The sequence below is a fragment of the Ranitomeya imitator genome, chromosome 4, assembly GCF_032444005.1.
Source record: "Ranitomeya imitator isolate aRanImi1 chromosome 4, aRanImi1.pri, whole genome shotgun sequence".
In the NCBI taxonomy this organism is placed as follows: Eukaryota; Metazoa; Chordata; class Amphibia; order Anura; family Dendrobatidae; genus Ranitomeya; species Ranitomeya imitator.
The window spans coordinates 286,090,389-286,209,163 of record NC_091285.1 but is presented as its reverse complement, the minus strand read 5'-3'; the positions used below and the strand labels follow the sequence as shown (position 1 = coordinate 286,209,163).

The window sequence follows — 118,775 nt, the reverse complement described above, 5'->3', positions numbered from 1 at the left end:
ATGGCATCTCAAAACTGAGGAGTGCAAAGAAATATGCATGGTGCCTGCAGTGAAACGTGGTGGCGGTGTCCTTATGTGGGGCTGCATGAATACCGCTGGTGTCAGGAAGCTACATTTCATTGATGGCATCATGAATTCACAGCTGTACTGCTCATATTAAAGAGAAGATGCTATCATCACTATGTGCCCCTCGTAGATGACCCTTTTCCAATATGATGATCCAAAACACACATCTTGGGACACTTGAATTTCTGAAGAACAGGATGAAAATGATTCAGTGACCAAGTATTTGAACCCAATCGAAGACCTGTAGGGAAATCTGAAGAGACTTGTTGAGCATCACTCGCCATCCAGCATTCTGGCTCTAAAAGAGGTCGTTCTTGAAGAAAGGAAAAAGATAGAAGCTGCAATATGTTGCCAACTTGTTCATTCCATGCCTAGAAGACTTGGTGATGACCATAAAAATCACGAAGGTCATATAAAATATTAGCTGTAGTAGTTTTTGATATGGGGTTTATTCATTTTTGTAACAACTAATTTGAGTAAAACTAAAGATTTTTTTCATGAAAATGTTATTACTAACCTTACTTCATGGTAGGAGTTAAACATTTCTTTCTATGAATCTATCTGGTCAAAACTTTGACAATTGTTCTTGTGTGCAGTGAGATATTGATTAAAATCTTACTTTCCAAAGAGGGTGTACTCATTTATGCTAAGCACTATAAATTGATATACGAAGGTGTCAAAACATTTTTGCACTCTTGTTAGGTTAAGGCCACGTGCACATTGAGTATTTTATGTTTTTACATCAGTATTTGTAAGCCAAAGCCAGGAGTGGGTGATAAATACAGTGGTGACGTGTTTCCTCTGACAGTCCTACTCCTGGCTTTGGCTTATAAATAGTGAGATAAATAAAACTCAACTACTCAACATTTGCATGTGGCCTTAAACTTCTGTTGCAGCACATCTTATCAGCACTTTCTGTGCAAGGTCAGCGTCTCCCCAGTCACTGCTGGGCAGGTTTGAATGTGTTTCATCAGTTCATTTGTGACTGCAAAAGCTTATTGATATATGAAAAAGTGTATATCCAAAAATGATGTATTTGTTTGTTAAGAAAGTTGATTAAAACAAAACACAGTCAGAGTGTGGATATTTTTGGCTCATCCCCATATAAGAGGGATACCCCCCCAAAAAAACAAACACACAATATCTTATCTTGAATTTAAAAAAATTTTAAATAACACCCTGAAAACATTAATCCCCTTAAATACTGGCCATTAGATGACATGCACTAGTCCCAATGTTTTGTTTCAATGTTCAAAACATTTTATTTTCTTCTGAACGGCCAGCTATTTTTTTTTTAACCTCTTCTACATCCTGAAAATGCTTTACCCTTTAGATTTTTCTTCTTTCTTGGTAATAAGAAGTCATCGTAGGGGGCTAGGTCGGGGGAGTGAAGGGGATGAGAAACCGTTGTCATGCCATTTATTTCCTATGAACTGGTTGATTTTCAACGCTGTGTGGACAGGCACGTTGTCATGATGAAGCAGCCTGTCCCCCGCTCACCACAATAATCGCATCAGCACTTGCAGATAGTAATGTTGGTTCACTTTGGTGCCCTGAATGTTGAAAATAAAAACCATCATAGGCTTCAAATTTGCCATCACTTGCCGTGCTTATTTTGGTCTGGGCGACGAAGCTGGTTTCCACTGGCTGGACGGTTTAGTTTCAGGATCATAAGCTTAACACCAAGATTCAGCCACTATGATGACTTTAGCAAAGAAATCAGAGTGATTTCCCCCTTACTCAGCCCCTGTAACTTCTTATTCCCAAGGATGAAGAAAAACCTACAGGGAAAGTGTTTTCAGAATGTAGAAGCAGAAAAGAAAAAATAGCTGGAGGCATTTAGCAGCATTAGTTCAGAAAAATATAAAAAAAATGTTTCAAAAAGCAGAAAGACCGTGGGGACAAGTGCACATCATCTAATGGACGGTATGCTGAAGGGGATAAATGGATTCATGGTGTTATCTTGCAAAACATTTTTTAGCTAAGTAATTTTTTTTGGGGGGTACCCCCTATTTTAAACAGTACTGGCGAAAGTTTTACCTCTGTGTGGACCATATAATCACTTTCAGAACTCCTGGTCCTTGTTTATGCTGAAAGTAGGTCTTTAATGACATTTGTTGTAGGTTTGGAATCGTTCTGGTGCAGAATAAGTTTGAATCTAATCTGACATTTCTCTGATGGTATCTAAGTATCTGCCTATATTTCTCACCATTAAGAACATCCAGAAATGGCAACATGGACGACCCTAGACACAGTGGTCACCCAAAAAACTTAGCGCAGCAGATGCTTGACACATCATGCTTAGAAATCGTTAAAGAATCTCAAAAGTAAACACACATGTAGTAACTAAGCAGTGGCCAACAATGGGAATACTTGGGGGTGAGAGTAAAAAGATCACCACCACATGTGTGTATAGGATACATGAAGACCCATCGGTGAGACTATAAATGTGAAGAAAAAGGAAACAAAACTGAATACAAAATACTATTTTTCTATCAAACTCTTGTATTTGGTTTTGTTTCCTTTTTCTTCACATTCTCATATACAGCAGACGATGTCCAATAGGTCAGCAACCAGTGGGACCCAGCTACACCCATGCATTGTTCAGCAGCAAAGTTTGGCCAAAAGCGGTCTTAATGAAAGAATAATGGCATTTAAAAAAAAAAAAAAAAGATAATATCTATACATATACGCATGCACACACACTTTGGACATGGAAACAAGGCCAAGTGACTCAGCTATGCATGAAAACATAGGAACTGGAAGGCAGAAAATGGCAGAGGGTACTCTAGCCTAATTAGTCAGAGTGGTACAATAACGACTGTCTTCAGGCAACAGTGAAGCATGGTGGAAGTCCCTTAAAAGTTTGGAGCTGTATTTCAGCAAATGGAGTTGGGAATTTTGTAAAGATTAAAAGTGTCCTGAATGCTAAGAAACACAGGCAGACACTTCTCCATCAAGCAAAACCATCAGGGAGGCATCAGATTTGCTCCACATTTATCCTAACGACTCCAAACATACAGCCTATATAACTAAGAATTATCTTCAGCCTAAAGAATAAAAAAAAAGGAGTTAAGGAAGTGATGATATGGTCCCCACAGAGCCCTGATCTTGACATCACCCAGTCTGTCTGTGATTACATGAAAAGACAGAAGGATTTGCATAACTCTACATCCACAGATCTGTGGTTAGTTCTCTATGATGTTTGAAACAACATTTCTGCAGAGTTCCTTCAAAAACTGTGTGCCAGTGTACCTAGAAGAAATGATGCTTTGATTCCATTTTGAAGGCAAAGGGTGATCATGCCAAATATTCATTTGATTTAAATTTGTTTTGTTCATTGACTTTGCATTTTAATTGGTACAATTATTAACACTTCTATTTTTTAAAGCATTCTTACTTTGCAGCACACCCACAAAACGTTTGCACAGTGCTGTTTATCAATTTTATATACATATACACATGGACACAGCTTGCCTTTTTGGGAATAGAATACATGATTTTCATCAGAAGGTTAGCACATCCTAACATTTTACTACTTTCCAGTCCTCTTATAAGGGCGATCTAATAACCATGTATAAGTATATAAGGGGACAATACAAATATCTCGCTGAGGATTTGTTTATACCAAGGAAGGTGACGGGCACAAGGGGGCATTCTTTGTGTCTGGAGGAGAGAAGGTTTTTCCACCAACATAGAAGAGGATTCTTTACTGTTAGGGCGGTGAGAATCTGGAATTGCTTGCCTGAGGAGGTGGTGATGGCGAACTCAGTCGAGGGGTTCAAGAGAGGCCTGGATGTCTTCCTGGAGCAGAACAATATTGTATCATACAATTAGGTTCTGTAGAAGGACGTAAATCTGGGGATTTATTATGATGGAATATAGGCTGAACTGGATGGACAAATGTCTTTTTTTGGCCTTACTAACTATGTTACTGTATATTTACAGAAATTTGCTCAATCGTATATATTGAATCCCCTCTGGGAAGCAATGTACCATACTTAACATAGTATAACGTGTGGTCTGATCATACCAGAACAATAAAGATGACCTTGACCATGGTACTCGTAAAAAACAATAATTTTATTAAGATATAATTTGTAAAACCAACATATAAATACAGGGATACTGGACCATACAGAAACGAGGGACAAAAATTGCCATAGGCTACATCCTAAACCTGGGCCGAATTTCCATACGGATACATAATATCTATATGAAATGCATATTATAATGTCTAGTTATATAGTTATGCATGTAACATATATATTGAAAAATCATGGTATGCCAAATGTCACAGTACACTATATGGATAAGAGTAATCTCTGATTTACCAAGATAACATATGTAGCTCTGCATTAAAGAGATAGATAATATGAATCCTCAAGTTAGCACTATCTCTTTAATGCAGAGCTACATATGTTATCTTGGTAAATCAGAGATTACTCTTCTCCATATAGTGTACTGTGACATTTGGCATACCATGATTTTTCAATATATATGTTACATGCATAACTATATAACTAGACATTATAATATGCATTTCATATAGATATTATGTATCCGTATGGAAATTCGGCCCAGGTTTAGGATGTAGCCTATGGCAATTTTTGTCCCTCGTTTCTGTATGGTCCAGTATCCCTGTATTTATATGTTGGTTTTACAAATTATATCTTAATAAAATTATTGTTTTTTACGAGTACCATGGTCAAGGTCATCTTTATTGTTCTGGTATGATCAGACCACACGTTATCCTAACTAAGTTACTGTGTATGTATGTTAATGTCTAGGCCACATGCAAACATGGAAGATTGCTTGTGGATTAAGGTGCTGTTTCCACATCAAAGGATCTGCAACAAGTATAGGGCAAAAATGCAAAATTATGAATGTCAGTACGGTTTAAAACTCTGATCCACATGCAGTTCAATGTAGATTTGGAGTGAATACTGTGGATCTTAAAACTTGAAGCACACTATTTTGCCAGCATTGGTATGTTTAGGGTAAATTTTCCATGTAAAGCCAATTTCACACATACGCTACCGTTCAAAAGTTTAGGGTCACTTAGAATTTTCCTTATTTTTTAAAGAAAAGCACAGTTTTTTCTAATGAAGCTAACATTAAATGATTCAGAAATACACTCTATACATTGTTAATGTGGTAAATGACTATTCTAGCTGCAGACATCTTCATAGGTGTATAGAGGGCCCATTTCCAACAACCATCACTCCAGTGTTCTTTTGATACTTTGTGTTTGCTAACTGTATAAGAAGGCTAATGGATGGTTAGAATACTCTTGAAAACCCTTGTGCAAGTATGTTAGCACAGCTGAAAACAGTTTGGCTGATTAGAGAACCTATAAACCTGACCTTCCTTTGAGCTAGTTGAGAATCTGGAGCATTACATTTGTTGGTTACATTAAATTCTCAAAATGGCCAGAAAAAATAGAAATTTAATATGAAACTCGACAGTCTAATCTTGTTCTTAGAAATGAAGGCTACTCCCTTCAGAGGAGAGCACAAACAGGCTCTAACCAGAGTAGAAAGAGAAGTGGGAGGCCCCGCTGCACAACTGAGCAACAAGACAAGTACATTAGAGTCTGTAGTTTGAGAAAGCGACGCCTCACAGGTCCTCAACTGGCAGCTTCATTAAATAGTACACGCAAAACGCCAGTGTCAACGTCTACAGTGAAGAGGCAACTCCGGAATGCTAGACTTCAGGGCAGAGTGGCAAAGAAAAAGCCTTATCTGAGACTGGCTAATAAAAGGGAAAGATTAACCCCTTTACCCCCAAGGGTGGTTTGCACGTTAATGACCGGGCCAATTTTTACAATTCTGACCACTGTCCCTTTATGAGGTTATAACTCTGGAACGCTTCAACGGATCCCAGTGAATCTGACATTGTTTTCTCGTGACATATTGTACTTCATGACAATGGTAAAAATTCTTTGATAGTACCTGCGTTTATTTGTGAAAAAAACGGAAATTTGGCGAAAATTATGAAAATTTCGCAATTTTCCAACTTTGAATTTTTATGCAATTAAATCACAGATATATGTCACACAAAATACTTAATAAGTAACATTTCCCACATGTCTACTTTACATCAGCACAATTTTGGAACCAAAATTTTTTTTTGTTAGGGAGTTATAAGGGTGAAAAGTTGACCAGCAATTTCTCATTTCTACAACACCATTTTTTTTTAGGGACCACATCTCATTTGAAGTCATTTTGAGGGGTCTATATGATAGAAAATACCCAAGTGTGACACCATTCTAAAAACTACACCCCTCAAGGTGCTTAAAACCACATTCAAGAAGTTTATTAACCCTTCTGGTGCTTCACAGGAATTTTTTGAATGTTTAAATAAAAATGAACATTTAACTTTTTTTCACAAAAAATTTAATTCAGCTCCAATTTGTTTTATTTTACCAAGGGTAACAGGAGAAAATGGACCGCAATCATTGTTGTACAATTTGTCCTGAGTACGCCAATACCCCACATGTGGGGGTAAACCACTGTTTGGGCGCATGGCACAGCTCGGAAGCGAAGGAGCGCCATTTGACTTTTCAATGCAAAATTGACAGGAATTGAGATGGGACACCATGTTTCGTTTGGAGAGCCCCTGATGTGCCTAAACATTGAAACCCCCCACAAGTGACACCATTTTGGAAAGTAGACCCCCTAAGGAACTTATATAGAGGTGTGGTGAGCTCTTTCACCCACCAAGTGCTTCACAGAAGTTTATAATGTAGAACCGTAAAAATAAAAAATCATATTTTTTCACACAAATTATCTTTTCGCCCCCAATTTTTTATTTTTCCAAGGGTAAGAGAAGAAATTGGACCCCAATAGTTGTTGTACAATTTGTCCTGAGTAAGCTGATATCCCATATGTGGGGGTAAACCACTGTTTGGGCGGATGGGAGAGCTCGGAAGGGAAGGAGCGCCGTTTGACTTTTCAATGCAAAATTGACAGGAATTGAGATGGGATGCCATGTTGCGTTTGGAAAGCCACTGATGTGCCTAAACATTGAAACCCCCCACAAGTGACACCATTTTGGAAAGTAGACCCCCTAAGGAACTTATCTAGAGGTGTGGTGAGCACTTTGACCCACCCAGTGCTTCACAGAAGTTTATAATGCAGAACCGTAAAAATAAAAAAATCATATTTTTTCACAAAAATTATCTTTTCGCCCCCAATTTTTTATTTTTCCAAGGGTAAGAGAAGAAATTGGACCCCAATAGTTGTTGTACAATTTGTCCTGAGTGCGCTGATACCCCATATGTGGGGGTAAACCACTGTTTGGGCGGATGGGAGAGCTCGGAAAGGAAGGAGCGCCGTTTGACTTTTCAATGCAAAATTGACAGGAATTGAGATGAGACGCCATGTTGCGTTTGCAGAGCCCCTAATGTACCTAAATAGTAGAAACCACTCACAAGTGACACCATTTTGGAAAGTAGACCCCCTAAGGAACTTATCTAGATGTGTGGTGAGCGCTTTGACCCACCAAGGGCTTCACAGAGGTTTATAATGGAGAGCCGTAAAAATAAAACAAAAATTTTTTCCCACAAAAATTATTTTTTAGCCCCCAGTTTTGTATTTTCCCGAGGGTAACAGGAGAAATTGGACCCAAAAATGTGTTGTCCAATTTGTCCTGAGTGCGCTGATACCCCATATGTGGGGGGAAACCACTGTTTGGGCGCATGGGAGGGCTCGGAAGGGAAGGAGTGCCATTTGAATGCAGACTTAGATGGAATGGTCTGCAGGCGTCACATTGCGTTTGCAGAGCCCCTAATGTACCTAAACAGTAGAAACCCCCCACAAGTGACACCATTTTGGAAAGTAGACCCCCTAAGGAACTTATCTAGATGTGTGGTGAGCGCTTTGACCCACCAAGGGCTTCACAGAGGTTTATAATGGAGAGCCGTAAAAATAAAACAAAATTTTTTTCCCACAAAAATTATTTTTTAGCCCCCAGTTTTGTATTTTCCCGAGGGTAACAGGAGAAATTGGACCCAAAAATGTGTTGTCCAATTTGTCCTGAGTGCGCTGATACCCCATATGTGGGGGGAAACCACTGTTTGGGCGCATGGGAGGGCTCGGAAGGGAAGGAGTGCCATTTGAATGCAGACTTAGATGGAATGGTCTGCAGGCGTCACATTGCGTTTGCAGAGCCCCTAATGTACCTAAACAGTAGAAACCCCCCACAAGTGACCCCATATTAGAAACTAGACCCCCCCGGGAACTTATCTAGATGTGTTGTGAGAACTTTGAACCCCAAGTGTTTCACTACAGTTTATAACGCAGAGCCGTAAAAATAAAAAATCTTTTTTTTCCCACAAAAATTATTTTTTAGCCCCCAGTTTTGTATTTTCCCAAGGGTAACAGGAGAAATTGGACCCCAACAGTTGTTGTCCTATTTGTCCTGAGTACGCTGATACCCCATATGTTGGGGTAAACCCCTGTTTGGGCACACGGGTGAGCTCGGAAGGAAAGAAGCACTGTTTTACTTTTTCAACGCAGAATTGGCTGGAATTGAGATCGGACGCCATGTCGCTTTTGGAGAGCCCCTGATGTGCCTAAACAGTGGAAACCCCCCAATTATAACTGAAACCCTAATCCAAACACTCCCCTAACCCTAATTCCAACGGTAACCCTAACCACACCTCTAACCCTGACACACCCCTAACCCTAATCCCAACCCTATTCCCAACTGTAAATGTAATCTAAACCCTAACTGTAACTTTAGCCCCAACCCTAACTGTAGCCCTAACCCTAGCCCTAACCCTAGCCCTAACCCTAGCCCCAACCCTAACCCTAGCCCTAACCCTAGCCCTAACCCTAGCCCTAACCCTAGCCCTAACCCTAACCCTAGCCCTAACCCTAACCCTAACCCTAGCCCTAACCCTAACCCTAGCCCTAACCCTAGCCCTAACCCTAGCCCTAACCCTAGCCCTAGCCCTAACCCTAACCCTAACACTAGCCCTAACCCTAGCCCTAACCCTAGCCCTAACCCTAGCCCTAACCCTAACCCTAGCCCTAACCCTAGCCCTAACCCTAGCCCTAACCCTAACCCTAACCCTAGCCCTAACCCTAACCCTAGCCCTAACCCTAGCCCTAACCCTAGCCCTAGCCCTAACCCTAGCCCTAACCCTAGCCCTAACCCTAACACTAGCCCTAACCCTAGCCCTAACCCTAGCCCTAACCCTAGCCCTAATGGGAAAATGGAAATAAATACATTTTTTTATTTTTCCCTAACTAAGGGGGTGATGAAGGGGGGTTTGATTTACTTTTATAGCGGGTTTTTTAGCGGATTTTTATGATTGGCAGCCGTCACACACTGAAAGACGCTTTTTATTGCAAAAAATATTTTTTGCGTTACCACATTTTGAGAGCTATAATTTTTCCATATTTTGGTCCACACAGTCATGTGAGGTCTTGTTTTTTACGCGACGAGTTGACGTTTTTATTGGTAACATTTTCGGGCACGTGACATTTTTTGATCGCTTTTTATTCCGATTTTTGTGAGACAGAATGACCAAAAACCAGCTATTCATGAATTTCTTTTGGGGGAGGCGTTTATACCGTTCCGCGTTTGGTAAAATTGATAAAGCAGTTTTATTCTTCGGGTCAGTACGATTACAGCGACATCTCATTTATATCATTTTTTTATGTTTTGGCGCTTTTATACGATAAAAACTATTTTATAGAAAAAATAATTATTTTGGCATCGCTTTATTCTCAGGACTATAACTTTTTCATTTTTTTGCTGATGATGCTGTATGGTGGCTCGTTTTTTGCGGGACAAGATGACGCTTTCAGCGGTACCATGGTTGTTTATATCTGTCTTTTTGATCACGTGTTATTCCACTTTTTGTTCGGCGGTATGATAATAAAGCGTCGTTTTTTGCCTCGTTTTTTTTTTTTTTTTCTTACGGTGTTTACTGAAGGGGTTAACTAGTGTGCCAGTTTTATAGGGCGAGTCGATACGGACGCGGCGATACTAAATATGTGTACTTTTATTGTTTTTTTTTTTTTTTATTTAGATGAAGAAATGTATTTATGGGAATATTTTTTTTTTTTTTTCATTATTTAGGAATATTTTTTTTTAATTTTTTTTACACATTTGGAAAATTTTTTTTTTACTTTTTTACTTTGTCCCAGGGGGGGACATCACAGATCAGTGATCTGACAGTTTGCACAGCACTCTGTCAGATCACTGATCTGACATGCAGCAGTGCAGGCTTCACAGTGCCTGCTCTGAGCAGGCTCTGTGAAGCCACCTCCCTCCCTGCAGGACCCGGATCCGCGGCCATCTTGGATCCGGGACCTGGAGCAGGGAGGGAGGGCGGCAAGACCCTCGCAGCAACGCGATCACATCGCGTTGCTGCGGGGGGCTCAGGGAAGCCCGCAGGGAGCCCCCCTCCCTGCGCGGTGCTTCCCTGTACCGCCGGCACATCGCGATCATCTTTGATCGCGGTGTGCCGGGGGTTAATGTGCCGGGGGCGGTCCGTGACCGCTCCTGGCACATAGTGCCGGATGTCAGCTGCGATAGGCAGCTGACACCCGGCCGCGATCGGCGCCGCTCCCCCCGTGAGCGCTGCCGATCGCATATGACGTACTATTGCGTCCTTGGGAAGTAGGGCCCACCCCCCATGGACGCAATAGTACGTCTGATGGCAGAAAGGGGTTAATATAGGCAAAGGAACAGACATTGGACAGAGGAAGATTGGAAAAAAGTTTTATGGACCGACGAATCCAAGTTTGAGGTGTTTGGATCACACATAAGAAAATTTGTGAGACGCAGAACAACTTAAAAGATGTTGGAAGAGTGTCTGACACCATCTGTCAAGCATGGCGGAGGTAATGTGATGGTCTGGGGTTGTTTGGTGCTGGTAAAGTGGGAAATTTGTACAAGGTAAAAGAGATTTTGAATAAGAAAGGCTATCACTCTATTTTGCAACGCCATGCCATATCCTGTGGACAGCGCTTGATTGCAGCCAAGTTCATCTTACAACAGGACAATGACCCAAAGCACACCTGCAAATTATGCAAGAACTATTTAGGGAAGAAGCAGGCAGCTGGTAGCGCAGTCACCAGATCTCAGCCCCATTGAGCTGTTGTGGGAGTAGCTTGACCATATGATACACAAAAAGTGCCCATCAAGCCAAACCAACTTGTGGGAGGGGCTTCTGGAAGCATGGGGTGAAATATCTCAAGATTACTTCAGCAAATTAACTGCTGGAATGCCAAAGGTCTACAATGCTGTAATTGCTGCAAAGGGAGCATTCTTTGACGAAAGCATAGTCTGAAGGAGATAATTATTTCAAATAAAAAACTTTTTTTTGAACCTTGTCAATGTCTGGACTAGATTTTCAATTCATTTGATTAATAAAAGTATGAGTTTTCATGGAAAACACAACATTGTCTGGGTGTTTAGAACAACCCCTTCTTATTCCTTCAGGCACGGAGTTTGGTTCAAAAGTGTATACTAACCGGGGGGGAGGCGGGGGGGTTGGGCGGGGGTGGGGAAGAACAAATTGGATGGCAATATTAGGAATACAGGATCACAGCCAGCGTCCATAAGTGGCATTTATTCACTGTTACGCAGGAGTTGGACATGGGAAGGGAGAGATACAGGATTAGCAAAGTGGTCAAAAGACCTTCCGGGCTTGAGAGTAGGGGAATTTCTTGATGCTACTAATGCGCAAAGAAAAATTTTGACATATAGTAGTTATACTGACATGGCTCTATTGATTCTACATAGGGCTTATAATACCCCACACCTGCAGTCTAGGATGTCTCCTACGACTCTTTATTATTGCTCCAAATGCAAAATGCGTAACACTGACATATATCACCACTTATGGAGCTGTTCGAAGATTCAAGAACTGTGGGGTACCTTACATGACGAATTGCAGAGGATGTGTGGGATTAGTTTCTCACTCACACCACAATGGGCCATTTTCAACATTTTGGAGGAGGGTCATTACAGCCTGCCTAAACATGTTAAAGCAACACTCATGATTTGGGCCTCTGCTTCCAGGAAAAGCATACTGCAATACTGGTTGAGTCCGATTGCCCCACCACTTTCTCTTATTCAAGCTAAGGTTATGTTCCTTTTCAGAATGGAGTGGATAGACGCGCTGACCACCAAAGAAAAGATGTCTGGTAAATTCCTAACCACATGGTCCCTCTTTATTCCATCTCTTCCTCTTGGGGTTAAGGAAAAATTGCGAGCCCAGTTTGAAAACACACAATGGTATTTATTACAGCGGATAAGTGGTTACACTCCAATTCCATAATTTAAACCAAAGGTTGAGTGCACGCAGAGAAGGGGTGGTTGGGGAGAGGAGGAGGGGAGAGTTTGGGTTCAGGGGTTCTTGTTATCGATGTTTATTTGTCTTACTATTCAAAACCTAATAAACAGATTTTCAAAAAAAAAAAAAAAAAATTGTCTGGGTGACCCTAAACTTTTGAACAGTAGTATACGTAAAACATGGACCATGATAAGATCACTGTAATCGGCTCAACTGCTAGGTCGCCTGACCTGAGCTAACTGCCTCATGCATACTGATGAGATAGTTGGGTCAGGCCAAGTATTGCGAGCCAGGCATGGAACATGTTTCATAGATATATGTGAAATCAGCTAACATATTTCAGGCCATGTCCACAATGTACACATGGCCTTAGGCTTTGTTTACACCCTGTTAAAATATACGCTTTTATTTCTTTAACCTAAAAAATAAAAACAATTGGTCTACTTTTGCAATACATTCGTACTGATTTTATAATTCAGATTCATTTGCTTTTTTTCAGAAAGTAAACTTTTTTTGGAGAGCAACACTATACTATTTGAAAAAGGAAAACCCTTTTCAGCAATACATTTGTTACAATTCTCATAAATGCTGCAAAATTACATTTGTTGTTTGTGCCAGCACAATGAAAATATGGACTTTAGCCAATGAGAGCAAGTGTGCCAATGTAACAGTACCAGGAGAAAACTCAGTGTAAAGTTAGATGTCCAGCAACTGGGTTTTTTTTCTGTCTGACCTATTTAGAGGAAGGAAGTCTCCAGGCTGACGCACTGGTGGAAGCTGCCATGTGTTTTTGTCCCAGAAGGCTGGAGCCATACTGGGGAAGACTTTTGTTTGGATTTTTCATTTGTGCCAGAAAGGCTGTGTTAGTGTTACTATTTTAGCTTTATGGTTTATGAAGCAATAAACCATCAAAAGACTTGAATATAAAAAGTGTTCCTGTGTCTACCTCGGGGAGCAGCTGAGTGAGCTGACCTTCCATAGCATGTACAGGTCCTTCTCAAAAAATTAGCATATAGTGTTAAATTTCATTATTTACCATAATGTAATGATTACAATTAAACTTTCATATATTATAGATTCATTATCCACCAACTGAAATTTGTCAGGTCTTTTATTGTTTTAATACTGATGATTTTGGCATACAACTCCTGATAACCCAAAAAACCTGTCTCAATAAATTAGCATATTTCACCCATCCAATCAAATAAAAGTGTTTTTAATAACAAACAAAAAAAACAACAAATAATAATGTTCAGTTATGCACTCAATACTTGGTCGGGAATCCTTTGGCAGAAATGACTGCTTCAATGCGGCGTGGCATGGAGGCAATCAGCCTTTGACACTGCTGAGATGTTATGGAGACCCAGGATGCTTCAATAGCGGCCTTAAGCTCATCCAGAGTGTTGGGTCTTGCGTCTCTCAACTTTCTCTTCACAATATCTCACAGATTCTCTATGGGGTTCAGGTCAGGAGAGTTGGCAGGCCAATTGAGCACAGTAATACCATGGTCAGTAAACCATTTACCAGTGGTTTTGGCACTGTGAGCAGGTGCCAGGTCGTGCTGAAAAATGAAATTTTCATCTCCATAAAGCATTGCAGCCGATGGAAGCATGAAGTGCTCCAAAATCTCCTGATAGCTAGCTGCATTGACCCTGCCCTTGATGAAACACAGTGGACCAACACCAGCAGCTGACATGGCACCCCACACCATCACTGACTGTGGGTACTTGACACTGGACTTCAGGCATTTTGGCATTTCCTTCTCCCCAGTCTTCCTCCAGACTCTGGCACCTTGATTTCCGAATGACATGCAAAATTTGCTTTCATCAGAAAAAAGTACTTGGGACCACTTAGCAACAGTCCAGTGCTGCTTCTCTGTAGCCCAGGTCAGGCGCCTCTGCCGCTGTTTATGGTTCAAAAGTGGCTTTACCTGGGGAATGCGGCACCTGTAGCCCATTTCCTGCACACGCCTGTGCACGGTGGCTCTGGATGTTTCCACACCAGACTCAGTCCACTGCTTCCTCAGGTTCCCCAAGGTCTGGAATCGGTCCTTCTCCACAATCTTCCTCAGGGTCCGGTCTCCTCTTCTCGTTGTACAGCGTTTTCTGCCACATTGTTTCCTTCCAACAGACTTACCATTGAGGTGCCTTGATACAGCACTCTGGGAACAGCCTATTTGTTGAGAAATTTCTTTCTGAGTCTTACGCTCTTGCTTGAGGGTGTCAATGATGGCCTTCTTGACATCTGTCAGGTCGCTAGTCTTACCCATGATGGGGGTTTTGAGTAATGAACCAGGCAGGGAGTTTATAAAAGCCTCAGGTATCTTTTGCATGTGTTTAGAGTTAATTAGTTGATTCAGAAGATTAGGGTAATAGGTCGTTTAGAGAACCTTTTCTTGATATGCTAATTTATTGAGACAGGTTTTTTGGGTTATCAGGAGTTGTATGCCAAAATCATCAGTATTAAAACAATAAAAGACCTGACAAATTTCAGTTGGTGGATAATGAATCTATAATATATGAAAGTTTAATTGTAATCATTACATTATGGTAAATAATGAAATTTAACACTATATGCTAATTTTTTGAGAAGGACCTGTAGCTTTTTCAAAGACAAGTCCAGCAATACTTTTACATTGCCTGTCTGTTCCTCCAGCACTTAGCTCTTTTCGTATGCATATCAATTCAAACGCTGATTTCTATTTATATGAATGTCAAACGAAGAAATACACGTGTTTACACACCTTGGCACACTATCAATGAGGTTATTAATGGTTGTCTGAGGAATATTCTGACACGCTGAAAGCAATTCAGCATGCAAATTATCAAGATCCGCTGCTGGAATCTCCTTTTGAAATTGCCAACCAATGACGTCCCAGATATGCTGAATGGGAGACAAGTCCGGAGACACTGCAGGCTGCTCACGTAGGATGTGAAACATGCGGTCTGGTGTTGTCATGGTGAAAAATGGTTCTGGGGACACTTTCAACTATCTCATAAGGTGTCTACACATACCATTAAAAGACAAGGCAGACATCCATTTACAGGTCTTCTATTGACCTTGCACCATCATAGTCTACGTCAATGCTGTGGAAGGCTATGACAACAATGGAGGGTCTAATTTCTTCAGTGACGAGTCCCGCTTTTGTGTTGGAAGGACAACAATGGAGGGTCTAACTTCTTCAGTGACGAGTCCCGCTTTTGTGTTAGAAGCAATGCTCACTAGAGATTAATCTGGAAACCACATGGGCAACACCATGACAAGGCCTTCAGGATGAAACATCACACCAGTCCTATTCCCATGATTATAGAATGGCATAATGCATAGTAGCGGAACCGCTCTTGTCTCCATTCCAGGGATTATAACAGCTAGGCATTACATCAATTTCGTTGTGGAACCAGTGGTACAACCATGTGTTCCTTGACATTTTTCTACATGATTATGTCAGGCCACATGTTGCTCATGTTACAATATCATTACATGTTGCAATATCACCAGACTTTTCTCTCTTTGAGCACATCTGGGACATTACTGGCTAGCAATTGGAAAGGGAGCTGCCAGCAGCATACATTGATGATTTGCATGACCAAATGCATTCAGTGTGGCAGTGGCAGAACATTCTTAGACAGCCATTGGTAACCTCACTGATAATATGCCAAGGCATGCAAGTGCATAGTGTCATATTCTACAATAAATACAGGAGGTTTTGAAAATGTTGATTCCTACCCCCCCCCCATCATTTGCATACCATTAACATGCCTTGATCCAATGATTTTTAGAATTCCATCACTTTTCCTTTCTTGGTGTTACAATAACAATGTTGAGGAGTATAGCTTCCTATCAATATATCCAGTTGTAAAAATCTGTTTAAATGCTGTTAGGACTAATAGAGAAAGTTGTTAAGTCCTGTTCCCCCCACCACCACCACCTCCTTTAAAGGGAACCTGTCACCCCCAAAATCGATGGTGAGCTTATCTACAGCATTACAGAATGCTGTAGATAAGCCCCTGATGATGGTGAGCTTACCTCACCATCGATTTTGGGGGTGACAGGTTCCCTTTAAAACACACAGTGGTTGACAGCTTGCCTATTCTAAAAACTCTAGAGAGCTGTCAATCACCAGGTTGGGAGAATCCAAAACTCAGACCATTCTCTCTACATTCTGGCAACATTTTAATAGCTTTTCACATGAAAATATTGTATGAAATCATAAAATAAATCCAGATGCCGGAGCTCAGCATCTCCAGCCCTTATTTTCCCACCCCGCAAAGCAACAAAAGACCACCAGACATCTGTAGTACCTCAGTGTCTATTAAATATAATAAAAAAAAACAAGATTATAAAAAAACATTCTGTTGTAATTCGTGGTGAGTGCATCGTAAGTGCCAAGAATGCTCGGGTATGCACAGAGTATAGAGGATGCTCGAGTGATATGTTCTCGTCCCCAGGGCCGCATCTTTCGAGCCTGTTAGCCACAAAACACGGACTGACTGTCAAACATGGGCAATTCCCGCATGTTTTGTAGCTGTTTAAGCCGTGAAACATGCGGCCTTGGGGAAGCGAACATCTCACTTGAGCACCCGCGATACTTGGTGCATATCCAAGCACCCTTGGCAAATTCTCGTAACGAGAACTTGCGCTCACCACTAGTTGTAACTTAATAAAACGCAGCTTTTTCAGAAACATGCTGCTTACATTCACAATTGATCTCATTTGCCAATATTCAGAAATATAATAGTGTGAGCCTTTATCTTGTGTGCAACTAATGTCACAAAGACAATAAGGAAATGCATTTTTATTCCATGCAGGAACAAGGAGAAATTCTTTGAAATGAAAATTATTTTTGTTAAGTTAGTAATCAGATTCTTAGAGAATATGTACAAGATTTTCAATTAATTTAAAAAGCTTCTAGTTGAAAATATCCAGTCTAAATGTATAAAATAAGCTCATGTCTCTTGCAAACCTGCTGCGGTCGCTCAGTGAGCACCCAGTCAAGGCACGCAACACTAGACCACAATAAAAACAGGATTCCATTTAACAAATTACATTGCGGTGTACCAAGACATGATACTCTGGGGGAGGGTAAAAGCACTGCTTTCAGTATATCAGACTAGGTAGCCATAGGCCCATTCACAACAATATAAACATTTCTATATATTTATATCTATATATACATATATTTGTTAATATTTACACAATGCCAAAAAGGCACGAATAATAATCTATTGACAGAAAAGATACTTGCAGAGCAAAGATTTACACATCCTTCAATGTCATGTGCATCTTCTTTCTCAAAGTAATCAATAGCAAAATGATTTCCAAGTCCTGATTCCTATCTCAAATATGCGCTATACAGTGACTCCAACAATCTGGCTGTTGTAATCAGTGTTTTCCATACGCAAAATGTATGGAATAATACTATCAATTTGCACATTTCCAATTAGGCCTGCAAAAAAGAGTTCCTCCATTACTGCTGCACTCATCAGTCTCAGGGCTGGCAACCGCAGTAAGAGCCGAGAAAGCCTAAGAACAGAAAAATAGTTTAGCCGTGTGTCCCAAAGATGAAGCAAACAGAAAATACATCTTTATATATAAACTCTACATACACGGATCAGCCATAACATTAAAATGACCCGTTTAATATTAAAGGGCTTGTCCGCTTGTAGTAAATGTTTTCCCTGGTTGTAGTTTGAACAACAACAACAAAAAAAAAAAAACAGAACTGTACTCAGCTTCCCAGTGACCTCTGGCGAGTCTATGCCGCTGCTCCCAGTGTCTGCTATTGGTTGCCACACTATCGATGTAACATCAGCGCCGGAGCCATGTCAGACACCAGAGGCGGAGGCTCACCAGTGCATCCAAGGTGGTACAGTGTGCGATTTTTTAACAAACGGATGCCAAGGCACAACACTGTAAAAAGACAACTCCTTAAAGTAGGTCCTCCATCCCACTGTACATTGGTACCTCCACAAGGTTTCCTTCTTGCCATCGTGCATCCTGGCACCCTCTCTTGCCCAGGTAAGTGATGCAAGCATACTTTCCAGTCCTCATTATTTCAAAGAAAAAAGTAATTCATTAGTCCAACCCCGTTTGTTCCATTGCTCCTTGGTGCACTTCAGGGCTCTGCATGGGCCCTTTCACCAGTCTCCAGCTCTACAGCAAGAGGTCCCAGGTGTATTCTGACACCTGTCCATCATGATCAGCAGCAACTTTTTAAGCAATGTGTGATAGCACTTCTGTGGGACTGGGCAACTAAACCTAGCTTTTTCCTCGCAGAAATGAACCTAGAGGACCATTACCCCATCTCCAGTTTACAAAGTTCTTTTATTGGATAACATTTGGTAGGTACTAACCACTACTTACCAGGAACATCGCACACGACTGTTTGGAGATGCTCTGACCCAGTTATTTAGTCATTACTATTTGGCCCTGGTTAAAGTCACTCAGGTCCTTTCACTTGGTCATTCATTGTTCTTGAAGTTGATGTGTGAGAAATGACTATTTACTGGCTGAGTAATATAGCCCACCCCTTAATGATTGCCATGGTCATTAAAGTAATCAATGATATTCACTTTACTTGTCATTAGTTTTAATGTTATGGCTGGTCAGAAGACGCATATAAAAACATCTCACCGATAAGTATCATCAGGGTATGTTTTCGTCACATAGTCTTGAAATTCCATATAAGCTTTTTCTTGAAGTTTTACAATGTTAGATGCGTTTTCTAATCCAGGGTGATCTGTAAATAGATTTCATGCACAATTTTATATAAATTGCAGAAATGTAATGTAGTATTAGTCTAATCAGAAAGCTGGGAGATAAAGACTGGTTTAGGTCCGCATACTGTAGATCTGCTGGTGACTAGCAAATAGACACGTACTACAAATCTATGAGTGTCCAAACAAATAATCAAAAAACAAAATTGTAATTATAGTCACTACAGATATGTATATATTAGTCTCCCCATTAATATTCGGTTTATAGGAGGTGGATTACTACATAATAAAACCTACATGTGAATACAAAGTTTTCATGAAAGCCATTCATACAATATAACATTCAATGCTATTTTATTAGACAAAAATATATACATTTTTTATATTAGCATGAACCATACAATAAATGATGCATGCTTGATGATTCAAAAATGAAGCTAAATCAAGTGTAGATAAAGGAGGAGGTGAGTCAGGTCTATATATATATATATATATATATATATATATATATATATATATATATATATATATATATATATATATATATATATATATATATATATATATATATATATATATATATATATTCACTCGTTGCCTACTCTCCTCAGCCCTCAACATCCTAGGTCTACAATCTCCACTGATCACTCAAAAAATGATTTTAAGAGTGCTGCTCAGTAGGTAAAAGTGTGGGGCACATGCCTGAGCAAACTCAGTGAGGTGTACGGGCTCCATAAAAAGTCTATGAGCCTGTACACTGCTCTGCAAGTGTAATCATGCAGGAGCTCAGAGTGGTGCATGGGATTAGGTTTAGGAGTCTGTACGATACTATGTGAGTGTAATCATGCAGGAGCTCAGAGCGGTGCATGGGATAAGGTTTATGAGCCTGTAACCTACTCTGCGAGTGTAATCATGCAGGAGCTCAGAGCGGTGCATGGGATTAGGTTTATGAGTCTGTACCCTGCTGTGCGTGTAATCATGCAGGAGCTCAGAGCGGTGCATGGGATTAGGTTTATGAGCCTGTACCCTGCTCTGCGAGTGTAATCATGCAGGAGCTCAGAGCAGTGCATGGGATTAGTTTTATGAGCCTGTACCCTGCTCTGCGAGTGTAATCATGCAAGAGCTCAGAGTGGTGCATGGGATTAGGTTTATGAGCCTGTACCCTGCTGTGCGTGTAAACATGCAGGAGCTCAGAGCAGTGCATGGGATTAGGTTTATGAGCCTGTACCCTGCTGTGCGTGTAATCATGCAGGAGCTCAGAGCGGTGCATGGGATTAGGTTTATGAGCCTGTACCCTGCTGTGCCTGTAATCATGCAGGAGCTCAGAGTGGTGCATGGGATTAGGTTTATGAGCCTGTACCCTGCTGTGCGTGTAATCATGCAGGAGCTCAGAGCAGTGCATGGGATTAGGTTTATGAGCCTGTACCCTGCTGTGCGTGTAATCATGCAGGAGCTGAGAGTGGTGCATGGGATTAGTTTTATGAGCCTGTAACCTACTCTGCGAGTGTAATCATGCAGGAGCTCAGAGTGGTGCATGGGATTAGGTTTATGAGCCTGTACCCTGCTGTGCCTGTAATCATGCAGGAGCTCAGAGTGGTGCATGGGATTAGGTTTATGAGCCTGTACCCTGCTGTGCGTGTAATCATGCAGGAGCTCAGAGCAGTGCATGGGATTAGGTTTATGAGCCTGTACCCTGCTGTGCGTGTAATCATGCAGGAGCTGAGAGTGGTGCATGGGATTAGTTTTATGAGCCTGTAACCTACTCTGCGAGTGTAATCATGCAGGAGCTCAGAGTGGTGCATGGGATTAGGTTTATGAGCCTGTACCCTGCTGTGCCTGTAATCATGCAGGAGCTCAGAGTGGTGCATGGGATTAGGTTTATGAGCCTGTACCCTGCTGTGCCTGTAATCATGCAGGAGCTCAGAGCAGTGCATGGGATTAGGTTTATGAGCCTGTAACCTGCTGTGCGTGTAATCATGCAGGAGCTGAGAGTGGTGCATGGGATTAGTTTTATGAGCCTGTAGCCTACTCTGCGAGTGTAATCATGCAGGAGCTCAGAGTGGTGCATGGGATTGGGTTTATGAGCCAGTACCCTGCTCTGCGAGTGCAATCATGCAGGAGCTCAGAGCAGTGTATGGGAAAACTAGAAAGTCTATGAGCCTGTACTATATTTCATAAGTGCATTATGAAGGAGCTCAGAGCAATATTTCAGCTTAACAAAAAAATAAAAAAAGTCAATGAGTATGTACACTACTCTACGACTGCATTTACGCAGGAGCTCAGAGCAGTGCATGAGCAGTCTATGAGCCTGTACGCTGCTCTGTAAGTGCCCTTAGGAAGAACCTCAGAGCAGTGTATGGGATTAATAGAAGGTATACTCTACCCTGTAGGAGAAAAGCACTTCTACTTGCTGAGCACTGTGCTTCAGAACAGTATTTTTTTTAACCCCTTTACAACATCCGACGTATAGATCGACTCTCCAACTCTACTCTCAAGATCACATCTCACCACCTGTGCACTTGACCCGCTCCCATCCCACTTCATCCCAAACCTCACCACAGTCTTCATCCCAACCCTAACCCATCTCTTCAACCTATCACTGGTGTTTTCCCCTCAAGCTTTAAACATGCCTCCATCACACCTATCCTCAAAAAGCCCTCTCTTGACCCATCCTCTGTATCTAGCTATCACCCTATATCACTTCTCCCCTATGCCTCCAAGCTACTGGAACAACACGTCTACCTTGAACTGCCCTCCCATCTCTCTTCTTGCTCCCTCTTCGACCGCTTACAATCTGGCTTCCGGTCACACCACTCCACTGAAACTGTCGTAACTAAGGTCACCAATGACCTCTTAACCACCAAGAGCAAGTGACACTACTCTGTCCTCCTCCTCCTGGACCTGTCCTCTGCCTTTGACACAGTGGACCATTCCCTATTATTACAGACCCTCTCATCCCTTGGCATCACAGACTTGGCCCTATCCTGGATCTCATCATACCTAACAGACCGGACATTCAGCGTCTCCCACTCAAACACCACCTGCTCACCTTGCCCCCTATCTGTCAGAGTCCCACAAGGTTCAGTCCTAGGTCCCCTACTCTTCTCCATTTACACCTTTGGCCTGGGACAGCTCATAGAATCTCATGGCTTTCAGTATCATCTCTATGCTGATGACACACAGATCTACATCTCTGGACCAGATATCACCACCCTACTAACCAGAATCCCTCAATGTCTATCTGCTATTTCATCCTTCTTCTCCACTAGATTTCTGAAACTTAACATGGACAAAACAGAATTCATCATCTTTCCCCCATCTCATGTGACCCCCCCCAACGAATCTATCCATTACAGTAAATGGCTGCCCACTCTCCCCAGTGCCACAAGCTCGCTGCCTCGGGGTAATCCTTGACACTGATCTCTCCTTCAAACCACATATCCAAGCCCTTTCCACTTCCTGCCGACTTCAACTCAAAAATATTTCACGAATCCGTTCATTCCTCAACCGAGAAATCTGCAAAAACCCTAGTCCATGCCCTCATCATCTCTCGCCTTGACTACTGCAACCTCCTGCTCTGTGGCCTCCCCTCGAACTCTCTCGCACCCCTCCAATCTATTCTAAACTCTGCTGCCCGACTAATCCACCTGTCCCCCCGCTATTCCCCAGCTTCTCCCCTCTGTCAATCCCTTCACTGGCTCCCCATTGCCCAGAGACTCCAGTACAAAACCCTAACCAACCCGTACAAAGCCATCCACAACCTGTCTCCTCCATACATCTGTGACCTCGTCTCCCGGTACTTACGTACACGCAACCTCCGATCCTCACAAGATCTCCTTCTCTACTCCCCTCTTATCTCCTCTTCCCACAATCGTATACAAGATTTCTCTCGTGTATCACCCCTACTCTGGAACCCTCTACCCCAACATATCAGACTCTCACCTACCATCGAACCCTTCAAAAAGAACCTGAAGACCTACCTCTTCCGGCAAGCCTATAACCTGCAGTAACCACCGATCGACCAAACCGCTGCATGACCAGCTCTACCCTCGCCTACTGTATTCTCACCCATCCCTTGTAGATTGTGAGCCTTCGCGGGCAGGGTCCTCTCTCCTCCTGTACCAGTTATGACTTGTATTGTTCAAGATTATTGTACTTGTTTTTATTATGTATACCCCTCCTTACATGTAAAGCGCCGTGGAATAAATGGCGCTATAACAATAAATAATAATAATATATACAGCGCATGTCGGAAGCAGGTGTATGGAGCGGGCTCATGCAGGACCTGATGCTAACAATCACGGGTGGAGCACGATTGTTAACTTGTTAAATGCCGCTGTCAATCTCTGACAGCGGCGTTTAACACGCACCGACGTGAATAACAGGATTTTTGGTTGCTTACCGTAAAATCTGTTTCTCGGAGCCTTCATTGGGGGACACAGGAACCATGGGTGTATGCTGCTGCCACTAGGAGGCTGACACTATGCAAATTAAAAAGTTAGCTCCTCCTCTGCAGTATACACCCTACCGACAGGAAGTAGGATATTCAGTTAGTGAGAAAGCAGTAGGAGAAGTAACGTGTAAAAGAGAAAGAATAATAATAATATAATATAATAATAATAAACTTATCTACATAGCGCCAACAAATTCCACGGCGCTCCATAGATTAACAGTTTCAAACACTCAAAGAGTGTTCAAACAACTCAAAAGTATACAGTAAACAGAGCTGTTCAACTTGGGAGGGTGCTGTGTCCCCCAATGAAGGCTCCGAGAAACAGATTTTACGGTAAGCAACCAAAAATCCTGTTTTCTCTATCGCCTTTCATTGGGGGACACAGGAACCATGGGACGTCCCAAAGCAGTCCCTGGGGTGGGAAAAACATACTTCCATCAGGTCCGAGGACTCACCACTGCCGCCTGCAGGATCCTTCTGCCCAGGCTGGAGTCTGCCGTAGTTCGGCGAAAACATGTGGATGGAAGACCAGGTTGCCGCTTTGCAAAGCTGTCGGCGAAAGCCCTGTGACGTACCGCACTGGAAGCGCCGACTGCCCGGGTAGAGTGAGCCTTTATCTCAGGAGGGGGCACTCTGTTCTTGACCCGGTAAGCTCCCAAAATTGCCGTTCTAATCGAGCGAGCAATAGTCGCCTTGGAAGCCGGCAGGCCTCTACGCACGCCATCAGGGATGGCGAACAGAGAATCCATCTTTCGGAAAGCGGCCGTGCTAGCCAGGGAGAAACTCACTGCCCTGACGAGGTCCAGCCTGTTCCACTATCGCTCCAGAGGATGATTCGGAGCTGGACAAAGGAAGGTAGAACGATGTCCTCGTTGAGGTGGAAAGATGAAAACCACCTCGTGAAATGAAGGAAGGCGGAGGCCTGGGACCACCTTGTCCTTGTGGAAAATCAAGAAAGGAGGTCGGCAAGAAATGGCCGCCAACTCAAAAACGCGGCGGATCGAAGCGATGGACCTGAGGAAAGCCACCTTCCGAGATAGAACTGACAGGGAAAAACTCCCTGAGAGGCTCAAAGGGGAAACCCCTAAGAACAACCAACACAACCTTTAAATCCCATGAATCCACAGAGGCCCTGTACGGAGGGACAGCGTGGGCTACTCCTTGAAGGAAGGTCTTAACCTGTGGCTGAGAAGATAATGTCTTCTTAAAGGGAAGAAGAGCGCAGGAACCTGGCCCTTTAGGGAATTGAGAGCGAAGCCCGAATCCAGTCCTGCCTGAAGGAAAACCAAATGGAAGGCAGGGAAAAGGACATAGGTGAAAAGCGGTTGGGCTCGCATGAACGAAAGTCTTCCGGGTACGATAGTAGAACCTGGAAGACAACGAAGGCTTCCTAGCCAGGATTGTAGTGTGACTCGACCGGGACGAAAGGACAGACGCTCTTATAACTGTGGAGTCCACAGCCATGCCGTAAACTGAGCGACCGATAATTCGGGTGGCAGATCAGACCCTGGAGGCCAAAGCGTAGACGCCCACGCGGGAGGGTCGCGAGATCTGGAGACGAACCAAAGGAACCTTCCTGTTCCTTCGGGACGCAGAGAGGTCCACGTCCGGAGTCCCCCATCGAAGACAAATCTGATGGAAGACCTCCTGATGCAAGGACCATAACCCTGCCGCGAGACCCTCGCAGCTGCGGAAGTCGGCGGCCCAAGTGTCCGTGCCGGGGATATGCACCGTGGATATCACCAGAACCATTGCCTCTGCCCAGAGGAGGATCTTGGATACCTCGGCCAAGGAGCTCCGAGTCCCCCCTTTATGATTGACATATGCCACCTCCATGGCATTGTAGACCCCTGAGAATCCTTCCCTAGTGACGAGGGAAGAGAAAGATGGCCCGAAGCTCGAGGATGTTGATCTGCGAAAGAGACTCCTGCGCCGACCAACGACCCCAAGCAGTCAGATGGCGAAACACAGCGCCCCAGCCAAGCAGGCTGGCGTCCGTCGTCACCACTTGCCAAAGAACTGGAAGGAAGGACATGCCCTGGGAGATGAGAGGTGACGTCAGCCACCAGCTGAGGGACCCTTGACTCGGGAAGAGAGTCGGATAGGACGATCCAGGGACAAGACAGCCCTGTCCCACTGTGACAGAATGGCCTGCTAAAGAGGTTGAGAGTGAAATTGGGCAAAGGGGATTGCTTCGAACGTCACTACCATCCTGCCCAGAAACTTCATGGGCGATCAGAAGAAGGGAAGCCGAGGACCCTAAAGCAAGGGTACATCCCGACGAAGGATGGATCTCTTGTCCTCGGGAAGGAAGACTTTGGTCTGACGAGTGTCGAAGAGCATGCCCCGAAAAACGAGGCGCTGGGAAGCAACAAGACAGGATTTCTTCATGTTGACAAGCCACCCGAAGCGGACTAGGGTGTAGAGGACGATGGACAGGCTCTGGTGAGCCTGAGAAAAAGGGGGACGGAGCCTAGAAGAGGATGTCGCCGAGGTACAGAAAAAAAAAATAATAAGCCTCTGACCATCAAGATGGCTATCAGCTCTTCGTGCAAACCCTGGAAGCGGTTGCGAGAACGAACGGCAGGGTGAAGAACTGAAAATGGTCCTGGAGCACCACAAAGCACAGGAATCTGTGATGTCCCGGGAAAATCGAGACATGAAGGTAGGCGTCCTGAATTTCTATGGAACACAAAAGTTCTCGAACCTCCATGGAAGCAATTACTGAACGATGGGAATCCATCCTTAAGAGTCTCAGACAAACTCTCCAGTTCAGCAATTTGAGATCCAGAATGGGACGAAACTTGCTTTTTTTTTCTTCTTTTTCTTTTCTTCTTCTTCTTTCAGTACCACAAAAGATTGGAATAGCAACCAGTGAACCGTTTTTTTTCTGGGACGGGAACTATTACTCCGGCTTTGAGGAGAGAAGCGGTGGCTGCGAAGAAAACCCGGAACTAGAACGGGGACTCTTGGGGTCGGGATCCGAAGAAACGATCCCTGAGTTGTGAAACGAACTCTATTTTGTATCCCGAGGATACAACTTCCCTGACCCATGCGTCCTCTGCTGAGGGGATCCAGACATCCCTGAAGAAGGGAAAACCGCCCATCCTGGGAAGTGGGCTGGCGTCTTGCTGTGAGTCATGCCGAGGTGGATCCTCCAGTCCTAGCCCTGGAGGATCTACCCTGGGAGTAGCGGGAGCGCCAGGAAGGCGTGTGGTCTAAAGGAAACAGTCTTCTACTCTTGACGTGCCTGTGGCCTCTGTTGCTGCGGGGAAAAGGAGTTTGACGCCACGAAGCGACGTAAAGGCCGAAAGGATCGAAATTGCCGTCTAGGAGGGGGGCGACGAGGTGTAGACTTGTGCCCCCCGGTAGCGTCCTAATGATTTGGCCCAACTTAGAACCAAAGCGACGTGAACACTGAAAAAGGCAGGCTGGTAAGGGACTTTTTGAAGACAAATCCGCCTGTCAGGCCTTGAGCCAAACGGACTGATGGATGGCAACGGCATTGCTGGACACCTGAGCCGCAAAAGACGCGGCATCCAGGGAAGCGGAGACCAAGTATTCACCCGCATGAGAAAACTGGTTGGCAAGCTCCGCCAGCTGTCCAGGAGGGCCCCGTCCAGAATGCTCCGACGGAGTTGTGTGACCTTTGGATATGGATAATGAAACCCAAGTATAAGCAATGGCCGGGCAAAAATAGACGCAGCCGATTCGAAAGCTGAGCTCGCAAAGGTTTCTGACTCTATAGTTAGAATCTTTCAGAGATGCTCCGCCAGATAGCGGGAGGACCGTGTTGGAGGACAGAGTCCAATAAGCGGTGAGCTCCAGAGAAAAGGGATATAAAAAACGCCAAGGCGCTTTCCTCTCTGAAAGAGGCTGGTCGGATTCTCTTTTTTTTTTCTCGTCAGGGCCTTCTCGAATTCAGGGTGAGAAGCGAAGACCTTGGAAGGTGGCTTCGACCGTCTAAACGAAACCGCCTGATCCGCGCGTTCCGTAGAGGGATCTTTGATGCCACGGGTCTGGTTGATTGCTCCAATGAGGCTCTGAACCATATCCCTCATGTTAGCGATTTGGTCAGAATGCAGCTCCAAAACGTCCCTCTGAAGGTGCGTCCGAAAACGCCTCGCCTGACTCGGGAGAGGATCGGGAAGAAGCTGACCGCTGAAATGGGCCGTGAGGCGAGATGGAACGGGAAGAGGAGTCGCAATGGTGCTCCGGTCTGGACCTCTTTAAGGCCTATCCTGGTAGGCTCAGACGGGGCTACTTGTGACCCGCTGGCTACTGCGGAGGTCTGCCAGGACAATCTATCCAGAACGGACACCGGGGTCTGGGATACCCTGGTGAGATCCGCCACAGATTGAGACAGAGAGGAAGCCCACCCTGGGATAGGGTCCTCACTCTCTCGGGGCAGAGGGGGGGGGGGGGGGAGCCCAGAACGATGTGGGATCGCTGCAGTCCTGACAGGTGGGAGAGGACTGACCTAAGGGGAACCTGCCCTTACAGGAGAGCACAAAAGGTGCCTGACTAAAGCAGAGGAAGGGTATTGGTCTGCAGTGCAGAGCTACTCACGGAAGATGTCCTGTGGATAGCTTCGGCTGTAGGAGGAGGTCGGCAGGGAAGGCAGGTCCTGTAAGAAATCACCGCTGGGTCCACACGCCGGGAGTGGTGTAAGGCCCCGCACTCTGAAGTCCGCAGCATGAGCCAAGAAGCGCCGAAAGCAGCCGGCGCTGAAGCTGCATGATTGAGAGTACAAAGATGGCGCCGGCCGCAGTCTGTGCTGAGGCCAAGAGGAGTGGGCGGGGCTAAGCGCAGGAGAGGAGAGAGGGGAAGACGCGGGAGAAAAGCCCGCCGGAAAGAGGACGGGGCGGAGCCATAACGCCGCACTAGGCCCCGACCGAAGCCGGGGCCTAAATTAGCTCCCGGTGGCCGTCGGGAATGGAAGCCGCGGCGTGGAGGCCCCGCAAGGCTAGCCCACCCGACGGAGAGAGTGGGGGCTAGAGTCACTGCGGCGCGGTCTGTGCCTAGGCCAGGGAGTGGCTGGGGCAAAGCGCCGGAGAGAAGGGGGAAAACGCGGGAGAAAGACCCGCCGGAAAGAGGATGGGGGCGGGCCCGAAACACCGCACTAGGCCCCGACAGAAGCCGGGGCCTAAATTAGCCCCCGGTGGCCGGCGGAAAAGGTTCAGGCCCCGACCGAAGCCGGGGCCTGGATTAGAGCCTGGTGACCGCTGTGGGGGAGAGACGCCGTGGAAACCTTACAAGGCCCCGGCGCTACCGCCGCAATGAACCCCTTCTCTGGTGGACCCATGTGCCGCACAAGGGAAGCTGAAGAGAGATCCAGGGTGAGGTAAGAGCCCTGGACCCCAAACTGTGGGACACAGTGACTTCCCCATAAAACAACCCCTGAGCCCCACTCTTAGATTGCTAGACAGGGGAGAAAATACTCACCTTTCTTCATCTGTATACTTACCCTTGAATGATCTGGGATGGTATGGGGAAAATACTCACCTCAAACCTCCCACGCCGGTACTAACCTGAAGAGGAATGAGACGTCCAGGAGCTGATGGACGTCCTCGTCTCCGCAACCGACAGGCTCTGGTGGGCGAGTGGGTGGGGGACGGAGCCAGGACCGGACTTCTGAGTACGCTTGTGTGCTAGGATCTTGGTCCTGGAGAGGGATCTATGAGGATACGGGGTGGCAGTACACGCCGTACTCATAGTCCGTATTGTGGGACTACAGGTGTGACTGTTCACCCTGTATCCCTCCGGAAAACCTGAAAAGAAAATGACGTACATTGAGGTAGATAAGGGTCTAATGAAAGACCCGTGTTTCCCCTCCTACTGACACTAAGCTAAACTGAATATCCTACTTCCTGTCGGTAGGGTGTATACTGCAGAGGAGGAGCTAACTTTTTAATTTGCATAGTGTCAGCCTCCTAGTGGCAGCAGCATACACCCATGGTTCCTGTGTCCCCCAATGAAAGGCGATAGAGAAACATCAATAACTCCGACCATCAGCGCGCCAGGGACGTGATCATGGATCGACGATTGTCATGACAGCCGGGGTGACCACTGTGATTGCCATTACAAAGCTCCTTTAAAACCCTGCCTGTGCCTGGCCTTCAAAAGGAGTATGTGATTTCTGCTTTATTCAGCAATGCTTCAGCATTATAAAACAATATAAAAACAATTAACCAGTTTGGTAAACACTGTCAACGGGAAAAAATCAAAAACACTAAAATTACGTTTTTCAGTAGCCGCAGTTCTCCAAAAAATGCTGTAACAAGTGATCAAAAAGTCACATTTATCCAAAAATAGTACTAATAAAAACATTGTCTCGCCCAGCAAAAAAAGCTATCATAGATCTCTATTGACCAAAAAATAAAAATGGTACGGTTCTTGGAATTTTATTTATTTATTTTTTTTTTCAAACTTCTGATTTTTTTTTCACCACTGAAATAAAAAAAACCGGATAGGTTTGGTATCGACAATCATATTGATGTGGCAAATCATACTGTATGGTCATCTTTACCATAAAATGTACACAGTAAATACAATCCCCCCCTCCCCCCTCAACAAAATAAAACAAATTTTCCCACACTTGGAATTATTTTTCCCATTTTCGAGTACACTACCTGGTAAAATGAATTGTGTTATACAAAAGTACAACTTGTCCTGCAAAAAACGAACCCTCATATGTCTATGTGGATAGAAAAATAAAAGAGTTATGGCTCTGGGAAGAAAGGGAGGAAAAAACGGAAACGCAAAAATGAAAATTGGCTGCGGCATGAAGGGGTTAAGAATTGGCGATAGTCCAAGGGCCATGATCACAATTGATCTGCAGGACATTTAACAAAGAGTAGATATTAAAAAGAAATATGTATGTCACAGCTACATTTTCATGATTTCAGGGGAGGTAAGGTATGCGCACACGTTAAGTATTTGCAGGCATTTCTTCACCAAAAACATGTCTCTTGGCAGAAAAAACGCTGTATAAAATCCGTGCCACTTTTGCCGCATTTTTAATGTGTGTTTTTTTCACAATAATTTGAATGGGTGAAAAATGCTGCAAAAAATGCTGAAAGAATTGACATGTTGTAGAGGTGTAACTGCATCAAACCTGCAAGGAAAAAATAATTACCATGTGCATGAGATTTCAGAAAGCTCCTTCACTTTGCTGGTAAAAGTGAAACGCTGTGTTCTTTCCATTGTAAGACCGAGCAGACAAAACATGGAAAAAACGCAATGTGTGAACAAAATCCTTAGTCTTTAGCCCACAAACGATAGAATTTGTGATAAAACGTTTATGTACCTCCAGATGACTTCACAAGGAGCAAGGAGGTACAGTACAAGTCCGCGATGATCTACAGTCATGTACATGCATTCTTGCTGTATAAACACCTGAACACTACAAAGATTGCCTTTAATGCGTCTTAGAACAATGTGTCATTATACAATAACTTATTGCTTAAATCAGATTTTTATGCTAAATGAATTTATAAAAAAATGAGTTTATATCATTGCGAAGGGAAGGAGAGGAGTTGAGCTGTGACTATCACCTATGGAAAAGGGAGATCCTGTGTAGTCTTCTGTTACCTTTCACTGTTCTACTGTCTGTGTGAGACTGCTGAAAAGTCATTTGTACAGTGTACACAAAGGGAATTATAAGTCCAGTATTATGCTTAGTGGCCAGTGTGAAAGTGATGAAAATAAAGAAAAAAAACATTAAAGGATTAAAGGGAACCTGTCACCCCCAAAATCGAAGATGAGCTAAGCCCACTGGCATCAGGGGCTTATCTACAGCATTCTGTAATGCTGTAGATAAGCCCCCGATGTATCCTGAAAAATGAGAAAAAGATGTTAGATTATACTCATCCGATGGGTGTCGCGGTCCGGTCCGGCGCCTCCAGTCTTCATATGATGACGTCCTCTTCTTGTCTTCACGCTGCGGCTCCGGCGTACTTTATCCGCCCAGTTGAGGGCAAAGCAAAGTACTGCAGTGCGCAGGCGCCGGGCCTCTCTGACCTTTCCTGGCGCCTGCGCACTGCAGTACTTTGGGAACAAAGTACGCCTGTGCGGGAGCCGCAGCATGAAGACAAGAAGAAGACGTCATCGTAAGAAGATGGGCGGCCCCGGACCGGACCGCGACGCCCATTGTACCGGGACCGCCCCGGGTGAGTATAATCTAACCTCTTTTTCTCATCTTTCAGGATACATCGGGGGCTTATGTACAGCATTCCAGAATGCTGTGCCCTTGATGGCAGTGGGCTTAGCTCCACTTCCATTTTGGGGATGACAGGTTCCCTTTAATACAGAACCTGATTTAAGCATCATGTCATTTTCTGATAACATTGCTCTTAATCATTTTGATAACCAAACTATGTAATTACATATTTTTAAAATCACGTACCTGGACTAAATAGGACAATTGCTTTCAGGTAGGCATACTCGTAACCATCAAGTCCAAGTTTAACCATACTAGTGCAGAAGTCTTGAAGTTTAAAGATGTGGTCCATCACCAACTTTAATTTATCCCCAGATAGCTTGTCTGTGAGAAGAGATCACACCATTCTGTTCATTGTAAACTCCTGCTACTAAGAACAACTTAACAAGTGCTATGGAGTGAGAAAACAGCAGACATGCTAAGCCACAATGGTTTTCATGTACCTGCATTGTCCCTTCCAATGTATATGGTTTCACTTGAGGCACCTTACTTTTATGGTGCTCAATTAAAAACTAAACTTTTCACACAATGATGTACATTTTAGCAGAATATTTATGACTAGTGGATTTCCTTAGCCATCTCTCATATCTATAAGATTTATTGAAACAGCTCTGCGGCTCTCATCCGTTTTCATAGCTTCATCTCTACTAGTCAAGAAAAGGATGAGCAAGGAATAACCCTTTCAACTGGCCAGAACTTCTGAGGACAAAAAGATGAAACATCTGCGTTAGAGAGAAGTAGGGACACCAAAGGTTTCACGTGTGTGCCCACCTTTACACACTGCTCATGTTCAGCTGAAAGAGACACTAGTTGATCAGACTCGGACTGTCAATAGGTTTGGAAGGGGCAGTAGCCTCTACTAAATTAGTTTCCTCAAACCATAACAAGAGATTTGCACCAATACTTATTCGGCACAATGCATATTATACCACCTCCCAGGTGGACGAGTGCTCAATGTTCCACACTGTCTCCAAAACCTTCTTTCATCTAGGGTTGCTCTTAGATCCTAGGCTTTTGGGAACAAGTGATATTTTTAAATGATATACTGGGATCTTTGGTCTGGCTGTGCCCCCCAAAAATTCTTGTGTCTTAGTTTGGAAGATTGCAATTCTAGTTGTACGCTTATTTTTTGCTAAAATCTCTTTATTATGTGTTGGCGTTATATAAATAAAATTATTATTATTATGTAAAATAGTAAGGAAATGGTTGTAGACTCAATCCCGACTAGATCTGAATGGATATCACCCTGGGACAGAGGGTTGCAAAACCACCAAAATCGGTTGCCTGGCCACATTTGAGGCACTGATTCTAAGGGAAGCAAATAAAATATCATGGTCCGCTGCAGCTTTACATATATCGTCATGTCAACCCCCCATTTATATTTCAGAGGGTTTTCTACATTTATACACAAACAACTACTGTACCCTTGGCCTTTGCCATGGTAACCTACTTAATAATCTGAACTCAATTTCTTCTTCTGAGTTCTATATTTTTGTCTCTTTGTACCCCTTATCATTTATTATTGATTTTTGCTAATAGCCATTATGTTTAATTTTTGCTAACAAAGGTAAAAATGCTTGACACTCATTACTGGTATCCTTTTGTATTGATTGTATTCACTTTAACTTATATTGTACTGCTTGGCACTTTGTCATAAGAATCCTAAATAAAAGTTACTGTTTGATTAAAAAAAAACAAAAAAACAATTAACATGAAAGTTGAGTAGCAACAAGGTGGACAGTAGGGGTAGCAGCAGCGGTAAGCGTACCTAAGATCTATTTCTATGCCATCCTTATATCCACCGCCGTACAAGAACTACCATCAGGCACCAAACCATTGCATGAATACTATTTTTACATGCAGGCAACTCCTGTGGTCACCACAAAAAAGACCCGCAAAGCCTTCTCTGTTGTGATGTGTCTGCAGAACATTTTATGATCTTACACATCAAGTTAGAAACAAGAACAGTCAGAGCTGGTAATATGCACAAAACTAACTAGTTTTAATCTTTTCATTTTAAGTTCTCATATAGACATTAGTTTTTCACAGACAGAACCCGTGACTATTATAGACTATGGGGCTGCCTGTGTATTTTTGTAGAATGAGTGGTCTGTGCCAAAATATGGAGACATGTTTGAGTTTTATGCGAATCACAGTTCAAACTCACTAACGCAGGTCTATGGGTGTGAAAAAAAAAAATTGATACGCTGATGTATTCCAATTTTCCCTAACTGATAGGAAGGAGAAGCTTCAGAAACCTCCATTTCATAAAACTGATTAAACTGGTAAAAACTGGCATACTCGCCAAACTGGTGAAAATGTGATCGAGAACACTGGTGAAACTTAGTTGTTGTTTTTTTAATATGAGAAAAATCACCTACGTCTGAATGAGGCCTAGCACTCACCAATTACAGGTGTTGTCCCCTTTGAGAATAGTTTTAACTAATAATAATTGTACTTTAACAGGTCAAGTCCAGTTCTACTGCTCAATGGCTGCTCCGGGTGTCTGCAGCACTGACGTCACATGGACCATGCTGCACACAACTGAGCTTAGCGGCTTTGCCCGTGTAGACGACTCGAGCTGCTGAGCTCACTGATCGGCTGCCCCCCCATCAAGGCAGCCAGTCAGTGAGCCCAGTGACTTGTGCTGTCTACACGGGCAGAGCCGCCAAGCTCACGTATTAGTTACAGAACGGTCAACGTGACATCGGTGCTGCAAAAAACATAAAACTGGGGCTCAGTGCTGAACTCAGAGTAAGCAAAGCTGAATTTGCTTTTTTCTACTAAGGGAAATTAGCGGAATTTTTTTTTCTAAAAGCAGACAACCCCTTAAAAGCTCTCATATTGTGGAGATGTAGGCAGAAGCTCTTACCATGCTGCAAGCCGTGCAGGTGATTAACAAACGCTGTTAGTATGGTCGACACATTCATCACCTGTGAGCACTGAGCAAGGCCAAGCGAAAACAGTTCATTCCAGCACGCTTTCACTAGGGAGATGCTGACCTCTTGCCTAATGAGAAAAACAGGATTAGTGAGCCTGCTGTACAGAATGCTCTCTTCATGTACACTGTGAAATACTTCAAGAGGTAAATAACACTTCTTTAATCCCTTTCCCACCATGGAACGTTTTTGCTTTGATTTCATTTGTCCACAACTTCAAGAGCCATCATTTTTGTATTTCTCTGCCACTATAATTTGCCATATAAATGTAATGAAAAACAAAACAAAAGGATTTCCGCTTATGTTGTCTGCGTTACATTTGTAAGGCACACACGTTAACTGTATTCGATGATTTAACAGGTGACAAAGGGGTTTCCCACTAACAAAGTTCATTTTAATCAATGGATCTTGGAATAATAATAATAAGTTCCACCATTGGATGTGTTTAAATAAAATGCTCCTGTGCTGAGATAATCTTATAAATGTGCCCCTGCTATGTACTGTGTAATGGCTGTGTCTGACCATACAGGAACATTTCTTAAAAACAGGCATGGAAATATTTTAGCTAAAAAAGAACCAGCTGTGATCCCCTGCTGTAATATCTGTATACTATTTTGCTTCCTCCCCTGCCCAGGAGCTGTGGTATGATCAGACCATGTTCCTGTACAGTCACACACAGCCAATACACAGTACACAGCAGGGGCACATTTATAAGATTATCTCAGCACAGGGACATCTTTCTTTAAGACATCTAATTGTGGAAATTATTATTATTCCCAGATCTATTAATAAAAAACAACTTTAAAAATTAACTTTATCTGTAAACCCTTTAAACTTTTGATTTTTATTGTTTATTCTTAGTCCTTTGGTCTCAAGTGAACTGCAATACTTCTCTATTGGAGTTTGCTGTAAATGTAGTACTCTCTTATGAAGTCCTGCCTAAGGATAAGCATTGTAAAAGTACAAATATGTAGACACCAGATGCATCGGGTATTCAAGAATATGCATGTCCACGTAGTATATTGCGCAGCCACGTAGTATATTGCCCAGCCACGTAGTATATTGCCCAGCCACATAGTATATTGCCCAGCCACATAGTATATTGCCCAGCCACATAGTATATTGCCCAGCCACATAGTATATTGCCCAGCCACATAGTATATTGCCCAGCCACGTAGTATATTGCCCAACCACGTAGTATATTGCCCAACCACATGGTATATTGCCCAGCCACGTAGTATATTGCCCAGCCACGTAGTATATTGCCCAGCCACGTAGTATATTGCCCAGCCACGTAGTATATTGCCCAGCCACGTAGTATATTGCCCAGCCACGTAGTATATTGCCCAGACACGTAGTATATTGCCCAGACACGTAGTATATTGCCCAGACACGTAGTATATTGCCCAGACACGTAGTATATTGCCCAGACACGTAGTATATTGCCCAGACACGTAGTATATTGCCCAGACACGTAGTATATTGCCCAGCCACGTAGTATATTGCCCAGTCACGTAGTATATTGCCCAGTCACGTAGTATATTGCCCAGCGACGTAGTATATTGCCCAGCGACGTAGTATATTGCCCAGCGACGTAGTATATTGCCCAGCGACGTAGTATATTGCCCAGCGACGTAGTATATTGCCCAGCGACGTAGTATATTGCCCAGCGACGTAGTATATTGCCCAGTCACGTAGTATATTGCCCAGCGACGTAGTATATTGCCCAGTGACGTAAACAGCAGAGCCACGTAGTATATTGCCCAGCGACGTAGTATATTGCCCAACCACGTAGTATATTGCCCAGCCACGTAATATATTGCCCAGTGACGTAGTATATTACCCAGCCACGTAGTATACTGCCCAGTCACGTAGTATATTGTCCAGCCACGTAGTATATTGCCCAGTGACGTAGTATATTGCGCAGCCACGTAGTATATTGCCCAGTGACGTAGTATATTGCGCAGCCACGTAGTATATTGGCCAGTTTTGTAGTATATTGCCTAGTGACGTAGTATATAGCCCAGCCACATAGTATATTGCCCAGTTACATAGTATATTACCCAGTGACGTAGTATACAGCACAGAGCCACGTAGTATATTGGGCAGTGACGTAGTATATTGCCCAGTGACGTAGTATACAGCACAGAGCCACGTAGTATATTGCACAGCGAAGTAGTATACAGCACAGAGCCACGTAGTATATTGGCGAGTCACGTAGTATATTGCCCAGCCACGTAGTATATTGCCCAGCCACGTAGTATATTGCCCAGCCACGTAGTATATTGCCCAGCCACGTAGTATATTGCCCAGCCACGTAGTATATTGCCCAGCGACGTAGTATATTGCCCAGCGACGTATATTGCCCAGTGACGTAGTATATTGCCCAGTGACGTAGTATACAGCACAGAGCCACGTAGTATATTGCACAGCGAAGTAGTATACAGCACAGAGCCACGTAGTATATTGGCGAGTCACGTAGTATATTGGCCAGCTACGTAGTATATTGCCCAGCCAGATTTGTCACAGGTTAAAAAATAAACATATACTCACCTTTCCGAAGGCCCCTTGTAGTCCACGGCAGCTTCTGGTCCCAGGGTTGGTATGAGAGCAGGACCTGTGATGACGTAGCGGTCACATGACCGTGACGTCATGGCAGGTCTTTCTAGCGCAGGCGCACAGGGCCTGTGATGACGTCGCGGACACATGACCGTGAAGTCATGGCAGGTCCTTCTGCCATACCATCTTTGCCACTGGAAACTGCAGCGGAAGATGGCGGCCGGCGCGAACGGCTACGGAGGGTGAGTATAGCAGGTTTTTTTTTTAATTATTATTATTTTTAACATTACATTTTTTACTATTGATGCCGCATAGGCAGCGTCAATAGTAAAAAGTTGGGGACACACAGGGTTAATAGTGGCGGTAACGCGTTACCCGCGGCATAACGCGGTTACCCGCGGCATAACGCGGTCCGTTACCGCCGGCATTAACCCTGTGTTAACGGTGACCGGAGGGGAGAATGTGGGCGACAGGCACTGAGTGCGGGGAGTAAGGAGCGGCCATTTTCTTCCGGACTGTGCCTGTCGCTGATTGGTTGCAGCAGCCATGACCCTTAGACAATTATAAAGTAGACGAGGATCCTCAGAAGGCTGGCATGTTAACTCATTAATATCTGATGATTGTGGAGTTGGGAAAGCTAAAAAAGGAAGGAGTTAAAAATGTATGTTATGGATTGAATTGCTGTGCGACCTTTTGTAAAGAATGCCTTTATAAAGAATTCTCATTATAGGGAACTTCATCTTTGTGGAGGGGAAAAAAACAGTACTCAAATCTATTTATTATGCTTTCACTGAAATGTCCTACTTACCCGAGTGCATGAAAGGAGGGAATGGAGCGGGCCCAGTGTATGGACAGAAATAAGAGTCGCGATGCCGATTCACAAATATAGTGCACGTTCAAGTATTCAGGCATTGGGGAAGGCATTGTGAGCTGGGAAGAATGGAAAGAGGTTCTAAGCATTAGGAAGCAATACATTACTATAGAAGAAAGACAACGAAAATGAATGGAAAACATGAAGAAATGTAGGATATGTAAGGTAAAAGGTCCCTATCATTTTTGAGCTATCTTCCATAAAGTTCTATATTTAACCTCTTCAGGGGATGGCATTTTCTTATTTTTGTGCTTTTGTTTTTTTTTCCCATGAGCCATTAGTTTTTTATTTCTGCATAAACATGGCCATACGTAGACTTATTTTTTGTACGACAAATTGTAGTTGTGAATGATACCATTCACTTTACCATCATACTGAAAAGTGGGAACAATTTCCAGGTTTGGTGAAATTGTAAAACAAATTCAATGGTGCCATTGTATTATTGGCTTTTGATTAAATAGTGTAAAAATAATATGAAAATATGACTCCCAAGATCACTACAATTACAGCAATACCAAACTTAGAAAAATTCAGAAACAAAAAAAATGATTGATCTGTTCGCCATTTTTTGTTGAGACCTGTAAAGTTTGTACTTTTCCAGCAATGGAGAGGAGTGAGGGCTTCGTTTTTGGCATGGCGAGCTGACGTTTTATACATACACCATTTTGGGATCCATAGGATGTTACGATCACTTCTTATTGTACTTTTTTTTTTTTAGGGAGATATGCTCACTGAAAAAAAATACAATTATGTTTTGTTTCCTTCACCCCATTTACTGCAAGGGTTAGTTCTATATTTTGATAGACTGGAATTTTACTACACCAAACATGTTTTTTTTAAAAGGGGGAGAAAGGTGTTGATTTTAAATTCCATTTATAATTTTAAGAATTTTTTATTTTTTTTACGTCCACTGAATGGACTTCAACCTGCAGTCTTTTGATCACATGCTATACAGTATACTGGTAACACAATAGTGCAAGCAGTACATAGAGAAAATCACAGTTCTCTATGAAGCTCAACCAAACATCTCAGGTAGAGTTGGCAGTGAGACAGTCTTCAGCACGCCACCGGCTGGTGTTAACCCATCAGTCGCACCGGGGTGCCGATGGGAGCCAGAGTGCACATGCACTGACAATGTCATTAAAACACCGCTGGCAGAGTGATGCTGACATCAAAACAGCAGAGATCAGAACTCCGATCCAGCTGCTGATCTTAGCACCAGATGACGAATAGGTTCTGTAGCGTGACGAGGGAGTGAAGTTCCTGAGCTTCTTCCACACGTGTGGACCCCAGCTCACAGGGGTAAAGAGAAAATATAATTGTCAAATTCATTCACTATCATTGATCTTTTCCTTACTTTGTCCTGAAGGAGTGGGAGGACACATTAAATAAGACATTATTACTGCGCCTCAAGCAGCGCTGGCACTTTACAGTAAGAATCATAGAAGTGGCTGACAGATGCAAAGGTTCAAACTGAAGAACGGACATACAGTTAGGGCCAGAAATATTTGGACAGTGACACAATTTTCGCGAGTTGGGCTCTGCATGCCACCACATTGGATTTGAAATGAAACCTCTACAACAGAATTCAAGTGCAGATTGTAACGTTTAATTTGAAGGGTTGAACAAAAATATCTGATAGAAAATGTAGGAATTGTACACATTTCTTTACAAACACTCCACATTTTAGGAGGTCAAAAGTAATTGGACAAATAAACATAACCCAAACAAAATATTTTTATTTTCAATATTTTGTTGCAAATCCTTTGGAGGCAATCACTGCCTTAAGTCTGGAACCCATGGACATCACCAAACGCTGGGTTTCCTCCTTCTTAATGCTTTGCCAGGCCTTTACAGCCGCAGCCTTCAGGTCTTGCTTGTTTGTGGGTCTTTCCGTCTTAAGTCTGGATTTGAGCAAGTGAAATGCATGCTCAATTGGGTTTAGATCTGGAGATTGACTTGGCCATTGCAGAATGTTCCACTTTTTGGCACTCATGAACTCCTGGGTAGCTTTGGCTGTATGCTTGGGGTCATTGTCCATCTGTACTATGAAGCGCCGTCCAATCAACTTTGCAGCATTTGGCTGAATCTGGGCTGAAAGTATATCCCGGTACACTTCAGAATTCATCTGGCCACTCTTGTCTGCTCTTATGTCATCAATAAACACAAGTGACCCAGTGCCATTGAAAGCCATGCATGCCCATGCCATCACGTTGCCTCCACCATGTTTTACAGAGGATGTGGTGTGCCTTGGATCATGTGCCGTTCCCTTTCTTCTCCAAACTTTTTTCTTCCCATCATTCTGGTACAGGTTGATCTTTGTCTCATCTGTCCATAGAATACTTTTCCAGAACTGAGCTGGCTTCTTGAGGGGTTTTTCTGCAAATTTAACTCTGGCCTGTCTATTTTTGGTATTAATGAATGGTTTGCATCTAGATGTGAACCCTTTGTATTTACTGTCATGGAGTTTTCTCTTTACTGTTGACTTAGAGACAGATACACCTACTTCACTGAGAGTGTTCTGGACTTCAGTTGATGTTGTGAACGGGTTCTTCTTCACCAAATTAAGTATGCGGCGATCATCCACCACTGTTGTCATCCGTGGACGCCCAGGCCTTTTTGAGTTCCCAAGCTCACCAGTCAATTCCTTTTTTCTCAGAATGTACCCAACTGTTGATTTTGCTACTCCAAGCATGTCTGCTATCTCTCTGATGGATTTTTTCTTTTTTTTCAGCCTCAGGATGTTCTGCTTCACCTCAATTGAGAGTTCCTTTGACCGCATGTTGTCTGCTCACAGCAACAGCTTCCAAATGCAAAACCACACACCTGGAATCCACCCCTGACCTTTTAACTACTTCATTGATTACAGGTTAACGAGGGAGACGCCTTCAGAGTTAATTGCAGCCCTTAGAGTCCATTGTCCAATTACTTTTGGTCCCTTGAAAAAGAGGACGCTATGCATTACAGAGCTATGATTCCTAAACCCTTTCTCCGATTTGGATGTGGAAACTATCATATTGCAGCTGGGAGTGTGCACTTTCAGCCCATATTATATATATAATTGTATTTCTGAACATGTTTTTGTAAACAGCTAAGGCCTCTTTCACACTTCAGTTATTTGGCATCAGTCTAAAACCGCCATTTTCCTCAAATAACGGATCCGTCATTTTTTTTTGACGGATCCGTTATTTTCCCATAGACTTGCATTAGTGACGGATTGTGACGGATGGTCGTCCGTTCCATCCGCCATGCGACGGATCCGTCGAAATTTGGCGGACGTTTTCTGAAAATAGACGGACATTGCAACGTTTTTTGTCAACGCCGAAATGGCGGATCGCGACGGATCCGTCGCGTCCGCCATTCCATAGAATGGCTGCCTATGGGCGACGGATCCGCCGCAACCGTTTTTTCGGCGGATCCGTCGCCCCAATCCGTTTTTTCAATTGCGCATGCTCCAAAAAGTAGATACTTCTCCCAGACAACCCCCAAGTAACGGATCCGTCAAAAAAAACGGATCCGTTAGAACCGTTTTCGCAACAATTGTGACGGATCCGTCAATCCGTCACTATGTCGGTAGTGACTGACGCCAAAAGACTGAAGTGTGAAAGAGGCCTAAAATAACAAAACTTGTGTCACTGTCCAAATATTTCTGGCCCTAACTGTATGACATAAAAAAGGAGCAAGATTAGGTGTATTTGTTGTGAAAACTGAGTGTTCAATTCATCTACATGTTAAAAATACTATAGACTAACCGACCAAAAAAATACAGTATAAACTGTTAACATTCTCTTTAGGTACAAAAAGAATGACAAGTTTCTAACATGGTGGGAGAGATTTTCCAGAAAAAGAAGAGCAGAGAACTACCTTGAAGGCTATGTGGGAATCACTGAGGAGTGGTCCTTCCATTTCAACAACTCCAATTTCTTGAAATAGGCTAGAGCTAGAGTCAATGTTTTCTGTGGAGTCCTGGGAAGAGCTTTCAGATGGGTTAAGCGCTTTAGCCAGTGTGTCAAATGCTCTGAAATGAAAAATAATGACACTAAGAAAACCTTGGTTTATCTAGATCTCTGTACTCTGCAATGACTCAACCTGTCCCCCCCCCCCAGGCATAATCCCATCGGATATTTTTGCCTGAACTTACCCCCCCCCCCCCCCACACACACACACACAGACACAAAAGGCACCAGGAATTTTTATTTATTTTTTTACAAACATTATGATCGCTGTTCCCAATGGGGTTCACAATCTAAATTCCCTATCAGTATGTCCTTGGCGTGTTATAGGAAAACAGAGTACCCGGAGGAAACCCACACAAACATGTTTTCCTTGGTGGGATTTGAACCCAGGACCCCAGAGCTGCAAAACAACAGTGCTAACCAATGAGCCGTCAAGTAAGCATGTCTGGTACCCCCCTATCTTCTATCCCAAATTGTATGCCCATTCAGCCATACAGTTTTCATATACATTTACAAAAAGGTATAAATCAAAATAGTTTGTACCTTGTGACTTCATTATTGGATTGATTATCTTGTGGAATTTCCGAGAGTGACGTATCACCATTACTTAAACCTTCAACAATAGATAATTCTGTGCTGGATTGAGATAATTCATTTGATTTGCTAAAATTTGCAAGTGACGTGACAACATTGGCCAAAGTGCTTAAATCTCCCTGACAGGCTTCAACCTGCTATAAAACAAAGAATGGGGTTATCAGGCAGAAACATATCATGAGTCCTGTATGTGTGGACTTTACAAGAATGTACACCATGAATTCTTAAAAGGGTTTTCGCACAAACAAAAGTTCATATTACAGTGCAGATTTTTCTCTACTTGTTTGAGGGTGCCATGTTACATTGGCAGAGCCCCTGAGGTGCCAGAACAGAAGAACATTCATAAGTGACCCCATTTTATAAACTAAACCACTCAAATTCATCTAGGGGTGCAGTGATCATATTGACCCCACAAGTGTGTCACAGGCTTTTATACCATTGGGCAATGAAAAAAAAAAAACACATTATGTGAAGAATTGGTTTTATTTATTTTTTTACGCCATCCCTCATGCAATATAAGTGATTAGGCAACTTTATTTTTCCGTGTGATTACAGTGATACCAGATTTATATCGGGTTTTATGTTTGGCTGCTGTTACACTAAAATACGTTTTTTGTTGCGAAAACTAGTTTGTGCATCACTATATTTTTAGAGCTATTATTTTTCCATATTTCGACCGATAAGCCATAACATGACTGTTTTTTGCGAGACAAGCTGATATTTTTATTAGTACCATTTTAGGGCACATGAGATTTTTTGATCGCTTTCTATTCTGGTTTTTGGGAGACAGAATGAACAAAAAACAGCAATTCAGGAATTGCTTTTTTTTCTTTTTTTAAATATAGTTTTGTGTGTGGTAAAATTGGTAAGTCAGTACGATTACAGTGATACCCAATTTATTTAGATTTTTTTATGTTTTGGTGCTTTTACACAAAAGCCATTTTTGCATTGCTTTATTCTGAGAGCTATAAAACTCTTCTTATTTTTCTGCTGATGAAGCTGTATGACGGCTTGTTTCTTGTGGGACAAGATGACATTTTCAGTGGTACCATTTTTTATTTCCAATCGTCTTTTTGATCGCGTTTTATTGCACTTTTTTTTCGGCGGGATGATAAAGCATTGTTTTCTGCTTTTTTACAGTGTTCACTGAAGGGGTTAACTAGTGGGACAGTTTTATAGAGCGAGTCGTATTTATTGGAAAAATTTTGGGATTTTTAAAAAAAATTATTTTACACGTTTAAATAATTTATTTTTTAAAAACTTTTTTTACATTGTCACATTCTGGGACACAGATCGCTGATCTGATACTCTGCACTGCAGAGTATCACATCAGCATCTGATAGGCAGGGAAGGAGGCATATCAGCGCTTTCTCTCAGCAGGCGCTCACAAACCACCTTCCCTGCAGGACCCCGAAGGACCATGTTGTGGCCGCGGGTCTCCATGGAAAAGAACTTATTCTCTGCGCGATGCTCCTCTATGCCGCTGTCTCTACTGACAGTGGCATCAAAGGGGTTAAATGCAAGCAATCGGTGCTAGCACCAATCATGGGTGTTACTGCAGGGTGTCAGCTGTCACACAGAGCTGACACCCGCTCATGATCGCCGAGGCACTAAGCGTGAGACCGCATGATTGTGCCGCCGTACATATACTGCTGTTTGCGGGAACACAGCTCCCACAGAGCGGTATATGTTCGGTGCATGTCGGGAAGGGATTGAAGAGGTTATCCACTACTTAAGACAACCCATTTTCAATCCCCTTATTTACCCCCAGTAAAATATTAATACCTATACTCACCTCCCGTGCCGTCAGAGTATTGTTGGCGGCAGATTTCCTGGGGTTCCCATCACATTGGTATGTTACACAATCCCTGATGCCACTCACTTCACACTTCTCTACTATGGATGTAATTGACATCTGAAGGAAGTGAAAGAGCAACTGCTGCTCTCGATTCCTCCGGATGTCTGATTTGTCCGAATGAGGGAAGAGAGAAGGCAGCGCTGACTGGCTGCAGGTATCATGTGACAGTAGGTCACGCAAATCCCGAGAAAACGGGCACCAACAGCACTGGAATGGGGCCGTTATCTGAGGTGAGAAGAAGTGTTATCTTACTGGGCAAAACATACGGATTGAAAAATGGTTGTCTAAGTAAAGAACAACCCCTTTAAGTCAAGTTTTTGGTGTACATGTATTTAAAAAAAACAAAAAACCAAACAACAAAAATGGAAATATTGGTTTCATTTTTTATTTCACGATATTTACTTTAAAAAAGAAAAAAAACAATCTTGCTATTTTCCCACTGGCCACTCGGTCTTTTTTAGACTCATACATACTGTCCACTCAGGAAGAGTTCACAGTATCCATAGCAGTAGAAGCAGGATTATGGTGACAGGTAGCATCTCTACACACAGCTTAAAACACAGGATCCACCAATTACAATAGGTGATGTGACAGTTTCCTCTGCACTCCCATTAGACACTTCAATACAAAAGATAGGGTCAGGGTCTAAGCATTGTGGCTAGGTACATGTGTTGTTTCTTGAAACAACAGACAATTAGAGTCTAAAAAAGTCCCAATGGCCAGTGCAAAAATTGCAAGTTTTATATTTTTTTAATTTTAAACACAGATCGTGATATTTAATAAAAATTTAACAAACAAAAAGTTGACTTAAATACGGCAAGTAATTTTTGCATGACAGCTTCACTTTAAGGTCCACTTAATTTCTCACACAGTTCTACTGTTTGTAGAATTCATTGGGATCCATTTATCTTTTATTTCTTAACCTTTTACCTTTTCATGTGTTATTAGCATGGGCTCGGTTTTAATCCCAGAAGACTGTATATTCACTAACATTCCTGAATCCAACAAATTGCTTGATCTGGAATAAAAAAAAAATAATTGAAAAGGTGGTAGTAGAGATGAAGGAACATGGGCTTTGGAATCTGCTAAGCATTGTAAGGATTCGCTCACATGTGCGTATAAAATCGGCAAGTGCAATATACTAGAGAAATAGTTACTTACCGATAACGTTTTTTCTCTGAGCCCACGACGACACCACGGAGAGAGGGGATCAGCCCCCAGGGACAGGAATCCTACAGATAAAAAGGCAGTACCTCTCTCCTGCATCAGTTGTTTTAGAGAGAACTAAAGAAACTTCAGATCAACAACATGAATAACGAAAAAATATTTATCATTACTTATGAAACTTAATGGAGCCACCGCGTGTCAAAAAAATAAAAATTTATATACACACAAATATTATATATATATATATATATATATATATATATATATATATATATATATATATATATATATATATATATATATATACATATATACACACACACACACATACAAACACACTGCATGCAGACATATTAGGCAAGTTGTATTTGAGAGGATTATTTTTATTATTGATCAACAACTATGTTCTCAATCAACCCAAAAGACTCGTAAATATCAAAGCTTAATATTTTTGGAAGTTGGAGAAGCTGCCTGGATCGGACTAGTCGGCCCCGGCTTCCCACGCTGATCCAAAGGTAAGCTGCTGTCCACGTCGAATAAAGGTTTCCCACGGACAGGAAACCCACTGATTCAGGAGCGAGGTACCGCTTTTTATCTGTAGGTTTCCTGTCCCTGGGGGCGGATCCCCTCTCTCCGTGGTGTCGTCATGGGGGAAAGAGAAAAAAAACAAAACATCTCATTGCACTCGCACCAATGTTATTCAATGAGGCAGTGTTCATCTACATGTTTTTCTTCATGTGGAATTGAGGTGAGAAAAAAAATGGAGCATGCTGCATATGGACATCTAAAGCGGCCAAGACTCACCAATGCAAGCCAAAGGGTGCAAGAAAAATAAAAATTGCATGGCACATGGACCATGTCGTCAGCTTTGTAATGTCCACTGACATCAAACCCAAGGGCTAGTAATGGAGAGGTGTCTGTCAGACACCATAAGTTAAAAACAAAAAAATACACAGAGAAAAGTCCTTTTATTATACATTTTTACAGCGCCATTTATTCCATGGCGCTTTACATGTGAAAAGGGACAAATGTAGACAAATACAATAAATATGAGCAAAAAACAAGGCACTAACAGGTACAGAAGAAGGAAGGACCCTGTCCGCGAGGGCTCCCAGGCTGCTTTAATTGTAAAAAGCACTCCTTAACTATTACCCTATCTTACCATTTAATACCATAAGAAAAATTAATCCTAAGTGTCTGCCGTAATCCATATAACGGATGTCCCACGACGATCACTTACTCTGCTACATCTGGAAGATGTGACGAGCAGCAACATCTGTTATGTTATAGCTCACTCACAGAATAGAGTGTGAATATGGCTGCTGCGACAAGAGGTGTATCAATAAGGTTATCACATTTCTCAGTCAATGTACTGCGGTAACCTTACTGACGTCACCGCTCACAGCGTGAGAACCACCAGTAAGTTTTCATGTTGCGAGCGGTGATGTCCGTAAGGTAACAGCAGTTAATTGGCTGAGAAATGTGATAACCTTATTGATATATGCACTAACCACCATCGCAGTAACACTGCACTGGGAAACAGAGTTTCAACGGTCTTTCATTTGGTGTTGGCACTGTGTGGCGGCCATTATTGCTGTGATTTTGTGCTTGTGGGGTTGTGCGGTCTGGAGTCATGGGGACTCAGTCTCGCAACATGGGTGCTGTGAGGCACCAGGCCGCCCGCCATGCTGGTGCATTGTCGCTGCAGTGGTGGTTAGTGCACACCAACACTCCTCTAAGACACCAAAAGTTAGGACCCACTGAGAGGTTCACCGTGACGTGGCAGTGGGCTTTATACAGTCTGATCACAATGTTAATCTAAGAACTTCATTGTTACGTGTTACGGAACCACTCAGCACCCAGAATATGTTGTGCAGTTATATGTATGTATAATCGGTTCCATGGTAAATGCATGTCCCTAATGCATCAGACCACAGGCTGCGCCCCTGGGCAGAGGGCACACAATATTCCCCTTTTAGTACCCCTCTCCCCTCCTGTGCCTTCCCACGATATCCTGCCAATGAAGGATCCTCAAGTAACTCCATTTTAAATTCATCTGGGGTGGCCCAAGAAATGTGTCTGGCTATGGGGATACGTGTAGGGCTGGGATGTCTTACCTGGGCTTCCTCTGAGTGTGATTCCGCCTCCGCTGCTCAAGCTGGTCTCCGGGTGGTCACAGGATATGTCTCAGCCAGAGGCGCAACCGAGAAGGCAGACAACATGGGCCCCAAGTCATTTCCCAGCAATACGTCTGCAGGCAAATCCTCCATCAAGCTGACCTCAACAAGGCCATTCCCGACTCCCCAGTTCAGGTGAATCCTGGCAGTGGGTAGTCGATGTATAGCTCCCCCTGCTACACGGACTGCCACTGTCCGGTCCGTCTTCTCTTGGTCCCAGAAGAGATGAGGCTTCACAAGGGTCAAAGTTGCCCTGGAATCTCTTAGTCCCTGCATACGTTTCCCATTGACCCACACGACCTATCGATGCTGTTGTCGATTATCTGCCCGGGCTGCATGCACGGGGTCTACTTCATGCAGCACTTCCTCCATCTCTTCCACCCCTTAGTTAGTCGTAGCCCCCAATGCCGGGACAGCTTCGCCTTGGTAGCAGTGTACAGCAGCCCAGCTGAAGGTAGCTGTTCCCGCCTTTGGCCACTGGGTATGCAGAGTCCGGTTGGGACATTGTCTTTGCAGGTGGCCCAGCTGACGGCAGGTGTGGCATCGCGCCCCAGGGGGGCTGTGGTAGGCCGGGTTTCTAGCTGGTCCCCCAACAATCTTCGGTGGTTTGGGGCCCTCCAGGTCCATGGGCGGACCCCTAGTGACCATCTTTGATCCGGACAACTGAGGCCTCCTGTCATCATGATGTTCATCGGCCAGATGAGCGGCTTCCTCAAGAGTCGTTGGCCGCCTGTCCCGAAGCCATTCCTGTGTCTCGGGGGTTAGTCCATTAAAGAATCGTTCTAACAAGAAGAGCTGGATGACGTCCTCCTTAGTGGTTGCTTGGCTCCCTTGCACCCACTGTAGCAGTGACCGCCGTAATTTACAGGCCCATTCAGCGTGGGTATCTGTTATGCGTTTTATAACTTTTGGCAGTATGCCTCTGGTGTCAGCGCATACCAGGCCAAGATCACTTCTTTGATCTGCTCATAGTCCATACAGTCCTCATCAGGTACCGTGCGATAGGCGTCCACTGCCCGGCCTGTCAGCTTGCTGGCCAGAATCTGAACCCGTTCCTCTGGCTTCACTTGATGAAGGGCACACTGCCGCTCAAAGTCCTGCAGAAAACCATCAATGTCTTCCTCTGCCTCCCCCAACTGTCGGAAGGCATTGTACTGGATCTTTTTGTGGTTTACTGTTGAAGGTACCTGGTCGAAGGCCAAAGCTCCCCCTGCTCGCTGACTCTCCTCTCTGCCATCTCCATCTTGGCCAGCTCCACTTTGGTCCGCCCTGCCATCTCCATCTTGGCTAGCTCTATCCTTTTCCGATCGGCCATCTTTTCCTTCAGATCAGTACGCACATTAGCCATCACCTCTCGTATGATCTCTACTGCAGGGTTTGGGCCATAGAACGCCAGTCTGTTCTTTACCTCCCTCTGGAATTCAGTCTCCTCCACGTTCACATTGGGGGGGGTCGCTGCACTGTCGTGTTCCATGATGGCTGCTATCAAATCCGCTTTTGTTTTGTTGCTGGCGATCAACCCTCGGACTTCCACCAGATCTTTTAATGTAGTCCTCTAACTTCTGGTAGTTGTTTTCCATTCATTCCTTTCCTCCTGTAGAAGGGGTATCATATGCCGCTGTCTGCCACCAGTGTAACGGGGTCTACCAAGCTGGGGTAACTCTTTCAGTACCACCCCGTGTTTCAGGAGGTCCACTCTGCTTTGGCTGGAGTCTGAATGAAGGACGCTGGCTGGAATGGCTTGGTTACATGGGCGCATATAAAAGATCACCGTTTCTCCACGTATTTCCAGTCTGACAACACTTTACTCACAGGACACAGAATATATCACACAGATACAGAGGGCAGGCCAATAGAAAAGCGGCAGGCCAGACATACATTACAATAGCCGCAGGTGGCCGTATCCTGTCGATATTTACTGTGGGAATTACAAAGGTGGGGGGGGGGGACAAAAGGGGAATATCGTGTCCCCTCTGCCCAGGGGCGCAGCCTGTGGGCTGATGCATCTACCATGGAACCTATTATACATACAACTGCACAACATATTCTGGGTGCTGAGTGGTTCCGTAACATTCATGTTCAGTTACTCATATTTTTGCCTAGCGGCATTCGATCAAGCTCTTTTTTCAGCATAAAGCTGATGTTAAAAATGCATTTGCTGAGGAAAAAAAAACACATTCTCATAACACTCATGACATACCAATGCTAGTTGAGAGAAGAAAAAAAAAACTCGTGACACTCGTCAACCTTTTGGGCTGAGAATCTCAGCGAGTTTATATACGCAGATGTGAGCAAACCCTAAAGCTCAGTTCCAAAGATCTGACCGAAAGCATATTTAATAATCCAAAATCTTTAGACACTACAAAAACCATGACACAAATTTTTTTTTTAGCCCAAACCATACAGGTCATCTGATAATAAACTGTGCTACAAAACAAAACTCACCTCACCGGTTTGTTATCAGTTACAAATGTCGTTGTTGCAGCGAGAGGACTTCGCAAATCTTTCCTAATGTAGATTTTTTCTGTGGATGCTGCACAGTTTGATGATTTTTCTCTAGCAGCTTCTATAGGTTTTCTTTCACACTGCACAGCTGCAAATCAGTAAACATTAATTGAGGGGTTTAATAGAACTACCGGAGGGGTCATTTTGACCCTTTTGCTATTTCTTTTTCCTATAAATTTCTAAAATTTTAACAAATAAGTTTTGAGTTTTTGTGACTTTTATTTATTCATGGTAGTGTATCAGGGGCCCAGATTTTACAATTCATACCTATAAGTACTGAAGGGGTCAATTTAACCCCATACATAAAAGTAGTAGTAGGCAAGTCTCCTAATAACAAATACATATGAGACTACTCTGATGAAGAATGGTGACATCACTCTTAGGCTGTGTGCACACGTTGTGTATTTTTTGCGGTTTTCCCAATAAAAACGCTATAAAACCGCCAAAAAAAGCATACAATAAGCATCCCATCATTTAGAATGAATTCCGCATGTTTTGTGCACATGATGCGTTTTTTCCGCGAAAAAAACGCATTGGGGTAATAACCGCAGCATGTTCATTAATTTTGCGTTTGTTTTTTTTTTGCGGATTTCCCACTACAAAATGCATTGGGAAGTGTCCGGAAAAAAACGCAGCAAAACTGCAGCAAAAACCGCAACAAAAATGCATGCGGTTTTCTTGCGGATTTCTTGCAGAAAATGTCCGGTTTTTTTCAGGAATTTTCTGCGAGAAATCCTGAACGTGTGCACATAGCCTTACAGTTTACCAAGGTAAGCCAAATAAGGCCATGTTCACACAGTGCGTTTTTTACTGCGGAACCGCAGCGTTTTTGCCGCTGCGGTTCCGCAGCTGTTTTCCATGCAGGGTACAGTACAATGTACCCTATGGAAAACAGGAACCACTGTGCACATGATCCTGAATTTAAAAAAAAAAGCCGCGCTGAATAGCTGCGGGAAAAAAGAAGTACCATGTCACTTCTTTTTTCTGAGCCGCAGCGGTTCTGCACCCATAGACCTCCATTGTGAGGTCAAACCCGCAGTAAAACCCGCAGATCAAAAATAGATCTGCGGGTTTTATTGCGGTTCGTGGTGCAGAACCGCTGCAGCAGGAAGTGCGGGGAAGCGGGCGGAAGTGCGTGGGTGGAGTGTGGCTGCCCCGATCCCCCCCCCCCCGTGCTCCGATGCCCCCCCCCCCGTGCTCCGATGCCACCCACGTGCCCTAATCTCCCCCCCTTATACTTACCCGGCCTCCCGGTGTCCGTCCGGCTGTCTTCTCCCTGGGCGCTGCCATCTTGCAAAATGGCGGGCGCATGCGCAGTGCGCCCGCCGAATCTGTCGGCCGGCAGATTCGCTCCAAAGTGCATTTTGATCACTGGGATATAACCTATCTCAGTGATCAAAATAAAAAAATAGTAAATGACACCCCCCCCCCCCCCCCCCTTTGTCACCCCCATTGGTAGGGACAATAAAAAAATTAAGAATTTTATTTTTTTTTTTCACTAAGGTTAGAATAGGGTTAGGGTTAGGGGTAGGGTTAGGGGTAGGGTTTTTTCAGCCATTTTAGCCCTAAAAAGCTTCCTAGGAAACACACAGTCTCTGCATAGAAAACTGCATTAAAAAAAAGGATCAAAAAACGCATCAAAAAACGCATCAAAAAAGGACAAAAAAAGGACCAAAAAAAGGACCAGCGTTTTCTGCCAAGAGCTGCAGTTTTTTAAAAAACAGTCCTGAAAAAAAAAGGATGGAATTCAGGAACGTGTGAACATACCCTTAGAATGTCATTTTGCTCAGTAGTCTTCACCCAGATGTAGCAGTTGGAAACGACAAGAAAAAAACCCCGGAAACGGTACAATTTTACAATAAAATAAAGGTTGGAGCGGACACAGTAGACCAGATGGCTTGAAAGTACACCACAAAATCTGGAAGCCGCCGATGGCCTGTTCAGGTGTTTTGTACTGTACTTGATTTAGCAGCTATAAACGCAACTATACTCTATAAACAGCAACTAGGAGTAAAATTAGAAAACGGGAGATCATTCTTCAGCTTCATGCTATGACCATGTAAAAGGAAAAGGCGTGCTGTACTTGATCTTAACACTGTTCCTACTAAGTTAAAATAAATGTTCTTTAATTTGTTGGCAACAAAAAAGTTATTTTTACTCCAGAGTCAGTACTTTTGAATGGGGGTCAAAATGACCCCTAATGGTAGTTATAGGTATTATGAAACCTGCGGTAGTTCTAGTGTTAAATAAATCTTGGGAGGAATGACAAATACAAGCAAAATTCATCTTGTTTAGAATAATATTTCATATAAAATGGGATAAAATGAGAGTCATCTTTTAGTTATGTTGCTTATGTAAGCGCCATAATATTGTGCAGCTTTGTACAGAAATTGTCATTATACACACTAATCCTTGCAACACTGGAAACCACTTCTCAGAGCAGAGCAATAATCCATACACTCTATAGGCAATGGCAGTATAGCGTGGAGGGAGGAAGGTTTTATACCAATTTATGTACACAAGATTCAGCTCATTATGATCCATTTTTCTTAGACCAGGTTCACATTGCGTTAAAGCAGCCCGTTCAATGCATAGCGTTGACGGGCTGCGTTAACGCTACAGCATACACGCCATCGTGTTATGCTATATCGCTAGCACAGATGATTCATCTGTGCTAGCAGAGCAGGAGTCTCAGACACTGCAGCCCGCGTCCGAGGCTCCATCACTGAATGACGGCACAGGGCTAGCGCATGCCGATAATGGCATGCGTTGGCGATGCGCCCAATAATAGGGGTCTAACGGCCATAACGCAATGTGAACCCAGTCTTACTCCTTTACACATTAGTACTAGGCCTCCATTCACCAAGACTGGCGTTTTGCAAGTACTGTAGGTCTTGATGAACAGTGTACTGGAGTAAGAGGTGTCCCTTAACCCTCCGTCAGGGGCAACTGATCTGACAGATGCAGCTCAGTTTCATTTCTCTATTTTCAGTGGTTTGTCTGGGAAACACCATCCTCCCAGTACCTTCATAACTTTAAAGGCTGTGTGAAACCTGAGAAGCCTCTTGTGCTGCAGGAGATCAGATATCAGGGTTTTGGCTTCTCAGGCTCATTGCCCCTGAATGCGTCACACCTTTGACTATTAGAATTTGCTGTTTTTATTCATCCCAATTGTTTTTTTAGCTTGTTTTATGAATAGCTAGTGCTAAATTTGTGGATTTGTCATAGATTTTGTTAGAAACAAGATTGTGCTTCTCAGGCACATTGCGCCCTAACACATTCTCTCTCTTGCTTCTGCTTTTCTTCTGAAATGGCGAGGAGAATATTTGACTTGTCCAATGCCCTTCATGTTGAGCAAGTGCAAAATATACTGCTTGATGATGAGACAGACCCCTTACAGCTAGAAGATTTAGGGGAAGAAAGTGACATTGATTCAGAAGATGATGTGGAAGAATGTCCAGATGTGTCTGATACAGATCAAGATGGAGAGAGTGAAGAGGATGCTCAAGACATAGAAACAGATTACTTTTCTGGTTATTAAACTTTTTTTTTTTTTTACACCCGATTATATGTATTCTCATTTATTACATTCCTATTAAGGTAACTGATCACTTTTAGAGCATTGAAATTTTAAAAAAAGGAAAATATAGCCAATTTTCTAGCCTGTGCCGGACAGGTGCAATGCCTCTAAACTCGTTATGAAAAATATTGCCCCTGACGGTTCATTAATTTGGAGCACTGTGAACCACTGTAAGAAAATATACTTCCATCAACAACTGTAGTACATTTCAGTCATAATTACTCCACTTTTGTGATGTATATTGTGACAAATTTGGCAGCCATCCATCACTTGGCGAAGCATCATCAATTTTTCAAAACGTTGGCAGAGGTAGCCAAAGTTTGCAAAATGTTTAATCAACTAAAACTTGCACAGGAATTTGGTTACAGAACCAGTTTTACACCAGAAATATCCTTGAAGAATCAGGACCTTAGAATGTAATGAAAGCAGAAAAAAAGCATCTTAACTGCTAGAGGCAAAAAAAAAATAGACTGTTAGGATTATAGGAAGTAAAAAGCAACAAATTTAACCCTCCGTCACATACAATATTCGGACTAACGAGTTCACATAGAATGTGCCTGTCAGGCGCCTGCTGGAAAAATACCTATAATATCTAATGTTTGCAATTTCAGTGCTCTAAAAGTGATCAGTGACCTTCATAGGGATGTAATAAAAGAGACGAGACTACACATAATCAGTTGCAAAAAAAAAACATTTACTTAACATAAAACTAATAACTATGAAATACAAACTTTTCAAAACTCCCGCCAAATAGTCTCCAGTTCGACTCTCTCAAAAAAATGTACAAAGAAAATTTTTGAACACAAACTTAATTTTAAGGTACCTTAAGTACTATTAAAAACATATTCAATCAGAAGTAGATGCTGAGGTTTCCCCAGAAAAGTCACACTTGCAGAGCAAATAGCAAGAATTACACACCATTTTTGCATGTGTCAGGCAAATTGCTTTATGACATTTGAGACATTCATAATTTGAAAGCCTTCTGGTTCCGCTTTCCGTTTGGCAGGTGGTGCATCTCCTTCTTTTGTGAGGTGGTGCAGATGGTGACTTTTCACCATCATCTTCTGGGCGGAACCTTTTGAGCTGAACTTGAAGGCGAGAGGGGATACCGATTGTTTTCACGCTTCTCCTGCATAGCTCTCCAAGTACTAGTTCATGGGCCAATTTTTTCAGATACAATCGTCTACGGAGTGGTTCAAGCTTGTTTTCAAGATAAATTACTTGTGAATTTATACCACCCAAATTCAACATAGCAAAAAATATGACCATTGGCCAGCGTTTGATGTTTCTGCTGACGTTGAAAGTGGAGCACATCTGATCTGCTGTATCCACACCCCCTTTGGTGGCATTGTAAAATGTAATTATCTCCGGTTTTTTTTCTGCCCCAGTCCCAGGATCGATGGCAGCATCATCATGAAGTGTTGATAGAAGAAGTACGATGTTTTTGGCATGTGGTACATAGGAAACTAAAGCCTTTCCATTATGGAATGCAAACATACTGCTGTACTGTTGTCTCTCTTTCACACTTACAAACTGTGGCGGCAATTCCCTTTTGTTTTTTCTTACAGTTCCCACATATGACAGCTTCTGAATTTAATCAATCAGATCACAACTTGTAAACCAATTGTCAGCTGTAATATTGCGACCCGATCCAAATAAGGGTTCAGCCAGTCTTTTTACAACATCAATGGGTTTGTTGCTCACACAGTAAGGACCTTCTGGTTGTTTTCCTGCATAAACTTCCAGGTTGTAAGTGTAGGTCTTACTGGCATCAACAAGGGCATACATTTTTATTCCATATTTGTTTGGCTTTGATGGAATATATTGACGAAAGGCACATCTACCACGAAAACCAGGGAGCATTTCGTCAATAGTGAGATTCTCTCCAGGGTAATAACTTTGTTTACAGTTTACAACAAATCTTTGAAATATATCACGAATTGGAGAAAGTCGGTCATGTGTTTTGCGTTCGGTTCGGGTAGTTCTGTCGTCAAACCGAAGGCAACGAATTAGAATCTTGAATCTGTTTATGGACATAACAAGGCTAAATTTTTCAACTCCATCCCCATCTTTACCCCAAAGTTCCTCCAAACTTTGTCTATTTGCCCTATAAGCTCCTGCAAGGTACAGTAATCCAAAAAAAGCACGCAGTTCTATTTCATCTGTGGGCTTGATGGTTCTGTTGCAGATGTACTTGTCCTTTATAATGTCTATATATTGGTTGGTATATGTGACAATAGAGTCCAGAATGTCATCTGTAAATATACTGTTCCAGCATTCAACTGCAGTTTTTGCATTACGTGCAGTTCCTATTACTGCAGGAAGGTGAGTAATAATGTTTAAAGGTTCCCTACGTTTTTTCTGGAATGGCTTCTTGTTCCATTTAGTATTTTTATCTTTTCCAATATAATATGATCCAACTTCTTCATCCTCACCACTGTCACCATCTTGCTCTGTTTCAGAATCCAGGACACATTCTTCCACCTCATCATGAGAATCAATCTCACTTTCCTCTCCTAAATCCTCATTCAGTGTGAGGTCTCTATCATCTAACAGCATGTTTGTTACTTCCTCAACATCAAGTTGTTTGGATAAATTGTAAATTTTCCTCTCCATTTCAGCAGATAATCTGAAGCAAGAGAAGGAATATGTTAGGGAACTACTGTATATGCCTGAGCAGCACACTTTCTTTTATAAAATCTCCCTTATTTCTATGAAATATCCTCACATTTTGTGCTATACATTCATAAAACAAGCTAAATAAACTATTGTGATGAATAAAAACATAAAATACCAACCTTACTGAATGTGACGTATTCACATACAATGAGCCTGAGAGATCTGTGCAGCTATATCCTCTCCCCTGAAGCTCTGAAATCCAACTGTGATATCAGGTTTCACAGACCTTCAAGAGACAGGAGACTACCTGGAGGGAGGGGGTTTCCTCACAATCTGGTGAGGAAGGAGAAATGAAAGTAAAAGAGAAGCGCCTGTCAGATCAGTTGTATGTGACGGAGGGTTAACTGGTGAAAAAGGCATTTAAAGAGAATCGGTCAGCACAGAATAGCTGTTCAAACCTAGCACAAGCATAGCGTGGCCAATCATTTAAGTGCACTTTCCCACTTGCTTTCCCTCCATGTCTGCCATTCAATGGCTCTATGAAAACCAGGGCAGTCAATCAAAATAGGTGAGGGAGCAGATAGATAGCAAACAAGAAGGTGGGAAGGTGTACTTAAAGGTTTGGCCACACCAAGGGTACACCAAGTGCCTGCGCTTGCTTTGAACACTCATTCTGTGCTGTGCTGACAGATGCTCACTGGAGAAAGCTGTAGGAGTCACACACGTCCCTAGCTGCACAGCTATTTATATAGGGTACTGATTCAAAAGAATAGGTGACCAGTAGATCTAGAAAGTGAGCAAGACAGAATACAACTTTAGTGGCATATTGAAGATCTGTCAGAAAAGTTAGATTGCTATAAACAGATACTTACAATCCTGCTTCATCCCCAGTGCGATACACCTTCGTAGCCGGCAGTACTGACATCGGTTCCGGTAGTGTTTGTTAATCACACAATCGTTTGCTCCTCTGCATGTATAAACCAAATTTTTCCTAATACTTCTTTTGAAGAATCCTTTGCAGCCCTCACATGTTACAGCCCCATAATGACGCCCTGGGTGGGATTAGGACAGAGGTATAAACAATAGTACCAACTAAAGTAACTATTACATAGATTTGGTGCATCATTTTCAACACAAATTAGGACAGCTACAGGGGTTTTCACCTCTATTTAATGGGAGAGCAGACAAGATTTAGACACGTCACATTGTAATGAGGTATTACTCACACTGCATCGGACAACAACATTGATGAGACTTAAGGCCCCTTCACATTAAGCGACGCTGCAGCGATACCGACAACGATCCAGATCGCTGCAGCGTCGCTGTTTGGTCGCTGGAGAGCTGTCACACAGACAGCTCTCCAGCGACCAACGATCCCGAAGTCCCCGGGTAACCAGGGTAAACATCGGGTTACTAAGCGCAGGGCTGCGCTTAGTAACCCGATGTTTACCCTGGTTACCAGCGTAAAAGTAAAAAAAAAAAACACACACTACATACTTACCTACTGCTGTCTGTCCCCGGCGCTCAGCTTCTCTGCACTCCTCCTGTACTGGCTGTGAGCACAGCGGCCGGAAAGCAGAGCGGTGACGTCACCGCTGTGCTTTCCGGCTGACCGACGCGCACAGCCAGTGCAGGAGGAGTGCAGAGCACAGCGCCGGGGACAGACAGCGGTAGGTAAGTATGTAGTGTTTTTTTTTTTTTTTACTTTTACGCTGGTAACCAGGGTAAACATCGGGTTACTAAGTGCGGCCCTGCGCTTAGTTACCCGATGTTTACCCTGGTTACCAGTGAAGACATCGCTGGATCGGTGTCACACACGCCGATCCAGCGATGTCCACGGGAGATCCAGCGACGAAATAAAGTTCTGGACTTTGTTCAGCGACCAACGATCTCCCAGCAGGGGCCTGATCGTTGGTCGCTGTCACACATAACGATTTCCTTAACGATATCGTTGCTACGTCACAAAAAGCAACGATATCGTTAACGATATCGTTATGTGTGAAGGTACCTTTACAGCTTTATTTTCCCAACACAACATATTCTTTTGAAATTTAAAAAAAAAAAATACAGCAAGACAGAAGATAGTTTCTTTCTCGACTCCGCACATCTGATAGCAGCGCTGTTCCCCTCATTAACTATATTGTCTGCTGGCCAATAATATAAATTATTCAGTCTGTGACTCTACCCAATTAACTGTAAGGCTCTGTGCACATGGAAAGTATACAAGGCTTTACAGTACAAGGGAAGGGAATGAGTTTCCTGAAGTCTCATGGACACGTTGCTTTATTTTTTGCTTGGAGATTTGCAGCAAATTCAAATCTGCATAATGTCAATTCTTGCAGCTTATATCACCCGTACTAAAGGGGAAAAATAAGTAACAAAAGGATGTAAAAAAGTTGGCAAAAAATTAAATGTTTTTACGTAACTTTCTTCCTGCCAACACTATAAGATATGCAGCATAATTTTCTTCTGCAAATCCTGAACATGTGCACATAGCCTTAGTCCCTGTCCTGTGTCCCCATCATTCAGTGTAAGTACTTGATAGCATCATAATGAATTTGGGGGTGGGAGAAGACGCCATCAGGGACTGAGCATCCTCCGCCACCTCCCAATTCATTACAAGTCCCTTACAGAATCTTCTTCCTTTCAATTCATTATAAAAGGGCCTATGCACCTGCTCTCCTCCTCCCCCACTCCCCAATAAATTTTAAGTCCCTGATAGCATCACAAAAAATTGTGAGATGGAGGGACTTAGCATAGCATCCTCCTGCACCACCAAATTAATTTTACATCCATATCTAATGTTATACCCCCTCCTCCTGTTCACAAGTCCATTATAAGTCCCCCTTACTCCCATCTGGATCCCCCACATCTCTCATTGTCCGACCCCCGCATCTCATCATTGCCCTCTCCCCCAAATCCATCGTTGTCATCTCCACCCCCATTATTGCTCTCCACCACCCCCATTGTTCTCCCCATCACCTCCATCATTGCCCTCTCCAATACTCCAATCAATGTTCTCTTTCACCACTCCTATCATCATCCTCTCCGCCACATCCATCATCGTTCTCCCTAACACCCCATCAGTGTCCTCTCAACTTCCATCGTTGCCTTTTCCCCCACCACCCCATCATTGCCCTTTCTACCATCTCCACCAGTTCCATCATTAACCTCTCCAACGCCTCTATCATTGTTCTCCCCTTCCACTTCATCATTGTCCTTTCCACCACCACCATTAACCTCTCCACCGCCTCCATGATTGTTCTCTCCCTCCACCCCATCATTGCCCTCTCCACCACCACCATCATTGCCTTCACCCCCACACCCCATGATTGCCCTTTCCACCACTTCCAACATTGCCTTCTCCCCATCACCCGCATCATTGCCCTCTTTACCACCATCATTGTTCTCCCCCCTACACTCCATTATTGTTCTATCCACCACGTCCATCATTGCCTTCTCCCCCACCATCCACCTCATTGCCTTCTCCACCACTCCCATCATTAATCTCTCCACCACCTCCATTATTGCTGTCCCTCTTCAACCCCATCATTGTCATCTCCCCCACCTTCATCATTGCCTTCTCCCCATCACCCCATAATTGCCCCTTCTACCACCTCCATCATTGCCTTCTTCCCCACCACCCCATCATTGCCCTCTTCACCACTTTCATCGTTTTCCCCCTCCACCCCATCAGTGCCCTTTCCTCCACCTCCATCATTGTCCTCTCACCCACCCCCATTATTGTTCCCCCCCACCACTCACATCATTGTCATCTCAACTACCTCCATCATTGCATTCTCACCCACAACCTCCATTGCCCCTTTCCACCACCTCCATTATTGCCTTTATCCCAACCACCTCATCATTGCCCTTTCCACCATCTCCATCATTGCCTTCTCCTTTGCAGCCACACACACAAACACACACACAGCACCGCTCACCTCTCCCACCCTCGCCGTTGTCGGCAGCTTCCTCTCTCTGACACAGGAACGCGCTGAATATGGACGTCATCCAACCGGGCTACTCTGACGTCAGCACAGGACCAATCCCTGCAGCTCCGCTGTCATTTTATCCTGTAGTTAGAAGAGCTGCAGGGATCACTCCCTGCCCACATGAGGGCAATCTGGCCAGGGGCCCCCCGGAGCCGAAGAAACAGGTCAGATTGCCCTCATAAATAGGCATCTTGCAGGTCCCCCCCTCCACCTCCGGGCCCTGGTGCAGGTACACCGGCTTTACATGCAGTATGTTCACCCCTGCATTTGTATCTCATGAACCTTCAACTCCCAGTATGTCCTTAACAATAGTAAGGTGATGCAGGGAGTTGCTATTACTCGTTATCAGACTGCGGACCATACAGGAACAACAGTACTGATGGGATATAGTCAGTATCAACAAGTAAAAATTTAAATCCTTGGACCATATAGGTGTCCTCTTCTCTGAGTCCTTCCTTTTTCTTAGTCTCCATCTTATCCAGACACCATGACAACTTTTCACATCCAAATCTCGTCTGTGCAGACTTCCCTTTTCTAAAGTCAAGTCTTCTACAGCGCATCCTGATATTGTGCCATTTCAAAATAAGTGTTATGAAAATGCTCCTGAATAAAAAATATCTGTCTATATTATGACCTTAATAAGCCTCCCATTGTATATGGCCTCCACATTGTCTGCGGGCTCTGTAGTCCATCTGTTCAGAGATGGTAACTATGAAACAATATCATCAGAACAGAAAGCAGAAAACTCCCCACCTCTGCTTGCGGTCTCATCTGCTGCCTATCACCCTGCAATATATTTTAATGGTACAGAACATAGAACTCTGCTTTCTGAGTCCTTGCTATAAAATTCATCTGTTGCATTGTTCTCAATACTCACTGCTGCATATCCGTGGCAGGGGTCATTGTAGACATTATCTTGGAAAAGGTGTTATAGCATAGAGATGGAGCCAGGACTAGTATCTTTGATCATCTATCCACCACCTGTTGTGTTGGAGCAGCTGCCAAATTATCCCAAAACAGCTCCCACTATCCCTCTCTCCTAACCCTGCAGTGTAGCCTATAAATCTAGAAGCATCTTAAAGGGAACCTGTCACCCCCAAGATTAAAGATGGGGTTCCGATGGGCGTCGCGGTCCGGGGCCTCCCATCTTCTTACGATGACAACCTCTTCTTGTATTCACGCTGCGGCTCCGGCGCAGGCATACTTTGTCTGCCCTGTTGAGGGCAGAGCAAAGTACTGCACTGGGCAGGTGCCGGGAAAGGTCAGAGAGGCCTGCCCAAAGACGTCACCAGCCGGGCCTCCGACCCACCCCGGCATGTCGTGTCACGTCACGCAGCACACCCCTGACACCGCCAGACCCGGAAGACGCCGCAGCATCCCGGAGAGCGCAGGCCAGGAGCAGTCAGGACCATCATGGGGAATACCTACCTTCCGGCGCTTGCCCTCCGGAGTCGGTAATCCCCCAGACACTGCTCCATCTACCCGCTGTCGTGGAATCCACCCTGGTGCTTCCAAGAACACTGCACCGGCCGCGGTAGGGGACACCCGCTACCTTAAACCGACCGGCCAGGCCTGGGATCCTGATGAATCCTCCTGGTATCTGTAGGAACCCTGTCCTCGTCAGGAACAGGAAACCAACTGATGCATGGGAGAGGTGTCACCCTTTTGTATTGGTAGGTTTCCTGTTCCTGAAGGGCGGATCCCCTCGCTCGTTGGTGCCGTCATTGACGACAGAATAAATATTTACTTTTCTTTAACAAAAATTTTCCTTTAGACCTAATTTTTTTTTTACTTTCGCGAGGGTAACAGGAGAAAATGGACAATATATTTTGTTGTGCAATTTCTCCTGAGCATGTCGATACCCCATATGTGAGGAAATCTACTGTTTACACACGGCAGGGCTCGGAAGGGAAGGAGCGCCATTTCACATTTTGAATGTTAAATATGCTGAAATAATTAGCAGTTGCCATGTCGCGTTTATAGAGCCCCTGATGTGCCTAAACAATGGAAACCCCCACAAGTGACAATATTTTGGAAACTAGACCCCTTGGGGAACTTATCTAAATGTGTATTGAGCACTTTGAACCCACAGGTGCTTCACAGAAGTTTATAACTTAGAGCTGTGAAAAAAAAAAAAAAAATTTCCCACAAAAATCTTTATTTTGGCTACAAATTTTGTATTTTCACAAGGGCAAAAGAAGAAAATGGACCCCAAAGTTTGTTATGCAATTTCTCCTGAGTTCACAGATAACCGATATGTGGTCGAAAACTACTTTTGAGGCACAGGGCAAAGCTCAGAAGGAAAGTAGCGCCATATTACAATGGGGATTTTGCTGCACTTGTTTGAGGGCGCCATGTTACACTGACAGAGCCTCTGAGGTGCCAGAACAGCAGAAGCCCCCATAAGTGACCCCATTTTACCAATTAAATCTCTCAATGAATTCATCTATTGTGTGCAGTGATTCATTTACATTTTCACACTGGGAAATGGGTAAAAATGGCACCAGAATTTGTCCCACAATTTCTGCTGAATGTAGAAATCTACTATATAATTGTCTAAGGGTCACTTCCGTCTGTCTGTCTGTCCTTCTGTCACGGTTATTCATTCGCTGATTGGTCTCGCCAGTTGCCTGTCATGGCTGCTGCGACCAATCAGCGACGGGCACAGTCCGGAAGAAAATGGCCGCTCCTTACTCCCCGCAGTCAGTGCCTGTCACCCGCATACTCCCCTCCGGTCACCGCTAACAGGGTTAATGCCGGCGGTAACGGACCGCGTTATGCCGCGGGTAACGTTACCGCTGCTATTAACCCTGTGTGTCCCCAACTTTTTACTATTGATGCTGCCTATGCGGCATCAATAGTAAAAAAATGTAATGTTAAAAATAATAAAAAAACAAAAAACCTGCTATACTCACCCTCCGTTGTCTGCCGAGCAGCTCACGCCGGCCGCCATCTTCCGTTCCCAGCGATGCATTGCGAAATTACCCAGAAGACTTAGCGGTCTCACGAGACCGCTAAGTCATCTGGGTAATTTCGCAATGCATTTTGGGAATGGAAGTTTTTGGCAGCCATGCGCGTATCGCCGGAGCTCCGCTGGATCCCAGGGGTGAGTATATAACTTTTTTATCTTAAATATTTTTTTTTTAACAGGGATATGGTGCCCACACTGCTGTATACTACGTGGGCTGTGTTAGATACCGAGTGGCTCTGTGCTGTATACTACGTGGCTGGGCAATATACTACGTGGCTGGGCAATATACTATATGGGCTGTGCAATATACTACGTGGGCTGTGCAATATACTACGTGGGCATGCATATTCTAGAATACCCGATGCGTTAGAATCGGGCCACCATCTAGGTGTATTATAAATGATGGGATGCATATGTATGCGGTTTTTAAGCGTTTTTATCCTGAACGTGTGCACACAGCCTGAAGGTTGACGAGAGGTATGATGGGGAACCGTATTAAAATATTGAGTTGAATATTGAGGCCTAGCGGATAAAACCAGGCGGGCGGCGGTTTTACAGTATGCTCGTGATCAAAGGGCCTCATTGATATGTCTGCTTGAAACATGTAGTGCGTGAGGGTTGATGTCTTGTCTAGGCGCTGGATACAGATAGCGTATCACTCTACTTTCTCTACGTTCTCAAGGGGAGTGTCAGTATGGATTCCTGCAGGGGTGCGATTTGAGGAGATGAAGGTGTATATTGTTGCGGATGGTCAATATGTGGTGGTGAAATGTAAATTGCTGGGGTGCTGCTGTGTGTAGTGGCTATGTATATTCCACCACCCTATTCCAGTAAGAAAATTAGAGAAGTGTTGGAGCTGGTGGGGCGAGGAGACCCGATACCACTTCTAATCATTGGAGACCTCAATAATATATGTGATGACTTCCGGGATAGGAACAAAAACTTACAGAATAGGTCTCAAGGTCATACTACTACGTTTGATTCATAAGTTCAGGAAATTGGCATGATTGATCTGTGGAGGGTGCGACATGTTGGGGAGAAGGCTTATTCTTGCCACTCACCGGCCCATGATACCTGATCTAGAATAGATATGGCTCATGGAAATGAAATGTTAGATACAATGGTGGGAGACGCGAGATACCTGTCACGGGCATTTTCAGATCATAAGCCGATTGAGGTGGAGCTGCGGCCGATGGGGGTGCGGGCCGGGTGCAGGGGAGAGTGGAAAATTCACTTTTGGAATTTAATGATGGGAGTGCTGATATACCCACTATTTGGCAGACTATGAAAGCATATCTGAGGAGATTGCTGTTTAGAGATATTAGTAGATGTAAGCAGCAGGCAAACCAGGCGGAAAGAACGGCAAGTGAGAGGCTGTGAGTAGCGGAGGATGAAATGATTGCTCTGAGTACCCCTGAGGCTGGGAACCGTTAAAAGAAGCTCAAAATAAAATGGATAAAATTCTTTTGGAGAGGGCGGAGAGAAAAAGTTTCAGAGACTAGCTTTTTATCAGGAGGGGGAGGCGGTGGGTCATATGCTGTCGTGGGTGGCCTCTGCTCAGGAGTACATCATTTGTGCATTCATTGGTTTCAGCAAACGGTGCAAAGGTGCTGGAGACTTCTGAGATCTTGGAGGTCTTTACGGACTTCTATGCGGATTTGTACTCCTCGCGGGTGGATGCATAGATGATAGACACTGGGGCTTTTTTAGGGGGACTTGAGTTGACTAAGCTGAGTGAGGATGACAGGGAAAGTTTGGAGGCACCTATTACGGATGAGAAATTGAGCCGGGCATTAATGTCAATGGCAAGGGGTAAGGCGCCAGGAGCAGATGGACTACCAGCCGAAATTTACAAAGATATGGAGGAAGTGTTGATGCCCAGATTAAGAGTGGTCTTGGAGGAGGCTAAGAGTAGGGGAATCCTGCCAGCCTCCATGAGAGAAGCCATAATCGTGGTAATCCCGAAGGAGGATAAAGACTTACGGTATCCTGAGTCATACCGTCCAATTTCTTTGCTTACAACAGATGTCAAGCTTCTGCCCGGTGTGTTGGCAACCAGACTCTCAGGTGTTATCTCTAAATTAACACATCCGGATCAGTCCGGCTTTAAGCCCGACAAGTCTACGGCAATTAACTTGAGAAGGCTTTCATGAATGTACAGCTGAGTGCTCATAACTGTGGCCAGAGAGTTACTGCATCCTTAGACGCCCATAAGGCTTTCGACAGTGCAGAATGGGGGTATTTGTGGCAGGTGACAATTTGTGTCCTGGGTCAAACTGCTGTATGCGCAGCCAGTGGCTAGAGTTGGGTCGAATGGAGAGTTTTCTCGTACAATTAAGTTACATAGAGAGACAAGACAGGGATGTCCACGCTCTCCTCTCCAGTTTGCTTTGGTTGTTGAGCTGTTGGCCGCCAAGATTAGGCAGTCTGCTGAAGTATCTGGGTTGAAGTATGGGTCAATTGAAGAAAAGATAGCATTATAAGCGGACGACATACTGCTGTTCCTGAGCGATCTACATGTCTCATTGGGAAATGCTATTCGGCTTATTGAAAGATTTGGAGCATTGTCAGGGTTGAGGATAAATTGGAATAAATCAACTCGGATTAAGGTAGATGACGTAGGGGATGAGATGGGAGATGTCGCGGAGGGAGGCAGACAAAGTGGCTGATCAATTCAAATATTTCGAGACATGGATCTCTATGCCGATTAGATTACTTGCATAAGAGTTTGACTCCCGTGTTGGGGGTTCTTAAGGCAAAAGTAGGGGCATGGTCTAAATTGCACTTGTCAGTGGTGGGCCGAGTCAATCCTATTAAAATGATTCTCAAGCCTAAGATAATGTATGTTCTCCATAACTCAACCTATTTGGATACCACGTGGGAAATTTAAGCTGATTAACTCCTTATTTAGGAATTTGGAGTGGGGGAAGCAGCACCCCCATATTAGGTTGGAGACGCTTCAGAGACCTGAAGGAGGTTTGGCTTTGCCTAACCCTGAAATATACTTCCTGGCAGCTCAGTGCCAGCAATTGAAGGGCTGGGAACGTCCTGATGGAGAGACCACGCTCCTGAAGCAAGACCTTGTCGGCTGAGAAAGTCCGCAGCCCAATTGTCTACTCCTGGAATGTTAACGGCCGATATGACCGAGTGGTTGTGTTCGGCCCAGCGAAGGATGTATTCTACCTCACGCATTGCCGCTCTGCTGCGGGTGCCCCCCTGATTTATATAAGCCACTGCTGTGGCATTGTCCGACTGGATACGGATGGGGCGACCTGCAAGGAGATGATGGAACCGCTTTAGGGACAGCCTGATCGCCCGTATCTCCAGGATGTTGATTGGAAGACGAGATTCGTGACGAGTCCAGGTTCCTTGCACAGAGTGATAGCGAAAAACCGCTCCCCAGCCTAGTAGGCTGGCGTCGGTGGTGACTACCAGCCAATAACCGGGAGGAAGGACCTCCCTTGGGGAAGAGAGGATTGGGGCATCCAACATTGGAGTGTCTGCCTGACCCGAGGGGAGAGGGGACACAGTTGGTCGAGGGAAAACAGGCTCCCATCCCATGTGTAGTTGCGCAAAAGGAATCGCTTCCATTGCAGCCACCATTTTTCCCGAGAATCCTCATGCCGAAACGGATGGAGCAGGGGAACGGCCGAAGAAGCTTCCAGACCCCCTGTTGAAGAGCCAGGACCTTGTCCCGAGGAAGAAGCACCAACCCTAGGGACGTGTCCAGGGTCATGCCCAGGAAGGAAATCCGTTGAGCTGGAAGAAGGGATGACTTCTTCAAATTGATCAACCAGCCCAGCCGAGAAAGAGTATCCAAGGAAATGCGGACGAACTCCTCGCAGGCTCGGAGTGATGGGCCTTTGACCAGTAAGTCGTCTAGATAGGGGAGAAAAACTAAACCCCGAGAATGCAGAATGGCCATGACAGCCGCCATGACCTTTGTGAAAACTCTGGGGGCTGTGGCGAGGCCGAGAGGCAAGGCCCTGAACTTAAAGTGTTCCTCTCCGACGGCGAAGCGGAAAAACCTTTGATGAGGCGGAAAGATTGGGATGTGGAGGTATGCATCTCGGATGTCGATGGATGCTAAGAATTCGCCGTGTTCCATCGAGGCAATGACGGAACAGAGGGATTCCATCCTGAAATGACGGACTTTGACAAATCCGTTTAAGAGCTTTAGGTCCAGGAAGGGCCTTACTGTTCCATCCTTTTTGGGAACCATAAACAGGTTTAATAAAAACCATGGAATCTTTCGTCCACTGGGACAGCGATGATGACTCCGTCTTGTCAGAGCGACTGGACGGCCTGGGAAAAAGCACGGGCGCGTCTTCCCGCTTCGGGAGGGCGGGCAGCGAAAAACCGGGTTGGAGAGGGGGCGGGGGGAGAAAAAATTGATTTTGTAACCGGAGGACACCAGATCCCTGACCCACTCGTCGTGAACGACGGCGAGCCAGGCATGACGGAACAAGAGAAGGCGTCCGCCAACTTTGCTGGTGTCGACCGGACGATAATGTGAGTCATTTGGAAGATGATGATTGGGGTCTGGATCCTCTGGACCTAGATTGTGTGGAGCGGCCCCTCCAGGAATGGTTGGGCCCGTATGAAGCCTGAGGGCTCTTGTCTCTGGCGGCGCGGCGTCCCGCACCAGGGGAACTGGCCAATGAATGCCATGAGTAGGAGCCACGAAAGGGCCGAAACCGGGCCTGTGGCTGCCGTTGGAACGGTTGTCTAAATCTCTGCTGGGGAAGGGAAGTACTTTTACCTCCCGTAGCGTCGGAAATCAGTTTGTCCAGTTTTTCACCACAAAGACGGACACTGAGATATGGCAGAGATGTGAGCGACTTTTTAGATACGGAGTCCGGTTGCCAATTCCTCAGGCATAGCGCTCTCCTAATCGCCACAGCGTTAGCAGCCGTAAGTGCCGAGCAGTTAGCTGCGTCCAGGGAAGCGTTTACTAAGTAATCGCCAGCCAAGGAGATTTGATTTGCAAGCTCCGCTATGTCAGGAGAAAGGTCGCTGTTTTCGGAGATCAGGAGAAAAAGGATATTTGGACTCAAGAGATCTCTGGCCCTGAAAACGTTTGTCTGGATGCTCCCTATGGCGCTGGACTATGGCCTGGAACTCCGGGTGATTGGCAAACACCCTGTGAGTGCGTTTAGTCCTTTAGAAGGACACAGGGTTATCCGTACTGGAAGTCGCAGGTTCCTCGTCGACCTGAAGGGACTGGTTGACGGCCTCAATGAGACTATCTATAGTGCTCTGATAACCTGGCGACTCCAGATCTAGAGGCCCATCGGACTCAGGATCAGAGTCCTGGTCGGAAGAGGTGCCTGGGGAGCGAGAGCGGGAAGCGGAGCTACCAGACGCCGAGGCACCAGAAGGCCTGGAAGACGAGCTACGGACGCGCTTCCTAGATGGCCGCTTGTGCTTAGAATGAGAGCGGCCCCTGCCGGCTGAAGATTCTGCAGCCGTAGGGGGGTGCTCCTGAATAGCCGGATCAGTGGTCCTGCTCCTGGTAGGATCCTGAAGGGACTCAATAGCCTTAGTCAAAGAAGCCATAGACTGCGAAAGTGACAAAGCCCACTCAGGGGGACTGGTCACCGCGGGCTCGTTTGCAGCGGGGGGCTCCTGAGCGCTTTTAGGGTCACAAGCATTACAGAGCGGGGCAGTATGTCCGCTTGATAGCGCAGCCTGACAGGAGGTGCAAGGAGTAAAGAACACTGTATGCGTTTTTGCAGATTTTTTGTGTTTAGGCAGAGACATGTTGTCTGGTAATCTCCGTGCAGGCTGTGCAGCCAGTAAAAACGGAGCACTGTGCAGCCAGTAAAAACTGAGCACTTTGTAGAGCGGAGCCTGCAGAGGGATGGGAGCTGTCAGCGTGCAGTGCACGTACCCAGATCCTGTGTCCAGATGCCGCACTGAGACCGGTGAGGAGAAGTGGCGTTGAGATCCCCCTGTTGTAGGCAAGATGGCCGCCGAGAGCTTGGAGGGCGCTTCTCACAGTGTGCGAGAAGCGCTGAAGCGGTGGGCGGGGCCTCACACGTGACGCACGCTGTGGGCGGACCGCGGCCTACCAGAGCCAGAAGCCGGGGACTAAATTAGCGGTGCCCAGCCGCGAGATGCGGCCGAGCTTGCGGTGCGCTCGGGAGCCCCCCCTTAACCCAGCAGACTCACCGCTAGAGATCCTCTTCAGGTGAGGTATGATGGGTGATGCAGTCCACCTTGATCCAGCACCCTATTGATGAGGAGCTGGAGAGGGACTGGGAAGCTCCTTGCTGCACCGCTATTCTTTTAGTGGTGGAGCAGAGGGAGGGCGGCCGGACAATACTCCAGGAAGACAGCCTCTGTGTATCCTAAGGGTTCGCTCCCCTAGGATTTCACAGGGCATGTCCATGGCCGAGCATCCCACGTCGCAGGAAAGGGTACGGGGAGTAAACTCGCCGTGCTCACCTGTTGGTGTTTCGGGGGAGATCGGACCCCTTAAAAGGGTCCGTCGCCCCCTTCATCCTCTTGAGAAAAAAATAAGAATAAAAATAAAAACAAAATAAAAACATCTGGAAAGAAACAGACGCAGTGTGCCTCCTACGGACACTAAGCAAGAACTGGTATTATCTGGAGCCAGTGGGCGGTGTATACTGCAGATGAGGAGCTAACCTTTTTTTGTATTTACTTAGTGTCAGTCTCCTAGTGTCAGCAGCATACACCCACGGTCCTGTGTCCCCCAATGAGGCGATGGAGAAAACTGAAAATTGTAAAAAAAAAAAGAAAGAAAAAAAAACAAACATACAGATATTAAAAAAGTGAATTTGAACCTGGTGGACGTACATACCTGAAGCTTTATCCCCACAGACCACACAAAGTTCCACTACTGGTTTGTTTAAATTCTGGTCTATGCACTGAGCATCTGACAAAATCTAGAATAACGGATATATAAAACACACAACATGAATTCAATTAGTAAAACACCAGAAGAATAAATGTCCATCAAGGGCGATAGAGGGATTAGACGGACGAGGGGAAGGGCCACAAGCAAAACCACAATGCATGATCGACTCTGCTCACAAAAGAGCTCAATTATCCTTTCTGATCCCAATTGTCGATTCTCAAAAAATGTGGTAATTCAACAAAATATCTTCATATCTCACAAATAAATGAAGATGTAACTATTATTGATTTATTTTACTTACCACAAAATAAATAAATTATATATATATATATATATATATATATATATATATATATATATATATATATATATATATATATATTTATTTTTTTTTTTAAATTTGTTTTATTAGTAGTAAATTAGAAAAAGGACAAGTAAAATGTTATAGTATTTTTCTGGGAGGACAGAAAGTTTGGCTTTTACCTGAATGTGCTGTGCGGAGACATCAGGGCTTGAAATGAAAAGCTGATTGACACCAGCAGCGTCAGGAGTGGTTAGGTAAACCTTGCCTTGACTGCTGTCTTGCCTTGCAAGGATCACTTTGCTTGGGGATGAATCATTATTAGCCAAGATGAACCTTTTGCTTGCCCCACTTTGATCAACGGCTGTAAGAATTTGGATTTTCTGACCTGTCTGCTGATCTGTGACAAACTAAAGACATACATAACAAAAGTATTAAAAAAGTTTTACACACATCTTGAGATCAGTAGTAATTTTAAAAGATTTCTGCTGATTTTTACCTCAATACAACAAAAATGTTTAAGGAATCAAGCCATGCAAGGAAAACATAACAACCAGTCCTGAAAAATGAAAGTGTTCATTAAAGGAAAGGGAGAACATGAAAGCAACACCCACAGCTATGACAAAAAATTAAAAAAATTAAAAAAAAGACCAAGATCTTACATTCCTCCCCCATTTTAGCAGTTTTTACTTATTTAGACCAGAAAGTATGGGGAAGCAGCTGTAAAAGAATAGACATGACAGTATTAATATCATTACGTGTTGAGTTCATACAGAAGGTGGGCAGAGGAGCAGGAAATCAGAGAGAAGGTGATATAATCCTGTAGAGCCTAGTACCCTGCAGAAACATGGGTTACCACCTGTAGGGTAAGGACCTATAGCTTGCAGAGCACTTTGTTAAAGTCCAAAGCTTTATGGGAAATTAAAATACAAAAACATAATGAATACCATTAAAGTTGATACACATAAAAGTCACTGTCTACATTCTTCAATATTGAAAATGCAAAGCCAAGAAGGAAAAAAAATGAATGGAATTTTGAATATCACAGGATCGATGGACATGTTAATAATATGCAAACAATCAAAAAAGGGAAATGTTTTCAAAACATCTCTATTTATCCAGTCTCCAGAATACACGCACTTATACACCTCGGCATGCTATCAATGAGGTTATTAATGGTTGTCTGAGAAATGTTCTGCTGGATTGAATGCGCTTGGGCACACAAATCATCAAAATCCACGACTGGCAGCTCCCTTTGTAATTGTTGACCAATGATGTCCCAGATGTGCTTGATGAGAAACACGTCCAGAGAGTTGGTAGAACATTTAGGCCTCACAGGCTGCTCAGAGTAATACAAGTAACAAGCGGCCACATGCTCCACTTTGGAGAAATGGCCGTACCACTGGTTCTACAAATAAATCAATGTAGCAGTGAGCTGTTATTGTACCTGGAATGAAGAATGGAGGGCTATATAATGCCACCCCAACCATAATCCCAGTAGTAGGACCGGTATGACATTCCATCGTGAAGATCTCTCCATAGTGCTTCCCACATGGCCTCATGACCATTGAAGAATGGTGCGTAGTGATCCTTTCTGCGCTGTAAGTGAAAGAAGACATCACATATCTAAACCTAACATGTCAGTCTCTACAGAAACCATCAGAAGGCGTTTGCAAAACACTGGGCTACAAGGTATTCAAGTGACTTCATGTCACTGCCCTTAAAGACTACCATGGTGCACAGCAAGAAGGCAACAGAAGCCGAAATGTATGTCTAGCCTCTTCAGTGATGATCCCACTTTTTTCTTTAATGCGATAATAGCTGGAGATTAGTCTGGAGACCACGTGAGCAACACCACGAAAAGGCCTTTATGAGGGAATGTGAAAGTGTCCCAGGAGTTGTTTTTTAATACAACAACGTTGGCTACATGTTCTCATACTACTATGAGCAGTCTGTTATTTAAAGGGGCTCTCAGCACAAAATAATTGTTGAAACCAAGTACAAGCGATCAGTGCTCCAGGGCAGGGCCAATCTTTTAAATACACATTCCCACTGGCTTGATTTCCATCTATCTCAACCCTTCTATGACCATATGAAGCTAGAGCTGCCAATCAAAGAAGAGAGGCGGAGATAGAGGGAAAACTAGCAGGTAGGAAGGTGTACTTAAATGACTGGATTCACAGTTACGCACGGAGCAGTGGGACTTTGTTTGAATAGTTATTCTGTGCGGACAGAGTCCCTTTAAACATGCCAACATGGCCTGAAGCATCTCTGTCTTGTTTCCTATCGGGCACATATGGGATCATCCATCCGTAACTGCAAAGGGAGCTGCCAGCAGCGGATCTTGATAATCTGTGTGCACAAGTGCATTCAGTGTGGCAGAAACTTCCACAAACAACCATTAATAACCTCATTAATAGCATACATATAGAGTGTAGGTATTTCTGTGCATGGTTCTCATATGCACTACTGAATAAACCGAGAGATTTTGAAAATTGTTTCCATTTTTTTCATCATTTACATATCATGTCTATTCATCCTGCGCTTTTCATATTTCCACGACTTTTACTTTGCCTTGTAGGTTCAAAGTTGAGCAATGTGATTGGCTGGATGAGTCCAGGTATGACAACTGAATGTTGAAAAGATTATAACCGGAGGCCATTGTAACGGTAAAGGCCACAGTGTTCTCCTATCTCCACATTCTGTTATGAAAAAACAGATGCTGCTACCTGTATACGGTGAGGTATGGAGACGCTTGACTCGGATGGAATGAGCTGTATCCTTTGAGTATTTCCATCCACCACTGCTGCATGTGTAACTTCTGACTGTGTGCGAGAAAGCTAAAAATACAATAAATGTCACATTTTATTTGATCTCAATACAACAGAAAACTGAAAGAACCGGTATATAATTACAAAAACGCCAAGTAAAACTCCTTTCTAATGTAAAGTAAAACTTCATCTTAAAAGACCAGGAACACAGGTTTAAAGAGTGTATGTTGATTTCTCATTAAAATTATTTTTATAATTAATTCTAGTAGTTTTCCAACAAACTTTATTGGATTTTAACTTTTTTAAACAGGGAAGGATAGACAGGGAAGGGGAGGGGGAGGGTAAGGGGAGGGATACGAGTGAGGGGAAAGAACCCCTATGAGAATAGGGGAAACAGGCAATCATATAATACTGTAAAAATTTACAAGATAGATGTGGCATCATAAAATAATACATAGTAGATTTTGAGTAGGATAAACGTTAGTCTAGGAAATGATATGTGTAGCTCTCTTAAACCAGAAAAGTATTAACTTTGGAGTTGTGGTAGGCTATAGAATTTAGGCTATGTGTAATGCTATAGCTTAGTATAGCTGAGACAACGTAGTAAAACCCTATAAAATATTAGTATACCATTATTCGCCATAAGTATAGGGAATGTATGAAAACTATGTGTAAACTTGGTTAGATCCGCTTTGACATTACGCAGTAGATTAAAGAGAAAAACCTAGAATAAAAAGGGATGGTTAAGGAATGCACTGACATACGTAATGCAATAAAATTCTAAAGCTGTCCAGTAGACATGAGTATCATGTAAAGGCCTGTCAGCTCCAGGTCAACTCCAGGTGACCTTAGGATCTTGTGGGCATAATGTTCGGTTCAAACACAGGCTGTGACGTGGACTAAACGGAGAGAAGAAAAATGTTCCACTAAATTCTCACTTTGGATTAGGATTTGGACGATGGGCCAGAAGGGGACCCGGGAGGACCTATCCCTGCACGGTCCAGGAAGTTCGCCGCCCCGTCTGGAGAAGTGAAGGTACGCCATTTTGCCGCGAAAAAGAATCTTAGGCTGGAGAACCGGTGCCAGTTGTACTGTATTCCAGCCTGCTGCAATCTAAGGGTGATGTGCTGAAACGATTTTCTTTTTTGTAGAGTATCCTTACATAGGTCTCTGTAGAAGGTCAAGTGACTATATGGGGAAGAGAGGAATCTTGATTCCCTAGCGATGTCAAGCAGAGAGTCTCTTAGCCAGTTGGGATAGAATGAGACGATAACATCTGCGGCTAAATTTGACGGGAGAGAAGATGGCCTGGGTATTCTAAAGGCTTTCACCACTAGATTTTTCCCTTTTGTATCGGGGAGCAGGTAAGAAACCATAGAGGCGACAGTCTCCCAGCTGAGATTTTCCCACCGATTCTGGGATTCCTCTGACTTTTAGGTTATTTTTTCTTTTAAAGTTCTCGAAATCTGTTAAGTTGTTCTTAAATGAGACTATTTCCTTCTCTTTTTTTTAATTTAAATAGATTTTTATTAACAATATAAAAAAAGGAGAACAACAGAATGCCATTTACATTGCATTATATCAGATACACATTTCTTACTTTAATAAACCCCAACATTACCCCAACTACCCCCCTCCCCCATAAGACAGCTCAGTCTCAATCTCCACCCCACCGAGGCATTATCTGCCTCTTGTAATTTATCCTCTTCCAGGTCTTAGGAAACACGACGCCTATACTCCTCAATCCAAATCAAGCCAAGGAGACCATATTTTATTAAAGAGTTCTATTTTCCCCCTTTTACTGTACACCCCCTTTTCCAATTTTAGACCATGTTGAACATATTGGAGAAATTCCCTTCTCACAGGTGGTTCCGCGTTTATCCAGTTTCGTGCTATTACTTTCCTGGCCATGTAGAGTAGCCTAGCAATTGCAATCTTCCAAGTATTGTCAACTCCAATTTCTTCCACATATCCCAGCACACATACTATCGGGTCTCTAACAACTCTGCACTTATACGCTGCTTCAACTCGGCTCAAAACCACCACCCAAAAGGCAGCCAGTCTCGGACACGTCCACATCATGTGATATATTCCTGCCTTCTCACTCGCACACCTCGGACACCCAGAATTGGCACGCAATCCCGCTTTGTATAACACTTCCGGAGATTTATATACCCTATGCAAAATGTATAGCTGCGAGAGCCTATATGGTTCACTCAAGGATAGTCGCGGAACCCACTCCATCACCGATTCCCAGGTTTCATTTTCCATCGGCCCCACTTCTCTCTCCCACTTAGCTCTCGCCTTTATAGGGAAATCTAGCAGAAATGTGTGCATAAGGTCCTTATACAGAGTGGAAATAACTCCCCTTGTAGTACCCTCACCACACACATACTCCAACACTATATCATCTTGAACCCTGATATCAGCCTTCTTATTCTGAGCTCTAAAGGCATGTCTCATCTGCGCATACTGATATTCCCCTGTGGATCGCAAACCAAATTCTTCCTGCAATTGGGAAAAGGACTTCAGCTCCTGCTGCTGGATTATCTGGTGAACAAAGCAAATTCCCTTATTCTGCCATTCCATCAATCCTCCCAGAGCCTCAAAATCCTTTAAGTTGTGGTTAGACCATATCGGTGTGAATTTAGTCAACCCTGTAACCCCACGAATCTGCCTTAATCTATTCCATAATTTACGAATCAGGAACAGGGTTGGGTATATTTTCCCCAGCGCGCCCAATGAGCCATCCTCCAAACACCTGGCCATCGGTCGTCGGTCCGTCACCTCTTCCAATAGCTGTTGTACTGCACTGGATGACGCCCCTCGCGCCCAGCCCTTCAAATGCTGGCTCTGGGCCGCAAGGAAGTATATTTCCGGGTTGGGCAAAGCCAAACCACCATCTTCCTTGGGTCGTTGAAGCGTCTCCAAGCTAATACGTGGATATTGTCTACCCCATATCAAACTTCTAAAGAGGGCATTAATCTGCCTGAACTTCCCCCGAGGGATCCAAATTGGTGCGTTATGCAGAACATAAAGAATTTTGGGCATAAGGACCATTTTAATAAGGCTTACCCTACCGACGACCGATAGATGTAGCTTATTCCAGGCGTCTACCTTTGCCTTGAGTACCCCCATAACAGGAGTCAAATTTCTTTGCAGAAACTCCGCCACCGGCACCGAAATCCATATTCCAAGATATTTAAATTGGGAAACCACCTTCAGCCTCTCATCCCCAACATCCTCACTCACATTCTCTCCTACGTCATCCACTCTAAAAAGAACCGTCTTATCCCAATTAATTGTTAGTCCCGACACAGTACCAAATCTCTCAACAATTTCAACGGCCCCTCTTAGTGAATTGTCTGGATCCTCCAGGAACAGCAAAACATCATCCGCATATAACGCTATTTTTTCCTCTACTTTGCCATACCTAAACCCAGGGACCCCATCCGACTGCCGAATCTTAGCAGCAAGAGGTTCTACAGCCAACGCGAACAGGAGGGGTGAAAGCGGGCATCCCTGCCTAGTACCCCTAGCCAGCCCTATAGGACGAGATAGCTCCCCATTTACTCTAATTCTGGCGGATGGTAATGAGTACAACAGCTGTATCCAGGCCACAAACTGCGGGCCAAACCCCATACATTCCAGCACCTGCCAGAGGTACCCCCATTCGACGCTGTCAAACGCCTTGTGTGCATCTAGCGATACAATCACTCTTCGACCACAGTTATCAGACTCTACCTGCAAATTTACATATAACCTCCGCAAATTGATCGCCGTTGATCTATCCGGCATAAAGCCAGATTGGTCCGAATGCACCAGACTCGCAATAACACTAGAGAGGCGGAGAGCCAACACCTTGGCCAGAAGCTTGACATCAATTGTTAGTAAAGAAATTGGGCGGTACGACTCCGGTTTCCCCAAGTCCTTATCCTCCTTTGGAATGACCACTATTATGGCCTCTCTCATAGAGGCTGGCAAGCGCCCACAAGACCTAGCTTCCTCCAATACCATTTTTAATCTAGGAATCAACACTTCTGCCAACCCTTTATAGATCTCAGCGGGTAACCCATCGACCCCAGGCGCCTTCCCATTGGCCATAGACATCAATGCCCGACTCAATTCCTCCTCAGTGATAGGGGCCTCAAGGCTCTCCCTATCTGCCTCACTCAGTCTCGGCAAATCCAGACCTTCCAAGAAAGTCAGTGCATCCTCGACCGATTCACCAACCCGAGAGGAATACAAATCTGCATAGAAGTCCGCAAAGGCTCTCAAAATTTCAGGTGTTTCCGTTATTTTACCTCCACTAGCAGAATCCAAAGAGTGTATATATGAAGAACCTCTCTGAGCAGCAGCCACTACCGACAGCATATGTCCCACTGTTTCTCCCTCCTGATAGAACAATACCCTTTGGAAATCTCGTTTCCTCTCAGCTTTGCCTAGCAGAATTTTTTCCAAATGATTTTGTGCGTTTTTCATTCTTCTCTCTGCCTCAGGGGTTCCCAGTGTGGCCATCCCATCCTCTGCTTCCTTCAACTCCTCAACTGCCGCTTTTTCTACCTCTCTCGTCCTCCGCTTACACCTACTAATGTCCCTAAACAGTAGTCCCCTCAGGTACGCCTTCATTGCATCCCAAATTGTAAGAGCGTCGGCGCTTCCATCATTTAAGAGAAAGAATTCCGCCACCTCCCGTCCTATACTTTCCAACTCAATACTCTGTAACCAATTAGGATGAATCTTCCATTCTCTCCCACTTAGCGAGCGAGCCCCCTCCAATCTAACCTCTACTTCAATTGGACTATGGTCCGACAAGGCCCTTGGCAGATATCTCACCTCCCCAACCAATGTGTCCAAAATCCTGTTACCCAGAGCCATATCAATCCTAGAGAGTGTGGCATGTGCCGGTGAATAACATGAGTACCCTCTCTCCCCCACATGTCTAACCCTCCACAGATCAATCAAACCTATCTCCTGTATATAGGTGCCAAATGTTGTTATGTGTCCCTCCGACCTATTCTGAGTATTTTTATTTTTATCCCAATATTCATCACAGATGTTATTTAGATCTCCGATAATTATTAACGGTGTCGGTCCCCATTTTTCCACTCGCTCCATTACTTCTCTAATCTTCCTGCTAGAGTAGGGAGGCGGAATATACATCGCGGCAACACACAGCATCACTCCATACAGTATACACCGTAATAGTACATACTGTCCCTCCACGTCCACATATACCTTCACCTCCTCATACTGAACTCCCGCTGGAACCAAGATTGAGACTCCTCTTGCATACGTGGAGAAGGTAGAATGATATCCCCTCTGGATCCATCGTCTATTCAAAACATCCACTTTTTCCCTTACCAAATGCGTCTCCAGCAAGCATATCATTGAGGCCCTTTGGTCTCTTGCATATTGCAAACACGCAGCACGTCTAGATTTCTCCCCTAGGCCTCTCACATTCCAGCACAAAATCTTAAAACGGGTCCCCATCACTTGGCTCATCTTCACTATAAGTATCATCAATTTTGAGCTCAGGCTGTCTAACTACCCTCCCCCCCCCCTCCCAACTCCCCCTCCCACCCTTCCCCCCTCACATCTAACCATTCCACCTCTTTCCAAGAGTGGGGCATCATCGCCCATAGCGAACACTCCGTTTGGCATTACCTTCCCAACCCTCCTCCCACCACTGTACATAACAGGATTTCAGACATTTTGAAAAATAACGTTCTCAAAACATTTTAACTTAGAATTATTTGCACACACAAGAAGTCTGCATAAACTTAAAATATGTCGCAAACCCTTCCTCCCCCTTTCCCAGCAGCCATTACACCATCCCTTTAACTTTAACTGGATATAATCCAGCTCCCTTCTTCCCCCCCCATACCCCTTGGCTTGTCAATCACATGACTCTTTTCCAACTGACAGATAAGTAAACAACTTCAGACTCTTCCCACAGTTTCAGTCTCCTTTTCCTTTAAGCTTTTTAGCATTAATATCGATCCACTGGGTAGCGTCCTCCGGCTTCTGGAAAAAATGAATTTTATCAAACGCCACCACCCTCAGTCTTGCTGGGAACATCATGGAATACTGCACACCCAATTCCCTCAGCCGTCTCTTGATACCCGTGAACATCATCCGTTGTTTCTGCACCAGAGTAGAATAGTCTGGGTATATAGCAATCTTTTGACCTTCAACTGTCAGATCCGTCATGTCTCTGGCCTTCCTCAGGATAATGTCTCTGTCTCTATAGTTTAGAATTTTGGCGAGCATGGTACGGGGATTCGCTCCAGGGACAGGTGGTTTCGGCGGGACCCTATGCGCTCTTTCTACCGCGAACACTTTTGTTAGCGCCATATCTCCAAATGTCTCTAACAGCCATTTTTCAATATATTCCGTTGGATTCCTCCCTTCAGCTTTTTCAGGGATGCCCACTATGCGAATATTATTTCTTCTGGACCTGTTCTCAAGGTCCTCATTTTTCGCAGCCAATTCAGCTATTGCTTGAGTGAACTTTTTCTCTGCTTTTTGCAGCTGCACTATATGGTCTTCTGCAGTGCTCACTCTCTCCTCTACCTCCCCCACACGTTTGTCAATCTTCTGCATGGCTGCGTTTAATCTGGGCTGTGTCCCCCTTAACCTCCTGTATCTGTAAGGTCAGAGATTGTTTACATGAAGAGACTAGCGCAAAAACGTCTCTTAGGGTAGGCTCAGCTTCTGGCGCCATTTCCTCGGGTCCCCCTTCTGCCACCGCCATTTTACTCTCCTTTCTCCCCTGTTGTACCTCATGTTCTCCTGCTGGGCTCTCCTCCTCCTCCTCCTCTTCGGTATCAGCTCCGGCTCCCTCCTCTGCGGCCTCCGCTCTCGCAAACTGCTGGAGCTTTGCCGCTACCTCCATGCGCTTTCTGCATGCGGCGTTCTCCTTGTCTGCCTTTTCCCTCAAGTCGGCGCCATCTTGGATTGCGCCTGCATCCCCGGCTCCCGCGTCCTTCTGCCGTCTCCTGGTCATGTTCGTCGGTTCCAGCGCTACCGAACAGCACCGCCGGCCTCTCCAAGTCTCCCCGCAGCCAGTAAGCCCCCGCAGGGACCAAACAGCAGCGGCTCTGCAGGATTTTACAATATACAGCGGCGGGAGCTCACAGCCGCACGTCCGCTCACATGGACTCTCAGGCCACGCCCCCGACTATTTCCTTCTCTAGATTGATCAGAGGATCCAATCGCCTAGAGACACTCCCTGTATCAGTCAGAGATGCCAGCTCATGGTGCTTACTAGGAGGGTCAGACCCCTTCGGGATGTTGGGAAGTTTGTCAGGGGACATGTTAAAGTCGGAGACTGGGACGCTGTTAATTTGTGAAAGAATGTCTTTAAATAATTTTTTGAAGATTTTCTCAGATGTTCTGGTTCCGGTTAGGTCCATAGATGTTAGTATAGCTTTACATAAGCTGACCATGAATTTCACAGAGGGGTGATCATCAGAAGCTGAGATTTTGTCTATCAGGGAATAGCTAGGGACCTCATAGCGAGACTGCTCCTGTTCCATGTCGCTTACATCTGAGGTCTTTGACGTGTCATCTGAACCGCCAAAATCCTCAATGTCGCTGAACCCCCCAGAGTGCCTGTCTTGATCTGTCAGACCCTCGGTGTCAAAATCGTCAGAAGAACTGATATAGTCATGTTCAGAGGAGACCAAAGAGTCTATATGATTGTCAGAGTGTGCATATTTCGCCTCCGCTGGTGACATAGGAGGGTCAGGGGACATATGAAAACTGTCAGCATTGGGATGCTCTTTGAGTGACTCTCTATTAAGGGTCTCAAGTTGTTTTTTTTAGCTGTGAGTTGAGCGATTGAATAAATGTCCGAGGCACCAATGCTGCTTGTTCTATTATTTCTCTAATTAAAGAGGCATTATTCCCACGCAAGTTAGGTTTGCTTTTTGAGGGTGAACAGTCATTGGTGGTATTAAATTGAATCCCTAGCTCCAGTGAAAGTTCCTCTTCCTCATTATGAATCTGCAGTGGAGGCAATATGGGATTGTCCCTGTGGCTATGTCCCTTATGTGAATATGGTTTGGCCCCTTCCCCAATGAATCTGTCCCAGTCTGGTATGGAGCGCTTAATGCTGTTTAGAAAATCCATGGGTGAATTGCCCCCTTTGCTATGGGGAGGTGTGCGGCACCTGGAATTCTCTCCCGTGGGGTGTAGTGCGGCGGGCAAGCCTCGCCGCAGCTCTCTGGCTTCCCTGTCTTCTGCCGCCATTCCCAGCGCCCGACGCCGCTTGCCCCCTTCACTTCCGGGTACGAACTCCCGAGCGTCGTACCTTAGTGTGCTTCTTTGCGGCGTCAGGATCGCTCCGCGGCTGGGCTGCTGTGCTGCCGGTGATTCCTCCATCGGCTCCCGCTGCGGCTTGCGGTGCCGGGGTGATCCCACGGCGCTCCCTCCCATCTCCCCTGCCTGTCTTCGGTGGCTTGACAGGCGCGGGGATCCTCGTTGCTGGCACAGCTGTGCTGCCTGGAATATCCCTCCGCCGCGTCGCTGCACAGAGACTCTCCTCGGTCTCTCTGCCTCTCACCGGTTCTCCCGCAGACTGTGCCAGGGTTGAGGCAGGGTCAGGGGTCCTCCTCGCATCCGCCCCGGGTGGTCTTCGGTTTTCTTTGAGGCTGCTGGACCGCTCCGCTGCTCTGACTCACGGGACTACTTCTTCCCTCACCAGAGGGAAGCATGCGGCCGCCATTACTGAGTTTCTCCCGGGGACTTCTGTGCCCAAATGAGGGAGATTTCGTCGGTGTGCCGGCATTTTTCTTCGTCCCTCCTGATCTTCTTGATGTTCTTGTTGGTTGGGGAATAAAATCATCCACGTTTATGTATGCTTGGATAGTAGCAAATAAGGGAAGTAGTGTATAAGCGGGTGGTTTCGTCAAACTCAATCTGACAGGTGCCCCGCCCCTATCAAAGTGTATCAAAGTGTGTAACCCCTCCCCTCCCCTTGTCTGACGGCTGGTATCCAGCTGTCCCTCCTTGTTTGATTTCCCCTTTTGATATAGTTTAATATAGTTTAATTTGTTGTAGTTTTGATATTATTCCCGTATTTTGTGGAATAACACATGTTTATAATTATAGCCTAGTCGTGTATTTATTTTACACGTGGTTTATAACACCTTTCTCATTTGTTTTATAATAGATTTTATACGTAGCCCCGAGTTTGATTCTGTAAGCTTTTGTTTTATTCACAGTGTATCCATATAGTGAATAGGGCTGATGTTTCTGTATGCAATCCTACATCCTGTTATGTGAAAAGTATTCTCAAACACTAACTAAATGGTGAACATTACCTAAATTAGGTTAACTGTGGGTCAGAGGTTTATAGCACCTAGGTCAAGCAATTGTTGTTGTATTTGCGTACCCCATAAATGTTTATTCTCACAAACAGAAAAGTTATTGTGTCCTGAAGATGGCATCTGAGGTTATTTGTTTTTTGCATTAGCTTTCTCAGAAAACAGCTGTGTTATCTGAGGGTCAGATATTTTTGTACAAACTCATGCTGTTTGGTGATCTTTGTGAAGCAGAACTTTGTTTTATAACACATTTGTACTTGTATTGTACCTGAATTGATATTTGCTTTCTCTTTTTTGTGTCCTGAAGATGGCATCTGCAAAGTTATTTGTTATCTACTGAGGCCATTGCAAGTTGTGTTTATTCACATTGTAGCAGGTTTTATCCTTGTGGCTGCCTTATATACACAGAAGAGATATGCACCAATGTCACAACACAAGTTATAATATGACCCAATGTTACAACACAAGTAAGAAGCGGCGTGTTTTATACGAATAAAAACCAAAGACACTATATTGTAAAAAAAATAAAAAAAAAAAATTTAAAAGATTTATTTCTCACGATAAAACAGCATCTCATATGACCCAATGTTACAACACAAGTAAAACCAAAGACACGATATTGTAAAAAATTTAAAAAGATTTATTTCTCACAATAAAACAGCATCTCAAAGACATTTCATTACTATAAAAATTCATACAGAATATAAAAAGTAAAAACATTAAAATAGTACAATGAACATTCATCATTACACTTCTTACAAAATAATTAATATAGAGTTACAAGGCGAGTACAGCATTTTAGCCAGTACATTCTTTACATCGTGAGCCACATGGTTTGTAGCATCGGTAGAGACCTTTTTTTAGGTAGCAGAGTTCCACGTGTGGTACCTAATGACGGGGAATGTAAAGATTGAATTGTACGGGGAACCGCCGCTAACTTCAGCGGTGTAGATACAGAGCGTGTCTCACTGTTGGTAATTTTTAATTCATCTAAAAGCTTCCTAGTAGCGGTGTTACCCACAACTGTAGACGGCATATTTAGTTCGGCCATAGCCTGCATAAATGAATCCCAACCCGGTGGTAAATTTCTACTGTTCAGAGCATGGCTCTGCGTTGTACTACGTACCAAATCCAGTAAGTTAGACACTGGTATTACGGATCCTTTGAAAATAAATTCAGCATTATTATTCCATGCTGTGACATTTTTATTCTGCAGCAGCCTGTTTAGTAAAAATTCAGCATTCTTTTTATATCTCTGGTTTATATGGCTGACAATTTCAGCGATCTCATGATTTTTATCAGAGTCGGTATGATTTTTATCAGAGTCGGTATTTGGCAATTGATATATAGATATAGATATATATATATATATATATATATATATATATATATATATATATATATATATATATATATATATATATATAATATGACCCAATGTTACAACACAAGCAAGTAAGAAGCGGTATGTTTTATACGAATAAAAAAACCAAAGACACGGTATTGTAAAAATATAAAAAGATTTATTTCTCACAATAAAACAACAGCTCAAATTTTAACATGAAATAGACATTTAGGACTTATTTATGTTATTATCTTTATGCACGTTGCCTGTGCTGTCTATAATTTGACTCTATCCTTGTTTTGTTGAAAATAACTGGACATACATAAGAAACCGGGCAATATATCTTTATAGAAATAACACTTCTGCACTCTTTGTGCATTTCTATCAGTTTTATTCATGCATTTATAACACACCATGTTTGATATTGGTAATTTGATTCTGGGAACACATTTTAAGTTACTTCTGCACATGTATTACTGTTTTTTAGGCCATATAAATAGAAAATTATGTAGAAACCCAAAGTTTTGATAAGTGTATGAAAATACACCAATATTAACTATTTGTGCTATTTTAGGCGTAAATTTGTCCTATATGTATAGCAGTCAGGAGTTGGGGCGATGAAATATGTGTTACAAGCGTAGTGAATTGCAGATATATTCTACAGTGTATGTCATTTTGAGAAATGTGTGGCATAACCAATGTATACAGTAACAGGCGGAATGACTGAGTGTAATATTGCACTCAATACTGTGCAAAGGGTCTGAATACTTATGACCGTGTGATATTTCAGTTTTCTTTTTAATAAATTCGCAAAAAATCTACATTTCTGTTTTGTTCAGGCATGATGGCGTGCAGAGTGTACATTAATATATATATATATATCTCAGAATGCAACTGAATAGTATTGCTAATTAGGCCATATAAATAGAAAATTATGTAGAAACCCAAAGTTTTGATAAGTGTATGAAAATACACCAATATTAACTATTTGTGCTATTTTAGGCGTAAATTTGTCCTATATGTATAGCAGTCAGGAGTTGGGGCGATGAAATATGTGTTACAAGCGTAGTGAATTGCAGATATATTCTACAGTGTATGTCATTTTGAGAAATGTGTGGCATAACTAATTACCTATTACGGCCACATTTCTATGCAGTGTATTTTAGAACCAGTGTTTCTGGCTGCAGACTGTAATGTGTAAGGTATTCTCATTTTTATATATTGTATTTTATAACACACCATGCCGTTTATATAATAATCACAGTTGTGTCTCTACAGGACAACGTGGCTTACAAAGACATTTCATTAATATAAGTGTGAAACTGACAGACAAGCACAGCTGTGTCTCTACAGGACATGCCGGTCACTAGACAGCCAGAGTTTCTGTGGGGGAGATATACTAACAGAGGTTCTGTTGACCCAATAAACCGGTGTAGAACGTACACAGAGAGCAACTTACAATATTTACTAAGGTAGCGGAAATGAGTTTACTGCAGTTATCAGAGCATTGTATTTTATTTGACAGCCACAAGTCACACAGGTCATGATGATAGTGTATCTGCAGCATGTTATTTGGAAATAAAGAAGCCTTTTTTGTATTCGCCCGCATTTTATATAAAATCTGCATAAAAAAATCTTCTTGGCTACACCAAAACACGTAAGAAACAAATGTATAACTTTTAGATCTACCGCATCCACAGATATTATTTCAGCGTTCTTTAATTCTACATTATTTTAGCACATATTAATTTCACAACTTTTATATGATATTTATAACACTCATTTTATATGAGTTTTCTAACACATTCTCACGGGAATATTATATATATATATATTTTGTGTTTTGCGCAATTATTTGACACTGTAATTCGCATTTTATATAAAATATGCATAAAAAAATCTTCACATTCTCACGGGAATATTATATATATATTTTGTGCTCTGCATCATTATTTGACACTGTAATTCGCATTTTATATAAAATCTGCATAAAAAATCTTCTTGGCTGCACCAAAACACGTAAGAAACAAATGTATAACTTTTAGCGCTGTCGCATCCGCAGATATTATTCCAGCGTTCTTTAATTCTATATTATTTTATCACATATTCATTTCACAACTTTTATATGATATTTATAACACATTCTCATTTATAAGGGATTTATAACACAATATTGTAAAATCATTTATTGGTTCGCGGCCTTACTAATATCCTTTGAAAATAAATTCAGCATTATTATTCCATGCTGTAACATTTCTATTCTGCAGCCTCCTGTTTAGTAAAAATTCAGCATTCTTTTTATATCTTTGGTTTATATTATATTAGCTTTTTGATAATCCCGGGAGTGCCATCTATCTAGCCCTAGTATTTTTGTTATCTCAAAAGGGTTTGACACAGTCCCATATATTATTCCAGCATTCTTTAATTCTACATTATTTTAGCACATATTAATTTCACAACTTTTATATGATATTTATAACACTCATTTTATATGAGTTTTCTAACACATTCTCACGGGGATATTATATATATATATATATATATATATATATATATATATATTTTGTGTTATGCACCATTATTTGACACTGTAATTCGCATTTTATATGCCGCTGCTTTTTCTTGTTTTTTTGTGTAAAAATCTCTGGCAGACAGGCACAGCTGTATCTCTACAAGACATGCGGGACACACCAGAGACATTGGAAATTGGGGGTTATAATGTCGAATTCAGAAAATAACCATTTTATATTGAATAACTAATGATTTATATAGGCCTACTTTACTATGAAATTATGCATAAAAAATCTTCTTGGTTAACCCAAAACCGTAAGAAACAAACGCATAACTTTAAGCTCGAGCACATCAGCATATATTATTACAGTTTTTTGCTGAATTAAAAATTATACAGTTATTTCATATTTTTGGGGCTTCATGACAGGAGAAATTATTGATAGAAACCCAGAGTTTTGATACGTGTATGAAAATACACCAATATTAACTATTTGTGCTATTTTAGGCACAAATTTGGTCTATATGCATAACAGGCAGGAGTTGGGGCGAAGAAATATGTGTTACATGCGTAGTGAATTGCAAATATATTCTGAAGTGTATGGCATTTTGAGAAATGTGTAGCATAACCAATTACCTATCACGGTCACTAGATGGCAGAATATCATATTAATTATACATTGGGGTTTACTTTTGGAAGCTTATAAAGGCGGTGTGTATGTGCACAGGATAACTTATTTTGTTTTTATAGTCACTAATATCCATATTAAATGACTCTTTAGCTTTATGAGTAAGAGACAACATACAAATAGAATCCTTTTCCCTAGTAGTTTTATATTCTATGTCTGATATATTTCTACACAAAGCTACAAAACTATTTTGTAGTTTATAATGTATCACAGTAGTTTCATGTGAAGTTACATCTTAGGTTCTGTTCAGACTATTGTAATATCTATAGCTTAAAATAGAGCCAAATAGCTACTTTCAAACACGGACATACACCATTGATTTTCGTCACAAATGGATCCAATATATCTCGTGTCACGGTTTATTTTTACCGCGTTGCGGTTTAAAGTTATAAGCATTTAAATAATAATTTTCTCATTAGACATGTGACTCGCGATATTTATTTGCTTAGGTTAGATCATTTTCAGTTTAACAATACATTTTATCACAAAAATGACCTTATCTGGGGCCCTAGAAACAACATAGCAGCATTAGTAAGCCCCTTTCTTTTTAGATTATCAAGAATCCTTGGGTTAAGATAACGTAAGTTTATATGCATAAAGCATTTAATATAGTGCACCAAACATGATATGGTTTTTGATTTCTATGAACTGTCGCGGTCTAAAATGTAATCGCACTATACACTATGTGTGTTGTGTGTGATGCATGTGTTGTATGTGTTCTGTGTGTTGTGTGTGTGTGTGTATGTTTGTCGTGTGTGTTGTGTGTGTTGTGTGTGTTTTGTATGTTATGTGTGTTTGTTGTGTGTGTGTGTGTTCTGTATGTTGTGTATGTATGTTTGTTGTATGTGTTGTGTGTGTGTGTGTTTTGTATGTTATGTGTGCTTGTGGTGTGTGGGTTCTGTGTTGTGTGTGTGTGTGTGTGTGTGTTCTGTATGTTGTGTATGTATGTTTGTTGTATGTGTTGTGTGTTTTCTGTATGTTATGTTGTGTTTTGTATGTTATGTGTGTTTGTTGTGTGTGTGTGTGTGTGTGTGTGTGTGTGTTCTGTATGTTGTGTATGTATGTTTGTTGTATGTGTTGTGTGTGTGTGTTTTGTATGTTATGTGTTTGTGGTGTGTGGGTTCTGTGTTGTGTGTGTGTGTGTGTTCTGTATGTTGTGTATGTATGTTTGTTGTATGTGTTGTGTGTTTTCTGTATGTTATGTGTGTTTGTTGTGTGTGTGTGTTTGCCTGCAGCCATCTCCTTTCTGTAATTCTCCTCTCTCTTTACAGCGCCATAAATCTATAATGGCCAATTCATTTACCCATATTTATATAGAAAAGGTAAAAATCACAACTGAGGAAGAAACCAGTAGTACATGAACAAAAGTAACACCCGGAAAATAAAATACTGTAAACAATAGTAAAACATTATATTCAATAATATTCATATTTTTAACCTTATATGATTTGTTCGCTACAGTTCATAGAAATCAAAAACCATATCATGTTTGGTGCACTATATTAAATGCTTTATGCATATAAACTTACGTTATCTTAACCCAAGGATTCTTGATAATCTAAAAAGAAAGGGGCTTACTAATGCTGCTATGTTGTTTCTAGGGCCCCAGATAAGGTCATTTTTGTGATAAAATGTATTGTTAAACTGAAAATGATCTAACCTAAGCAAATAAATATCGCGAGTCACATGTCTAATGAGAAAATTATTATTTAAATGCTTATAACTTTAAACCGCAACGCGGTAAAAATAAACCGTGACACGAGATATATTGGATCCATTTGTGACGAAAATCAATGGTGTATGTCCGTGTTTGAAAGTAGCTATTTGGCTCTATTTTAAGCTATAGATATTACAATAGTCTGAACAGAACCTAAGATGTAACTTCACATGAAACTACTGTGATACATTATAAACTACAAAATAGTTTTGTAGCTTTGTGTAGAAATATATCAGACATAGAATATAAAACTACTAGGGAAAAGGATTCTATTTGTATGTTGTCTCTTACTCATAAAGCTAAAGAGTCATTTAATATGGATATTAGTGACTATAAAAACAAAATAAGTTATCCTGTGCACATACACACCGCCTTTATAAGCTTCCAAAAGTAAACCCCAATGTATAATTAATATGATATTCTGCCATCTAGTGACCGTGATAGGTAATTGGTTATGCTACACATTTCTCAAAATGCCATACACTTCAGAATATATTTGCAATTCACTACGCATGTAACACATATTTCTTCGCCCCAACTCCTGCCTGTTATGCATATAGACCAAATTTGTGCCTAAAATAGCACAAATAGTTAATATTGGTGTATTTTCATACACGTATCAAAACTCTGGGTTTCTATCAATAATTTCTCCTGTCATGAAGCCCCAAAAATATGAAATAACTGTATAATTTTTAATTCAGCAAAAAACTGTAATAATATATGCTGATGTGCTCGAGCTAAAAGTTATGCGTTTGTTTCTTACGGTTTTGGGTTAACCAAGAAGATTTTTTATGCATAATTTCATAGTAAAGTAGGCCTATATAAATCATTAGTTATTCAATATAAAATGGTTATTTTCTGAATTCGACATTATAACCCCCAATTTCCAATGTCTCTGGTGTGTCCCGCATGTCTTGTAGAGATACAGCTGTGCCTGTCTGCCAGAGATTTTTACACAAAAAAACAAGAAAAAGCAGCGGCATATAAAATGCGAATTACAGTGTCAAATAATGGTGCATAACACAAAATATATATATATATATATATAATATCCCCGTGAGAATGTGTTAGAAAACTCATATAAAATGAGTGTTATAAATATCATATAAAAGTTGTGAAATTAATATGTGCTAAAATAATGTAGAATTAAAGAATGCTGGAATAATATATGGGACTGTGTCAAACCCTTTTGAGATAACAAAAATACTAGGGCTAGATAGATGGCACTCCCGGGATTATCAAAAAGCTAATATAATATAAACCAAAGATATAAAAAGAATGCTGAATTTTTACTAAACAGGAGGCTGCAGAATAGAAATGTTACAGCATGGAATAATAATGCTGAATTTATTTTCAAAGGATATTAGTAAGGCCGCGAACCAATAAATGATTTTACAATATTGTGTTATAAATCCCTTATAAATGAGAATGTGTTATAAATATCATATAAAAGTTGTGAAATGAATATGTGATAAAATAATATAGAATTAAAGAACGCTGGAATAATATCTGCGGATGCGACAGCGCTAAAAGTTATACATTTGTTTCTTACGTGTTTTGGTGCAGCCAAGAAGATTTTTTATGCAGATTTTATATAAAATGCGAATTACAGTGTCAAATAATGATGCAGAGCACAAAATATATATATAATATTCCCGTGAGAATGTGAAGATTTTTTTATGCATATTTTATATAAAATGCGAATTACAGTGTCAAATAATTGCGCAAAACACAAAATATATATATATAATATTCCCGTGAGAATGTGTTAGAAAACTCATATAAAATGAGTGTTATAAATATCATATAAAAGTTGTGAAATTAATATGTGCTAAAATAATGTAGAATTAAAGAACGCTGAAATAATATCTGTGGATGCGGTAGATCTAAAAGTTATACATTTGTTTCTTACGTGTTTTGGTGTAGCCAAGAAGATTTTTTTATGCAGATTTTATATAAAATGCGGGCGAATACAAAAAAGGCTTCTTTATTTCCAAATAACATGCTGCAGATACACTATCATCATGACCTGTGTGACTTGTGGCTGTCAAATAAAATACAATGCTCTGATAACTGCAGTAAACTCATTTCCGCTACCTTAGTAAATATTGTAAGTTGCTCTCTGTGTACGTTCTACACCGGTTTATTGGGTCAACAGAACCTCTGTTAGTATATCTCCCCCACAGAAACTCTGGCTGTCTAGTGACCGGCATGTCCTGTAGAGACACAGCTGTGCTTGTCTGTCAGTTTCACACTTATATTAATGAAATGTCTTTGTAAGCCACGTTGTCCTGTAGAGACACAACTGTGATTATTATATAAACGGCATGGTGTGTTATAAAATACAATATATAAAAATGAGAATACCTTACACATTACAGTCTGCAGCCAGAAACACTGGTTCTAAAATACACTGCATAGAAATGTGGCCGTAATAGGTAATTGTTATGCCACACATTTCTCAAAATGACATACACTGTAGAATATATCTGCAATTCACTACGCTTGTAACACATATTTCATCGCCCCAACTCCTGACTGCTATACATATAGGACAAATTTACGCCTAAAATAGCACAAATAGTTAATATTGGTGTATTTTCATACACTTATCAAAACTTTGGGTTTCTACATAATTTTCTATTTATATGGCCTAATTAGCAATACTATTCAGTTGCATTCTGAGATATATATATATATTAATGTACACTCTGCACGCCATCATGCCTGAACAAAACAGAAATGTAGATTTTTTGCGAATTTATTAAAAAGAAAACTGAAATATCACACGGTCATAAGTATTCAGACCCTTTGCACAGTATTGAGTGCAATATTACACTCAGTCATTCCGCCTGTTACTGTATACATTGGTTATGCCACACATTTCTCAAAATGACATACACTGTAGAATATATCTGCAATTCACTACGCTTGTAACACATATTTCATCGCCCCAACTCCTGACTGCTATACATATAGGACAAATTTACGCCTAAAATAGCACAAATAGTTAATATTGGTGTATTTTCATACACTTATCAAAACTTTGGGTTTCTACATAATTTTCTATTTATATGGCCTAAAAAACAGTAATACATGTGCAGAAGTAACTTAAAATGTGTTCCCAGAATCAAATTACCAATATCAAACATGGTGTGTTATAAATGCATGAATAAAACTGATAGAAATGCACAAAGAGTGCAGAAGTGTTATTTCTATAAAGATATATTGCCCGGTTTCTTATGTATGTCCAGTTATTTTCAACAAAACAAGGATAGAGTCAAATTATAGACAGCACAGGCAACGTGCATAAAGATAATAACATAAATAAGTCCTAAATGTCTATTTCATGTTAAAATTTGAGCTGTTTTATTGTGAGAAATAAATCTTTTTATATTTTTACAATATCGTGTCTTTGGTTTTTTTATTCGTATAAAACATACCGCTTCTTACTTGCTTGTGTTGTAACATTGGGTCATATTATATATATATATATGTATATATATATATATATCAATTGCCAAATACCGACTCTGATAAAAATCATACCGACTCTGATAAAAATCATGAGATCGCTGAAATTGTCAGCCATATAAACCAGAGATATAAAAAGAATGCTGAATTTTTACTCAACAGGCTGCTGCAGAATAAAAATGTCACAGCATGGAATAATAATGCTGAATTTATTTTCAAAGGATCCGTAATACCAGTGTCTAACTTACTGGATTTGGTACGTAGTACAACGCAGAGCCATGCTCTGAACAGTAGAAATTTACCACCGGGTTGGGATTCATTTATGCAGGCTATGGCCGAACTAAATATGCCGTCTACAGTTGTGGGTAACACCGCTACTAGGAAGCTTTTAGATGAATTAAAAATTACCAACAGTGAGACACGCTCTGTATCTACACCGCTGAAGTTAGCGGCGGTTCCCCGTACAATTCAATCTTTACATTCCCCGTCATTAGGTACCACACGTGGAACTCTGCTACCTAAAAAAAGGTCTCTACCGATGCTACAAACCATGTGGCTCACGATGTAAAGAATGTACTGGCTAAAATGCTGTACTCGCCTTGTAACTCTATATTAATTATTTTGTAAGAAGTGTAATGATGAATGTTCATTGTACTATTTTAATGTTTTTACTTTTTATATTCTGTATGAATTTTTATAGTAATGAAATGTCTTTGAGATGCTGTTTTATTGTGAGAAATAAATCTTTTTAAATTTTTTACAATATCGTGTCTTTGGTTTTACTTGTGTTGTAACATTGGGTCATATGAGATGCTGTTTTATCGTGAGAAATAAATCTTTTAAATTTTTTTTTTTTATTTTTTTTACAATATAGTGTCTTTGGTTTTTATTCGTATAAAACACGCCGCTTCTTACTTGTGTTGTAACATTGGGTCATATTATAACTTGTGTTGTGACATTGGTGCATATCTCTTCTGTGTATATAAGGCAGCCACAAGGATAAAACCTGCTACAATGTGAATAAACACAACTTGCAATGGCCTCAGTAGATAACAAATAACTTTGCAGATGCCATCTTCAGGACACAAAAAAGAGAAAGCAAATATCAATTCAGGTACAATACAAGTACAAATGTGTTATAAAACAAAGTTCTGCTTCACAAAGATCACCAAACAGCATGAGTTTGTACAAAAATATCTGACCCTCAGATAACACAGCTGTTTTCTGAGAAAGCTAATGCAAAAAACAAATAACCTCAGATGCCATCTTCAGGACACAATAACTTTTCTGTTTGTGAGAATAAACATTTATGGGGTACGCAAATACAACAACAATTGCTTGACCTAGGTGCTATAAACCTCTGACCCACAGTTAACCTAATTTAGGTAATGTTCACCATTTAGTTAGTGTTTGAGAATACTTTTCACATAACAGGATGTAGGATTGCATACAGAAACATCAGCCCTATTCACTATATGGATACACTGTGAATAAAACAAAAGCTTACAGAATCAAACTCGGGGCTACGTATAAAATCTATTATAAAACAAATGAGAAAGGTGTTATAAACCACGTGTAAAATAAATACACGACTAGGCTATAATTATAAACATGTGTTATTCCACAAAATACGGGAATAATATCAAAACTACAACAAATTAAACTATATTAAACTATATCAAAAGGGGAAATCAAACAAGGAGGGACAGCTGGATACCAGCCGTCAGACAAGGGGAGGGGAGGGGTTACACACTTTGATACACTTTGATAGGGGCGGGGCACCTGTCAGATTGAGTTTGACGAAACCACCCGCTTATACACTACTAAGGGATTATCAGGAGCTCCACAAAAGCACGTCTGCTCATGTCCCTTGGCAAACCACGCCCCCGAAACCTAATTCTAGTAGTTTTATCAGCACGTGAGATATCCATACTAATGACTTTTACCTGCATATAAAACGTAAAAAATGTTAGCTGCTAAGCCAGTGGGCCACTTCACAAGTTAATTGCTCTTTATGCAGTCATAAGCAAAATTTGATGTGAACCTACAAAAGGATCTGCAAATACCATTAAAAAAAGTATCAATAAATTTTATGAGTCATAATTTAAAAAAAAAAAAATAAAAATCATGAGAAATATATAAAAAGTGAAATGATTACATGTAAAATGATACTAAAAGGAGATAAATGGCATTATCCCTTGGAAGAAGCCATGTCAGGTGCTAAGATATTATACTATGGGATGTCAATTATGGAGTTACCCATTTCTATAGTATGTTATGTCTATTACTTGGGCAGAACGGTGGCTCAGTGGATAGCACTGTAGCCTTGCAGCGCTGGAGTCCTGGGTTCAAGCCCCACTAAGGACAACATCTGCAAAGAGTTTGTCTGTGTCAGCGCCGACCGTAAAGCAGAGCACAGCGGTGACATCACCGCTGTGCTCTGCTTTACGGCCGGCACTGACAGTCAGTGCAGGGAAGCTGATGGCAGGGGACGTGACAGACATCGGAATGTGAGTATGTACTGTTTTTTTTTTTTTTCTTTTTTTACTTTTACAATGGTAACCAGGGTAAATATCAGGTTACTAAGCGTGGCCCTGCGCTTAGTAACCCGATATTTACCCTGGTTACCAGTGAACACATCGCTGTATCGGCGTCACACATGCCGATCCAGCGATGACAGCGGGTGATCAGCGACCAAAAAAAGGTCCTGATCATTCCCCAGCGACCAACGATCTCCCAGCAGGGGCCTGATCGTTGGTCGCTGTCACACATAACAAAATCGTTAGTAGGATCGTTGCTATGTCACAAAAATCGTTATGTGTGAAGGTACCTTAACTGTAAGAGTATGTGCTCATGACCAGGAACTGCTGCGGGTTTGATGCTGTGTACTTATGCAGCGTCAAACCCGCAGCAGCCACATGTTACAGCATGGTGGATGGGATATCTAGAAATCCCATGTCCACTATGAGTCCATAGCTGCCTGTGGATGACCCACAAACACCGGCATGTGGCGCGTCTTTCAAGACCGCAGCATGGCAATTACATCAATAGAGTTGTATTGCGGTAAATCCGCATAGTTCAGTGAACACATGCAGATTTAGCTGCGTTAATTAGATTGCGTCCAAAGCGCTGCTAGTACCCGATCGTGGGCACACGGCCTAATGCTTGTTACGATAAGCTTTATTGAAGCAGATATTATCTGGCTACATTCACACGACTGTATTTTGCAGTCTGTGAAAACAAATAAACCCAACCTCAGACAGACAGCACTACGAGCAAGGTTATGGAATAGAGCTATTTACATCAGTTTGAAAATGTCTTGTGTGAGAAAGATCACAGCACCCATCAGTCTCTTCTGTATTTCAGTTGAGACTCGCCTGTTGAAGTCTATGGGTGTGCAAAAAAAATAAAAAATTGGATCCCATGTGAGTCATCCGCATAGCATCCAATTTTGACAAATACATTTCCATTACTAACACAACTTTGTATTTGTTCTTGTAAATTTTATTCGCTTCTGATGTATAAAAATGGATGATCTACAGATGAGAATACAGGTGGAAAATTGTCTATGTTTCTGGATGAAAATGATTTTTTTTTATATGCTCATGGAAACTTAACCTTATAATCAACTGCTTTTTATACAGCAATAAAATTAAAATTATGCAGAATTAAATGGCAGTCCGAAACCAAAGGTAAATTGCATAATAGACATTTAATTCAATAATGTAATGACTTTTCTAACATACTTTAACCCCTTTACCCCCAAGAGTGGTTTGCACGTTAATGACCGGGCCAATTTTTACAATTCTGACCACTGTCCCTTTATGAGGTTAAAACTCGAACGCTTCAACGGATCCCAGTGATTCTGACATTGTTTTCTCGTGACATATTGTACTTCATGACAATGGTAAAAATTCTTTGATAGTACCTGCGTTTATTTGTGAAAAAAACAAAAATGTGGGGAAAATTATGGAAATTTCGCAATTTTCCAACTTTGAATTTTTATGCAATTAAATCACAGAGATATGTCACACAAAATACTTAATAAGTAACATTTCCCACATGCCTACTTTACATCAGCACAATTTTGGAACCAAAATTTTTTTTGTTAGGGAGTCATAAGGGTTAAAAGTTGACAGGGTAGATAAAAATCAATGTTTTTTTGTTTTTTTTTAATTAAAAAAAAAAAAAAAAAAAAAAAATCGGATTTTTTTTTTATTTAAATCGGATTTTTTTTTATTTAAATCGGATTTTTTTCAATAAACTGCTTTTTGGGGAAAATATTTTACTATCCAAAGGTTCTTCCATCATGAGATAAAGCTGAGCTGTTTAACTCAGTAGAATAAAGGATGTATATGTGTAACATTCACAATGCCATGCTCTTCCAGAGGTTTCTGTAGGATTAAGGTACCGTCACACTGGACGATATTGCTAGCGATCCGTGACGTTGCAGCGTCCTGGCTAGCAATATCGTCCAGTGTGACACGCAGCAGTGATCAGGCCCCTGCTGTGATGTCGTTGGTCGGGGCAGAAAGGCCAGGACTTTATTTCGTCGCTGGACTCCCGCTGACATCGCTGAATCGGCGTGTGTGACGCCGATTCAGCGATGTCTTCGCTGGTAACCAGGGTAAACATCGGGTTACTAAGCGCAGGGCCGCGCTTAGTAACCCGATGTTTACCCTGGTTACCATCGTTAAAGTAAAAAAAACAACCACTACATACTTACCTACCGCTGTCTGTCCCCGGCGCTGTGCTTCTTCTGCTTTCCGGCCGCTGGGCCTACACAGGGCAGAGAAGCACAGCGCCGAGGACAGACAGCGGTAGGTAAGTATGTAGTGGTTGTTTTTTTACTTTAACGATGGTAACCAGGGTAAACATCGGGTTACTAAGCGCGGCCCTGCGCGGCCCTTCATTTTCTTGTCTGCTTGCCCTTCCTCCTCCTCACACTTAGATTCACATTCTTCTTGTGTTGTGCAGATCTATTCCACTCCAAACACTCAGAAACATATTGTCTAACTTCTTGGACTTGGCACTGAAGGGGTTGATTCTGTATTCATAAGTTTGTTGAACAATATGATTAAGGTCTTTTTCTCAACTCTGTTCATGTTGTAACATTTTTGCCGTGAAGAAGAGGCTGGGACCTCTGCGGAGTCAAATTCAGTTAGGTAGAAACTTTGATTTAAATCACTGATTTAAATCAAGCCTTACTGACTAGTGATTTAAATCGTGATTTAAATCAGTTAGATTTAAATCAAATCCACCCTGAAAGTTGACGAGCAATTTCTCATTTCTACAACACCATTTTTTTTTAGGGACCACATCTCATTTGAAGTCATTTTGAGGGGTCTATATGATAGAAAATACCCAAGTGTGACACCATTCTAAAAACTACACCCCTCAAGGTGCTCAAAACCATATTCAAGAAGTTTATTAACCCTTCTGGTGCTTCACAGGAATTTTTGGAATGTTTAAATAAAAATGAACATTTAACTTTTTTTTCACAAAAAATTTAATTCAGCTTCAATTTGTATTATTTTACCAAGGGTAACAGGAGAAAATAGACCCCAAACAATGTTGTACAATTTGTCCTGAGTTCGCCGATACCCCACATGTGGGGGTAAACCACTGTTTGGGCGCATGGCAGAGCTCGGAAGGGAAGGAGCGCCATTTGACTTTTCAATGCAAAATTGACTGGAATTGAGATGGGACGCCATGTTTCGTTTGGAGAGCCCCTGATGTGCCTAAACATTGAAACCCCCCACAAGTGACACCATTTTGGAAAGTAGACCCCCTAAGGAACTTATCTAGATGTGTGGTGAGCGCTTTGACCCACCAAGGGCTTCACAGAAGTTTATAATGGAGAGCCGTAAAAATAAAACAAAAATTTTTTCCCACAAAAATTATTTTTTAGCCCCCAGTTTTGTATTTTCCCGAGGGTAACAGGAGAAATTGGACCCCAAAATTTGTTGCCCAATTTGTCCTGAGTGCGATGATACACCATATGTGGGGGGAACCACTGTTTGGGCACACGGGAGGGCTCGGAAGAGAAGGAGCTCCATTTGGAATGCAGACTTAGATGGAATGGTCTGCAGGTGTCACATTGCATTTGCAGAGCCCCTAATGTACCTAAACAGTAGAACCCCCCACAAGTGACACCATTTTGGAAACTAGACCCCCTAAGGAACTCATCTAGATGTGTTGTGAGAGCTTTGAACCCCCAAGTGTTTCACTACAGTTTATAACGCAGAGCCGTGAAAATAAAAAATCTTTTTTTTTCCCCACAAAAATAATTTTTTAGCCCCCAGTTTTGTATTTTCCCAAGGGTAACAGGAGAAATTGGACCCCAAAAGATGTTGTCCTATTTGTCCTGAGTACGCTGATACCCCATATGTTGGGGTAAACCCCTGTTTGGGCACACGGGAGAGCTCGGAAGGGAAGAAGCACTGTTTTACTTTTTCAACGCAGAATTGGCTGGAATTGAGATCGGACGCCATGTCGCGTTTGGAGAGCCCCTGATGTGCCTAAACAGTGGAAACCCCCCAATTATAACTGAAACCCTAATCCAAACACACCCCTAACCCTAATCCCAAGAGTAACCCTAACCACACCTCTAACCCTGACACACCCCTAACCCTAATCCCAACCCTATTCCCAACTATAAATGTAATCTAAACCCTAACTGTAACTTTAGCCCCAACCCTAACCCTAACTTTAGCCCCAACCCAAACTGCAGCCCTAACCCTAGCCCTAATGGGAAAATGGAAATAAATACATTTTTTTAATTTTTCCCTAACTAAGGGGGTGATGAAGGGGGGCTTGATTTACTTTTATAGCGGGTTTTTTAGCGGATTTTTATGATTGGCAGCCGTCACACACTGAAAGACGCTTTTTATTGCAAAAAATATTTTTTGCGTTACCACATTTTGAGAGCTATAATTTATCCATATTTTGGTCCACAGAGTCATGTGAGGTCTTGTTTTTTGCGGGACAAGTTGAAGTTTTTATTGGTAACATTTTCGGGCACGTGACATTTTTTGATCACTTTTTATTCCGATTTTTGTGAGGCAGAATGACCAAAAACCAGCTATTCATGAATTTCTTTTGGGGGAGGCGTTTATACCGTTCCGCGTTTGGTAAAATTGATAAAGCAGTTTTATTCTTCGGGTCAGTACGATTACAGCGACACCTCATTTATATTTTTTTTATGTTTTGGCGCTTTTATACGATAAAAACTATTTTATAGAAAAAATAATTATTTTTGCATCGCTTTATTCTCAGGACTATACCTTTTTTATTTTTTTGCTGATGATGCTGTATGGCGGCTCGTTTTTTGCGGGACAAGATGACGTTTTCAGCGGTACCACGGTTATTTATATCTGTCTTTTTGATTGCGTGTTATTCCACTTTTTGTTCGGCGGTATGATAATAAAGCGTTGTTTTTTGCCTTGTTTTTTTTTTTTTCTTACGGTGTTTACTGAAGGGGTTAACTAGTGGGCCAGTTTTATAGGTCGGGCTGTTACGGACGCGGCGATACTAAATATGTGTACTTTTATAGTTTTTTTTTAAAATTTAGATAAAGAAATGTATTTATGGGAATAATATTTTTTTTTTCATTATTTAGGAATATTTTTATTTATTTATTTATTTATTTATTTTTTTTTTTACACATTTGGAAAAATTTTTTTTTACTTTTTTACTTTGCCCCAGGGGGGACATCACAGATCGATGATCTGACAGTTTGCACACCACTCTGTCAGATCACCGATCTGACTTACAGTGCTGCAGGCTTCACAGTGCCTGCTCTGAGCAGGCTCTGTGAAGGCACCTCCCTCCCTGAAGGACCCGGATGTCGCGGCCATCTTGGATCCGGGCCTGGAGCAAGGAGGGAGGTATGCAGACCCTCGCAGCAACGCGATCACATCGCGTTGCTGCAGGGGGCTCAGGGAAGCCCGCAGGGAGCCCCTTCGCTGCGCGATGCTTCCCTGCACCGCCGGCACATCGCGATTATGTTTGATCGCAATGTCTCCTGGCACATAGTGCTGGATGTCAGCTGCGATAGGCAGCTGACACCCGGCCACGATCGGCCGCGCTCCCCCCGTGAGCGCCGCCGATCGCGCTGGGCGTACTATCCCGTCGCTGGTCATAGGGGCCCACCCCAACTCGACGGGATAGTACGTCCGATGTCAGAAAGGGGTTAATTTAAACATTTCTACCGTTCCCTATCTATAACTTCCTGTCTGCTTGTTTTTTTTGTTTGAGAATGCCAGTGCATTTTGGGATACTCACCCGGGATGTCATTAGGGGACAAAGGCTGCAGTCACTGCCACAGCTGCTTTACCTACCTTGAAATGATGCATCAGCAATGGCATCTGTTTCAGAGACTGCACCAGTTCCTGCTAGCCGCATTGCCTCCTTTACAGTTGCCAGCTTGTCACTTCTCTTCAGGCTGCCATCACACTAGCAGTATTTGGTCAGTATTTTACATCAGTATTTGTAGCCAAAACCAGGAGTGGAACAATTAGAGGAAAAGTATAAGGCCGGGATCACACACAGTGAGATACGGCCGAGTCTCGCAGGCTAAAACCAAGCTCTGGCATAGCAATACATGAAGCTGCACTCTCCGCTCCAGAGTGCCGGTGCAAGAGCTGGGTTTTAACCTGCGAGACTCGGCCGTATCTCGCTGTAGTGTGACTCCGGCCTTAGAGCCAGCAAGGGAGCGCACGGTCACTGTGCATTCAAAGGAATATAGCACAGGGAGCTCATACTGAGCATATGTCAGAATTTACAACCGACGCATTATCAGGTGAGCAGGACTAGCCCAGCCCCTGAAATAGACATCACTGATGGTGCCTCATTTCAGAGAGTGCACAGAGGCCTTTACCTCCTGATGACTGCTCATTTGAGTATCCCAGCATGCACTGGTGAATCTCAAACAAAATGTCATTGGAAGTTTAAAGAAAGAAAAAAAAAAGAAAAAAAAAAAAGAGAGAAAGTCAATGTACTGAGACTAAATTACACTAAATAGGTACATTTACTATGAAATTCACCTTTGGTTTTGGACCGCCACTTTAAGTTCAGCCAATTGGTTGGCACTCCACAACAGTGCCAGTTTCTCAAGTGGCCCCTTGGGGAAATTTAATTGCCCACCCCCGCTTGTACCGACTAGGAACTAATGAGTTCCCACACTACGTACTAACACTTGATTAGCCTCTTAGGTTTCTACAGATATCAACTCACTTGCACTTTACTTAACATTTTATTTCATGTACACCGAGTATATCTTTGAGATTTCACACAATAGTTTATAGATAATCCCTTTCACATTCTGGAATAACGTCAATTTTCCTTCTTTAGTCTGTAGAGATATTGGATTCCACATTGCTTATTTGCGTATAGACTTAGTACTATATTATTTGAATATTGCAGGTGGCTCAGTGGTTAGCACTGCAGCCTTGCAGCACTGGGGTCAAATCACACCAAGGACAACATCTGCAAGGAGTTTGTATGTTCTCCCCGTGTTTGCGGGGGTTTCCTCTCACATTGCAAAGACATACTGATAGGGAATGTAGATTATGAGCCTCAATGGCACAGCGATGATAATGTGTGTAAAGGGCTGTGGAATTAATGTGTGATTTTATTTTACATCACTATCTACATATGCGTCATAATCTCTCTTATTCTTTTACTATTCATAACTGCCAATTTCTATGCAGAATTATACACACTTGATGTACTATTCCTATCGCCCTTAATACCTTATCTAGCATCAGTTTAGATGTATCGCTCATTACACGAGTTCTAAAATGATGACAAAGTTTATGGATACTTTTACTGGCATATAGCAGAATTTAGTGGACAAACCTCTTACATACGATCACTAACAACAGTGAACATATGCAGCACTTGTGGATAGTGACTGGCGGGAGCAGTCACATGCCAGAACAACACATGAACAACAGGGGATCAGAGGGTTACAATCAGCTTTTCACTAAAATATGCCATAAGCAAAGTGCATTATTTAATACTAGATGGCAGCCTGATTCTAAAGAATCGGGAGTCTAGAATCCATATATACTTTATTCAAATGTAAGAATAATACAATTAATAAATAATAGTAAGAAAGAACAAAAATAATAGGCAGTATATGGAGAAAACACCAAACAAAAGTTCAAAATTGGTGTGAAAATGTCACTGAACCACTTCACAACTAAATATATATAGTTTTGGTAAATGGTATTATCATTTTTTTGACGAAATTCGGCAGGAGCTTGAAGAGCAACGTCACTGGGCCCGCCTCCACGCAGTAGAAACTTGCTGTGAGGTAAAAATTCAAAAATCACACCAAAATGGCGGGCGGAGTGTGTCACAGTACGGCACGTTTCTGATTGGTCGCTCGCAGCAGGCGGCAACCAATCAGACACTGGACACTGTTGACGTCACTTAGCTCCGGACATTAGCTCCGGACATTAGCTCCGCACATTAGCTCCGGACATTAGCTCCGGACATTAGCTCCGCACATTAGCTCCGGACATTAGCTCCGGACATTAGCTCCGGACATTAGCTCCGGACAAAGCCACGGAAGTTGGCACAAATTGCAGGAAGTAGTATTCTAGGCAATTAATCTCCGGACATTAGCTCCGGACAAAGCCACGGAAGTTGGCACAAATTGCAGGAAGTAGTATTCTAGGCAATTATATATTAGATGTAAAGCCTGGAAAATACTCAAGTAAAATATCATAACATGTAGAGGTTGTTTGCAAAAATATAACATATACCTTGGAATTTTATTACATAAGAGGCGCAATTTGTGTGTGGTGTTTGGGGGCACCAGGGATTATTACTAAATTTTGACAACTTGCAACAAACCGCCAGCTGTCATAGCAACCCATTGAAGCCCGTAGTTGCGTCACAAGGGCGCAGTTGCTCGCATAGAATGATAAGCCCCATGCTTTGGAAGCAGTAATGTATCTGTTACAGCAGGGATGGGCAATTAATTTTGCCATGGGGCCGCATGAGAAAGTGGGATGGTTTTAGAGGGCCAAACTAATATAATTACCGTATTTTTCAGACTATAAGACGCACCGGACCATAAGGTGCACCCCAAAATTGCAGAAAAAAAGATTTTTTATAAGATGGGGGTCCGTCTTATTGTCCGAATTTACAGTATCTTGCGGTAAGATTCTTACCTGAGGGCTGGCGGTGGCAGAACAGGGTCACAGGAGGCATGGTGTCGGCAGAGGTGGTGTGATGCGGTGTGGCGTGGGGCGTGCACCTGAGCAGGGTCCCTTCCTGCTTAGGCGAGCGACGCCACGGCCTGGTGTCCATGGGGGGGTTGCAGCAGTGGTGGTGCGGCGGCGACGGCAGCGGCAGAGGTGCAGTATGGCGTGCGCAGGGTCCCTTCCACCGGTGAGGTGACGCAGCGGTCAGGAATGCGATGTGTGCACCAGAGCCGGGTTGAATATCGGTGGCGGCGGCCATCTTCCCGAGGCCGCGCGTGTGCAGATGGCGTGCTCTGCTTCACGGGGCTTCTGGAAAATGGCCGCGGGAGGCCGCGCGTGCGAAGATGGAGATCGTGGCAGCCATTTTCCTGAAGCCGAGATCTAAATCTACAATCTCCTGAAGCCCCGTGAAGCAGAGCACTCCATCTGCGCACGCGTGGCCTCGGGAAGATGGCCGCCGCCACCGATGAATAGGTAATCAACCCGGCTCTGCTCCTCCTCAGAAATCAGCTGGCCGAGCGGTGCCAAGGGCAGCTGTCAGAAGTGACAGCTAGCTGGCGGGCCGCTTGAAATCATCAGGCGGGCCGGATGCGGCCCGCGGGCTGCATCTTGCCCAGGTCTGTGTTAGAGGCAGATCCTGGCTGGGTGTCACAGCCATTACCTGACGGGTGTAGGTCTGGCCTGCTTCAGACTCCCAATGCTACCAACTTGCACTGTACATTTATGGCGAACGTCAGAAAGGTGTTAAGGGAATTTGTCATGTTGAAAATAATATCGGCCCTGCAGGTAGCATAATATAGATCAGGAGGAGCTGATCAGATTGATGTACAATATTGTGGGAAAAGTTCAGTAAACCTTGCATTTTAATCACTGAAATCCCTGCTGTCTGTATACATACGAGTCCAGTGGGCGGAGCTAATCAGTGCTCAATAGTCTTCCCTGTATGACTGTGCATATGGAGGCAGACATCAATCACAGAGTAGGACCTCCAATGGACTTGTGTATACAAACACAAGGGATTTATTGAATGAACTACAATTATACTAAATCTTTTCTAACAAACCTAAATATTCTGTTCGGCTTCTCTTTCTCTATACCACGCTGTCCACAGATGGAACTGCATGTGCAATGCGACAGTTTACCTGTAATAAACAGTAATAATCTCTCCAAGGCCGGTTTCATACATCTGACATTCTTTCAACAGACCACAAGGTTCAGAATGGCCAGGGGTCACCTGATCTGACCTCGACAGCCTCACATATGCCTATGAGGCTGCTGAGTTTAAGTCAGGACACTGCCAGTCAATACATCTCAGTTCATACTCGGACTATGAAAGTCAGATATGTAAAAGTGATATTGGTGATCTGGACAAAACGTCTGCAATGACATCTGCACAGGATTTTACTGCACATACAGCAACAGATTTCAATCACGGAACAGTATTAAATAAAATCCGCAGCAAAAGTCCTTGGCATTTCCACAATAGATCACAAAATCCATTCACTAACATAGTACAAAACAATGTTTGCTTACAAATACCTTAATGGGGCTGTCACACAAACAAAGTAGACTTTGATTAATACATCTTGAAACAATAGGTTCCACAATTAGATGTCTTAAGGTACCGTCACACTAAGCGACGCTGCAGTGATACCGACAACGATCCGGATCGCTGCAGCGTCGCTGTTTGGTCGCTGAGAGCTGTCACACAGACCGCTCTCCAGCGACCAACGATGCCGGTAACCAGGGTAAACATCGGGTTACTAAGCGCAGTGCCGAGCTTAGTAACCCGATGTTTACCCAGGTTACCATCCTAAAAGTAAAAAAAAACAAACACTACATACTTACCTACCGCTGTCTGTCCCCGGCGCTGTGCTTCTCTGTACTGGCTGAGCACAGCGGCCGGAAAGCAGAGCGGTGACGTCACCGCTCTGCTTTCCGGCCGCTGTGCTTACACAGGGCAGAGAAGCAGAGCGCCGAGGGACAGACAGCGGAAGGTAAGTATGTAGTGTTTGTTTTTTTTTTACTTTTACGCTGGTAACCAGGGTAAACATCAGGTTACTAAGCGCGGCCCTGCGCTTAGTAACCCGATGTTTACCCTGGTTACCAGCGAAGACATCGCTGAATCGGCGTCACACACGCCGATTCAGCGATGTCAGCAGGAGAGCCAGCGACGAAACAAAGTGCTGGACTTTCTGCAGCGACCAACAACATCACAGCAGGATCCTGATCGCTGCTGCGTGTCAAACTGAACGATATCGCTAGCCAGGACGCTTCAACATCACGGATCGCTAGCGATATCGTTCAGTGTGACGGTACCTTTAACCCCTTCACGACATGCGCCGTACTAGTACTGCGCATGCCGTGTCACCCCCTTTGATGTGGGCTCCGGCGGTGAGCCCACATCAAAGTCGCGACATGTCAGCTGTTTTGTACAGCTGACATGTGCGCGCAATAGCGGCGGGTGAAATCGCTATTCACCCGCCGCTATTAACCTGTTAAATGCCGCTGTCAAACACAGACAGCGGCATTTAACTACCGCATCCGGCCGGGCGGCCGGATATGACGTCATCGCCGACCCCCGTCACATGATCGGGGGTCGGCGATGCATCAGGAAGGTAACCATAGAGGTCCTTGAGACCTCTATGGTTACTGATGCAGGCCTGCTGTGAGCGCCCCCCTGTGGTCGGCGCTCACAGCACACCTGCATTTCAGCTACATAGCAGCGATCTGATGATCGCTGCTATGTAGCAGAGCCGATCAGGCTATGCCAGCTTCTAGCCTCCCATGGAGGCTATTGAAGCATGGCACAAGTAAAAAAAAAATGTTTAAAAAAAAAAAAAATATATAAAAAATATAAAAGTTTAAATCACCCCCCTTTCGCCCCATCCTAAATAAAACAAAAAAAAAAAAATCAAACATACACATATTTGGTATCGCCGTGTTCAGAATCGCCCGATCAATTAAAAAAAAGCATTAACCTGATCGCTAAACGGCGTAGCGAGAAAAAAATCCGAAACGCCAGAATTACGTTTTTTGGTCGCCGCGACATTGCATTAAAATGCAATAACGGGCGATCAAAAGAACGTATCTGCGCAAAAATGGTATCATTAAAAACATCAGCTCGGCACGCAAAAAATAAGCCCTCACCCGACCCCAGATCACGAAAAATGGAGACGCTACGGGTATCGGAAAATGGCACTTTTTTTTTTTTTTTTAGCAAAGATTGGAATTTTTTTTTCACCACTTAGATAAAAAATAACCTAGACATGTTAGGTGTCTATGAACTCGTACTGACCTGGAGAATCATAATGGCGGGTCAGTTTTAGAATTTAGTGCACCTAGCAAAAAAGCCAAACAAAAAACAAGTGTGGGATTGCACTTTTTTTGCAATTTCACCGCACTTGGAATTTTTTTCCCGTTTTCTAGTAAAAGACATGGTAAAACCAATGGTGTCGTTCAAAAGTACAACTTGTCCCACAAAAAATAAGCCCTCACATGACCATATTGACGGAAAAATAAAAAAGTTATGGCTCAGGGAAGGAGGGAAGTGAAAAACGAAAACGCAAAAATGAAAAAGGGCCGCGACTTGAAGGGGTTAAAGAAAGATGTCCCTGTGCTGAGATAATCTTATAAATGTGCCCCTGCTGTGTACTGTGTAATGGCTGCGTCTGACCATACAGGGACATGGTCTGATCATATCACAGCTCCTGGGCAGGGGAGGAAGCCAAAGAGCGTATACAGCCCAGGATCGCAGCCAAATCTTTCTGTGCAGTTGAACATTTCCCTGGCTGTTTAAAACCTTGTTTTACCTTACAGAAAGAACCAGCTGTGATCCCCTGCCATCCTGTCTGTACACTCTTTTGCTTCCTCCCTGCCCAGGAGCTGTGGTATGATCAGACCATGTTCCTGAACGGTCAGACACGGCCATTACACAGTACACAGCAGGGGCACATTTATAAGATTATCTCAGCACAGGAACATTTTATTGCACACATCTGATTGTGGAAACTATTATTATTCCAAGATGTATTAATTAAAATGTACTTTGTTCCTGGGAAAACCCCTCTAACTCAACCTTGCCGAAAATGTACTGAATGTGTAAAATCCATGGTCTAAAAACTTAGTGATAAGATTCTGAAAACGTTACCTCTCCCATTTGCTGCTCAATAATTTGGTGAGCCAATTCTTCTATAGAAGCCATAATTTGTCTTCACTGAAAAGTCCTTGGGAAGAAAGATCTGTAGGACATCCAGTTTCGTGCAAAGTAAAGCCTAAAAATCAGAAAATAAATGTTAATCCCTCACCCTGCATGAATTATTTCAGGGCTATAAACTGTGACAAAATGTTAGACCTAGCAACTAGTGATAAGCGAACGTGCTCGGATAACCTGTTACTCGAGCATGCTCGGATGTTATCCGTATATCTAGGGCGTGCTCGGAAAATGTTCCAGTGTCTGCAGCTGCATGTGTTGCAGCTTTTACCACTGCAAAACATATCTGAGCACGCCCTAGATATACAGATAACATCCGAGCATGCTCGAGTAACAGGTTATCCGAGCACATTCGCTTATCACTAGTAGCAACCTAACATTTGCATTAACCCTATAACGCTTTCTAACATACATACCCATCATGACCATTGGTAAATTAACGTTGCATGATGGATATATGTCATGCTAATCATGGGGGATACAGCTAGTGTACATGTGAGAACAGATGCAGGAGCACGACTGACATACACAGCCAGGATCGTAACGATACACAGTTTAACCTCTTGGATGCCTCTATCCATAGCGACAGAGGCCTTTGTCAGACCATTGGTTGATACCACAATATTATCATGGCAGTGGAGGACCTAACAATGGTCCCCTTCATTGCCATTGTAGTCCTTCTTTCAGACATAGTCTGAGGTAAGGTCTACTAAATAGCGGTCGTTACGTTGACAGGCAAATCACTAAGGCTAGGTTCACATCGCGTTAGGTGCCATCCGTTTAACGGATCCGTTACTAAGCGGCACTAACGCAATGTATCGTAACAGTTATAACGACTCCAGAGCACATATTTAAACAAAGAAAAAAAGGGCAATTTTACACTAAATAGTAGAAAAAAGCCCCAACGCCTACACAAGAGGCAACCCACTCCATATTAACACTATAAACAGGAGAACCAGGAGTATAAGGCTATGTTCACACCTTGCGTCGGGTCCCTGCGGGTTCTCCCGCAGCGGATTTGATAAATCTGCAGGGCAAAACAACTGCGGTTCTCCCTGCAGATTTATCGCGGTTTGTTCCGCGTTTTCCGCTGCGGGTTTCCGCCTATACTATTGATGCTGCATATGCAGCAATATGCAGCATCAATAGTAATGTTAAAAATAATAAAAATTGGTTATACTCACCCTCTGATGTCCGGATCTCCTGGGCGCTGCACCCGGCGGTCCGGTTCCAAAGATGCTGTGGGAGAAGGACCCTTCGTGACGTCACGGTCATGTGACCGCGACGTCACCGCAGGTCCTGGTCGCACAGCAACTCTGACCGGACGGCCGCGTGCAGCGCCCAGGAGCTCCGGACATCAGAGGGTGAGTATAACCAGATTTTTTATTTTTTAACCCCAAATATGGTTCCCAGGGCCTGGAGGAGAGTCTCCTCTCCTCCACCCCGGGTACCACCCGCACATTATCCGCTTACTTCCCGCAACGTGGGCACAGCCCCATGCGGGAAGTAAGCGGTTCAATGTATTCCTATGGGTGCAGAATCGCAGCGATTCTGCACAAAGAAGTGACATGCTGCGGGTTGTAAACCGCTGCGTTCCCGCGCGGTTTTTCCCGCAGCATGTGCACAGCGGTTTGCGGTTTCCATAGGGTTTACATGTTACTGTAAACGCTATGGAAACTGCTGCGGACCCGCAGCATCAAAATCGCGGCGGTTCCGCGGTAAAAACCGCTAAGTGTGAATATAGCCTAATAGGTATATAAATTTATTACAAATACAGGGTATAAATATACATACAGTAAGTGACGCAAGATGATAGTATATAAGCAGAGAACACAATATAAAGTGCAAGAAAGGATGGAAACACGGGAAACCAGTATCCACCCAGTGTGCGGGAGCAAAAAAAAAAAAAAAAAATCCAAAACAGTCTGATACAACAGACTGAAAATACACAGCGCTGCAGGAAGCCAGTAGTACATATAATAAAGTGACAAATCGTCACTAATAGTGAAATATTGGGGCTTACCGCAGATAAGGGCTACACCGCACACCGGACCGGAACCAGGATAAAAAGACCCCCGACGTGCGTTTCGCTTATTCCATATAACCGCTTTATCAAGGGGATAAAGACCCCCGACGTACATTTCGCTTATTCCATATAACCGCTTTATCAAGGGGATAAAGACCCCCGACGTACGTTTCGCTTATTCCATATAACCGCTTTATCAAGGGGATAAAGACCCCCGACGTACGTTTCGCTTATTCCATATAACCGCTTTATCAAGGGGATAAAGACCCCCGACGTACGTTTCGCTTATTCCATATAACCGCTTTATCAAGGGGATAAAGCGGTTATATGGAATAAGCGAAACATACGTCGGGGGTCTTTTTATCCTGGTTCCGGTCCGGTGTGCGGTGTAGCCCTTCTTATCTGCGGTAAGCCCCAATATTTCACTATTAGTGACGATTTGTCACTTTATTATATGTACTACTGGCTTCCTGCAGCGCTGTGTATTTTCAGTCTGTTGTATCAGACTGTTTTGGATTTTTTTTTTTGTGTGTGCTCCCGCACACTGGGTGGATACTGGTTTCCCGTGTTTCCATCCTTTCTTGCACTTTATATTGTGTTCTCTGCTTATATACTATCATCTTACGTCACTTACTGTATGTATATTTATACCCTGTATTTGTAATAAATTTATATACCTATTATACTCCTGTTTCTCCTGTTTATAATGTACCGTAACAGGTCCGTTAACGCACCTATTGGCATCCATTATTGTAACGCACCCTTATGCATGTCAAAATCGGCATGCATTAGCGATGACATTACTTTGTGACGCACCCTCGAACAAGGTCAACCGCGTTTTCAGGTACGTTAGGTCTAACGCACAGCAAACGGACACGATCGCTGTGCATAGACCTCTAGTACTAACGCAGGCCAATGCAAAAAAAAAAGTGAATTTGGGAATCAGCGCTAGCGCATCCATTTCACAGATACGTTAAACGGATGGCACTAACGCGATCTGAAACCTAGCCTTAAAGAGTACCTTTCACCAGTCTGAGGGTGCTAAGCTGGCCACATCATGGAATAGTGGCTACAGAGCAGAATCAAATGTAATTTTCATTCTTTTAATTTCTCCTGTGTTGAAGAGATATTAGCTTGTACAGGTTAGATTATACCATAATTTATATCATAGTACCAATGGGCATTACCGCAGATTTGTCTCTGTGTGTGTGCACTTCTTCCCCTGTATGAGGTTAACCAATAATAAGGCAGCATCATGCAGTATGGAAAAGAACACGCCCTCCTCTCCTCACCAATCTCTGCATCTACTGTGTAGAGATACAGATGAGCTTTTCTGTATCATTACAGCACTTCCAGAACTCATCACATAGCAGCCCGTGGAGATGGGGGGGGGGGGGAGGGTGTTAGGGTCAGACCTTACAGAATTGTGAGAGGAGATCTAAAAAGGTTTGTAATGATACAACAGAGCTGAACTAGGTATCACTACACACTAGCTGCAGAGCTATGCATCAATTGGGCCCCTTACAGGTAATGTGATCAGGATCTCACTCCTCCAAACTATTTATATGCCCATGTCACTCTTTCAAAGACAAGTCCAGCAATGCCTTTACATGTCTAGTCCGTTCCTCCGGTACGGAGAAATCAGCGTTTGAATTGTCCAGCTCTCACTGCTGCACAATGCCACCACCTACTTGTTAACAGGCAGGTCCTTTGCCTTATGTCCCACAGCGTGGAAGCAGTCAAGCAGCAGGGGGTGGAATTGGGCAGAAAATAGAGCTATAGTGACAGAGGCTTCAGATCTCTAGCCTTACTTGCATTTTTTTGTGCACTGGGCGAAAAGACAGCTGATTTCAAGCTGTAACCTACCCTAGCCATCTGAACAAAGCCTGAGCCTCCTCTGCATTGATCACGGCATGACATGCGGGTAAGTAAGTGCAGTATCATGACCAGTATGCCATGTTGTGAGTGTAAGTGCAGTATGACCAGTAAGAAATGTTGTGCATATAGCAAGTACAATATGACCTGTAAGGCAGGTCATGTGTGTAATAGGTGCAGTATGACCTGTACTGAATGTAGTGCGTGTAGTATGGGCAGTATGACCTGTACGGCATGATGTACGTGTAGTAAGTGCACTATGATCAGTATGCCATTTCGTCCCTGTAGTGAGTGCAGTATGACAAGTACGGGATGACGTGCGTATAGTAAGTGCAGTATGACATGTGCCGTATGTCATGAGTGTAGTAGGTGCAGTCGACTCGGAGGCATGACAAGCATGATGGCGCAGTCCCCCGTACAGTGCGACGTGCATCTAGGGGCAGTACCTTGTACATACATATATTATTTATTTATATAGCACCATTGATTCCATGGTGCTGTACATGAGGGGTTACATACAAGATACAGATATCGCTTACCGTAAGCAATGACACTGGTACAGTGTGAAGATGACCCTGCCTTTGCGGGTTTATATTCTAAACGATGATGGGGAAGGAGACAGTAAGCTGGGGGGTTGCAGTGGTGTTGATGTGGCAACGTGGTCTTTGCAGGCTGTAAGCTTTATTGAAAGAGATGGGTTTTCAGGTTCCGACTGAAGGATCCCAATGTGGTGGATAATTGGACGTGTTGGTGCACAGAATTCCAGAGGATGGGGAATATTCGGGAGAAGTCTTGGAGACGATTGGGTGAAGAATGAGTAAGTGTGGAGGAGAGAAGGTGGTCATGGGAGGACCGAATTTACATGAGGGAAGATATCTGGAGATGTACAGAGACAGGTTATGGATGACTTTAAGGTCAGTATTAGTAGTTTTAATTGAAACCAATGAAGATTTGCAAAGAGGGGAAGCAGGAGTGTAGTGAGGAGAGAGATGAATTAGTCGGGCAGCAGAGTTAAGGATGGACTGGAGAGGTGCAAGGGTGTTAGCAGGGAGGCAACAGAAAAGGGATGTTGCAGTATTCAAGGCGGGAGATGATGAGGGCGTGCACATGCATTTTAGTAGATTGAGGGTTGAGTAAAGATCATTTTCTAGAAATATTTAGCTGGAGGCGACAGGAGTTTGCGAGAGCATGGATGTGCGGTTTGAAGGACAGGGCAGAGTCAAGGGTTACTCTGAGGCAGCGGACTTCCAGGACTGGGGAAAGCATGATGTAGATAGATCAGGTAGGGAAGATACGTGAGATGGAGGAAAGATAATTAGTTCAGATTTGTCCACAATGAGCTTGAGGAAGCCAGAGGATCTGAGTGTTGTCAACGTAAAGGGGGTAGTGGAAGCCATGGGACCTTATGAGTTGTCCCAGGATATAGCTGGAGAAGAGTAGGGGTCGTAGGATAGAGCCTTGAAGGACACCAACAAAGAGAGTGTGACACGCATGTAGGTGCAGACCTCCGTACAGTGTAACATGTATCTAGATGCTGACCCCCGTACGGTGTGACACGTCGGTGCAGACCCCCGTACGGTGTGACACGTCGGTGCAGACCCCCGTACGGTGTGACACGTCGGTGCAGACCCCCGTACGGTGTGACACGTCGGTGCAGACCCCCGTACGGTGTGACACGTCGGTGCAGACCCCCGTACGGTGTGACACGTCGGTGCAGACCCCCGTACGGTGTGACACGTCGGTGCAGACCCCCGTACGGTGTGACACGTCGGTGCAGACCCCCGTACGGTGTGACACGTCGGTGCAGACCCCCGTACGGTGTGACACGTCGGTGCAGACCCCCGTACGGTGTGACACGTCGGTGCAGACCCCCGTACAGTGTGACACGTCGGTGCAGACCCCCGTACGGTGTGACACGTCGGTGCAGACCCCCGTACGGTGTGACACGTCGGTGCAGACCCCCGTACGGTGTGACACGTCGGTGCAGACCCCCGTACGGTGTGACACGTCGGTGCAGACCCCCGTACGGTGTGACACGTCGGTGCAGACCCCCGTACGGTGTGACACGTCGGTGCAGACCCCCGTACGGTGTGACACGTCGGTGCAGACCCCCGTACGGTGTGACACGTCGGTGCAGACCCCCGTACGGTGTGACACGTCGGTGCAGACCCCCGTACGGTGTGACACGTCGGTGCAGACCCCCGTACGGTGTGACACGTCGGTGCAGACCCCCGTACGGTGTGACACGTCGGTGCAGACCCCCGTACGGTGTGACACGTCGGTGCAGACCCCCGTACGGTGTGACACGTCGGTGCAGACCCCCGTACGGTGTGACACGTCGGTGCAGACCCCCGTACGGTGTGACACGTCGGTGCAGACCCCCCTACGGTGTGACACGTCGGTGCAGACCCCCCTACGGTGTGACACGTCGGTGCAGACCCCCCTACGGTGTGACACGTCAGTGCAGACCCCCGTACGGTGTGACACGTCGGTGCAGACCCCCGTACGGTGTGACACGTCGGTGCAGACCCCCGTACGGTGTGACACGTCGGTGCAGACCCCTGTATTCTGTGAAATGTAGGTGCAGACCCCCGTACGGTGTGACACGTCGGTGCAGACCCCTGTATTCTGTGAAATGTAGGTGCAGACCCCCGTACATAATAACATAGTAACATAGTTAGTAAGGCCGAAAAAAGACATTTATCCATCCAGTTCAGCCTATATTCCATCATAATAAATCCCCAGATCTACGTCCTTCTACAGAACCTAATAATTGTATGATACAATATTGTTCTGCTCCAGGAAGACATCCAGGCCTCTCTTGAACCCCTCGACTGAGTTCGCCATCACCACCTCCTCAGGCAAGCAATTCCAGATTTTCACTGCCCTAACAGTAAAGAATCCTCTTCTATGTTGGTGGAAAAACCTTCTCTCCTCCAGACGCAAAGAATGCCCCCTTGTGCCCGTCACTTTCCTTGGTATAAACAGATCCTCAGCGAGATATTTGTATTGTCCCCTTATATACTTATACATGGTTATTACATCACCCCTCAGTCGTCTTTTTTCTAGACTAAATAATCCTAATTTCGCTAATCTATCTGGGTATTGTAGTTCTCCCATCCCCTTTATTAATTTTGTTGCCCTCCTTTGTACTCTCTCTAGTTCCATTATATCCTTCCTGAGCACCGGTGCCCAAAACTGGACACAGTACTCCATGTGCGGTCTAACTAGGGATTTGTACAGAGGCAGTATAATGCTCTCATCATGTGTATCCAGACCTCTTTTAATGCACCCCATGATCCTGTTTGCCTTGGCAGCTGCTGCCTGGCACTGGCTGCTCCAGGTAAGTTTATCATTAACTAGGATCCCCAAGTCCTTCTCCCTGTCACATTTACCCAGTGGTTTCCCGTTCAGTGTGTAATGGTGATATTGATTCCCTCTTCCCATGTGTATAACCTTACATTTATCATTGTTAAACCTCATCTGCCACCTTTCAGCCCAAGTTTCCAACTTATCCAGATCCATCTGTAGCAGAATACTATCTTCTCTTGTATTAACTGCTTTAATACAGTACGGTGTGACATTCTCAGTGCAGACCCCCGTACGGTGTGACATTCTCAGTGCAGACCCCCGTACGGTGTGACATTCTCAGTGCAGACCCCCGTACGGTGTGACACGTCGGTGCAGACCCCCGTACGGTGTGACACGTCGGTGCAGACCCCCGTACGGTGTGACACGTCGGTGCAGACCCCCGTACGGTGTGACACGTCGGTGCAGACCCCCGTACGGTGTGACATGTCGGTGCAGACCCCCGTACGGTGTGACACGTCGGTGCAGACCCCTGTATTCTGTGAAATGTAGGTGCAGACCCCCATACGGTGTGACACGTCGGTGCAGACCCCTGTATTCTGTGAAATGTAGGTGCAGACCCCCGTACGGTGTGACATTCTCGGTGCAGACCCCCGTACGGTGTGACATTCTCAGTGCAGACCCCCGTACGATGTGACGTGTCGGTGCAGACCCCCGTACGGTGTGACACGTCGGTGCAGACCCCCGTATTCTGTGAAATGTAGGTGCAGACCCCCATACGGTGTGACATTCTCGGTGCAGACCCCCGTACGGTGTGACATTCTCAGTGCAGACCCCCGTACGGTGTGACATGTCGGTGCAGACCCCCGTACGGTGTGACACGTCGGTGCAGACCCTCGTACGGTGTGACGCGTCGGTGCAGACCCTCGTACGGTGTGACGCGTCGGTGCAGACCCTCGTACGGTGTGACGCGTCGGTGCAGACCCTCGTACGGTGTGATGCGTCGGTGCAGACCCCCGTACGGTGTGACATGTCGGTGCAGACCCCCGTACGGTGTGACATGTCGGTGCAGACCCCTGTACGGTGTGACACGTTGGTGCAGACCCCCGTACGGTGTGACATTCTCGGTTCAGACCCCCGTACGGTGTGACATTCTCAGTGCAGACCCCCGTACGATGTGACGTGTCGGTGCAGACCCCCGTACGGTGTGACACGTCGGTGCAGACCCCCGTATTCTGTGAAATGTAGGTGCAGACCCCCATACGGTGTGACATTCTCGGTGCAGACCCCCGTACGGTGTGACATTCTCAGTGCAGACCCCCGTACGGTGTGACATGTCGGTGCAGACCCCCGTACGGTGTGACACGTCGGTGCAGACCCCCGTACAGTGTGACGCGTCGGTGCAGACCCCCGTACGGTGTGACGCGTCGGTGCAGACCCTCGTACGGTGTGACGCGTCGGTGCAGACCCTCGTACGGTGTGACGCGTCGGTGCAGACCCCCGTACGGTGTGACGCGTCGGTGCAGACCCCTGTACGGTGTGACGCGTCGCTGCAGACCCTCGTACGGTGTGACACGTCGGTGCAGACCCTCGTACGGTGTGACGCGTCGGTGCAGACCCTCGTACGGTGTGACGCGTCGGTGCAGACCCTCGTACGGTGTGACATGTCGGTGCAGACCCCTGTACGGTGTGACGCGTCGCTGCAGACCCTCGTACGGTGTGACACGTCGGTGCAGACCCTCGTACGGTGTGACGCGTCGGTGCAGACCCTCGTACGGTGTGACGCGTCGGTGCAGACCCTCGTACGGTGTGACGCGTCGGTGCAGACCCCCGTACGGTGTGACATGTCGGTGCAGACCCCTGTACGGTGTGACATGTCGGTGCAGACCCTCGTACGGTGTGACACGTCGGTGCAGACCCTCGTACGGTGTGACACGTCGGTGCAGACGCCCGTACGGTGTGACATGTTGGTGCAGACCCCAGTATGGTGTGACATGTCGGTGCAGACCCTCGTACGGTGTGACACGTCGGTGCAGACCCCCGTACGGTGTGACAAGTCGGTGCAGACGCCCGTACGGTGTGACATGTTGGTGCAGACCCCAGTATGGTGTGACATGTTGGTGCCGACCCCCGTACGGTGTGACAAGTCGGTGCAGACCCCCGTACGGTGTGACATGTTGGTGCAGACCCCAGTATGTTGTGACATGTTGGTGCAGACCCCTGTACGGTGTGACACGTTGGTGCAGACCCCAGTATGGTGTGACATGTTGGTGCAGACCCCTGTACGGTGTGACAAGTCGGTGCAGACACCCGTATGGTGTGACACGTTGGTGCAGACCCCAGTATGGTGTGACATGTTGGTGCAGACCCCTGTACGGTGTGACAAGTCGGTGCAGACACCCGTACGGTGTGACGCGTCGGTGCAGACCCCCGTACGGTGTGACATGCACGTTGCCGCAGTGACAGGTCGCACAATGCCGCTCTCCCGCCTCCACAGCACGGTGCGCGCACACACACGGACGGCAGTACACAGTGTTTGCCGCAGGGGGGAGGAAACAGTGTCTCCGGGAATGTTTTCCTGTCGTGTGGAGGTCAGAGGTCACGGTGTTGGGGTGTAGCGTCACACTGGACGTGGCCATGCCCGGGAGCGGAACAGGCGGCACACTCCGGGGCTCCGGTCGCCTCCGCCTGCACGGCTCAGGACACTTCCTTTGTGCCTCGTGTCTTACCTGGATCGGCGAAAACTGAACAGACCACTGTTGTCAATTGCCGTAAAGTCCGTTATGCGCTACACCCGGTTCCCTGCGGGTCAGAGTTCGTGACCCTCTCTCAGCTCCACCGAGTGCACAGCTCCTCCCCCTGACCGAATCGTAACGGCCAGCGCGATGACGTCATTGGCGCTCTGTACGGCATGACGCAGTGACGAGCTGAGGAGAGAGGACGCGCGGGGATTGTTAGGCTACGTTCAGATTACTCCGGCGTGAGATGCTGGCGCCCTGTGTAGTGCCGCAGCCGTGTGGCCCCTCCAGTCACGTGACGGGGACTGGGCCCTGCGGTTATTATGCTGTATGGTCCTGTTTGGTGGCTGAGGGGCTGCTCTAGTCACGTGTGCTCATTTCCCGCCGGGTGTGTTAGGTCAGGGGTCCCCAACTCCAGTCCTCAAGGCCCACCAACATGTCGTGTTTTCAGGATTTCTTAAGGCTGGGTTCACATTGCGTTATGGGAACGCGCTTAACGGACAGCGTTGCACGGCAAAATTAACGCCGTGCAACGCGTCCGTTAGCGCGCCCATTCACAGCAATAGGAACGCGCAGCACTAGCGCGTGCCATGTTCGGCCATGGATTTCCTTTGCATTGCACAGGTGATGCAATTATTACCTGGGCAAGACTAAGGCAAGACTAACCCCTTAAAAACATCAGTTACTTATTCAAATCTGAGAAAATGGGCTGTTTGCCCACTTTGATGCCAGTTCTCGTGCCCAGAACCCATTTGGGCCAGGCTGAAGGGACTTTGGTTTGATGCATGGCATCACTATCTGTGTAT

The 118,775-nt window shown here is 43.8% G+C and overlaps 2 protein-coding genes across 3 annotated transcripts; one reads left to right on the top strand and one right to left on the bottom strand.

Moving 5' to 3' along the window:
* Nucleotides 1-16,678: 16,678 nt before the first annotated feature.
* On the bottom strand, nucleotides 16,679-118,110 carry NR2C1 (nuclear receptor subfamily 2 group C member 1). 2 transcript variants are annotated; one of them, XM_069764726.1, is made up of 15 exons: nucleotides 117,961-118,110; nucleotides 107,959-108,082; nucleotides 73,483-73,593; nucleotides 70,936-71,163; nucleotides 70,396-70,480; nucleotides 57,473-57,652; nucleotides 50,342-50,489; nucleotides 45,483-45,570; nucleotides 42,644-42,831; nucleotides 42,009-42,162; nucleotides 38,082-38,203; nucleotides 34,648-34,784; nucleotides 31,962-32,099; nucleotides 19,019-19,124; nucleotides 16,679-17,908 (listed from the first exon to the last, which is right to left on the bottom strand). In XM_069764726.1, exons 2-15 carry the CDS (start codon nucleotides 108,010-108,012, stop codon nucleotides 17,734-17,736), a joined length of 1,914 nt encoding a protein of 637 aa, XP_069620827.1. In that variant the 5' UTR covers nucleotides 108,013-108,082; nucleotides 117,961-118,110; the 3' UTR covers nucleotides 16,679-17,733. The 2 variants fall into 2 exon arrangements, with proteins under 2 accessions (XP_069620827.1, XP_069620829.1); XM_069764728.1 differs by having other exon boundaries at nucleotides 42,644-42,828.
* On the top strand, nucleotides 113,454-114,503 carry LOC138674495 (keratin-associated protein 16-1-like). Its single transcript, XM_069762329.1, has one exon. The coding sequence runs from the start codon at nucleotides 113,454-113,456 to the stop codon at nucleotides 114,501-114,503; it is 1,050 nt and encodes a 349-aa protein (XP_069618430.1).
* Nucleotides 118,111-118,775: the final 665 nt, after the last annotated feature.

Excerpts from the sequence above, each read along its gene's own strand:
- NR2C1 (XM_069764726.1), bottom strand. The coding sequence starts at position 108,012 with ATGGCTTCTATAGAAGAATTGGCTCACCAAATTATTGAGCAGCAAATG. Across the intron at positions 50,490-57,472 it reads ACTGGGGATGAAGCAGGATT|CTGTGCAGTGTGAAAGAAAA; the intron begins GTAAGTATCTGT and ends ACTGATTTGCAG. Across the intron at positions 38,204-42,008 it reads ATTCCCACATAGCCTTCAAG|CTCACAATGCCTTCCCCAAT; the intron begins GTAGTTCTCTGC and ends CATTCTTCCCAG.
- LOC138674495 (XM_069762329.1), top strand. The coding sequence starts at position 113,454 with ATGCTGACCCCCGTACGGTGTGACACGTCGGTGCAGACCCCCGTACGG.